Source organism: Candoia aspera, chromosome 3, assembly GCF_035149785.1.
Source record: "Candoia aspera isolate rCanAsp1 chromosome 3, rCanAsp1.hap2, whole genome shotgun sequence".
In the NCBI taxonomy this organism is placed as follows: domain Eukaryota; kingdom Metazoa; phylum Chordata; class Lepidosauria; order Squamata; family Boidae; genus Candoia; species Candoia aspera.
This window is the reverse complement of record NC_086155.1, coordinates 29,479,395-29,589,472: the sequence shown is the minus strand read 5'-3', so window position 1 is coordinate 29,589,472 and position 110,078 is coordinate 29,479,395. Positions and strand designations below refer to the sequence as shown.

The window sequence follows — 110,078 nt, the reverse complement described above, 5'->3', positions numbered from 1 at the left end:
GCCTATATTTGAGCCTGAATGTGCAGGGGTTCCCCAAGGCTTGAAAAATATTTCAAGGGTTCCTTCAGGGTCAAAAGGTTGAGAAAAGCTGTTCTAGGTATAGTATGACCACTGTAGAACAGCAAAGAAATACGATTTATTTTGATCTTGACACTGTACTTCTGTTGGTACAGACTAGAATTGCATTTGCCTTTTATTTTATTATTTTGCTGCATCACACAGTTTGCTCATGGTCAGCCTATGATCCACCATCCAGAACTTTTTTCACATATATTTCTGTCCAGTATGTTATCTCTCATCCTATATTCAAATTTTAGTGTATTTTAAATTTTTAAAAAGTCAGTTCAAAACAAAAATGTTCAAGGAATGTAAGGGGAGCTGTTCTGGATCAAAGACTAATTTAATAAAATATTCTGTTCCTGCAATAGACAAGATCCCTATGGAAAGCCCACAAATAGGACATGTAACTAGAGCACCCTCTGCTTGTGTTTCCTAGCAACTGTTAGTGACAGGCATAATGTCACTGATCTGAAAGTAAATGTGGAACCATTAACAGCCTAAAACTCAAATCTATATATCTCAAATCCAATTGTAATCACATCTGTAATCCTACACCCACTTCATCATCATCATCATCATCTTTTTATCCCTCATTCCAGACACACACACCAACCGACCTTTGGATGATCAAAAAAAAAAAAGTGGACCCTGCACCTGTGGGAAAAACACTAGGATGAAGTATGTATGTATGTATGCATGTATGTATGTAAACTCAAGGCAGCAAACATACCTAATACTCCTACCTCCTATTTTCCCCACAACAACACTGTGAGGCTCAGGTGGCTGACATTGAAATCCTACCAGTGGCTGGAAAGGGCTGGACTGAAAGACAGCACTGAGGCACTGATAACAACAAAAGAACAGCCACTAAGCACCAGATCCATAGAAGCAGGGGTCTGCCACACTAGTCAGGCCCTGAGGTGCAGACTGTGCAGAGAGGCCTCAGAGACAGTCCAACACATAGTGGCAGGGTGTAAGATGCAGGCAGGAACAGCATACACTGAACAGCACAACCAAGTAGCTGGTATTGTGTACAGGAACATCTGCATAATATATGGGCTAGACCCTCCCAAGTCCAGATGGGAGATTCCACAGAAGGTCATGGAGAATAACAGGGCTAAGATCCCGTGGGACTTCCAGATCTAGATGGACAGGCAGGTACTGGCCAATCAACTAGACACTGTGGTAGTAGACAAGGACCAGAAGACAGCAGTGATGATAGATGTAGTGGTGGTGCCAAGTGACAGCAACAGCAGGAAGGAGTATGAATATATGAGTGTACCAGGGTCTGAAAGAAGAACTAGAGAGGATGTGGAAAGTGAAGGCCAAAGTGGTCCCAGTGGTGGTAGGAGCACTCGGGGCTGTGACCCCCAAACTGGGAGAGTGGCTCCAACAGATCCCAGGAACAACATCAGAGCTCTCTGTCCAGAGGAGTGCAGTGTAGGAACAGCTAAGATACTGTGCAGAACCCTCAAACTCCCGGGCCTCTAGTAGAGGAGCTGAAATTGAAGAAGATACATACCACCCATAGGGGTGAGAAGGGGATTTTTATTTATACACACACACACACACACACACAGATACACACGCAAGGTAGCAGACATACCAAATACTCCTACCTCCTCTTTTCTTCACAACAACCCTGTGAGGTGGGTTTGGCTGAGAGAGAGAGATTGGCCCAAAGTCGCCCAGCCAATTTTCATGCCTAAGGAAGGCCTAGAGCTCACATTCTCCTGGTTTCTAGGCCAGCATCTTAATCACTACATGGAATTGGCTCTCTAGAAATATACCTAGAAATATGTCAAATAGTGAAATTTCAAATAGATATACTTAAAATTACATTACACACAAAAATATTACCTATCATACAGTTTATTACTTTTTTTGCCTTCATTTAATTTGTTTTTCCTTCAAGTAAACAGAGGTACAGGAAGGTGAAATTGACAGGAAAATAATAAAAAATAAATACAATATTTATTTACTTTAAATAAAATTCACACTCCAGATCCAGATGAACTGCATCCTAAGAGACTGAAGGAACTGATGGTCTAACTAAGTCTTGATGGTCTTTTAGAAAACCTGGAAAACTGGTAGAGGAGGATCCAGTGAACTGCAGTCTAGTCAGTCTAACCTTAATTCATAGAAGATTCTAGAGTAGATAATAAAAAGATTGATATGTAAGCACCTTGAAAACACTGTGATAAGTACCAAAATCCACATGGATTTATTAAGGACAAAATTTGTCAGATTAACCATCTCTCATTCTTTAATGGGGAAGCTACCTTAAATAGATTGTGGGAATATTGTATATGTAATGATATGCACCTTGATTTCAGGAAAATATTTGACAAAAGTCACTGCAACATTTTCATTAGCAAACCAGGTAACTGCGTGGCATGTCAGTTAATTACATACAAAGCTGGCTCACAAACTAAGAGTCTTCGTTGGTATTTCTCAACAAACTAGAGTGAGGTATTGAGTGGAATGCTGTAAGGTTCAGTTCTGGATCTTACACTCTTCAATATTTATATTAATAACATAAATGAAGAAGTGGGAGGCTTACTTACAAGTTTTTTAGAATCAAAAAATTAGAAGGGGCTATTATGTTCAAAACTTTTATTTAAAATATTCCTTTAAAAAAAGATAAAATTTTATTCATCCTGCTTTTTATATACATTACCCTTATCAGATTTCCTCATCAGAGAATCCAGGCAGTTAATTAAATCAGCATGAGGTAGGATGTAGGCTAATAAATTCATCTGGACAGTGTTAGTTGGTAGTTTCAGGGCATTCAGAAGACTTGGCATGGCTTGTTATTTCCAATTTTAGCATTGATCAATGAAAGCTGACCTTGAGTTTTCAGAAATGTACAGCTTTGGTCTGGGATTGTTGATATTTTCCAAATTCTAATCATCAATTTATGCTGCTATATTTCTGTGATACAAAAGGTTCAGACAAGCAGATACTTTAGGCTGTTTATTATTAAACTAGATGCCTATCTTGCATTCTTGCTCATCTTAAACATGCTTGCTTGTAAGGAAGTTTATATATTCTAGTTGTCTTAGAAAAAAACAAACTGAAGGAACAAAGTATGCTTATATAATTAACTGTTTTACAGAAAGGGAAACACTCTAAGATATACACGTGGGATGGGGCTTCCTGCTCAATGGATACTTGAGAGCTGTGACTCTTTAAAATGATTTTCCAGAGCCAGGACAGCTCCAGATATCTGAAAGATAAAGGGTAAGAAACAAGAGATGAAAATGAGATACAGGATAAAAGATCAGAGAATGAAAGTTAACAGACAGGGTTACATTAGAAAATAATGTCCTAAATTGTATTACACTGTTGTTACATTTTACCCCTTTTACTGTAGAAAGGAATGTATGCCACTCAGAATCCTATTGGATAGGAATGGTATATAAGACCCAATAAAAATGTGGAAGTCTGTGAAATTCATAATTAGAAGTTGTTTATCCAGTTTATACAGCTGTTTCCTAAAGGCCAGTACAACATTTTTATAACTTACATCCAGAGCCCTTAATATATTTGGTAAAAACCACCTTTTGGTTTCTAGATATGCTGCACTGCATCTTCCAGAATCTCAATGTTGTCTTAGATGATGATCATTTTTTTTATTCCACAAGGACAATGCAGAATAACTTTTCACTCTTCCGCCCAGGGACAACTGACATACTGTATACTGTTATACCCAACATTCTTTTGCCATTTTACATTGTCTTTTACTGCTGCCACTACCATCATCCATGAATTCATCACATCCCTCTTCATTGATCCTAATTACACTTCACATGAATTTATCTGGCTCTTTGCATCCTCCAAAACAGAAAGTATCTCCCTATTCTTGAAAACTCTACAACTCCGCGACTCCTCAGAATCCTTCACAGACTAAATTAATTAGATACCAGAGAATGAGATGGATAGATAGCATCACCGATGCACGGAACGTGAATTTGAGTAAACTCCGGGAGACAGTGGAGGACAGGAAGGCCTGGCATGCTATGGTCCATGGGGTCATGAAGAGTCAGACACAACTTAACGACTGAACAACAATGGTTCACTCGAAGTTGCCTTTATATTTTTGTAATTGAATGCATGCTTAGTTCTTCTAACAACTGGTTCTATCCTATTTGGAATTCCTAATTCATTCACTGTTATGCTATTTTTTCATTCTACATATTGGTCTAATCAATTCTTGTTCTGTACTATGTCTCTGCATTAAAATTCCTGTTTCACAGGATACAGGTTAACTGGTTTCCTCTTCAATCAGAATTTCCTACACGTTGAAATGGGAAATGGATAAAAACTGTAGTTATGCCCTAAAATAAACATACAGTTAAAAAAAACCCCTAAAACTCAGGTGATGATCACCAAGAAATGCAGAAACATTAAGCCACAAATGCAAGAAAAGGGATAAATCCTCCAAATCCTACCGCAGCAAAAACTGTGAATAAAGGGAAAAAAGACAGGCAATGCCAATGTGATACCCAAGGGGCAAATTATATCTTGAAAACTGCAGATTTATTTAGATTTTTTAAAACACAGTAATATATGTTTATAAAAATTCATGTAAGTCCTGGGTAGAGAGAACCTTGTAACATAAAGTTTCATTTGTACTTTCTCTTTCTGCAGTTGTTTTACTTTCACTCTGTTTACTTCTTTCATTTTCTTCCACATCCATTTTCTCCCAAGATCAGTCCTCAAAAAAGATAGTTGCAAATGATACCAGAGAACAAAAAACAACATTAAAAGAGGCAGAGAAAATGTAGTTATTCTGACAGAATTATTTTTTCAGTGAAGAGAGCTAAACAATTCTCTCCAATATGATGGTATTATTTATAAATAAATGAATGTGGTGAAATTATTTGAGATGAAACTGAAGTGAGGGAATGTATTTTAGAGATTTATGTGGGAATAATAGTATGTCAAAGAAAGAACTGAAATAAATACTAAAAGTGGTAGTACCAAAGAAAGAAGTGAAGAAAAACAAGACTATTATAAGCTCAAAAGTGGAAAGGTTCGACACTACCCACAACAGAGGACTGGTTGGTGAAGATGATGAAACTTGTGGAGATGGCTAAATTAGCTTCTTTGATCAGAGAAAAAACGATATTATTTATTTAATTAATAACATTTATGGCTGGCTGGAAACCCCCTATAGACTTTTTGCATGAAACAGAAAAAAATGCACTTATGATTTGTGGTTTTGATAATCAGAAAAAAATTGGATAATAGAAAAAAGTGAGCTTTTTTGTAATCATAGTGTAAGAGGTAATTTTGTAATTGTGCTTATATTTGCTGCAAAGGAAACTGGAAGCTACTTCTTTCTATTTTTTTTTTATTCTTTCTTTCTGCACTTTTGCTTTCTTTCTTTGCTTCTTTCACTCATTAGTTTGTGTTAGTTTTTATGTTCTTTGCAAAACTTTTAATAAAATTTATTTAAAAAGAAAACAAGAAGTGAAGAGCAGCACATGTAAATCATACCACTAGAGAAATATTAACATATGGATGTGGTTTGCTTATAGAGTGGCTGTGCAACTTGTTTAATTTGTGTGATGACCACATCTCTGCATGATTAGAAGAATGTCCTTATTATCCCCTTATGCAAAGGGAATGTAGGAAGAATGAATTCAAAAGCTAATTGGGGATAAGTTTATTAAGAGTGCCTGGGGAGAAGTTTGGTAAAATTCTGATTAAGAAGAGGCATACATCAGCAAAAATTGAGAAGTAGTGTGTGGCTTTATGTTAGGGCAGAGTGTCCAGACCAGAATTTTGGTTTTCATCAGCTCACTGAAAATTATTTATTTATTGAATGCGTATACTGCCAGTTTTGAAGCAACTCACAGTGGCTTACAATACAGAACAAAAACTGCCAAAAATAAGCACAGAATAAAAACAGTGAAAGTAATAAAATAATAATTACAAGTGCCAAATAGTTGATCATATCAACATGACATCACGTTTCAAAAACCCCAAGGAAAAGTTCTGTCTTAATAGTCATGCTGTATGATTGATGCCAACTGGACCTCTTGGGGAAAATTATTGAAATGGTAACCCTCAGAGAAGAACACTTTCCCTGGGCCTTCACAATCCTTTTCTCTTTTATACAAGGAACTGCAAACAAACTCAACTGGAGTGAATGAATGGAATGGTCTAGTTGTCCCTGGAGGAGACAGTTCTGAAGATATATGGAAACTAAGCCATGTGAGCCTTTGAATATCAAAAACAGTACTTCAAATCAAATTTTATTTTACAGCCAAAAGGCCTGGAAAAAAACCAGTACTTTGAATTGTACTCAGAAACCTATTGGGAGCCTAGACAGAGACTGCATTCTGTAATAACTATAATTTCCAAGTACTGTAGTCTTCAAAGGCAGACCCATATAAAGCACACTGCAGTGGCCTAAATGGTGATAAGGACATGGGTTACCATAGCTTGGGTCTTCAACTCAAGGTAGGATCACAACTAGTTGTTGAATGTGATAAGAGCAGTATAGAATGGAAATAAAACATGCATGAAAGTGAATGGAATCCTTTGTGAATGGCTCAACCATTATTTTGCTTACTTTTGTTTGTTTAAGATATTAACTTGGTTGCAAAATTTTGAAGTTTAATAGATTACAATAGACTTCTCAATTTGGCAAAAAAATCAGGAGTCTGACAGTACCTTTTCCAACTAACACATTTTCTTAAAAGGCATAAGCTTTTGTGAGCTGCAGCTCACTTCATCAGATGCATAGAGTTAAACCAGGCATTCAGGAGACTAACTACCCACTCAATGAGCTCAATAGAAAAATCAGTAGTGCCAGATCAATTCCCAGGAAGGACCTATTAAAAAACAGACCACAGAAAAAGAACACTGCTGGTTGCCACCAGCACCTCAAACAACTCAAAGACATTGTTAATAAGCTACAGCCCATGCTAGAAATGGCACTGTAGTTTCACAGGCCCATACTTGCATACAAGCAGCCACCCAAACTGAAGTATATTCTCCACAAGCAACAAGAAACAACAGGAAAGGATAGCAACCTGGGAACCAGACAGTGCAACAAATCCAGATGTCTACATTTATTTATTTATTTGACAAATGTATAAGGTTGCCCAACTCACACACGGTGACTCCTGGCAGCTTACAGAATTAAAAACCATAAAAACACAATATTCATCCCACGGTGGCAGCAAACACATTCATATCAACCACTTGATTGGCTCCAAAGCGTCCTGGGGTCCCAAGGCCTGCTGACAAAACCACGTTTTCAGGGCCTTCTGGAAAAGGAGCAAGGAGGTGGCCACCTTATCTCTGGGGGAATGATGTTCCAAAGGAAGGGAGGCACCATGGAAAAGGCCCTTTTCCTTGGCCTCACTAGATGTACTTCCCTAACTGAAGGGACCCGCATTGCTTTGCCCCTATATCTACAACAGCACCATCACAGGCCCCAACAAGTACAAACACAAGATTGGAAGAAGAGCATATAGAGGCACCTCTAATGTGATATATGCCATCATCTGCCAGCAATGCCCTTCTGGATTCTACAAAGGACAAGTGGGACAAACTTTGTGCAAAAGAATTAATGGACACAAGTTTGACATCAGGATTCAAAACAAGGACAAATTAATATCAGAGCATTTCAACCTCCCAAGACACTCCATAGCAGATCTCAAATCGACTCCTTTGGAAAAGCAGGACTTTAACACCAGCACTGAGTGAGAAATTGTTGAACTCACATACATTGAAAGGTTTCAGGAAATTTCAGAAGCCTCAACAAGCACAGTGGGTTTTTTACATTATAATTGTTATTTGATAAGGCATTCGCAATCTGTCTCGCATGATACCAGACTTCTGATTTTTTGCCACCATAGACTAGGAAGCTTCTTCTTCTATAATGTACCATCTTCACAATCTGGGTAATTTTCCAAAACTAGGCAGTCTTTGGATGTATGAATTTTCCTGAAATAAACAGAAAATTCTTGAGATGAAGACCATATATTTGGAGGGCAGCCTCCTTAGGGAAGTCTGGAGTAGGGGAAAAATAAGAGGATAGTACATAAATGAGGAAGAGAGGGTGGAAGAGGGAAAGAAAGGAAGAACTGCAGGTTATTATTCACCATATTTGTAAACGGTAGCTGGCATTTCTTTAACCATTATTATTATATTATCTGTTTAAAGGTAAAGGTAAAGGTTTCCCTTGACGTAAAGTCCAGTCGTGTCCGACTCTAGGGGGCGGTGCTCATCTCCGTTTCAAAGCCTTGGAGCCGGCGTTGTCCATAGGACACTTCCGGGTCATGTGGCCAGCATGACTCACGGAACGCCGTTACCTTCCCGCCGAAGCGGTACCAATTAATCTACTCACATTTGCATGTTTTCGAACTGCTTGGTGTGCAGAAGCTGGGACGAGCAACGGGAGCTCACCCCGCCGCGCGGTTTCGAACCGCCGACCTTCCGATCGACAGCTCAGCGGTTTAACCCGCAGCGCCACCGCGTCCCACATATTATCTGTTTACTTCCATCAAATTTGATATAAACAAAAAACATTAATTTTAAATATTTATATAATTAAAATGTACGTAACCTCAAAGTTTTCTAGTTGTCTATGAGGGACTATTATTTGTTTCCTTGTATTTATCAAGCTACAATTGAACACAAAAGTTTGTGGTAACTGTATTGTCCTATTCCCATACAACCAGTTGACTAGGTTCTTCTATTTTCTGTTCATGGTCCTAGTTTTTGCCTCTTAATTCATATAATTAGTAGTTTATATATAAAACTGAAGTCAACATTTATACACTAGAGTTTTGTCTAAACTATCCAGCCATTCATCAGGTGGCATGTAATAAAGCAATATTGCTGAATAAATCTAATCAATCTAACCCTAGTCATTAGTATCTGGTTTCTTTAATTTCCTTCATGGAAGATAGTCATAAATGCATTCATCATATAAGAACATCAGCTATGTATAATGTTTCCTTTAGTTAAATTTAAAGTTAAACGAGGGACCGTCTCATCCCCATAACATCAACCTGCCCCACCCGGTCAGGCAGGGAGGGCATGCTATGGACCCCATCAACAAAGGAATTTCATCTAGTGGGGTCCAGGAGGCGAGCCTTCTCTGCAGTGGTGCCCGCCCTTTGGAATATCTTGCCCCTGGAGTTGAGATGGGTCTCTTCGCTCTTGGACTTCCAGAAGAAACTGAAGACCTGGTTCTGCCGCCTTGCTTGGGAGGGGGAGAGTGACAGCTCCACCTGAGGGTGGCTGGCGCCATAGCACCCCTCAGTGATTGTGTTCCATCTCCATTTGGATTTTATATTTATTTTCTATTTATATTTTTAATGGTAAATTAGGTGGATATGTTTTTAGTATTATTTTATTGTAAACCGCTCAGAGTCCCCCATTGGGGGAAATGGGCAGTGACATAAATTTAAATAAATGAATAAATTTGTATGTAAGATCATGATTCCAACTGGATATAAGCCTCTTTACATTTAGTACTATTGTATAGCACTAAAGTTTTAGTTTCATTGACCACACTTAATTTAAAGGAAACAAATGAGAACGTTAAAAATTATCTTGTTTTTAAAGGATAGTGATACATTTAAGTAATCACAGCTGATGATTGCCACTCATCCTGGGAAAGGAACTATTTCTTCCAGCAGACAGTATGTCAGCCATGCTATTTAACCTATCATATAAGAAATATTTTTTTGTAAATGGGATGGCAGATTATATTGCTTTCATTTAAAATAATTGTTCTGTTTCTTTTCCAACTATCTATATAATAATTTCATCAAAATTGCAGGATCCTCACATTCTAAAATCCTGCTCAATAACCTAATTGTTCACTACTCCAGATAGGCCATATATTAACTATGGAACATATTAAGGCAATCATTATGCAAACTCAAAAATCACAAAATATTATGCAGACTTTTGATATTCCCAAACTTCTCATTAGAGGATGGGAAGGTAAACAAAGAAGTGGAAGCACTGAGATGTATCAGTCTTAATATTAAATATGTGAAGACAACGCATACATTCAAGTTAGATCTGACACAGCATAGAAACTTTCAGATCATACCTCTAATTTTTGAAATGAAAAAATAAGCAATGGTTGATCTACTTTTAAAAATATAAAATCCAACTATTACTCAAAACATTCTCACCATAATTAGGTGAGACAAAGGTTCTCTGATAGATGGAAATCAGAGAAAAACTAGACAATATTTACATTATAGAGATAATTATACAGAGTGATTTATGTTTTCTGTTAGAGAGCAACAAAAAGTTTTAACCTTGCTGATACTAATTTTTTTTAGAGTGCTTAGATGCTGGGATCTTTTTGCATGCATGTGGTCTCAGCTAGTTACAGTCTTCAAAGAGACATGCTTCAAAGTTTTGTAGAGAAGTGTTTCATTTACACTAAGAAGCTTTGGGAAACATTTCTTCTGAATGCTTTCCATAGCCCTATTAAACCAGTCTATCTGTTCAAGTTATTTAATAGATTGTATTAGCACCTTCCTCTTCAGCAGAAGTTACAGTTGTTGCTGTTATTTAGATTTAATATATTATTTAGATTCAATATAGCTGGGATTTTATATATTATTTAGATTTAATATAGCCTCCCATTCCAGTTCAAAATAGAATTTCTTTACTATGTGAAACTGAACAATTTCTGCAAGCAAAACAAAATTAAAATTACATTAGCACAGACAGAAGAAGTATCTTTAGACAATCCCTCCCAAATCCTAACTTGGAGTAGACTATTTCCAGAATTTGGCTGTATATTAAGAATTAAATGTGAAAATTTAAGATTTGAAAGCTCATGATGTAAAAATAAACAATAGTTATGTTATGGCTTGAAATTTAAAATATAGATGGCTTTATACTCTAACTGCATCTTTAAAATATGTACTGTTGCTGAGAGTTTTTTTAAACACACATCATGAAATATGTGGAATAAACAAACAAAAAAGTACTGAAGATCTTAGGGTCTTATGTCCCTTATCTTGGATTAAGGGGTCATCTCAGGACAACATATGTTCTTGAAGTAATGTTACAAAAATGTGGTCATGTGAACATATTTCAAGAATAAAATTATAAGCCAGATCAAATTTCATACATTTCCTTATATTACTTGCCCTGCCACATTTCAAAACACTTTTTAAAATAAAGGCTGTATCACATAACCAATTCTGATTTCAAAAAATCTAAGAAGGATTAGACCTGGCTAGTATTCAAATGGAAGATTACCAGAATTCCCACTGCAAACAAACAAACAAACAAAAACTCTTCAGAAAGAGTGGAAACACAGCATAAACATGTACCATGTCATCATCAGGAACTGAATTTAACTTGAGGGAAACTACGTTATTCAAGCACCAATTATAAACTGCAACCAACAGAATATCAGATTACCTTATTATTGAAATAACTAAGCTACATTGGCACATAGGACACCAGCAAAATCACCTAAGCCATCTATATGCCAGACCAAGGATCCTTTTTCTAACATCAACAGACAAAACAATAGGCAATTGATACAAAGTCCATATGTATCAATATTTCAATCATAGGCCTGGGAATGCAACCCTTTGTGTATTTGATGTCAAGGGAACTTGTGTGAATTATTTAATGGAAAAAGTCAAGCATTACAGAGAAATTATACAGCTACGGTTTCTCAGAACTCTGAAAAATAGTATAAAGCCATTTTACACATATCATTTGGATACCCTGTGGAGAGACCAATCTGATTTCAAAATGAGTGGCCAATTACTGCCGTATGATTTAACAACAAAAGGAGGAACAGAGCAAGGTAGATTAGCCTCACTGAAATGGAAGTCCACCGTTCTGGACTCCCGGTGCAAGCCACAGCTCACGTGCTCATTTTGATACTACCACTACGTCCCTAGACCTCAAGGGAAATCAAATGAGGCAACACTTTGCACAGCGCAGCCAAGCGGTATTTTAAACAAATCTAGATTGCCTAAGCTATTGGGCGTTGGGAGGAAAAAGGACAGCCATTGTGTTTTGTTCTGGAGCCCCTGTTTCATTCAGGGGCTCCTCTCTCTTACAATCAAGGGTATCTAACAAAAAATGGGGGAGGGGGACAGCCAGGCCCGATGCGAGGACCTCTTAGCCTGGCCTAAACCTACCGCTCCTTTCTTTACAGCACCTTCCCCTCTTCTCCCAAACCTGGCCCAGGCAGCCTCCGTCACGCGTCCGCCCCCGATTCCAGCTGCTGGGTCTCCCCAAGACAGATTTCCAGTTCCCCTCCCTGCCTCTTCGCCCTTCCCCAGGCAGCCTCGCAGGCCCATCCGCCCGACTGCCTTCCCTTAGTACCAGGAGCCCATGACCAGGCCCGCATTCCCGCTGCCCGTCCCTCGCAACGGCTGTCAGACCAGCCCCTCCCACAGCCGGCCTGTTCGCCGTTCGCCCGGCGGGGCTGCAACTCGGGCGCCCCCGCTCTCTCGCTCCCCCCCCCGCCGCAGCCCACCCGTTCGGCCCCGCCTCGCACAAACACCACCCCGAGCCCAGAGCCGCGCGCTCACCTGGTGGCGCTGCTGCTCCCGCCCAACGCGCCTGCAGAGCGCCTGTGCGGGCAGCCCTCCCCGCCACCGGACGTCCAGGCGAGGAAGGCGAAGAGGAGAGCGGTGGAGAATGGGGCGGGGAGGCGGTCGGTGCAGACCCGTACCTCCAGGACACCGACCCTCAAAGCCCTGCCCAGGCTCCTCCTCCTTCTCCTCGGGGAGGCCACGTGACAGGCCGGGCTGCGCGCGTCGCCTGTGACCGGGGGCGCGCCGCCGGTTGGGAAGCGGCGGCGGCGCGTTCACGGCCAGCGTTTCTTGGCGGTCGCTTTCGTCTTCCTTTCCTCGCATTTCTTCTTCCGAAAAAGTCCTACAGAGTAGTGGAAATGAAGAGAGGTCAGAAGACTCCGCAGTTCCTCTCTTTCCAATGTTTTCATTAAAATGCGGTGCCTCTCTTGGCGAAAGGGTTCTCTTGATACCTCATTGAGCGAGCTCCCGCGTTCACACGTTTTTGCCTTGGGCGGCCGGAGATCGTTAGGATAGCCCCCTGCCTACCACGCCACAACTGCCTACAGAATAGCTTGAGACACTAAAGAGGGATTTCACCTCCATCCACTTAAATTCGGCGTCTCCTCGAAAGGGCAGATACTGCCCTCGGGCACCCCTTTTACGATCTCACCCTCGGTTGCTTCCTGTAACTTGCATATTGAAATTCAGTGAGCTTTTGTTCAACCGGGGAATGACCCCCTTTCCTCGCAGAATTTAACTTCTTTCTAAGAAGAGCCGTGGTCAGATACGCATTTACCCTTGTTGTTTATACAGAGCCACCTTGTGTATACTGTAGTGGCATTACAAGATCAGGAGACTGCCGTTTCACGCTGGGGACAACAGTAAGCAAAGGAGGTGACAATGAATGGAGAGTTTATATGTTCAGGAGTTAGTCCTACAGTATTCTTAAGGACTTGGAATGCTTCCAGATGGTGCTTTGAGGGGCCAGATTATATTGGTCCTTTTTGGTTGGCCATAATTGTTTTCCAAAAGATCTGTTAAGAAGGATCACGTCTCGTTATTAGCACTTGGATGGGCCATCAGGAAATCCTAGGATGGAGGTTAGACAGGGAAGTTGAAAAAGCATCCCCAAAAGAAGCGGTGGGAAACCACTTTTATGTTGTTGGATATGTCTTTGTAGTCACCCATGTAGGCAAATTCAATGTGAAGGAGTCTCTTCTTAGAACAAGACAAAACTTGTGCTGAATAGTAGCCTTAGGAACCCACCTCCTGAAAGCACTCTCCTTTCTCTGGGCAATAGAGACTTTTCTTGTGGAATTGTCCTAGCTTAGATTCAAACTTTTAGAGGAAGACCTGGCCTCACCATCTCCCATTTGTAATCGTCCTAGGTGTTCTTAGTGATTCTTCCGTCTTTATTTTAACCGCAGAAAATCTGTTAAGATGGAATAACAGAATGGTATCTTTTGATGTGTAGTATTTTGAACTGTTGTCTGGAAGCACCTCTGCCTTGTTCCTTCTTAGAGATAAGATATTGGAGTGACTTTCCCATAACACATCTTTTTTCCAACTGACAACTAACTGAAACAATGAAGATGGACCGTGCCTGACTTAGTCATGCAGATATTGTAGAAGCTCCTATATTTACATATGCCATAAGATGCTTGTTAATCTTTAAAATGCCACAGGGTTAGCTTGTGTCCATATCTGTACTCCGACACAACATTCATTTCAACATTTTCATTTAATATTTGCTTCTTTATAAACACAGTAGTCCTGCTGGTTCAAAGGTTCATATATCTAGATAGATAACTCTATTCAGCCAACATGTTTTTATGTATGATTTTACTTCTCAGTATAATCTGTTTCATGCAGTTTATGGGGCAAGAAGTGAGATAACCTCCTATTTGCTGGCCTAAACTCTGCAAGATACATATAGATAAAATGCACAAATGTTAGGATGAAGATTTCATTCCATTTAACTACTATCTCTTCAAGTGAGAAGTGCTTGCAACCAATTTTGTTTGAAAAAAAAATCAAATACTTGCACTAATGTTGATTTAGCCAGAAAAACTTTATATTTCGCATACTAACAATACTCACCTATGTTGCTAGAATTTCCACCAGATGCATAACCATATATATAATGTGTGACAGATATTACATCCATTCGCTATACTTGAGCTAGTAGGAGTGTCTGAACTGGCTGACCCAGCACATTTTACACATCCTGCTCATAAGCAGTCTTAACTATTGCATCAGTACAATTAGAAAATGTATTTAGTGACATACAAGTATCTATAAACATCTAACTTTGGGGAGAGGGGCAGTAATATAAATCAAATAAACAAACAAACAAACAAACAAACTTACAGTGAAAGGAAACCCAAAATCTTTATTCTTCACAAAAGAATCTTTACTTTCCTGTTCACTTTAGCTGGCAAAAGAACAGTCTTTCAGAAGGGTATAATCCCTCTTGTTTAAAGTCTATTTTATATTGCCCTAACCGTAAATAATGAAAAATAGAACTTGGAAATTTAGGGAAAGATGCATTAATAAAAAAGATGAGCTTGTAAATGGAGTGGATTAAATGTGGTGAACTGCTATAAGAATTTGAAGATCAGGCACTATAAAAAAATTTATAAATAGCATTAACTTAAAATGTTGAGAATTGTTTCTCTTTCATAATATATAAAAATACAGTACTTAGCTGTCCTAATTAATTTTGACTTAAATAATGTTTGATAATTTTTGAAGTGATATTGTTAACTAAACTAATTATTTATATTAATTGTAATGCTAACTTTTTAACTAAACTAGTTTTGTTATTTGATTTACAGATGTAGTTGCACAAAGATGATATGTACACAATATTTTTAATGTTTTTTTTTCCTGCCTTTCTTATTTTTATAAATAAGTCAAGGCAGGGAACATAACTAATACTCCTTCCTCCTCCTATTTTCCCCACAACAACAACCCTGTGAGGTGAGTTGGGCTGAGAGAGAGAAACTGGCCCAAAGTCACCCAGTCGGCTTTCATGCCTAAGGCAGGACTAGAACTAACATCTGTAAATAAATATTTATAAATTTGATACCATGGTGTAACAGTATTGTTAAATCTAAGAATGTATTCATTTGTATAAACAACAAATCAACCATCTATTTCAAGTTCTTACTTACTTCTCATGTACTGCATTTAACATACTAAATAAATGTTCTCATCTACATTTAGGTATATGTTTCCAGAAAGGGGTAGTTGTGTTATGTTTTAGCAAAAAAAAATCTTAAAGAATAATACATGTATTAAAGCATAAACTCTGAGTAGTTATTTATTGAGTTGCACCCCAGAGCCCTGATTTATAAAAGAAAATTCTGTAAGATAAATCTTGATCGATCTTATCTTCTTTGCCTTCTTGTGGATTGCAGCAAGGCTTCTTTGTTGATTGCATTATTGAATGTGGTGCATGTGTTGATTTTAGTATGCTATCCATTCAGTTTTGTATTTTTTCACTGGTGTTCATCATGTGATTAATGTACAGTACTTATTCACAAATGCCTGACAAGTTTATCAGTCTGCAGATAACATAGGTCTTACAGAAATAGGCAGCATAATTACTGTATCAAAAACCTACCCAAAAGTACAAGTAATTTCTAGATAGTTTTCTTGTAATCTGACTTTTCATCACTATATACCCCTTTTTTCATTATAAATTATATATTGACCTATATGAACAAAATATTTACATAATAAGGCTATTCTGAGGGTCTCTACCACAGATTAAAAAGTAGAAACTAAAAATAATAGCTGTTAAGCATACTTATCATACAGAATAGGAACCATCATAATATTATTCATTCAATATACTAAACCATAATGTGATCTGTTTGATTCTATATTATGTATTGGGTGAAACCTGCTATTGTAGGTTTCACCCAGTACATAATATAAACTAGGATTTATGGCTGTAGCATTGTTTCCAAATCTAGCATGTAGATGCAATCCCTATTCCCTTCATGTGCTTCTCATGGATGCTGTAGTTAATGATAGTGAAAGTACTGTAACTGAAAGATCCAGCAAAATGAATGTGAACACATTTCTCTGTAAAGTTCCATCATTTATGTAAAGAAAAAAATACGCTTTTGCAGAAATTTAAGAATCAGTCAATCAATTATTTTGAAATAATTAGAGTAAGAATAAAAAAGAGAGAGAAACAAAAATCGTACCATCGTCAGAGTTTATTATAACCACCCTGGGCAACAAGAAAATATAGAAATCGGCCTTTCTGCATCAAATGACCGATCTGCCATAAAGGCATGAGATAGTGATAAGGGGATTGTCCAGTACCCTGACATCTGCTAAAAATGTAGCATTGCCAAGACTCAGAGGTCCAAAAAATTCTTGCCCTTTCTTGCTGACAATTTCATTTGTCAGAAGGTAGAAAAAAGAACAAGGGTGTCTGCTATCTTAGAACTAATGTTCACCAACAGAGAGGAATTGATTAAAGAAGTGAAGATAACAAGTAATAATTTGAATTTGTGATATCCAGAGAGAATTGACAAGAATCAGACCTGTATGTTGGACTTCAGAAGAGTAGATTTTGAGGAATTCTCAGAGGAGGTAGCTCCAGTGGCTTTACACTCAAAAGAGAGGAACTTCAACGTCCAGAAAGGATAGGAAATTCTGCATGAGATACTGAAAGCACAATTACCAACCATCCTTACAAGAAAGAAAAATTAGAGAAATCTAAAGAGGCCAACATGATATATGGAGAGCTGTCTAAGATGCTGAAAACAAAAAGTATCATGTACAGGAAATGGAAGGAGAAGAATGTAACTGAAGAAAAATGCATGGTAATTGCCAGAAACTATAAAACTATGTCAGAAAGGCTCATGTTCAGAATAAGCAGTGGCTTGTAAAGAGAAAAGTATCAAAAAAGTGATAATTGGGTCTGATAGAAATAAAGGGAAAGCCAAAGAGAGTGTAGGTCCATTGCAGGGAGAAATTGTGAATTGGTAATGTTTGATGGTGAGAAGGCCAATCTTCTTAACACCTATTTTGCATATATCTTCTCTTAGAAGGGAAATGCAGCCCTAACTGGTCATCATTATATTACTGGGAAAATGAAGGTACTACAATCTAGGATTGACAAACAAAGGGTAAGCAAGCTTAGCTAATTTAAATGAGTTTCCAGGGCCAGATGGATTACATACTAGAGGAACTAGCAGTGATCTCAGAACCACTCTTGGTAATCTTTATTGGGAATGCTATATGTCTCAGAGGACTAGAAGAGAGCATATGTTGTCCCCATCTTTAAAAAGGGGAAGAAGGAGACCTTAACAAACTATAGATCAGTTTGACATCTATTCTTGGAAAGGCCTTTGAAAGGATTTTCAAGCAGCATGTTAATGAAGCATGCTACAATTAACAAGAGCCAGGATATGTTTATCACAGACAGGTTGTGCCATACTAACCTTATCTTCTTCTTACTAGCTAGTTACTAGCATAGTAGATGAAGGGATTGTTGGGAGAGTGCTAGAAAGCATTTGGCCCAGGAGAGATCAGAAAAGTCACACACCAGGCATTTCTATAAAAATAATTTTATTTACAGAAAGCAAAACATATTTAAAGGCTGTTGGCTGAGAGGAGAGATTTCTCTCAGCTGCATATTCTCTGCAAGCCTACACAGAAGGGAAACTGAAACTAAAACAAGTTCAGGCAAGTTCCTCCCTTAGGCAATGCAACCATTAACACGTGAAAAGGGGACAATTAAATTCAACCTCTTCACCTGGCCAAAATGATTAGTTACCATAGTAACCTTAATCTGTAGTAGAAAACATATTAACACTCCCCTTTTTATACTACAGAATAAGATGAAAACCAATTTTCTTTGACAACTCTGTATGTCTTTCCATTCACATTATTTTAACATTATCTCCCCTTTGGTTTAACAGAAAGCTACCATCCTTCTTCCTGTGTATTTCCAAATCTAGGTAATTTGTTACAGTTCCAAGGCTTTTTAAAGTGAAATGGCATTTCATGCAGGCTTCAAAATCAAGCCTTTGTTTTTCTGTTGGTGTGAACAGCAGCAAATCATCAACATAAATGCACAGATACATACAGCCTTGTTTGTCTTTCTTCATATATACACATGGATCTGCTTTTCCTTTTTCAAAACCAAAATTCTGCAGTTTTTCATCTAATTTTTGGTTCCAGGATCTAGCAGCTTGTTTTAACCCATAGTTAAAACAAGTTAAAACCCATAGAACTGCAGTTCACAGACTAGATTCTCCCCTTTTTCATAGCCAGGGGGTTGCTGCATGTATAATTTGTGATCTAAATCACCATAGAGAAATGCAGTCTGAATGTCATAGTGGTGAACTGACATTCCTTTGAGTGCAGCAATTTTTAACAGTAATCTAATTGATTCACCTTTAGTAACTGGTGCAAAAGTCTTGTCAAAGTCTAAATCTTTCCTTTGAGTGAACCCTTTTGCAACTAACCTTGCTTTATATTTTTGGATTTTGCCATCAGCATCCCTATTCAGTTTGAAAACCCACCTGCAACCTAGACAGCGTTCATTGGGAGGTAGATTTACCAGTTTCCATGTTTTATTTTCTTTCAAGGATGCTAATTCCTGTTGCATGGCAGAATGCCAATTTTGTGCAATCTCAGGTGGTAAAGCATTCACTTGTTCTAAAGACCCAGGTTCTGTGAATATGTGAAAAGCCTTTACAGTTTCAGCCTGAAAATGTGATGGAGGAACGCCTTTATTACTTCTCTGAGATCTGCGAGGTAATACAGGGCTTAAATTTTGACTCTTATCACTTTCCTGAGAAGCATCTGTCTCATCAGACAGATCTTCAGTTTGCTTTTCTGGTTTAATGTCCTCATCAGGCAAAAGATCACCATCAGCAAGTCCTTGCTGTTCTCTTGTGGTGGTCAGATCAACTGGAGAGCTAGAAGTTAATCTCCCCCGGTTTTGTTCAGCAAAAGAAGCGCTTTTGCTAATTATTAATTTCTCTCCCATTATGAATCTGTAGCTCCTCTGGCTTTGTTCATACCCAACGAAGATGGCTTTTTTTGTTGTGGGGCCTCCTTTCCTTCTCTGTTGTTTTGGAATATGAACCCAAGCAGTACCACCAAACACTCTAAGATGGTTTAGCTTTGGTTTCACACCATAAAACAAATGGAATGGAGCGTCCTGAATCACAGAGTTATACAATCTGTTTTGTACATAACAGGCAGTAGATATTGCCTCTCCCCAATACTTAAAAGATAAATGAGAATCTTTAAGCATGCATTCCATCGCATTTTGCAAGGTTCTGCCCTTTCTTTCAGCAACACCATTTTGCTGAGGGGTGTAAGGGTTAGAAAGAATTTGTTCTATCCCCTTTTCCACTAGGAACTTTTTGAATTTGTGAGAAAGGTACTCTCCTCCTCTATCACATTGGAGTGCAGATACAGGCCTAGGGAATTTTCCATTTACCCATGTCACAAAACTTTTAAATTTCTCAAATGCCTCATCTTTATGTTTTAAGATGTAGATAAATGTGTATCTTGAGAAATCATCAATGATGGTCATTGCATACCTTGCTTGTCCAAGACTTGGAGCAAAAGGACCAATAATGTCAGAGTGTACAATTTCCAAAGGTCTAGTTGTAACTCTGTCACTGTGCTTACTCGCAGGAGCTTTTAGTGTTTTGCATTCTTTGCAAACTACACAATCTAAGTATTTGTCACAGGGTTTTATCTTTAGGTCAGCACACAGCTGTGGCATTTGTACTATATACTTGAAATTAGCATGATCAAATCTCCTGTGCATCAGGTATACACATTGGTCATGATATGGCGTGTTGCCAACTGCAGCCTTGCAGCTTGGCTTCCTTGCATTTTGCACAATGTACAAGGAGTCTTTTAATATACCAGTAGCACACAATTTCCCATTTTTATGTATCTCACAACCATTTTTCTTAAATGTTATGACATACCCTGTTGCAGCCAATTGTGCCACAGATAAAAGGTTTGATTGTAAATTTGGCACATACAACACACCTTTTACAGTTTCTCCCAAGGAGGATAAATACAAGTCACCTTGTCCCATAATTTTGGTCACAGACCCATCAGCCAAAGATACACTTTGTCTTTCAGTTTTAGACAGTGACACAAAAGAGCTTTTACAATTACATAAATGACAATTGGCCCCAGAATCTAACACCCATACATCAGAATTACCCTTCTCAGCAACCTGTGCAATTTGGCTTGTCTGAAGATCCTTCTTCCGTGTTGTCCTTGTGTTCTTCTTCTGTCTTTCTACTCCTGGGTCTCAAGGCACAGTCTTTCTGCAAATGTCCAGCTGAACCACAAGTGAAGCATCGCTGGCTGGCTAGCGCTGTGGCCTCAGCTTCCTTTCCCTTCTTTTCCCTTGTTTTCTGGTACTGCAGCTTTCCAGAAGAGATGGGGGGGGATCTTTCCTCTCTCTTCTCCCATTCAGCGAGTAAGCGCTGTGTAACATACGATGGGGTGAGGTCTGCTTCAGGCATAGCCTCCAGGGTACAAATCAGCGTGTCCCACATTTCATTCAGTGAGGACAGGAGGATATAGGATTTTGTGAGAGGTGTAAATTCCATTCTTCTCTCCTGCAACTCAACAAACAGCTGCTGAATATGATGCAGGTGCTCAGGAAGACTATCTCCTTCTGCAAGGTAGGCTTTGTACAGCTTTTTTGTCAGGGTAACTTTACTCCCTGCTGTTGCCTTTACATGCAAGTCTCTCAAAGCATCCCAAAGTTGCTTTGCAGACTGCATGTCTTGCACATGGACTAGCTGATTATCCTCAACTCCCAGGATAATGGTGGCTCTAGCCCGCTCATCCTGTCTAAGCCATTCAGCACTGGGATTTTGGGGGGTTTGCTCACCAATTGGCAACCAAAGATTCTCTCTGTGAAGATACATCTCCATCTTCAGGGCCCAATTCAAATAGTTGGTCTCTGATAGGTGCTCCAGAGGCATCGCTGAGGGCTGGGAGGTAGCCATGGCTTCTTCCTTCTTTTGCAAGTCACCTCAGCTGGCTCCTTTGTCCTGTAGACCGGCAGTTGCTGGAAAATCTTCAGGTGGCTCCAAAGAAAATCTTCAGAGGTCTTTGCTACCTGCCTTTAAATTGTGCATGAGGTGTGGAGCTGATCTCTCTATTCTCTCTGTGGTTTTACTAGGCTTACTGGGTTTACTGGGCTGCTTACTGGGCCCATAACCTGTTGGCAGAGTGCTAGAAAGCATTTGGCCCAGGAGAGATCAGAAAAGTCACACACCAGGCATTTCTATAAAAATAATGTTATTTACAGAAGCAAAACATATTTAAAGGCTGTTGGCTGAGAGGAGAGATTTCTCTCAGCTGCATATTCTCTGCAAGCCTACACAGAAGGGAAAACTGAAACTAAAACAAGTTCAGGCAAGTTCCTCCCTTAGGCAATGCAACCATTAACACGTGAAAAGGGGACAATTAAATTCAACCTCTTCACCCGGCCAAAATGATTAGCTACCATAGTAACCTTAATCTGTAGTAGAAAACATATTAACAGGGATGCCATAGATATAGCAACCCTGGACCTCAGCAAAGCCTCAGACAGAGTGCCTCATGATATTCTCCTTCATAAATGGGTAAAATATGGAGTAAATTAGAGGTCTCAAATACGTAGCCCACAGGCTGCATGTGGTCTGCTGAGGTTTTTTTTTTTTTGTATGATCCACAACAACTCACTAACAAAAATTAAACATTTCTTTGAGAAAAGGAATGATTGCAGAAGAAAAACATTTGCCAAGATAAGTGGGAATATTACATTTTGTTAGAGAGATGGAAGTTCAAATTCAGTGTCTCATTTGTTTGCAACATATTTCAGTTCTAAAGAAGTATAATGTACACAGACATTATGACATGATGCATTGAGAGAAGTATGCAGCAATAACTGGCAAAATGCAAGACAAAACAGTTTAGCAATTCAAAGCAGCTCTTGCAAAACAACAAAATCTTTTTACAAACATCAACAAATCAAGCAAAGATTCTGTTAAAAGCAAGTCTCATCCTGAAATGATCACAATATCATAAGGACCATTACCTGAAGGTCAATTTACAAAAGATTGCTTTAAATGCAAGTGAAATTCTTTGCCCCAATAAGAAAAAAAAATGAAGACATAAGTTTGTCTGCAAATATTGTTTCCAGCAGGATTACTGACTTAGCTGACAATGTGCGTCAATAAATGGTAGTTGTTGCAAAAGACTTAAAAGCATTTTCAATTGTACTTGACGAGACTACCAGTCCACTACTTATTGTGTGGCATTTGTTTGAGGAGTTGCCCAAAACCTGAACATGACTGAATTATTGGATTTACTACCCATGAAAAGCACAATGACAAGTGGTGACATTTCATGAGAATTGGAAATATGCATAAAAAATACAGGGCTGCAGTGGGATATAGTTGCTGCGTGAGCTGCATTGGGTACCAATTTGTTTTCGGGTCCAATTCAAGGTGTTGGTTATCACCTTTAAAGCCCTACATGGCATGGAGCCAGGTTACCTGAGGGACTGCCTCTTCCCCATTACATCAACCCGTCCCACCCGATCGTGCAGAGAGGGCATGCTGCGGACCCCGTCTCTAAGACAACTTCATTTGGCAGGGTCCAGGAAGCGGGCCTTCTCTGCAGTGGTGCCCGCCCTATGGAACATGCTGCCCCAGGAGGTGAGATTGGCCCCATCGCTCCTGGCCTTTTGGAGGAGTCTGAAGACCTGGTTCTGCTGCCTCGCTTGGGGCAGAGAGGGGAATAGATCTACATGGGGATGGCTGCTCTAGACCACTCCTCCCACATTTGGACTGCTTTAGATTCTTTTGCCACTTGGACTTTTTATTTTTTATTCTTATTTATATTATTTATTATTGTAATTTTATATTGTGGATTTTATTATTGTTGTTTTAATTGATTACTGTAAACTGCCCAGAGTCCCCCAACAGGAGGAGATGGGCGGGGACAAATTAGATAAATAAATAAATAAAATAGTTCATTCAGTGACCACAGATGGTTTACCTGCAATGTGTTCTGAAAAGACTGGTGTTATAAGATTACTGACGGCAAAACTAAACAATCTTGGTATGTCAGGTACCTTTGCTATTAATGCATTTTGCTATTATTGCATTTTGCATCAGGAAGTCCTGTGTGGTAAAAGTATACAAATGGATTTTGTTAAGCTGGTTAATTTTATATGTTCAAGGGGACTCAATCATAGGCAATTTAGTTCTTTCCTAACCAACATGGTAGCAATATGGAGAGTCACTTTATCATAGTGAAATTAGATGGCTGAGCCAGGGAAATGTGCTTAAGAGATTTTGGGCTCTAAAAGAGGAGCTAGCATTGTTCATGGCAATGAAAGACAAAGATGTTCCTCATCTCGCTGATCAGACTGTTATATCTACTTTGGCTTTTCTGACATGTCACTTAGCACCTGAATACACTAAACTTAAATCTCAGGTTACAAAGCTGTTGGTCACCCAAATGTATAACAGTGTCAACTCATTCAAATGTAAACTTTCTTTGTGGACAAAACACCTTGCAGTTGGTAACTTGACTAATTTATCAGCCCTAATGTAATTAGGAATGGCTGAATCACATCGCTTAAAAGAATATGTAGATGTAATTAATAACCTGCATGAAGAGTTTGACCAACATTTTAAAGAATTTAAGATGTTTAAAACACAATTTAAACTTTGCCAGTACATTTGCTGTGGAAGTTGGAGTGTTTTAGAGGAATTCCAGATGGAAGTAGTAGAGCTTTAGTGTGACACTATTCTGAAATAGAAATATATTGATGTTGGTATTATGAATTTTTACAAATTTCTTTCAAGAGAAAGGTTTCCAAGGTTGGTCTCTGCATCTGCTAGAATCATGGCAATGCTTGGACTTATGTAGAAAAACTATTTTTCTTGTCAGTGAAGAGTAACAAATCAGCTTTATGGTCAAGACTCACTGATGAACATCTGCAAGCAATTTTGTGACTGGATACTTCATGTTGTATCAGGACCAGGGTTGATATTCTGGTCTCTGCAAAGCACTGTCAATGAAGCAGTCAGAATGAAGAACTTCAGAAATAACCACACATTATTTTCAGTATATTAAGTAATATTACCCAATATTTTCCAAATAAACATTTCAGTTTCAATTCATTTTTAATATTTGTCGCATTTTTGCATGTGTACAAATGCAGCCCACAGGTTAGTACATTTTATGTAATGTGGCTCCCCTTTTCATTTGAGTTTTAGACCCCTGGACTAAATGATATTACTCTTAGATGGATTCATGATTAGCCAAATGACTGCAGCCCAAAAATGCTCATTAATGGCTCCACTTCAGCTTGTAGGGAAGCATCAAGAGAATTGCTACAAGGCTGTCCTGGGCCCCACGCTCAACATTTTTATTAATGCCTTGGGTAAAGGAATTGAGAAGACACTTAAAAAGTTTGTAGATGACACAAAACTTGCATCGAGTAAATCACTTAGAACAGGATTTTTCAAATTGCGCTCCATGGAACTTTAGTTTTGTGAGATTTAGGGCAAAAAAGAAAAAAAGTTCACTTAAACACAATTTTCTCTCACAAGAGCTTTGCCTTTTAATTAGGGATTCCAGGATTTTTCTTTAATTAATAGGCTCTATGGCCTTTGAAACATCTGAATATTTGAAAAACTCTGGGCTAGAGTTGTTAGAATAGGCAGCATACTCATGGATGTAAATAATAAGTGATTTGCCAATGTTAGCTTTGTCCCTTTCCCAAAGCCATCCCATGCCTGGGACAGAAGTGGTAAAATAGACTCAGTAAGTGTTCCACTAAAACACTAACATAATCAGAAGTATCTTGATAGCTGGTATTCAAGATTTTCATGTGTTCAGTGCCCACAGGATAAATAACTGTATCACAAAAGGCAAGTTACAAAATCTATTCAATTATAGTGTAAGGTTATGTTCACTTACAAGCCCCAAACAAGCCTGTATAGGTTTCTGATGACAATTTCAGTGGCATATTCATGGTAATTCAGGAGTTCTCAGACTGTGGATCGTAACAACCAGGATCTTGCCCAAATCTAACCCGAAAGGAAACCATTACTTTTAGTCATGGGGAAGTCACAAAAATTCATTTATCCTTGTGGGGGTGTGGGGTGTTATGGCAATTGGTTTGAGGACTGCTGTTATAATATAAAAGCCAAGTAGTGTACAAGAAATATCTCATAAGCATGTAATATAAAAAAGTGTTCTTTTTTCATTCAAGCCCTTTGTTAGTAGGGAAGAAATGCATGAATACATTTTTTTCTGTACAAATCAACAGTTGTGATTACAATGAATTTTGTATTGTTTATATTTAAGTAAAACAGGAAATACCGTATTACACGTCTACATCTGTATTTATTAAGTCTTTGTTTTTCCATTTTTATGTTATATTTAATTGTGGATGAAAGCACTAACTTCGCCTGTCTTGCAGAAACTTGGCTAAGAGGAGAGTGAGGAGTTAACCTCTCCCAGCTTTGTTTGCAGAGATACTTCATGATGCAGCAGCCTAAAACTGGAAAGTAGGGAAATGGTGTGGCTGTTGTCTATAGGAACATCTCACTGACAATAAGCTTCATCTAGCTTCCAAATCTGCCAATTTTGAGAATTTGCTGCTGCTGTTGCTGCTGCATCTGGGTAGTTGGGACAGTGTAGGGATATTGTTAGTGTACTATCCATCCTGCTACATAAGATTCTTTCTTACTGAACTAGCAAAGATGATTTCTGGCCTGGACTAATTTAGATTTCTTGTCTTGAGGAATTTCATTGCCCATGCTGAGGTTTCCCATTCAGGGGTGGTTCAAGATTTCATGTCAGCCATGATAACCATGGACCCATCCTAAATGGACCAATGTATGTAATGTGGCCCCTGCCGGATCTGATATTCTGTTCAGCTGGTGCTAGTGATCTGAATGTGGAAGAGCTTTCTGTAGAGCCATTGTCATGGGCTGATTGCTCTTTGGTCAGTTTTAGACTGGTAGCTGCTATAAACCTCTGCAGGGGTGGTGGACCAGTTAAAATGGTCTGATCCAGGCATCTGAAGTATCCAGATGGTTTTTTGAATGTCCTTGGAGAATTTCCCATCTCAGCGATCAGCAATATTGTAGAGCCCTGGTTGACATGTACGGTATGAGGATGTCCCAGGTGGTTGTCACTATCACTCCAAAGTGCCTTCTGCCCTCTTGCTCAATCGGCCTCTTGGTTTATCAGAAAGCTGATAGGTAGAGGGTTGTAAATAGATAAACTTCTTGTGTATTGAACCAAGAATGGGTTCCTCTTTCAGACCAATTTGAAATTCTACTCCATGGCACTGGGTTTAGTAAGAAAGTTTACTTTTTTTTACCTCATTGCATTTGCATAGAGCAATGCAGCAGTGCTTTTCCATAGTATGTAGCATCTCCATGAATATGTTGAGGGAAGGAAATCAGAATAGTCAGAAATTTTCTTTGTTCTTTGCAGCTGGATTTGCCTTGATTTAGACTCCAGGACTGGATCAGGTTTGTTTGTTTATTTGTTTGTTTTATTCAATTTATATAGCCGCCCATGACAAACCAGTGACTCTGGGTGGCTAACAATAATAAAAACAATCTGACAATAAAAACAATACAAAAAATTAAATATAAATATATATGGAGCTGGACCTTACTTGTCAGGCTCATATGGATTTTTTTCAACATATGAAGTGTGTGAAGATGTGGACAAGGTATGTGAGAGGTGAGGTCATCACTTGTTTGACGCCCTTGACAATCAGACTTGTGAGATTCTTGTGAGTCCCGCCAGGTAGACCAGATCAGGAATCAACACCACAGGAAGGCTAAGACTACTTTTATTGAGAATGGCTATAATAACAGTCTTGCCAATCCTATTGTGCTGTACCTCCTCCTCTTCTTATGTGCATTAGGGATGTGTCTGAGCCTCTTCTGTATATTTTCTGCTTGTTGTGGACTTAAGATTTTTTTTCCCCTCATTGCTTCCGGTAACAGATCTTGCCTATTTTCACTGAGGTCATCTTCCTTACCCAATACACAGACAGCACCCATCCCCCTTCTAAAGCACCTTTTCCAAATAGCTGAACATCTCTAATAAAAACATATGTCTTTTGCCAAATTTTTAACGGCTAATTATTTAAGTGACTGGTTTTAATTGTATTAATTTTGTTTTTTTTAATATACATTTTTATTGTTGAAAACTGCTTTGAATGTTGGAATAAAGCAGGGTACAAATGCCACATTATGCTGTAATGCTTGGAATACGTAGGCAAAAGCTCCATTGAATTCAATCAAATACAGTTTTAAGTATACGAAGGCTCACGCTATTTATGCTGTTGGATTTAAACAAAGAAGAAGTTGAATTTTTTTTTAAAAGAAGATACTTTTAAATCTAGGCCATTATTACAGGGACTACTGGAAGGTACTAGATTATATCTTGCCCACTGTATCCATAAGTCCAAAATAGCTAACAGAAGGGTCACAAGTGATAAAACCACAGTCCTGAAGAGCAAGAATCACAAAGATTCAAACAGTACCCTCAGCTTCCCAAATTAGAACTACAGAAATCAGCACTGTGTGAAAAATGTGCTTATTTGAAGTTGCTCCAAGATGCCTAAAATTCCACTGTGTTCCTGAATAGAATGCAATAGATGTAATATTAATAGAAAGATCTATTTAATCTGGTGGTCTGTTCCCATAGTGATTAAATAAATGCATATGGAGAATACACATGCAAGATGTGAACTCAGCGGTGGCTTCTTAATCAAGTTCCCCATCCCTCATGTTGGGAGCCATCCCTCTTTTGGGGGAGATGGGTGGTAGCAAAATGTGAATAATAAATAAATAGATAGATATGTCCAAGGCAAAGAGATATGAAATTTGCCTAAACAAGATGTTTCACACTGTCCCATGGCCTCCTTGTAGCCTCATCCAGTATTTGGAAAAACTGGAAGAGATTTCTGTCCAGGCTCTTGCACAGATGCCTCTTCTCAAGTTCCAGAGGAGCAGAGATAGCTAGCAAAGCAAAGCAGTGCAACCCCCTTGAAGTGAGAGCCCTTGTTTGAAGCCATCACTGCAGCTTGAATTCCATAGTTTAATTATGGACTTGGTCAAAAAGAACTTGTTACCGCTTTTGAATCTCTTACCATGTTTCTTTGCTTTGATGATGATGGTGATGGTGATGACTGCCAGATATTTTAAATAATTTAGATTAATGGATTTTGTGTTCGCTTCAGGTTAATCTTTCACACCTCATCCTATGCACATTGAGTCAAATGTTCCACTGAGTTCAGTCAGTCTTACTGACAGGTGCATTTAAAAGCTTTATGACTGGTCAGGTGTAGTGACTCATCTGTCTCCATACTGTTTGGCTGGTAGGGGCTTATCAGTGCCTATGGCAGGCATTCCTCCCAATCTAACCTGATGTTGTCATGAACTTCCTGGGATCTTTTGCATACAAAATAGCACTAGCACTTAAAGTCCTTCCTGAAGAAATCTTTGGGTTGTGGTTGACCAAACGCCAAAAATAGCAACCAACCTATGCTAGAAAATTATTGACTCATGCATTTACTCTAATTCAGAGGGATTTCTTTTTTAATTTTATCTTAGTTCTCCCAGCCTTCTCAACACAGGGCCATCATTTTCCATCAGTCCTTGCTGACTTACAGCACCTCTTGCAACATAAACTTCTCTTAAACGTGCACATCTTTTTGTAAGATGCCGTAAGAATCGACATCTAGCACTTTTGCCAGGGTGCAGAAAAGCAATTTGCATGAAGCTATGTGCTTAACTCACTCTGGCATGCACACAATTCTCTCTGCAAATGGCAGCTGTTGCTGGAAGAGTCATAAATATGTATGCTTGGCCTGCAATTTTTACCCACATTGTATATTACCACATACCTCAATCCACTTTCTGCAGTTACGCTTTGCAGTTGCATGGTAAATTAGAGTCTTGATTGCATGTATACTTTGGATGCATTCTGTTGTCTTTTCAGAATAAATAAATGTATATGTTCGTTCAGTGGAACTTCTTTTTACTCACTGAATAAATCCATGCTACAGATAACAGATAACGTAGAAAGAACTCTAAGGGATGAATTAGTAACACTTTTGACTAAAGACCATAGCTGGCTAGTGTATAAAATCTGCCTTGTTGTGGCAGGCTAACGTATATAGACATATAGAAGCCCAAAAGTCCTTATATTGATAATCGTATACTGGATATTACAATTCTTTATGCCTCCCTATACTTTTCAATATCTAATTTGATAAAGTCTAACAACCATTGGTAATAATTGCTATGTGCTTATTATTTTGCAAATTGCATATTAATTCCTCTAGTTCTAAAGAGAGTTCTAAAATACTTAGGACCATCAGCCCATGACTAGATATCAACAAGTATTTTAACTAAACATATGGCTACAGTACTATGCATATTTGGGCAAATAATACTTATACAGCAGTTCAAAAAACTATCATCATCTAATCCTAGTAATTGATCAAAAATTCATGTTGTTTGCTGATTGTTGTTAATAAGGGAGGGCAACATTTTGGTTTCTGGAGGCCTCATTTAAAGTTTGAGGGAGAGCAATATGACAGGAACTAGAATATTGTTGCTTTCTTGGGATCGAGCATTGAGGAGAATAGCTTGCAGGGAGGGAGGACATTTATCTTAAGCCAACATCTTGGGTTTTATGTTTTCTACCTCAAAATGACAGGAGACCATGCTGCTGATAAGAACTCTTTAACTTTTTGGCATTTGACAGCTCATTATTTCCTAAAAGGTTCAGCCTGGCCAGTTAGATAATTCTACTTGAGAATTGGGCTGAACACCATCATATGCTATTTTAATGTAAGTGATTCAATTTCTTTCAAGCTGTCCTCAGCTCACACCCCAGAGTGGCCAATTGTGGCCCCTACTAAGATCCACAAACTCCTTCCACAATTGAAAAACAGCAAGTTGATGGGGGAGACTTAATTTTGGCTGAGTTTTTGAAAACTAACTTTGATTGATGGGCTTCTTTAACCACCTCTTGATTTACCTCCCTTGACCATTCTCTTCTGATCCCTGAGGATCTATCACAGTTCCACTCTTTAAGAAAGGAACTAGAAACACTCCAATTAATTTAGCCCAAGTATCCTTCTAAGTATTCTCAGTTGTACCAACAGGTACCTTTACTGGAAGCTGACTGATGGGTTGATCCAAAACAAAGTTTGGGCTCAGGAGAAAACCAGATTCCAGGTAATCTACACTAGATTATCTAATAGAAAAATATTCTTAATGTCCAAGAGGTATTTAATATGTTGCTTTTATTGATTTAAAGACAGCTTTTGACTCAATTCACAGAGACAGGTTCTGGACAAAGCTTGTCACATCCTTTATCCATTAAAGGCTTCTACTTGAAACTTCACAAAAGTACTCAAATGTTTATTTATTTGATTGTTTATTTGATCATTTTTGTTGCCTCCTGGATCCTTTACTACTGTTGTATTTATGAATTTTGATGGATTTTATGTGCATATGCCAGTCTATGACCATAATAAAAGCTCTTTTTTTTAAAGCTTCTGGAGGAAGAAATGGCAGACTGAAGAAGGCTCCATGAAAGGTGGAGCCACTGACCACAGCGAAGAATGAAGAACTGGTGAGTAGACCGACTCTTCAAACCTCTCTGGACAAAGGATGGGAGATCACCCACAAGTGCTCCAGACAGTTGCTCCTAATGAGGAGACCACAAGACAGCAGTCTCTGGTGGGTTTTGAGCACTGGGATACCAGGGAATAGCCATCTTGCTCAAACCATGATCAGTGCCTTTAAAAAGACACTAAGTTCACATACTTCCTTTTCTAATCACATTTGGAAATTTATTGTTAACTACTTTTCAGCTATCAGAGACCTTTGGATTGACAAGTCTGAAAACACCAGGTGAGTCTGCCTTCAATCCTTAGTGAAAGACAAGTTTAATTACAAGCTTAAAATTTTTAAAAAATTGAAATAAACAGCAAAAAGCTAATTAAGAGTTTGATTTTAGAAATTTATAAACAGGTTAAGGGTCTAGATAAATTTGAAATAAGATTTTGGAATTAATTATAAAGACTCCTTTTCATGGAAAAGTGGACTCGTTTTGAATTTTTTCTAAGACATAATAGAGATAAGTAATTTTAAAAATTGGACACTAGAGGGAACTAAAGATTTTAATTAAGGGAGAAGAATACATAAACCTGATTAACAGCTACAGAATGTCACAAAATATTATAGTATTGGAAATACTGAAGGACACTTTTGAAAAATGAAATCAGAAGTTAATATCAACAATGTTAATACAGTAGTGATACTTGCTTCTATGGACAGACTGTGTCCAAAAGATGTTTTGGAAGAAATGGCAGAGGAGTAACAAGTTTTATCTGACAAGACAGAGTTGACACTGAAAGTGGATATACAAATGACAGGCTACAAGAATAACATGGAAAAAGATATCTCATTGGACATACAAAAGAAATTGGTTGATGCTTTAAATATCAAAAGGGAATTACAAATAATAAATCAAGACAGTAACCTGAATAATTCTTATATATTGGATTTACAAAAGAGGTTTGTTAAAACTTGGATGAATCTTGTGAGAAGTGGCAAAAAAGAAATGAAATCAAGTTCTGCGACAATACTTGAATGGACTAAAGATTAAGACTGTTCGAAGTAAAAGGAAGGAATATAAAGTTGGTTTATTTGATGAAGGTTAAAATACATATGTTGTTATTTCTGGCAACCCTTAATGGACTTGTGCTGACAGCAGGACTGAAATGGCAATGCTTTATGGATTTGTTTATAGATAAGAGATGGGACATGGGATGAAGTGATCATTGGTTGTAAATTAAGAAGAGGTGAAAAGTTACTAAAATTGTTTCTACTTGTGATGAAAGTTGGAAGTCACTTCTTTATATATTTCTTCTTTTTTATTATATTCCTTCTTTCGTTTTTTCTTTTTCTTTTCCTTTGCACTTTTTACTCTTTCTACTCTTTCTTTCTTTTAGTTTGTATTAGTTTTTACTATTGCAGTTATAATCTTTAATAATGTTAAGAAAAATAAAATCTGCCTTGTTGGAGCAGGCTAAGACCTGTCTCATTTAATGTTCCTGACTGCATGGTGGCCAACAGATTCACTGAGAAAACTCAGAAGCACGACATGAGGTTATTAGCTCTTTCACTGCTGCTCCCTAACAAATAGCATTTAGAATATGTTGCCTTTGATGCTGAAGGTAGGTTGTATTGTCTGAACTAGTATCAACTGTCCATTAATTTGTCTATCCCCAAATTCGCGGATATTCCTCATTCTTTTCAACACTGCGTCTGTACACATAAGAACAAACATTACATTTGTTACTCTCTCCAGTTTATTAAGAAACTAGTATATGTGTAAAATCTGTTTGGTGTACTTCATGTTCAAAGATGCATTGCAACTTGCTCTAGAACTCCTGGTGATGGAGCCTGGGTCACCTACAATGACCAAATTTTGCTCTCACCTAAGAGTTATTCCAAACAGAGTAGCTTGTCTTTCTCTATAGAAAGGTAGATAATTTAAGTTCCCACTGATAATTATGACAGTGATAATTATCATAATGAAATTATGATAATTAAAGAGTGTCCCCAAATGAAATTAAAGATCTTTAGGTACTCAGTGCAATGAAATTGGGGGTGCTGAATTTTTTTCTTAATAAAACTGAAGGAATACTCTTTCTCCTTCATAGTTCCTGTGATTGAGTAAAATGAATTTCCTTTAGTCTTCAGAATAGCTTTTCACACATTCAGTGAACATGTGGAAAGAGAATCACATCTACTATTTCCCTAAACTTTCCATTTTCAATTGAAGATAAGCACAGAGTTGCATGTTGGTACGGACTGTTAATACAACTGTGGCCTGCATAAAGCAGAGGCTTTAACTATTTCCTTTTAGTGACGCAATTCTTATATTTTGTACTAAGTGTGTGGGCACAGGGTCTCCTTCTGTGGTTTAGATTCCTGCTGCTGTGCATTCCACAAAGTGTCTTTTTTTCACAAAGAGAAATGTTCGTATGTACTAAACACTACCTACCTTGTTTGATTTTTTTAAAAACATCAGTAATACTGAAATACTGAGAGTTTATTTCTCTCAGTATTTTTAGCAATGTTGCTAATGATTCTGATAAATAAAATGTTTTGCAAGAATTAATCTGGTGGACATATCAGGGGGAGGATTATTTTGTTAGAACTGCAAGTTAATGAAAGAAAGTGAGATATGCTTGCCAAGATGTCAGCTGCAAATCATGTAAAATTACACCTTGCTGAGTGACTTTATCTTTCTGCCACCCAGAGCCTTTGGATTGGGGCAATTTACAAACATTGAAAATTAATAGAAGAAGAGAATAGGAAAAATAGTATATTTATGATTGAGCCTTAAAATATGGCAACTTAATGAATCTTAATTTTTTTTTGTTTTCATCATATATTTCAGCATGTCATCTAACAAATTAACACATGCAAAATCTTGTCTTAATTTTATTAACCACCCCTTCAATTTAAGAAATGGGAATAAGTTCAGATAGTAATTATAGTTTCAGATGAACTTCAGTCTTCCTGTCTATAGTACTGCTTGTTCCTCAAATGTTGCCAGCAGTTTTTTGAGGAGAATGATTTGAAGTTTACAATGTAAAATCATAGCATTTAAGTGGGAAGGGACAGACTTTTTTGCTGCTATTTTGGACTTCTTTTTGGTAATGCCTAATAAATACAAAACATGCTGAAATGGACCTGTAGGGCTACTGAGAGACAGACAGACTACAAGGCTACAATTAAGCTATTCAGTGCAAGATGACACTGAATCTGCTTGAGTTTTTCTGCACATGAAATTATTTCACTAGAGATGAAAGCAATCTAGAGAGCAACAGTACAGACCAACAAGGAAAAGGTCTGATTTTCTCCAGGATAGAAATAGCTTAATTCATCACTCAGATCCAGAACTGAATGACATTACATATTGTGTCAAAACACTTGAAATGGCACCTTCAATTTGCTGAACTTGCCAGCAATGTACCATTGAGTTGATGCCACCAAGAAGATTATGGGAAACTGCCTTCTCTCCTCAGGGCAGAGAGACAAAAAGAGGATGATAAAAGTTAATATTACTTGAGATATGAGTGAGAGCAGTTACAATTAAACATGTATGCTGGTACAAATCACTTGACTCACAGGGAAGATTTGAGAATCCTAAAGCATCTTATTTTCCATTCATGTATAGTAATTGAGAAAGGAGGGGGATCACTAAAGTACCAAAAATAAATATGTTATCACAAAACTTTTTCTGCTTGATCCTCAAGATACTGACATGAATTGTCAAAGTACCATTTCCCTTCTTCGTTGGTGAAGAGAGAAGTACAATTAACAAGCACACTTGAATGGTATGTGTAAATCAGCTGTACATAGCAGGAAGTCAGATATTGGGTTAGCCACCTGATTTACCCTAAGAAGTCAGGCAGATAATCTACCTTAGAAGAAAAAAGCACACACATCTTTATTTTAGTATGTGTTTATCCATGTAAGGAAAACCACCAATAAAACATTCTTACAAACTGCAAAAACCGTTCCAGAGATGGAACATGAGGGAATTTATGAATCGCTATCGATATCAGCCAATAGGCATCTTCTCTAGGTATTTTTCCATGCAAATTCAAACTCATGGAACTGTGTTTAGTTGTTGGGTTTTTTATTAAGAACTTGGGTGAAAACAGAAGTATTCCTTGAACAGTGAATCTTCCACTGACGCTGTCAAAATGGTACGTTTTCAGTATCCAGTTGTTTGTTTCTTAAATATTCCCTGTGCTCAATTTAGAATTATCTCACTGTGGTGCACCAAATGGCTGGACTAGCTATCAAAATTAAACTTATTCCCTGTGCTCCTATTATAACAACGCCTGAGATTTTTATAACTCAAGATCATAATGAACGAAAATTCTAATGGCTGTGCTGTGCCTTGACTGGGCTTCATTGCTTCATTGTTTTAGTACAGAATTGCAGAGGGGTCTATTTAGCAATGTAGAAACCCATAAAAACACCACTTGTTCCACATTATGGGGAATGATAAAGGAACTGTTTGGAAACATGCATAATGTATTTTGGGAAAAAAGCCTTTTTTTGTGAACAAACTCATCTGAGAGTTGCTATAATATTGTTGCTCCTGCTGCATCCACACTTCTTGGGTCTTTCACACCAATTATGAAATTGTTTGTTCTTCTGGCTCCATGAACTATAGAGAGGACCTCAACTTTATTTACATGTTCACCCCTTGTTGTAAAATAGCTGATATCTTCCTCTGGAAATTCACCTAATGAGAAAGGTTTGAAAAAGTTATTTTCACTAGAACAATAATGCCGTCTCTCGGGTTGACTTGAAACATTTTGTTGTCTCAGGTAAATAACAGAATGGTACCCTCTTCCCATTTTGCATATAGAAATCAAGTGAATTGGCAACTTATTTTGGAGGCACTTCCAACTGGGGCTTTACGCTATTCCAAAATCAGCTCTGGATATATGAGATCTCATGCCATTCTCCATGTTTGTTAGCCAAGTCAATTAATTTCCAGCTCACTGTGATGTATCTCAAACTGGCTAGAGGACAGCTTTCCATTTGAAATGTTGAATTTGTGGATGGGCTGTTTTGTCACCAATAGGAAGTCATGTCTTGGCCTCCTAGTTCCAGGACTCATGCTAATAAGTTTTTGCAGCAACCCCAAACAACAACCATTCTATTTCATGAACAAATGTAAAAAGGGGATATTAACAAAAACCCCTCCTTATTATGTGGGATGCAGGTGAGGGGAATATTGTAGCTCTGGCACTGGCAGTTTTATTTATATTTCAAATTTAGTCACCACCCATCTCACTCAGAGAGCGACTCTGGGCGGTTTACAATAAAACAATAAAATACCAGTTAAAATACAATCAAACAATGCAATCAAACAATCATCTTAAATAAATAATATATTCCAAAGAAATAGATGGTAAAAAGTTCTTAAATTAATGTACGGGAGCATTATCAGGGTGCTAACCACCTGCAGGGTTGGTTACCCCTCCTCACGCTCCACACGAGATGGCAGAGCCAGGTCTTCACCCCTTTCTGGAAGGCCAGGAGAATGGGGGCCTGCCTCATCTCCAGGGGAAGAGTGTTCCATAGGGCGGGGGCAATGGCAGAGAAGGCTCTCTTCCTGGGACCCGCCAATCAACATTCTTTTGTAGACAGGACCCGCAACATGCCTTCTCTGCCTGACCAGGTGGGATAGGTTGATGTAATGGGGGTGAGACAGTCCCTTAGGTAACCTGGATCCATGCCATGTAGGGCTTTAAAGGTAATAACCAACACCTGGAATTGGACCTGGAAGTAGACTGGCATCCAATGGAGCTCCTGCAGCAAAGGTGTTACCTGTGCCATCCCCAGGGCACCCAAAATTGCTTGCGCAGTCACATTTTGAACCAACTGTAGCTTCCAGATACTCTTCAAGGGTAGCCCCACGTAGAGTTGCTCAGGGCCAGGCATTCATCCAAAAGCTTTGCTTTGTTTTGCACTCTCCAAATGGCCAGTTGGAGCAGATTAGTGTTCTCAACATTTTGAAGCCACTGGATTTGGGGTCAGTTTCAAAATGCTTTAGGGAGATTACAGAATAGAAACAGTGCCGGTATAGAAGTGCCCTCACTGTAATGTGGGTAAGGGGGCAATTTCTTCTGCCACACTTGCAAACACCAGTCAAGCTAACAAAAATGAAGGGCAGTCCTATGATGCTGGCATACACAGCTATGTCCTTTTCAGCATTTTAATATTAATCCTTCTGCTTGAGAAAGTTGCCTTCCTTTGCTTAAATCAAGGATGGTTCCTCAGCCAAAGCACTGTCATGGGGGCATCCACCTGCTGTCACTATAGGCCAGCTGATCAGAGAGATTTGAGTAGATGCTGAATGCATCTGTTTCATAGTATAAAGCCAAAACAGCTAACAAAGCCAAAGCTTTAATTCTTCCCCATGTATTGATGCTGGGGCGGGGTGGGGGGGTGGGGAGATAAAACTGTAGATCCTGGTAGAAAAATGTTGTCCGCTCTTGTTTTTTTAAAAAATAAGGTTATGAACATGTGAAAAAAAATTGCCCATGCAATTGTCCTTTTATTTCTCCAATATAAAACTCAACTCCTAGTGACTTCAGGGAAAAGCCCATCAACTTTTCTTTGCAGCAAGACAGAAGTGATTTGTCATTCCCTTCTTCTGAGAAGTTTTTTGGACTTCCTAGTCTAGCCTAAAGCCTTGGCAGTGATCTCTCATCCAAGTACTGACCAAGTCCATCCCTGCTTAGCTTTTCAACTTCAATCTCTAATGTAGTCTATCATAAAAGAGTCCCTTCATTCCATACTTGCATGCTATAAAGTTTAATAGGCCACATTTAGTAGAGAATAGCTGCAGAGTAGTTTTAGATGCCTTAGAAAAAATCCTTTGTATGGGCATATTAAAAGAAACCTAGTAGAAGTTCATACTTACTGTCAACTTCTAGAATATTTGATTGTAGCTGAGGGTGAAGCCGCCCAAGGGATAGACTCTCACTTAGATTTTTGTTATATGCTAAAACATTTATTAAAATCTGTCAGACAGAAATGAAACCAAAAATGAATTATTTTGGATTTTTAAAATTTTTTATCTTGAGTCTTGTCCAGCTGTCAAAAGCCTGGGCAAGCAGCAAGCAAACCTGAATTCTACATGCAGATAATGACCTATGCATGGAGATCCTTGTGCATGCACGAATCCATTGTATAATCTGTGCACTTCACAGACCTGCCCTCCAACACAAGGGAATCACTGACTGAACCAAGCAGTGGTCTCTATTGCTATAACTAGATTATCAATCCCATGTCCAGAACTTACCTGCATAATGCTGCTTAAAGCTTTATCTCCACCACTGGCTCCCAGGCAGAGGTAAGTCCCACACATCCCTTCCGATGGCCGAACAATAGTGGGTAGCAAGAAAGACAAAGGCCTTTTCCCAGGCTGAATAAAATTCCTCTGCAGGAAAAAGATTCCCCCCACCCAAACACTGTTAAATATATCACTAGGAAATTCCTTTGCTCTTCAGGGTTCAGTTTCCTAATGTACAGTTTGTGCAAGTATGTTTTTAAAGGGATGAACAAGTTATCTACCATTCACAGGACTCTTCACGCCACTTCCCATCCCATCTGATGACCTCACTGCAAAAAAGCTAGGACCTTTTACAAATATTAAATAATGCCACCATAAAATGAAGAGGCTCTGGAATGAGGGAGCTTTCAAAAGTAGAGGTTCTGCACAACACTGTCTTTTTCTTAAGACACTTGAGAGAAGAAGTTTATATTAAGTGAGGGACGCCATTTAAATGAGGATGAGGAAACCCTGACCTTGGTGCAGCACAACTTCTAGCATCTCTTGCTTTGCTACTTGAAAAGTACTGAAAACCACTAGCAAGGATAACTAACAATATAATTCACATTTAAAACCATGGTTAAAAAAATAAAATGTATACATTTAAAGCATTCACAAATCAGAACAGAGGGTAAGAAATTACACAAAATGGGAATGGCCTCTCCAGGGAAGATAAACTAGCATCGCCCTACAGATGGCAGGAAGGTGCAGTAGCAGCAACATTTGGGGGGCTGGGCATGCACAGCTACCCAGTCCCTGGTTTTAGAATGAATGGAGTAAATAAATTGTGTTACCATATAATTTTATCCCAAGGTGGCAGTAATCTGAACTGTATCTAGACAGACTTAGGAATTTCCTCTTCTGCTTTTGTTTAGAAAGTTCTTGATTCTTTTATTAACTAACTGGTGTGGCTTCTGTGGGGTATATTCAAACTTTTCTAGTGCTCAGCTTCAACTATATAAGGCAGGGTTTCTCAACCTTAGCAACTTTAAGATGTGTGGACTTCAAATCCCAGAATTCTGGGAGTTGAAGTCCACACATCTTAAAGTTGCCGAGGTTGAGAAACCTTGATAGAAGGACTCTGAATGAAAATAATGCTGGTTAAAACCATATACATTTGTGTGGGCAGTCATATAGAAGATCAATCCATGTATTCTCCTGACATTTAGATCTTCTTTCAGGAATCATCTTTCAAATACTATATAACAATATCAGTACAAGGAAAACAGCGACTCCACAGGGACAATATTTGGCAAAAATCAGGCTACATTTGTCTCTAAGTAGGAGGAATAGATTAAATAGATTATATTTAATCTATTCCTTCTGGTTATAGATTAAATAGATTAAATAAACCTCTTAAATAGATCTGTTGAAATCAGTAAATGTAAGATATCTGTATTAGCCATAAGAAATCTTCTAAAATCTACATTTCACCAGTATCTTTATCAAGTCAAGTTCAATTTATTTTATTATTATATAAGATTAATATTGGATACAACCTAATGATTCTTTAAAAATATAAGTAATCTAAACCTATAAACATAATAGAAAAATGCTAAATTTTAATTATCTTGTGTATATTTATATTTCAATGTACTGATATACAGTTATTCCTCCTTTCAAACTTTTTGTCCCAGAATAATTTCATAATGTATTACCAAGCTGGAAGATGAATGGTCCTCTGTTTCATTCACCCAAGAAAAATCCAACATCTGACTGTTTAGAAGGATTCCTGAAGAAGTCATTATTCCACTTCCAAATGGCCGATTCAAGGAACTGAAGAAAAACACAAGGACAGTTGGGTTGGAATTCAAGTCTTCCAAGTCAATCAGCTGCCCAGTATTGTACAACTGCATAAATCATTTTTAGCCTGTCCAGAATAAAGGAATCATACAAAGAGTTCTGCCAGATCACACCTGAATTCAGTTCTGCATACTCAGTCTTTAATATACTATATAGTTTGATCCATTGTGTGGTACCACAGTCCATACATGAATTATACATTGCAAGAAGTACAGTAGTACTTTGTTTGGTTCATCCTGAATCACCCAACAATCAGTTTCCCAGGAAGAACTTGTTTTCTAATAATATGAGAAAGGGATAATAATAAATATCTGCGCTCTCTCTCAATTTTTTTACTCTGTGCATTCTCTTATAAGTCTTTATTAAGTATTTCCTTTAATTTTTAACCAAAAGTTCTAATAAATTCTTCTTTATTTTATTTTTAGACTTTTGAGTGACCAGACTTTCTAGGTTGATTACAAAATCAAATCAGTGCAAGATTTCTAAGTAGTGAAAGTAGTGTGTTTAAAGTGCATGAAATGTTTTAGTTATGTTCTTTCTGTATCCTATCCCAGTCTACTACTGTATAATATTTCTTGAAATGAGGAAAATACAATTCTGTCTCAACTGGCGGTAGCACCTGGCTGATCTGGTCTGTGCTTAGAAGCTAAAGTAGGGATGGGTTTGGTTAGTGCCTGGATAAAAGACTTCCAGAGAATACCCGAGCTATTGTCTGGACTGGGAAGTCAGAAAACCACATCTTTTTAAAATATTTTTTTCCAAGAAAACTACATGAATGTATCTTTGCAGAGACCTAAAGTTGAGCTTAACTTGTATGAGATTTTACTTTTAACAGAACAGCAGAGGACCTTGCCCTATCACTGATTGGTATGAGGAGATCATCATAGTGGCAATCTTATTTTTAATCCATAAAATGGATTTTTCACAGCCGCCAGATATTGTTAGTGCCACCATCATAACCCAAGATCCTTTTCCTAGTTGGATGTTAAGTAGTTCAAACCTCATCTGTTAAATGTGAAATTAGGAACATATTGTCCCCTAAGCATCCTTTTACCTTACAACAGCAACAATGTAATCATCAGGTCCCATGACAAGGACTTGGCTAGCAGAGGGACCACTTTCAATAGAGAAATGTGGAATGTGAAGATCAGAGGGGAAAGCTTGGGAATCAATCTGCTGATGTAGGAAATTGGCTTTAGATTTACTGCAAGGAAAAGAAAAATAAGAAATTATTATTTGGTCAAACCAGGGACAGATTACTTTAAAAAATGAAACTGCAAATGAATAAAAATATAGAAACAATAAGCAACAGCACTCAAAATGCATCTCAGCAGCCATATCAGTTTAGACTCTAGAAGCCTGCATTCTAAAAACACGTTTGGCCTGCAGACAGAAACATCATTAGACGAACTTCACCTTGGCTGTTTATAATCAGCCTCCAGAGGTCTATAATTGTCTTCCTGTGTCTAATTTAAGTTCTTAATCAGAAGCCAAGCAATCAAGAAGTTTGTTAATAAACCAGTACCTAAAAATTAGGGTTCTCCCTCATGTCCTCCTAATGCCTACATAAACATGACCCAGTAAGCATTTTAATACAATGTCTTCATGAAATTAACTTTGTCTCAACCCCAGCATACAGGTGAGATAATTTAAAATCATATTTAGCTGTTAAAGTTTTAAGGTAACATTTTCCTTCTTCCCTCAACACAGTGTTTGCTGTGGGTATAATCTAGTATATGCCATCAATACTGTGGTTTATGGTGCAGTGAGGGGTTGGGATCAACCCAGCTCCTATTAGCTACTTTAAATTGCTGTCGGCCTGTCCCCTCCCACTCCAGTCTCTGGGCACTGCTTGCCATGGACATGTTGGCTTTGGTTCCAAGAAAGACCACATAATGACTAACAGGTACTTTCTGAAGCACTTATCAGATTACATGGGTTCCTTAATAAACAGATTTAGCACTTGTTTGAAAGAGTGCTGGACCTCTATTAAAAACAGGATTAGGGCTCTTTCAGAAAATGCTAGACCCATGTTCAGAGAGTAACCCAAATGAAAAGTGGCAAGTATGGAACACTTCTGAGCCTGTGACCTGGTAGTTGGGCAACTTGACAAGTGTTTAAACAGCTCTTCTAGGTACCTGCCTAGTCAAGGTTCTGTTACTGTAGTCTATACCAATAAAGTATAGTTGCAGTCAAACTTGGGGAGTTTGTTTCCCAACTTAGCCTACCTCAAAGGGCTAACATCAGTCTTGATGAATGAAAAGAATGCTGATAGAAAGGTCGTATACAGTATGCTCTGTAGCAAGGTATGAATAATTATTGAAATAACTGAAATGGCTGTGAACAGTATGCCTCTGCCCAGATTATTTATTAAAGTGGGAGTTGCATATATTGGGAGAAACAGAAATAATGTTGGATACAGTGGGACTAGGAAACTTAAGACATGTTTGTGGTAAAACAGGAAGAAACGGGGTCAAACTTTAACGAGTTGGATTGAATACAAAAGTAAATGACCAGAAATAAGTTGAAGTAAGAAGTACATTGAGGTGGCTTGATATTACATAGAGAGAATGAATGAGGACTGAGTCACAAAACAAATCTATAAAGGAAGAATGAATGGCTTAGAGGAATAAGAAGGCTGAGAAACTTATGGTTGGATGGAGCAGATGAGATCCTTCAGAAGAGAGATGTGAGACACAAAACACAAAAGCAACATCTGAACCAATAGATAGACATGGTGAGAACAAGAATAGTTTGCAAAGATAAAAAGATTGGGGAGGTATAATGAATTGTGTTGGTTGAGACTTGTTTTAGATATATTTCTTTTTCTCATCTCATGCCTTAATTGTTTTGACTTACACTTTCTTATTCCTTCTCTGCATTTAGCATAATGACAAAAAATTATATCAGTATGAAGAATGATCATCAGAATTTGAGACTTACCTCATCATATCTTCCACATTGTCAGAAATGGATGCATCATAAAAAGGATCCCCCAAACTGCTAGCTAAAGCCAGCACAACTTTTAAGGTCTACATAGGGTAGAAAAGAAAAAAATAAATGGCCTTTAAAATCTCTCTTTCTCCAGAGAGAGCTACAAGGCAGGTCCAGGATGTTTATGGCGCCTGAACAAGACAATGGTTTCTCTCGTTCCCTCTACAAAAAACAATGGAGTGGCCTCTGTCATCTGAGACAGCTGTCTTGCTCTTTTTAATGGCTTTTCTTACAAGATCACTGCGGGTGATTGAAATGGCAGAGCAGGGTTGGAAACTGAAGGGTATCATTATGTGGCAGGTCTCTGCTCTTCAGGTAGCCTGTTGTCCTTCAGTATGGCGGAAGTTGCAGTCCCACTGTCAGTGTTCAAAGAAGACTCAGCTGCTAATCCTATGATCTTTCATATGTGGGATGTGAGGGGAGGCCACCATGTTTGCCTTTCCCTCAGACTGTAAACTCAGGTCAGTCCTGCATTTTTAATGCCATAATTAAATGTTTCGATTCTCTGTTAAAAATTAACGGTAGCACACAATATAATTAATATGTATTATGGGATGGAAAAGAAGTTTGAATCCTCTTTCCTCTTCAGTGTTTCCACTTTGACTTTGACATACCTCTTAAACAATTTTTTTAAAAGTCATTGTTGACTCCTGGTGACTGCCTGGACAAGTTCCTGCAGTTTTCTTGGCAAGGTTTTTCAGAAGTGGTTTTCCCTTGCTTCCTTCCTAGGGCTTAGAGAAAGTGACTGGCCCAAGGTCACCCAGTTGGCTTTGTGCCTAAGTTAGGACTGGAACTTGTGGTTTGTAAACTTCTGGTTTCTAGCCTGATGCCTTAACCACTACACCACACTGGCTGTCTTAATGATATTAATATCTGCTAATTTTAAAAAAAGCTTTGGAGGCAAGTCTCATTTAACCCTCTGCTCCCATTCCAGATTGTGATCCATATTACTGAAATCATTCTTTTTAAAGGAAGAGAATTCAAAGATGGTTTAACCTCAGATCCAATTTGATGCTTAACGCATAACTTTTTTTTAACCTGACTATAGCAACAATATACACATCATTACATTTTCTAAAATGTATTTATTCATAGCATTTCTAGAAGCCAGCTCATAAAGCTGTTAGCAACTGTGTTAGTCTGTTTCAACAACCACAGAAAGAGTCTTGCAAATCTTAAGAACCACATGTCACATCTACTGTGACATGAGCATTCATGGTCTATGAATATATATTGTATTGGCTATAAAAACTTAGGTTACTGTGAGCATTTTGGGGTATGCTGAAAACAGTTATACTGAACTTTGACTTAAAGGCTAAGAAATGCTTGTTCTGTAATAAATCAGTGACTGTCATAATTGTATCAACGTACTAGTTCATTGTATAAAACTGAAGAGAAAACCACTATCTCATATTGTGGCCTAAGGCTACAGAATCAAAGTTAGTACTACATCCAAATTGGTCAGTTTCATAGTGGAATCTTCATCTGAATTTCTTTTATCAGAATATTCACCTCCAGTTCCTGAATTTTACTACTTTTAATATAATATTTAAGTCTATTTTTTTCAAAAAAGTGCAGTTGCCAACATCAGATGTATGCAAAATTAATCATATTTATTTATATTACATAGGCTATTATAAAAATAGGTATTCTATAGGCATAGTATAGAAAATCAACTGTGCCTGACCATAAGTTGCAGGAACATTCCCTCTTTATTTTTACTGGCCAAATTTCAAATTATGTCAGATACTATAAAGCATGGTGACATCAATGACTGAAAGTAGAGGGTTTTTTTCCTTTTAAGCCATAAAGAAGATAGAATTATTAGATTCCAGTTACAGTACAAGAGATATGCCACAAGGAGGTGCTTTTAACTAATACATGTGAAAGGATTGTCTTGTCTTATTGCAGGTTATAATGTTCTGATGCAAAGCCTGTTTTCTGTAAATAGTTTCTTTTAACATTATGAATTATTATCCTAGTTTTAAAATGGATGAACATTTTCAAAATGGGAATTAATTAGGGTTCAGGAACCTACAGATCATCCTATGTCCATTAGCCACAAATCCTGTCATTAGGAGCCATTGGCCATTATTTCTGCAAGTGAAATATATTAGAATGCATTTTCTGGATGCTTACTTCAACTTTGCATGTAATTTTATTGGAGATATTTATATGGCAGTTTATTTGAAATAAATTTTAACCAGTTGACTTTTAAACTGTATGAAAGCTAGGACCAATTTCAAGAGCAGACACTCTATGTTCATGAAATATTATCTTGCAAATAACCATTTCAAGTACCTTACCTGCAACCATTTTTTCATTTACCTCATTAAATTCTTTATAAAGAAATAAACTAACATGGAACAGTATAGTAAAGTATAGTATATATAATGCAATAAAGGAACAAGGTCCTATGACATCTTGAAACCCAAACAGTTTTACTAAGCAGGTCTTACCTCTGTTATCCAATGCAGAATAATTTCCCTGCCTACTTGACTGGTAATATTAAATCCCTCAAGGATGTTTAGAGCTGTGATCAGAGCAGGACCTGTATGTGGAGGTGGTGGACTGAGAACAAGATGTCCTATTAAAGTGAAAGGAGAAAGCCACAGAAAAACTGGGTTAAACTAATATTGTAGAACCAAGGGCAGCTTCACAGTGGAGTTCTGGAAATCTCACTGAGTCTGGCAAGACTGATTCCTATGTAAGGAAACATTACAAGCTTAGTCCTGTTTTTTCTCAAACTGTAGTTCCAATCCCTCTGCTTTGGGAAAACTGTTTTGAAACAAGTGTTTTGAAAGCAGCTTGTGACTTCAGCAGGAACAATATGTTCCCTGACCTCAAACAAATATAGCATTGTCTTCTGATTAACCTTCAGAAGTAAAACAGACCTTAGACAATCCTTCAAAAAGAAAATTATCTTCTATTAGTACAACATGGTGTTATTCAATAATACACCTGTGTAGAAACCTGTAGCTTTAGCTTATGCCAATGGCATACTTCTATTCCACCAATAAATTATGGGTTCACACAAGGGCCAAAAAACTTCTAAGTCTGTTGCAGTCTTCCAGGCAGGGTTTGGGTATACCCTATCCTCCTGTCAGGTTTTTATGAAACCTGGAAGAATGAGTCTTAGTTTTCATTCTGTTCTTGGGGCACTACACTAATTTATAAACAAATTCAGCCAAGGTTTCTGTTTTTTCTAAAAAGTAGCTCTATTTCTTAAACTCATTTTAAAAATGAAAATTTCAAGGAGATAAGAAATAACAGGATAGGTGATAGAAAAGAGGCTTTTTACCTTGATATATCGTATGGACTGGATTTTCCACCAAGACAGTATAGTTGCTGAAGTCTTCTTCAGACAAGGTACCTCCAGATTTAAGGACCTAGTCAGAGGATCATAGTGGTGTAGCTTCATGTAACAGGCTAGCAGTGTATTGTCCTAGTTTAAAATAACTTTTAGAAAGGCTAAGCAATTGCAAAACAGTATGATTTGGGTCTTCCAAACTGACTAAACAATATCATTTTATTTGTAAACATATTATAACATGCATATTTTGATATGTTGAAGAAATAATTTCCATACAAATGTACCAACAGAGGAGGAAAAATAGAAGGAAGAAAAAAAAACTAATTTTGCATAGGTCACATTGTTCATATTGATTACTGCCTAGACTTCTTGGGCCTGTCTAATGAGTGCATCCTAGAACACAAAAATATTCCCCTCTAGCTATGCATTGTACAAGGAGATTGATAGCGGCTGACCAACTGGCTTCTGGAGATTTTTCCCACCGTTACACAATTTTTGGAATACTAGAGAAACCTTGAAATAATTCTAGGATGACCGATCTGGCCAGGTGACACCCTGAAAATTCATTGTTCCAGATTACTTAAATTTAAATAAGAATTGGAATCCTCTGCAATTACTCATTTTATGCATTTAGTTTATTTGCATGCTCAGGGCAACTAACAACAAGAATATCCTTCACTCATACATATATTCAGGCATACACACATACGTACACAAGAACAATAAATGACTCACCTCTGAAATAATTTCTTGTGTCACATTTCCACTGTAAAAAGCTGAGACTCCTCTTGACCCAATCAAGTCTAAAACAGCTGCCAGATCTGGTCTTCTCACAAACATTCCTGGCAACAAAGGTTGCCCATCAGGAAAGAAGATTTCTCTGAATTTCTCTGAATGATTGTAGTGTTCCTTCATTTCTTTGATAGCCATTGCTACAAATGAAAGAAAGAATAACAAAAGAGTAAATGCTGAATTATAAAAGTTTTCCAAATCAACTTAGAAATTGAGGAAAAGTGTTTTCCCAAAGGCACTTGTAGTCTGTATACCAGTGTTTCTCAACCTTGGCAACTTTAAGATGAATGGACTTCAACTCCCAGAATTCCCCAGTCAGCCATTCTGGGGGTTGAAGTCCACATATCTTAAACTTGCTGAGGTTGCAAAACACTGCTGTATACACTGAATGTATCCAATATTGTCACTCTTGGGTACTCCGACTTTCAAAAAGAAGGAACTTTCTATCCTAATCCCTAAAGTCTTTTCTATGGCTGGTTGTGGCAGCGCTGCTGGTTTTGTGAGGTGTGGCTCCAGCTGAGGCCCTGGCACTAGCTTGAAGGACTCTGCAATCCTCTTGGTGCCAGGTCTGGACATTTGGTAGTTGATTTGGCCCCCTGGGGTGCTTTTTTCCAGAAGGAGAGACTGCGGGAGGTGCCTTGAAGAGAAGCTGGAGACTTCTGGTGTGGTAGGGGCAGTGCCAGCTTGGGAGGACACTTCTGTGGACTTGAAGTCCTTGCTTGTGCTAGAAAGTTACCCTCTGGGCTAGAGGTGGGTGTCTGTTTTCCCCTCTGGAGTCAGGGATTAGAGTCTTTGCTTATGGCCCATTTTTTAATCCTTCTCCGACTGTGGAGAAGAAGGGAGGGCTGTGGTGTGACAGAGGTGCTTTGGGGACCTGCCACAGGATCCAGGCCCTCCATGGGCTGTTTGAACACTTGAAAACAAGTGTGGCCTAGTGGTGGAGTTTTGGTATTACAATGGGGGGGTTGGATGTTTGAAGGGGTGTGATTGGGTGGATGAATGTGACAGGTGTGGTGGATGGATGGCTCAGCCTCAGCCTGGGAGAAGGAATAAGGAGTGGGAGGGAACTGGGGAGAGAATAAAAGGCAAGCAGAGCCATTGAGACCATGATAGGCAGAGGGAGGTATGGTGAGAACCTGAGGGTGGGCCACACTTGGTGACATTGGCACTACTATTTGGGAGCATTCCCAATATCCAGCCCTCAGGGTTCTTTCTTGATACCAGGTTTATTTTATTTTTATGTTTTACTATTTTTTTAATTTATCAAATTTCATCACCAATCTCCCTCAAAAGATCCTTAGTGGCCCAGGACTCCAGCTTTTAAATGCCAGGTTGGTTTATAATAAATCTGCCGTCATCCACAATTTGAGTGCTGATCCCAGGCTATGCCTTGATTCTTCTAGGAGGTCTGGGAGATGAAATTCCAGAAGAGCCACCTACTGCACCATTGGAGCAAGTCTGACTGAACTTAAGAACCCATATTTGAGTTTACATTGTGGTGATAAAGGCGACAAAACATTGTTATTTCTTTGTCCTTACTGCATCTGCTGATAGCCACCTGGCAACCCTCTTTAAAGTAACTCATTCCCTGCTGGGGAGGAACAGGCCACAGGAACATCTACAGGGCCATTGTGAGGATTATTGCTACCTGGCAGATAAAGTTGCTCAGATTTGTTCAGAGTTGGACTCCTACTGAACATGTCCAGTGGAGGTGTCTGAAGCAGAGTCTTGAGGATTATCTTGAGCAAGTCTGCACCTGTGACTCCTGAGGCAGTGGACAGGATCTTCTGGACTGTAAGCTCAGCCACCTGTTTTTTAGATCCAGTTCCCTCCTGGTTGGTCAAGGTTGCCCAGGAAGTGACTTGTAGTTGGATCCATGCAATAATATCTGCTTTTTTAAGGGAGAGTCATCCCCTTGGCCTTGAAGGAGGCAATGGTTTCCTCCATTCTCAAGAAGCCATCACTGGACCCAATGATCCTGAACAATTTTTGTCTGGTCTCCAACCTTCCCTTCATGGCATAGGGCCTGATTATTTGAAGGACTGCCTGTCTCCAGTTGTTCCTATCTGCCCAGTGAGATTGGGTAGAGTAGGTGTACTTTGGATCCCATTGATTAAGCAGTGTCATCTCACAGGACCCAGGAAGTTGCCTTCTCTGTCACAATTCCTACTCGCTGGAATGTTATCCTCCCAGAGATCCACATGGCTTCCACCCTGGTGATGTTCAGGAAGTTAGTAAAGACTTGACTATTCTCCCTGGTTTTGGAGCAGGGTGATGGTTGAGCACCTGTTGGATGGTTTTTGTGTTTGTATTTGGACCACTGATTATTTCTTTGTGTGTGTGTGTTTTACTTTTTAATTGTAAGTTGACCAGACTTGTTGGGTGGCATAAACATTCTATTAAAAAAAATAAATCAAATCATGTCCTTTGCCACCCCTTTAGTCCCGCAATCTATTTATTGTACAGTGTTTCATGTATGCTATTCATAACATGGACATTTTAAGTATTCAGTCCCAACATTTGTGTTTGTGTGTGTGTGTGTGTGCGTGCACATGAAGGTACATATGAGTAGCAGAAAAAGTAAGACTTCTGATTATCTTAGAAGGTCTTGTTTTATTTGAAAGCAGACCTAATGTTTTATAAGGTGTTACATGGCATTTACTGGATGGAGATAGGGCAGGGAAACTGAGATTAATAGTACAAACCTCTGTGAGTCTATTCAGAGATAAATCTCATGGGATTGACTCAAAATATATTGTCTAAAAGTCAACTAAATAATTTGAAGAAACAAAGTTAGGGTAGGAGACATTTATGAAACTTCTTCTCTGTACAGTTCTGAATTGATTGACTCAATTGACTAAATTTTTATCAAACTTCTTGTCCCCAGTCTTATAGCAGACACTAAGAAAAGGTGGTATGGACAAGTGTAGAAGGAAGGAAGGGTGGAGTAGTATGTTTATTGCTGTTGTTGTTGTTGTTATTGAATGACTGGCCCAAAATCACCCAACCAGCTTCTTTGCCTAAAGGAGGACTAGAATCTGAGTCTCTCGGTTCCTAGTCCAGCTGTTTAACCACTACACCACACTGGCTCTCATAATCCTAAATAGAATTGGAGGGAAGAAAGTATTAATAATAGCAATGACAAATTTGAGTATGCATGCTTAGATATGCAGTCTCAGCCTCTAAGAAATTGGAGAAATACTGCAGTGGCCAGCATCAAAAAATGTGGCACATCTTGTGCACACAGTTTAGCTTCATTGTACCTCTTATTCTGTGAAAGCACTCACCTAAATCATAAGTGACATTGAATCCATCTTGAGCTACGTCTGCAACAAGGCCCAACAACTGTCTCCATGGCAGCCTGACAAAACAGAAATAATGGCTTGACTTGACAGTCTTCAGCTCATTAGTGATATAAACCCTAATGAAAATTTTAGGCATAAATCCCATTTTATGTAGAAGCCAAATTAATTTTGTTTGTCCTTCTGCTGTTCTGAAGATGATATACACAACTAACCATTGACTGGTACAAAAATGTAAACAAAGAATGGCAACTGCAATGAGGTGCACAATTTTTGGTCAAGTTCACACTTGATCTTTGAAGCGCATGCCTGGGCCTACAGTAAAACAATTAATACAATACTAATACTGGAAGAGGAGGAGGAGGAGGAACTTGCAGATCAGAAATAGCCAGGACAAGAATTAAAATTGAGTTGGTTAAATTTATTAGTTAAATACAGTTAATGAGATTATTCCTTATACATATTGTCCAAACTTTGCATTTTCAAGGGAAATGAACAGAAAGAAGAAAAGCAAAAGTGACATGAGTGTAAAATCAAAGTAGAACTGAAGCAAAGTGGTAACAGGAAGTGAAGGAAATTAGCAGCACATGTCTAAGGCAGAAAATCCAACTTCTAAGACCTCTGCCAAGAGTGACAATTCCAAAGATAGCACAGGATGTAAAAATTAGATCAAATTTAATTAGGCTAATTAAATAGAGTTCATATGATTTCTCCCTACATATTTAATAAAGTTATATCACATTAAATGAAGTTTTCTAGCAACTTTTGGAGGGCCTCTGAAGTCTGCATCTGAGGTTCTGAGGGTCGCACACACCCTTGGAGCCTCCCGCTGTGTATCCCCAACGTAGTAGAAAACTGACTAGTCCCTGATATGAGGGATTCTGGCCATCAGATTACAATTTTTCTAGCAATATGGCTGATCCCATTTCTTTGTGCAGTTTAGCACAGCAAACATGTCTGTCCCATTCACATTTTTACTTTTGCACTTGTAGTTTTAGCTCTTGATGGGTACACATTAAGAATTGCATATGAGACATGGATCTGACTGCTTCCAGTTGTAAGAGGAAATAACACCTGGACATCGCATATTGTTATTCAACACATATTTCATCTTCCAGTTGGTGCTGAACAATGGAGTGCAGCCACATGACAAATGTTCTTTACCTCCCATAAGACTGATGTGCTTCATGGAGTCCTTTGATCATGCCTGGAACACCCACCAGGAGACCCGGCTAGATAAAAAAGGAAGAGCATAAGGAAAGAGCCAAGAGCTTTACAAACAGTGCTGTAAGTGGAATCTAACTTTTAAATCCATTTTTAAAAACCTGTTTATTCTTTTAATTTATTTAATCAATTTGTAGAGCCATCCATTCAACAATAACTCAGGGTGGCTTTACGAACTGATTAGATGAATGAATAAAATTAAACTTTTTAAAAGCCAAATAAGAAGCAAGAAGATACTGTACAGAGGAGATGCAAATTCTTTAAACACGAGTGAGCCCCAATGGGCCATAAAAAAGGGGAATATTGTTAAAAACACCAGCAATATCAAGAGAGTCCCGATCAGAGTTGGAAAATAAACCTTTGTTTACAGCACTTTTACTAGTTCAGTGAAGAGAACAGGAATGAATAGAGACCTTTACCAACCAACTGCTACCCAGCCCCTGAATAATAAAGGCAATCACCCACCTTAGTTTCCCAAAATTTGCCAAGTCCTTCTTCTTGGATGTTGAAGGGGGCTGTCTCTCGGAAATCAATGACCCGGCTTTCATTCTTCCTGATGTCATGAACCAGCATTACTCCTCCACTGCAACAGTGGAACCATAAGTCAGTGAAATAATACCCTGTCAGCCTCAGAATGACTTCTTTTCAGGCTGGGCTCCAGTACAAAGAATCTACCCCTTGTAATTACAGTAGCCACCTCAAGGCTGGTATCCTTCTGCACATCCTTTCCTTGGAGGCAATGACAGCCCCACTCATTCTGCTGCTGGCTGCCTTACCAATGTCATTCTGAAGGAGTTCTCAAATTGATGCATTGTGAAATAGCTGCAGCAGCTGTGGGTGCAGACATGCCCCACCAGCACCATGCAATGTGTTGCACTGAAGACCCCCTCATAATGATACATGGGAGACAGGTCCATTTTAAACACAATGGAAAGACAGCTCAGATAGTGGGTTGGAGGAGCAGTGGGTGGCGCTTGGCCCCAGTTTGACATCTGTCTTGGTTTGATGCTCAAAGCAGCTGCTTCATCTTACCAAATGGTAGGACTGGCATTACTGAAACACTCAAGAAACAATATTAAACAATTCTGGGTAGATGTATAATAGGACAATCTGTTGTAAGCTAGCTTTCTATTTCTTCTATATCAGAGCTATACAAGTCTATTCTGAAAAGATTAAATTGAAAGCACTTACCTCTGTTCCAAAATGAATTAAAAAAAACAATGTATAGGGCATTAATAAGAAAGAGTCATAGAATGCTTTCAAGATAACAAATGTAATGTGAAAATAACTTGTTTGAACACTACATTGATGTGTTTGCTTTAAGAGACTCTGCTGCTCCTCAGGTAGGTGTTATATAGGTAAGACCTTAGAGTAAAAAATAAATAGGTCTAATATGTGCTTCTCTTCTTAAACCAAGGCTACTATTCACCTGATACTTTAATCACCACTTAAAACAGAGCAACTCTAAGTTATCAGACCCAGTCTGTATGAAAAGGGAGTTTTAGTTGGCCTTATCTTTGTGGGTTGTTTTTATTTCTCTATCGTGAATTTTGATTAAGTGGGGTGGATACCAAACTAGAGTTTCCAGTTTCAACAAAAGTTCTCTCAAATCCCAGCTGATGGGTCATTATCAGGTTACATTATTTATGTAATTACATGCCCTAGAGCTTCCTGGTGTTCCAGCCATTGAGACCTTGAAATCACTCTTGCATAATACCTACCTAAAACAAACAGCCTCATTGCTGACGGGAAGCAACAGCTCTAGGCAATATGCGTTGCAGATAAAAACAGGCAGAGCTTCCAACACACTGTCGCAGCCACCATTTTAACTTTACCATACCTTGCAGACACCCCTGACACCATGGCGGCAGCCACAACAGCAGTGAGGACTACAAGGGCACCCTGCGCTATGCCAAGCCATTAGAGTAATGACCATCTAGAATTTGAGGGCTGGCAGTGCAGCAAGTCTGGGTGGGCTTGATCTCCAGCCAGATGGAATTCTTAGGAAAAAAAATAACCATTGATTTGCCCAAACTGGACAAAACTCACTAGATAACTTCCCTACATAAGGCTCTATATTGTTCAGTTTAAAAAATCCAGCAGATAACATTTTGGAGGTATAAGATTTCTCCACAATGCCTTGTGGCAAAATCCACTCTGGACTCAACTTCATAAAAGTTTTCAATGTCTTTCAACCTAAAGTCTGCTGCTTGAGCAATAGACATTAAAATATAGGATTGCCATTCAGAAATTGGCTGAGAATATCACATGATTTTCACCATTTCAAAACAATATATTTCATGTGGTAATAAACAGGACTGATCCTCGCAACAATTGTTAGGAAAGCATGCTCCCCCATCGATCACAGAAAATTTACTCCCAAATGAAAATAGAAATCTGTTTCTGGATGAATGCTTTTCTTTGTAAAATGGCAACGAAATGGCAATGAAAGAGATCTGGTTGAGCACCTACCCGCCAATACCAGCTGTGTGAGGGTTGATAATTCCTGAGCATAAGGCTGAGGCAATGGCTGCATCCACTGAGGAGCCTTGCTTGTTCAGTACCTCAATCCCCAGTGCAGTGCAGCGGGCGGCATCAGTGACTACAGCACCCTGATGGAATATCTACGAGAAACCACATGGTGAGACAATAGCTACAGGTGCAACTGACTGAATCATCAGAAAGACCCCATTACCCTAAAGCTTAGACTTATCCAGTCAATCATCAAGATAGCTCCATGATAGTACATTTAGGACATATCTGGCAGTTGTGTTTATGGAAAGGTAGATGACAGTTTACATAGCAATTGTTGTATAGCTGTACACTTTTAAGTGTAGAGTGGTCAGCCACTATCTCTAACTTATCTAATTGATTTGATTAAGTGCCATCAAGTTAGTATCAACTCTTAGTGACCACATGGATAGATTCTCTCCAGAATGAGAGCCCTGTTTTATTTCTACCACATCTGGACTGCAGTGACTATTCAGATGACCATTACATGACAGCAAAGAGATAGAGAAAAATCTAACTCTTTGCAGCTACCTAGTGGTGGTCCAAAATTTTGCATCCCAGATACAGTCTGGTAGCCCTAATTTATATATTGGTGTTAAGATTTTTTATAAAAATGCCTTCATACTTGTTATCAGCATCTTATTCTTCTATTACAATATCTGTGGTGGGATCTCTTATAAAAAGACCTCATTCTGGATCTCAGCTTTCCTAGAAACCATTTATTTAGAACATTTATATACTGCTTTTCATTAATCATGGAATTAATGTCAGAGGACTTGGGGTTTTATGGTTATCTCTCATTCAGGCACTGGCCAAATCCAGATCTGCTTAATTTAGCAAAGAATTCACATATCTTCAGGCCATGAAGCAGAAGAAAATAGGATGTATGTTTAATGTCAGGAAAAATATAATGCAAGGTTGTTGATTAGAATTAAACTATTAAATAAATAGTTCATTAGAATTGGTCAAGGTTACACTGACACATTCAATAATGAGGAACCAGCACAAGGACAGTAAGACTCCCGTATACAAGAGATCTCCTTGATTTAAAAGTCCATTCAGATATTCCTTGTTAGAGGTTAATTCACAGCATGGAATTCTACTTGTAAAAATAGTAACTTAGGTAAGTACTTGTGTACATCTTATTTACGCATCACATTTATTCCCCACTTTTTGTTATAAAATGATCCCAAAGCAAGGTAAAAGCAATAAAACTAAAAAAAAAAAAATACAGGAAAAGCAAAGGGGAAGAAAGAGAAAGAAACATGAAACACAGCAGCCCAAATTCAGCCAGAAGTTGGATGACCATGTGGTTTTACTGGTGCCAAAGCTTATATAGCTCACCACCAGCTGTAACAAAGAAGGAAGAAAATTCTGTAAGCACATTTCAAGGACATCCTTCCTTGAATCACTAAATAGCAAATCTTAGTAAATACAGCAGCCTCAAATCAGCAGCCCCACTACATGATCTCAATACAGCAATTCCTAATTGAGGCTTTCACTGTACCATGGCTTGCAGAGCACATGGTTATTTCTTCATATAGTACTAGAAGTCATTGTTATATATGAAAGACAGGATCTTCCTACCTCAATATGATCACTTTCTCAAAGGAAAAAACAGTCCAATACCTCTTCTTACCTGGGGATCCCCAAAGTAGATTTGCATGATTAAGGCCACCGTGACTCCTGTAGCAAATGTTAGGCAGGCAGTGATGATCACAGTCAGACCATCCTGGCGACAGCTGCAGTCCCCAGAGAACGGGTCCTTGCTGGTTTCCCGAAGGGGTGAGACATCCTGGCTGCCCATTTCTGATGAAGAAGAAGGCAGGCGCTGAAGGCGAGCTGATTTAAGGAATGAGTCTGGATCTTTGGTCAAAAAAGAAAATGGTATGTGAGAAAAAGATGCCGAAATGAGATACTTACACTACTGCTGCTAATAAGCCGCAATAAGACGGCTGCTTTTCTGCTTATAGTGAACTTTCAAGAGTCTTTCTGGCTCAGGTGCCACTATTATAGGGTCAAATTACATATAATTCCCACTAATTCCTGGCAATCTTAAGATTATATTAAACAATACACAGAAAAGGGGACTATTCTGCACCCTGGAGTTTACTACTTGGGCTGTACATTTTTTACCCATCAATGTTATTGCCATTTCTGCTATATGTACTTATATTACAAACATGCCCCCAGAGCATGGTACCTGCTGCAAAATGCCATTTCAGGGGGGGGAGGGGGAAGCAAAATGCAAAGGAGTAGCCTCAAGTCTATCCAAGATTAAAAGTCAAAGAGAGAGCCTATATTAAAAGGATCATTGCTTACCAGTGCAGATCCCTGAATCATAGAAACATAAGCATAAGTGCCCTGCTGGATCAGACCCCTGGTCCATCTAATCCAGGAGTCTGTTCCAACCAACTGCACAAGGAGCCCTCTTCAGTAGTTTCCCAGCAGATGGCCTTCAGAAGCATTCACACTACCATCAAGGCTAATAGCCATTGATCCCTATGACTTCTATGAATTGGTCTAACGATTGCCTTTGTAGTGAATCCAAACACTGATCCATTTATCTCAGTTTTCCCATATTCCTGAGTGTTATGATTCAGTTCCTTACTTCCAGAAAGAGTAGGAAAGAAGTTGCTAACTCACAGAAGTCACCATCCTATTGCTCTAATTCAGCCAACCCCAACTTGGTGCCCTCAAAATGCACTGATCACTATAGTAAAGCAGCCTGAGGTGATGATAGTTTAATCCAATACCTCTAGAGGACATCATATTGGGGAAGATGATATCATTCTATAGATTTTCTGTTCTCTGGTAGCTGACGTCACAAGCCAAGGATAAGCAAATACCGCCACTCCAGGTGTTACTGAATAATAAGTGCGAGAAGATCAAACCAGTCCATACTCCAGGAAATAAAGCCAGACTGCTCACTTGAGGGAATGATATTAAAGGCAAAACTGAAGTACTTTGGCCACATAATGAGAAGACAGGACACCCTGGAGAAGATGCTGATGCTAGGGAAAGTGGAAGGCAAAAGGAAGAGGGGCCGACCAAGGGCAAGATGGATAGATGATATTCTAGAGGTGATGGATTCGTCCCTGGGGGAGCTGGGGGTGTTGACGACTGACAGGAAGCTCTGGCGTGGGCTGGTCCATGAAGTCACGAAGAGTCAGAAGTGACTGAACGAATAAACAACAAACCCCTAAGAAGCATGGCCAGTGATGTGGACAACTGGCAATTGCAGGAGTGGCAAAATTGCCCTCCTCAGGCATTGGACCTTTCCCAGCTTCTGCTGAGTTATAGTGCTATCCACCCATTCTTGAGTAGGCAGAAAAACTATACAGGATGACATTTGCTGTCTCCACTGCCGATCCCTCTCCTCCCTCTGCTCTAGTCAGTGCCAGTCACCTGACTTCCCTCCAAGATAAAGACTAACTAATTTTACACCCCTTGAGATTGCCCTAGGATGGGTAAGGGTAGAAATACCAATGCAGTGGACAACTTTAGCCTGTTTCATTCATAGGCTGGGGAGGAGATGAAGGCAACATTAAGGGGACACAGCAGAAAGAAGATGCCATCAAGGAATATTTGTGTCATGATGGATCAAGGAGGGGACATGGCCATAGCCTAAGTCTTTTTAAGGGGAGGAGGAAGAAAGAACTGCAGGTAGATATAACCTTAAGAAATTCTTTGAAGATTTGCAGAGCCTGATGTACTCCAGATTTAAGTTCTTCCCTATATGGATCACATGGAGCAGCAAATGGATTTGTGGATGGCTGCTCATAGAAATAATCAGCTCTCAGTCTTTTAACTGTACTTCTCAGAGTGTAGAACCAGATAGACAAAATGATTCCAACTGTATTTTAGAGGAATGTATCAGAACACTTATGGAAATCTCGGGGTTTCTAGTCAGATCTCAACTGCAATAACAAAAGTGTGCTAATCCCCCTAGAAATTGCCTAATGAAGAATGGGTAGGTACTGACTGACTTACTGGTGCTAGGGAATGGAAAATTGACAGGAATGGAGCAGGGAAGATGGAATGAAAGTAGCAACTTTCCTCACCACAACATTTCAAGTGGTCTCACTCATAAATTGTGCATAGAATAATACTTGGAGAAGTTAAGCTCCTCTCTTCACAGCATATTCCTCCTCAACATTGATTACTAGGTGCATAATTGTTTTTGCAGTCCTTGTAACTACTGTCACTGATTTGGAGATGAGATTTTGCACCTGACCCTATCAAGGAAGATACAGAGCAATTCAATAGGAAAGGATGATCACTACTCAGGCAGAGGAATTCATGCAGTGGTCCATATCACTCCTGGGAAACTTGGGTTCTAAGGCATGGTACGCAATCTGAGTCCCATGAGTTCTGCCAAACTGTATTATAGCAGGAGATTAAAAAACATTAAATGGGTGGACATAATGATATAGACTCTATTTAGTTAATTTAATTTTAATTTTAATAAAATTAAGTTTTTGGGCCTGGGACCAGTTATATTCTGCCAATGGCCATGCTCACTTTTTGGAGTTAAGTCCCCTGCACTTACTCAAAGGCCAAGTGAGACCCTTGCTTCCAAAAAGGTGCATATCTATGCCTTTATAAAGGTGCATTTCTATGATCATTTAACTTCTGGAAATGTTAAAAGATTTAGTATCATTAAGTGTTATACATCCCTTTATCAAATGATTAAATCAATGGTAGTTGTTATCTGCTCTGTAGATTAGAAGAGCACTCTGAAGACCTGTATGGAACATCAGCTGGGTAAATATATATTGGACAACAACTCCCCTTGCCTCCAGACATCATGGCCATTGGAGGCACTGGCTTAGGACAATGGGAATTGTTTTGGGAGAGTATAAGGATTAACCATGTTAAGCCTATTTTAAAGTTTTTATGAGTTTGTCAAAATGGCAGGAAATTATGCCACCAATTTTCAAAAACTGTTGTCTGAAGTGCCTTGGATACTATTATTATTGTTGTTGTTGTTGTCGTCATCATCATCATCATCATCATCATCATCATCATCATCATCCCATACAGGGCCATGAGGCCTCTGCTTGCCCAATTTGACCCACAGTCAGCACCAGCACAGCTCCTATACATCACTCTCCTATCCTTCCCACCCACCTGATATATTTCTCATTCACAAGCAACTGTCTCTATCAGGACAGGGATATACTCCAACTTCACATCCATCCTAATAGTCCACTGTGCTGCTTGCATGCCCAACCTCTGTGCCCATCTGGGCATGAAGAAGAGACTTTGGCTTTCCTCATCTTATAGGACCTCGATTGAATTCCATTCCAGTTAGGCAAAAGTGCTCTTAGTAATGGCTTGCCTGGCTTTAAAGTGATGTTGAACTGTACAAGGTTGCATTTCCTCTTTCAGGGAGCAGATTTCTTCAAATTTTTGTCACTAGAGGCCCAACTGGTCCCTGTACCGTGCAGAACCTTCTGCCTGTGAAAGTGGATGTTGTGACCACCCTTTTTGGTGCAAAAACAGCTTAGTCACAGCTATCCATATCCCAGTGAGCACCAGGTTTGATTATTGCAATGTGCAGCCCTTTGAGATTTCTAAAAAATCTCATTTCGGGTACTAGGCTGGTTGTGGAGTCAGGCCCTACAAATCATATGATCACACTTTGAAGAAATAGCTTCACTGGCTGCTTCAACAGTTCCAAATAGAATTCAAAGCACAGGTTCTTTTTTTAAAAAAAAATCTGGTACCTTTTAAAACCTGAGTAATTGAAAGGTTTCTTTCACTGAGATCATTCTTCTCTATTTTTTTCTCTCTCCCCACAACAGAAGTTAAAAAGCCCACTGTACAGTTGGTAATTGTGCAACCAACCTTTTAAGTGCAGGTGCTAGAGACGGTTTGCGCATGGGAAAGCTTTTAGACTGTTTTTCAATTGCTGAAAACTGTTCCTACCTTCCATTGCAGTGTTAGTTGTATGGTCATAAATTACTGAGGGTTGATGAAAATATACCTATAGTCTAGGGATTAAAGTTGACCTGCATTAATGCAACTGAGCCCTTACAGAATTACTTAACCAGAAGTAACCCATGTACAATCATTCTCAACTTTGTACCCAGATTTTTCTTCCTTTTAAAACAGCCATCCCTGGCCTGGCATCGTCTGTTGGGATTCCAATTCATGCCTTGCTGGCTGGAAAATCTGGGAGTTGGATACATCTGGAGGGTATAAGGCTAGGGAATATTGCTTTAAAGTCTTGCAGACATGAGCTCATATATGACAAGACCACAAACATCGGTGTAAAGAAATTCATTTTAAAAAACTCACATTTACTCTTAAAAAATAAGCAGCATATTTATCTAACGCTTGATTGCATCCAAGCCAGTGATCTCACTGTTTTATAGAATACATTGGTATTAAGCAACAGTAGGTAGGAAGAAAATGAAACAAATGTTGCATGTAAATATATTTTAATGTAACAATCCTTTAAAACGGAACAAGAAAATACTACTGATCTCCTGAGTGCACATGCTTGATCTATAGGTAGTGTCTTAGATCCTATCATGCCAACAAAATCAGAACACAATCCATCCAGAGTTAAGCATATTAACAATGACTTAAAGTAATTACATAATTTTCTCCATTCAAAATAAAAAGGGGAAAAAGCTGCTTAATTCTGTCTGGATCTTGGCTCAAGATTCCATTTCTAGAAATTATACTGCAGAAGTAAAATACGGTAGTTTCACACTGTAGGTAATAAAATGCACAAACAATAATGTTCTAATTTTTGTTAAAATGTGCAGTGTGAGCATTGCAGAACCGAGCAAAGTCAAATATGGACTTTAAAGAAAACTGATTGTTTGATCTGGAAATATTCTATTTCCTAAATAACGACACTATTTTCTAGATAGTTATAATCAGGCATAAAGGAACTTATGTAATTAAGTATGCAAATTAAATGCTAACTTTATGCAGTATATTCTAAGCTGTTTAAGGGATGGACCTAACACAGTTTTGAATTCCCTCCCCGCAATAATGTGAAAATTAATATTCTCTAGTATCAAGATACAACTTCACCAATATATTTTCTTCATGATGTCTAGTGTTCCAGCTGTACGCCTAACACTCCCATGACCTTCTAATCAGCCCTAGGTATTAATAATCCCCCGCCCCCCAATCCCCCCCCCCATCATTAGCATTCATATCCTAAGATGTGGGAAGCTGCTTCTCCTTTTCCTAACCCGAACCCTTCTTGACTCACTGGGCCAGAAAGAATCTGTCACTTCCAATCAGTTCCATACAGTAAATTATGCCTCATAAAGGAAAGCAGCCCTTTCTTTTTTGGCGAGTAGCCTATATTTCTGCCCTTCCTTCAAAATAGTTTTCAGACTCTGAACATTGTGGCATGAGTGACACTCAGCCAAAATGTATTTATTTAAGCAATATGAAATTTAAAAAATGTGAATGTAAGTTAAAACTCAGACTAAAGTTTTCAGGCATCCTTAGGAAAAAGGAGCTTTCATTGCATTTGGTAAATATTGTTTACATTTAAACAAAACTAGTAAATATTTATTGATGAAACAGGCCAGGCCTGTTCTTCGTTATGTCAGTTTCCTTAGAAGAGAAAATAGTAAAAGGAATGCGAAGCGGGTAGGTTTTGAAGACAGGAAAGCTGTGGCACATTGTCACCAACCAAGTCACTTTGGTTCATGCACAATCACATGGTGAAACAAGCAATGATAATTTTGCATGCTAGATACTTATAAATGCAATTCCTGGAAAAAAAAATCCTTCAGAAGCACAAGACAGAGAGATTTTGTAATGAAAGGTGAAATCGATGTTTTTCCCCCTTCATTGTACTTTATTATATATTACTGAAAACATGTTTGTAAAGATTGTGAAGTAGCATCATGTAATATGCCAACTTCTATTGTGTTCTATGTTAACAACAGTGTAGTGATGCTATTTTATGTTTCTAAAATGTATAGCCAAGTTCTAGGGTATCAAAAACATTCCCTGGCAATTGGTAAAGTCTATCAAATCTAGACTTCAGTTTTTCCCAGAGAAATCTTTTGTTTGAAGAACAAATATTTGCAGGCTTTCAATGCATTTAGTTTTTTCAAAGTGGCATATGTATGACAAAGCTTTTCCCAGGAAATTTGGAAGAGTGAAGAAAACAATTCTCAAAGGGAGGTCTCATTCAATCCATGATATCTGTTTTAATTGTGCACCAAGATTCAGGCTGGAAAGGTTAAAATGCAAAAAAGCCATTCCCAAATGAATACAACTTTATGGAAAAGAGATGGTGGGTGAAATTGGAAAAGAAACTTCAGTTAAAATACAGGCATAAAAAATGTTCACTGCTGACACATGCAGGAAGGTGCTAAACAACTGTAAACTAACCTCCTTGAATGAGCAATTTAGACACCCTATTCAAGTTTATTTAAAACTTCATAACTGACTTCCACATATTCACACTAGAAACTGGATAGAAGCTCATACATTTCTTTCTTTCATATGAAATATATCCAATGATATTAAAGGGGGGGGGGAGAAGCAATAGTAATCATTGCACATCATCAACCATAGTTCTTATACATATCCACATAATAGATCAACAGATAATTGATCCTTGTTTTGCAGTTGCAGTAACCTATGAAGTTAATGTCTAGAACCATATGTAAACATGGTTCTGTATTGGGAAGAATGAAATGATGATTAGGTCCCATTGGATGACAAAAATTGTATGTGGGAAGTGTGATCCATTGGCCATAGAAAGGTTTCCTACCTCTGCAGTTGAAAAATAAAATATAGATTGTTTTTACTTACAATGATTTCAAAACAGAAATGTGAAAAAGTTGGAAGTCTTGAAATGTTATTTCTAAACAATAAGTGCTACTATAATAAATAACCAAAATTTTAAAAATACAAAGGATTTAAGAACACATCACTTTATTAAAATCTGATATTGCTATGGCAGAAGGTGTTCAAGGTTGTTTATTAGAATTAGTATTACCTGCAGCAATTATATTTCCATACAAGCTAGTACTTTGAAGGTTGGGAGAATCTAAACATTAAAATGGAGAGGGTGACAATTTTCTACAAGTGGCAAATGTAGTATCCCCACCATTCTTCCTGAGCTCCCCCAGTATAGACAGGATCAATCTGTCTACAAAAGTGTGAATCAGGAGAAAATATGAGATCTGAAAGCATTAATTAAACCTACACGATGTAGCATTATATTGTATAGTTAGTAAACATTTGGGTTTGGTCCAACTATCTTTTGCCCTATGGGAATTTTTTTTAAAAACTGCATAGTACAATGGATTATATATGCTCTAACTTGTGATGTAAAATTAAAGGTTTTCTTAAATTTAATCTCAGGAGGGGAGACAATATTTGCTACTCTGCCTCAAACAGCATAATGTTTTGGACCAGTTCTTGCGGTTGGAGAAAACATACCATGGAACATGTCAAACACTTTATATACTGATAGGCAGTTAAGCTCCAAATGAAGAATACTTTAGCCTTCAAATCAAATGAAACATTATTATTTAAAGAGAAATAAGCATTGGTGTAATAAGTAATAAGCATGATTACTCATGCCTAATTATATGAGTATTGAAATACATGATCTATTTGATCTGCAAACTTTAGAAGTTTGAAATGGAATTAACAAGATAATCACACATACAAACACGTGCACATACATTTTATTTAAAAGCCAGCACATGACAAATGAAAAGTATGAAAAATTAAGGAATGATGGTAAAATAGAAAAAAATGAGATACAGCTTTATTTCAGCTATATGGTTTTCCTCCAAGGAGATCATGATCCTCCTATTTTATCTTCACAAGAGATCTGTTTCATAGTCAAATGGGGATTTGAACCAATCCTATTTGGATGGATTAGATTTATATTCCTACTTTCCTCCAGCAGCTCAAGACTGCCTGCATAACATTTTTTTTTTGCTTTGGCTGAAGGACTGGAACCTTAGCCATTATTTGCTACCACATCCTAAATATTTCAAAGACACTTCCCATGTTACTAAGCAGAGAAAAGGAAGCATTGGTGACTCAGCCTTCTTCTTTCCTAGACTCTATTTTAAAGTGAGACACAAGGATTTTACCCAGTGTGTGATCTATGAACTCCAGAAACTGTCCTGGGGCCATAAATCTTGCCCTGTGGGAAGTTATGTAGTTTCATTGTCCATTTCACAGAAGATGCAAGAAAAAAATGCATAATTATTTTCTTTCTCCATAGATTGGGATGGGAAGCATATTTCTTTTTCAAACTTTGATAAGTGGGAACAGAAATGAACTCTGTATCCTCAAAAAGGTAACGAGAAGATATTTCTCTGAAATGGATGTGTGTGTGCCACATATCCTTTTTGGCATTATTTTATATAGTAGTTCATCTTCCTTCCTTGCTTTTAAAACCGTTAAGTTGGCCTCAGCTATGTATTAGCTGCAGTATACATACCTTGAAAATTTGAGCAATGTTCTCAATCTTCCCTAAAATAAACTAATAGAAATTTAGACTCATTTTCACAGGAAATTAGTATTTAGGGAAAATGAGTTATGGTACATTTTGGTCTAGCTGTAGTTTTTACTACTTCATTTTTAATGTGAAGGAGCTTTGAGAGGAAAAAGTTACTCTTTTAATGGCACTTGTACTAGAAGCAATTCATTTTGTAAACATAGAGTTAGCATGTTTATGTGGCATGTTTTTATAGACATAAATCAAGATAAGTTGGGTTTTTCATTGACTTAGTCATGTGAATTCCCTAACTTGTCAAAAGATGGTGAGTCTACTTGAACACGCAAGGACTTACGGGGAGGATCAAATGCAAGCCTACAAGGGAGGGAGACTGGGATGTGCATGCAAACTCTGCTCCCAATTGTCAGCTTCCCTTATGACTTAAGCTCATCAGAATACACTAAGAAACCTTCAATAGTAGAGAATATATATAACTCAGGGTTCAACTGCTGGGTCCTTGTTGTTCTGAGCATGGTTGTTTTCCTGCACACGTTTCATTACCAGGTTAGATAAGGATGTTACCCAGCTTGCTGCTCAGAGAACACCAAGAACCCAACATTTACAAATCTCCCTGGAATTGGGAAGCTGGACAAGGCAACATTTCCAATTACAGGGAGACTTCAAAATCCATCTAGCTCATGCACGTTCGTAGTAATCCATTAAACTAACCAACTATTAATTGAACAACTGTTCAGAGTGACAAATATGGACCTTTTGTGCTTTCCCTTGTGATCTGTCCAGGCATTTAAATTAGAACTTTATATTGTACCATTTTTTTGTTTTGTTTTATTCTAGTGGAGAATTTGAACTTTACCTACACAATGCATGAAGAGATGCTCCTTTGTGATCCTAGCCTAATGTCAATCAGCTTGATTGGCTGACTCATAAATGTAGCTTTCTGAGACTCGAGAACCACACTTTAAATTAGCCTTCTCCATAGGAAGCATTGGTTATGCACGATGGGGATTATGAGAGTTGTAATCAAGCCATTCTGAAAGGCACCAGGCTAGAGATAATTGCTTTAAGAACTGCTGTGATAGGAAGAGTGAGTACTTACTGCAACACATAGGGGCAATAGTTAGAATAGAGCTTCCAATTGCCCCTGTGTGTTGCAGTAAGTAGTGAATCTGAAAATAGAAAGTTATGCAGATCTTGGCTATATCTCAGCCACTACAGTATGGATCCCATGCACACAACACTCATATGTGTTGGAAATACCTAGTGAAGCAATAGCAAACTTTAGCCTGCGTAATTTTCAGTATACGACTGGTTTTTCTCTCTCAACTTTTATGACTGGAATAGTACTGGAATAGACTGGAATATTGGAAGAGACTAGAATAGTAAATAACATTCTGAAGATCAAAATTCAGGAACACTTCACAGAATTACTCCCAAGTACATGGAATTGGGAGAAACAGATGAAAAAACAAATCCTGGATTCCTAATCAACATGAGGCATTTTCAGGGAAGGTAAAAAGTTGGCAAGATCATGAGAATGGGAGACAGCTGGCTGGGGATTCTGGGAGTTGCAATCCAATGCATCTGGAGGACACAAAGATTAGGAAAGGCTGCATTAGCATCAGTAAGCATTCTTTGGAGAGTTAGAGATTATAGTGTGATCAGAAAGAATAATGGGATGGAGGCAATAAAATCACTTACATTATTGCCCCGACAGCAGAGCTGGTAGAAAGGCAGAAGGAACGAGATGAAAGAGGAGAGGGACGGAAATGGGATGGAAACAAGACAATGGAAAGAGATAGCCCAGGAGCCTCCACAGCCCCGCCAAGCAGCCCAGCGCTCCCACAGCCCCATCGCGCTGCACCAGGGGGAGGAGAGAGGAGACCAAAGGGAAAAGATGGCTGCAGAGCGTGGGAGATCGAGGGCTGGAGAATCCTGGCTGGGACGTCAGGGGGAGGGCAGGCAGGAGAGGCGGGGAGGGCAGAGGCAGAGCGGCGAAGGATGCGGGACGGCTGCACCGCTGGGCCGATGCCAGACGCTTCTGGGGGGAAGGAAGGGATGACGCAGAAGCTCCCTCCCGTCCTGCCCTTCGCCCGCCCGAGGAGAGATGCGGGGAAGGGGCGAAGGGTAGGACGGGAGCCAGTCCCGGAGGAGCCGGTCCGATGGGGATGGGATGGAGGCCGCGGAGGTGAAGGGGAGGAGGAGGATGGAGGATGGTCGTGAAGGTTCCGCTGGCCGGCTGATCGGATGGAGAGGCCCGGCGAGCAAGCGGGCTAGCCCTCCGCTTCCGCGCTCACCGGTGTCCTGCTCTCCCAGGAACGCATCCTCCTCCTTCCTGGAGCGCAGGCAGCTCTCGGGGGCGGTGGCGTTGCCCGCCTCCTCTTCGGGCAAGCGGGGGAAGCTGGTGATGCTCATATAATCCACGGGCGAGTAGGCGCCCAAGCTGCTCTCCTGGCTCGCCTCCTTCTCGGCGGCACCTGCAGCCGTGGCCGAAGCCGCCGCCATCCTGCTAGCGCCTCCCCGGCCAGGCAGGCGCGCTGGTTGGCCGGCTCAGCCCTGGCTCCTGCTCCGGAAATGACTGCCGGGGGAGGCCGGCCTCGCTCTCGAGGAGGGGAGCCGCGCGAGTGCCTGGGGAGGCAGCGGAGGCGCGCGGGGCGGAGTTTGGGACGCGGGACTCGTTGGCCGAGCCGGTCGGCCGGTGGCGGGGCGGACTGTGCGCCCTGGATCCGTCCCTCGCGCTGTGGGGCCTCTCCAGAAGGGAAGGGGTGGCGGGGATGGCAAATATCTGTACCATCATAGCAACTGTGCCGCCCTTCAGCTGATTAGATTTCTATCCCACCTTTCATTCAGAAGGTCAAGGCAGTGGACATAGCACTCCCTCCTCTTTTTCCCCACAACACCCCTGTAAGGGAGGTTGGCTCAAGAGATACTGCTTGGCCAGAGTTACCCTGCAAACTCCCAAGGCAGAAAGTGGACAAGGAGCAGGATCTCTCCTTTCCACACTGTAGCCTCTCTCTTGTAGCCATCAAACCCTCTTAGATTGCTAATAACTGAAGCCACAATTTCTTACTTGTTTGAAGTGTGGGATGTAGAGCTGTCCTGTGGAGCCTAAAACAAGCTTCACACTCCTACAGGCTCCACGGAACCTTTGTACAATCAAAACCAGACTGCTACACCACCCTACTGTCTAATCCAGCCTTTCTCAACCTTTTGACCCTGGAGGAGCCCTTGAAATATTTTTCAGGCTGGGGGAACCCCTGCGCATTCAGGCTCAAATATAGGCCAGAAGTTACAAAATTATTATATTCGTTTCACGTGTAGGCCTGTATATATGCATTAACAGTGTTCTTAAACTAAACATAAAGAAACTTACCTCTTTAATGTGAAGTTGCCTGAATTTGAAATAATTTTTAAAATATATCATGATCTCCCAGGGAGATCCCTAGTGACCTCTCACCCTAGGGATCAATTAGCTTTATCAGCTTTAGCAATACTGTCTTTCTATATGTACGGCCTGCCTTGTGTTGATGTAGCCATAGTGAAAGGGATTCAGACATGTGATTGTCCCAAGCAGTAACATTGTGCTGTTTAAAAGGACCACTATCTCAGTATGTCATACTTGAAATGTGCAGTGGTTCATTGCCATTCATAAAATATTGTTACCTCTAGTAACTACGCTAATGGTGTAAGAAGAATGCAGAGACAACCTTGAAGAAGGGATGCAGGAACAGTTAAGACTAATCAGAGAAAATTCAGTCCTGAAAAAGAAGAAGGTATAAGATTCAAAACTAACACCTCATTGAGTCTGTTTGGTGTAAGAAGAGGCAGAGGGACACTGCGGCAGGCTTTCAAGATTCCGTTACTACACCCTAAAACAATAACCAATAAAATATTCTTGTAATCTTTGTGCTATCGTAAACCTGGCTTACCTTAAAGGACTGATAGCTTGTGTAGTTACAGCAAAAGTAGCTTTATCTGTATGATTTGCTTTAGTTGTCATTTGAGGTCATATCAATTATTTGCCACTGAGTCTCTTTTGGGAATGTGACAAGATAATAAATACACACACACATACATACGGAAGAAAGAGAGGAAAAGCAGAATACAAGTTATGTGTAATGGTATGTGGGAATTAACTTTGGGAGATGGAGAAGAGCCACAGCCTTGGCAACAATTGGGTAAGAGGCAGCTTAGCCCACAGCAGGGATGTGGGTGTGGCAAACAACTCAGAAGGGACCCTCCCTAGTTTCTTGGGTTGTAAAGGTGATGGAGAGGAAATGTACTTTCAGACTTGCAAGATTCCATTAATGTAACCTTGTGTGAAAGGTCCCCTGTGCAAGCACTGAGTCATGTCTGACCCTTTGGGGGGATGCTGCTTTCGCAACGTTTTCTCAGCAAACTATAGCGGGGTGGTTTGCCATTGCCTTCCCCAGTCGTCACCTTCCCCAGCAAGCTGGGTTCTCCTTTTACCGACCTCGGAAGGATGGAAGGCTGAGTCGACCTGAGCCGGCTACCCGAGGATGCAGCTTCCACTGGGGTTGAACTCGGGTTGTGGGGAGAGTTTTGGTTGCAATACTGCCGCCTACCGCTCTGCGCCACACAAGGCGCAGAGTGTATTGTAACCTTACAATAAAGTAAAATTAGTTCAACTGGGTGTGATTCTTCTCTGGACAAGGCTATTACTGCCTTCAACCATTCCAGATTCATTTTTTACCTCATCATAGCTATTGGCAGCAGGAACTACCAAGCTGCTAGCCAAAGCAGGAGGCAGAACCAGGGTGTGAAGACCCAGAATCCTCTTTTGTTCAGATTTTTAAAAATAGCTTTACTTACCTTACTGGCAAACATTTCTATTCCACTTTTAAATTCAATGTACATCAGCGTTCTCAGAAATTAGGATGGGGAAACAGATCCTTTTCCAGGCGAATGCCCATGGACACTACTCCTGGTTTATAAGATCTCAGTCTCCAAATATGTATCATACTACTAAGTCATTAGGCATTTATTTTTTAAAAAGAGGTCTGGATCTTATTAATTAGTTGGATTAGATATCTGGATGTTGCAACAAATGTAGGAATAATGATTGAGCCATCATCTAATATAACCCCAAAATAGACTTCCAGGGGTCAGATATCTGAACTGGCAGTTGGGAGCAGGTGATGTGGAGGAATCGTGGAGGAATCATGGGAATGTGAAGTTCTGCCGAAGATAGAAGGCGCCATGAAAGACATCCAGGGATTTTGCAACTCTTGCTATCTAGATACTACACTTTTCAGGTTTGCTCTGGATAAACTGTAGTTCTGCATTCTTTCTCATTTGTATCATGCTTCAGTAATAGTATACTGTACAAAGGCTTTTCCCTGTTACTTTAAGGAGCTAAGCTGCCTTTTCTAATGGCAGAGCTTTGTTCTTTTGCAATATATACTTCCTCCAGCTCCTGGAAATTCACTAAATACAATGGAAATATCAATAAGCAGCTGCAAGGAGGAATTACTGCTGAGTTGGGATTAAAAAGAATTTTGCCATGAATCCTGTCTGGGATGGAATTTGAGATTTTTGGCCAGTGAATTCATGATGGATCCATGGTGAGAGAAACACCATCTGGAAACAAGTTCAGCTAATGTTTGCCTTTCCCCAGTGGAGGGGAAATGTGGCTGGGGCAAACTGGGTTACACCTACTTTCTAAACTTCAAAAAGTGTCTGAAAGTCTGTTGTGTTTTTAAAAATACAAGTAAAAATCACAGCGCATTTATAGCACTGCTGGATTCTTTGAAGAATATACTGTAAAGGATTTTTTAAACACTTCCAGTGTTGGGGATATGACCTTGCCCCTCTGTTCGTCCATAGTTTCAATCTGGCAAATGCTATGGATTTTTAATTTAAAATCACAACAAAAAATACCTGGGTTGGAAACCAGCCCCCAGTATCAGACAATTGAAGAAAATTAAGTATTTCTAATTTTCTAAGGTTATCTATATTCATGTTGTACAAAAGGACTGCATTTCCTTCATATTTCAATGTACATACTTGTGTATTTATGCTTTTTAAATACAGTTTATTCAGTTTCTCTTCTTCCTTGGATAGCATTCTCTATACAACTGAGACACAGGATACAATGGCACAGCAACTTCTGAGGCAAGAAATTGTAGAGCACTTCAGACAGTAAGTGCCTCTGTATTTCTCAAATGTTAGGACTTTTTGAAGGGGTTTTAGTCCTTGCCTTTTTTATGCTGGACTTAAGCCCTAGAACTGCAGTAATATCTAGGGAGCATCAGGTTCCCCATTCCTTATTGACCAGGTTCACTCAATGTGCTAAGTCATGATTTCTTTAACTGTAGCATAGCAAGGCTGATACCTACAGGGTGTAAGGCTAAAGGTCAAAAACCTCCTCTCTCGGAAACCCTCTGGGTCTTCACACCCTAGTTCTGGTTTCTGCCTTGGTAGTTCCTGCTGCCAATAGCTATGATCAAGAAGACATCTCACTTGGTGTCTATCCCCTAACCCATGTCTTGCAGAGGTAGGATTCTCACACTCTGTGCAACCTTTCTGGCAATTAAAATGTGCAAATGCAAAAACTGAAATGATGTTGATAGTGCAACCACCTGGCTATGTAACTAAAGTATTGTGATTAGAGGATTCAGCTCTTCCTACCCTCTTGTGGGAGATTCAAGAATCTCACAGGAAATAGACATCAAAATTATTATTAAAAAAGAGATAAAATCTCTTTTAACATTTAATCTTTAATTTTATGATGAAAAATCTTTTTTTTAACTTTACGTATTAAAATGAAGTCATTCAATGTGCAAGGAAATAATTACAGAGCTGCTGAGATCATGGTAATACAACAGCCTACAAATTAGTTAAAAAAGAAAAATCCAAAAGGAAATACTTCAGACAGACCACAAAATGACAGTGGTCTGCTACAGATGAAGAGTTCCCTGCAAAAAATATACAGAACATTATATCAGAAATAAGGATAATCACAGTATCCTTAGTATGAAAACATACAGCCTCCAAAAGATTGGGTTCAATTAACTGTAATACATACTGTCAGTTGGCTTGAAAAGAAAAACAGCAAAGACTTGGCTTTACTTCAGACTACCAGTGGTCACTGAAAGCAGGTCTTGGAAACAACAATTGAATCCCATGAGCATGCTGAATAGACACAAATATCCATATAGAAAGTGAAGGATTTTCTTTGATGTTGCATACTGCTGAGACTCCCATGTTTTAGTGGCAGCTTGTTGGGCTGTGTGTTTCATCCAAACAGCTGATAATGTTTTTGGCTGTTATTTTACCGAAGTGTTGGTTATATGGGAGAACTCTTTTACACAAGTTCTTGAATAAATGTTTGCTACACAGCTAAGATGCTTCTGCCTAGATATTTTTCTCTGTATCGTATAACTGACCATAGTACAACTATGACTGACATCCCAAAACATGTCAAGTGGGTGTGCAAAGTCAGCCCCTAATCTCTGATCTGTGAAATGTTTTGCAGAAACTAAGTGATGGAAACACGGCAGGCTAAATCCAGAACTTAGCACAGGAAACAATTATTTGGATCAAATAGCATGTCTGCTAATGTGTGTGTGAGTGTGGGGGGAGAACATCTTCAAAGATGAAATCTCTAGTTCCAACTCCTCCTCCACCCCAACACTGAATGCAAGTTTATGGGACCCCAAGAGAATCTCTTATGTGACTTCGGAAGAATAACTCTTTTTATGGATTTTAAGATCTACGATACTACCTCCAAAGCAAAAGGCACACCAAGATGATCCTCCAATACTAGCACGCATATTTATGGCCAGATCTCTTAACAAAAGGCTACCACGCAGTCGTCTTCTTTAAAAGCAAATATCCATCTACTTTAAGGGCCAAAGCTTTTAAGAGCACAAAAGATTTAATACTATCTGAAATAAAAGAATGGCAATACCAATTAAAGAAAACCATTACACCAGCTATTTAAAGTGATCTTTATTAGTGATCTTCCATGTATAAAATGATTTACTTATTTGGTGGATGACTCAAGCTTTGGGGAAAAAAAAACCCTGCTGCTGATTGAGAAATGCAGCTTAAAGTTAGCAAATACCAAAATGTCTAAGTATCTCCTCAAACTGAAGGAGAGAACACTTAATAAGTTGGCAATGAAGAACTGCAAGAGAAACCTCTGCTAAGGCTCTCCTACCTTTAGTAGTTTCGCCTTTCATCTCCTATGGCTAAATTCTTCCCTGATGTTAAAACTGAACAGAATGGAACAGAAAAAGGAAGACAGACCTGACAATGCTGAAAGAGAATACATGGAAAGCTACTTGTGAAATCAAGTATGCAAAGTTAGAGTTCAAAAGAGGAGTACGAAGAACTGGAAATTTATCCACAGCATATTAGGACTCGAAACAGATTCTCACTGTAAGGCAGTCAATGAACAACTCCATTTTCTGTCTATTTACATTAACTTAAGATAGGAAATAGCCTCTTCTTGAAATAATTAAATACTCATATAGACAGGAGTTTATATCTTAAAAATGATTGAGACATTTGAATTAAAACTCATAAGTAGTCTAATTAGTATACAATTAGTAGCATTGTTTTCATTCTGGTATTTTTAATAATCATAAAGATCAACATTGAAGTTCAATCTACTCCTATCTGGAAATTAGTTCTACGTCCAAGACATTAGCTGCCTTAATTATTCTGTTGTTATGTTTCAGCTTCAAAAACCTTTAACAATCCCAAAGTAATTGAATTCTGAAGCATCTGTTATTTTGTGCATTTAGATCACTGGACTCTGAGGTAGGTTCTGGAAACTGAATTGGTTAGCTAACCAATATATTAAGATGTTCCTAAATCACTGCAACTGTTTTGGAAAGTTCCCTAATCAAGCTAGGAAAGCCTTGCACTTCTCAATAAAGAGTTAAAATCCCAAAATATTAGGAAACCATCTGAAGATTATGCTTATTACATTGTTAAGCAATCACAATTTTAAAACCCTGGATGAACCATTTAAAGACATTAGTACTTAATACAATCAGATCAGAGCTTTAATTTTCTTAAAAGAAGCTAAGAGAATCATTAAAATCTATGCTCTACAATACATTCAGCAGAGTTCTCCTCCTGCCATATGCTTCATGATGGCTACCATTTTAGTATGTCTTACGAATGGAAGACAAGTCACAATCTGAATAGATCTCAAAGAGAACAAGATAATCGGTGCAAATTAATTAACAGAATCACCCTTTTAGGACATAAAGATTTGTCATCGCCATACTGGATAAAGTCACCAAGAGGGCTGAAAGGTTGAAAAGTCTTGTGCTGTCTGCAAAACATTGTAATGGCTTTTTTTAAGTTCTGGAAAAGCAACGACTTTTTAAAATAAGAGTGATCAAACTTTTCTTCTTAGAATCCATAAGACATGTTGCATCTCCTTGGACCATGGGTATAAAAACTGGCTTATTCTACCTCCCTACAGGCCAAAGGTGTTTCTTAAAGTGTTCTTCAATTAAGACAATTGATTTGGCTGAGTTTGTCAATCATAATGGATGGCAGTGTAGAAGATTATCCAGACAACCTGAAATGAAGCACAGATAAGAACAAATCAGAAAAGACTCTGAACTTTACCAAATTGCAAGCATGAATGTATTTTGCTTTCCTCTTTCTGGATAAGATTGCACCATTAACATTACTACAATAAAGGACCAGAAAGAAACTTTAGGACTAATGTCAGAAAACTGCAATGCTTTTTAGTGCTAGCAGGAAAGTGTAAAAATTGTCTCAAGGTCAAAATGTTCTGACTCTGAAACATCTCATTCCTGTCCTACGCTCTTCTAAACTTTCTTGAATACTTTGACTTTAAAATAGACCATTCTGACCTTTTAGCTGTTGGAATGATTCATCTGGGGGTCAGAATGCTTTGCTAAGTGTGGAACAATTATGAAAGTAGAATGGGCTTAAAATATTTCAAAATCAAAATACTTTTGCACCCCTTTTGAGAACTGTGCTCCCCCATTATTTTTCTTATATTTATGTACAAGAACTTGGAGACAACCAAAGATACAATGCTAGAAACTGGATACTTTATGTATAAAGAGTAAACATCTGCAATCGAAATCTTTGTTACCCACCCAGAAGCTCTGTACATGTTTGAGAAAGAATGTAGGTGCTATCTTCTTACCACAACTATTTAGGTCAATTTATACCCTAAACAGAATCACTGCCAACACTTTTCTTTCTCTGTATTACTTTAGACTGCAGATTAACAGTGGCATTTATAATATGCCCCATTAAACGTTATAGCTTGCATATAAAAATATCAGAGAGAAGACTTAGTCAAAAGTTTGGTTATACATGGGCAGATATTACACTGCTTGCTGGAACAGAGGGCAGATAAGCAAGCTTTCACTACACTCATACGTGCACAGACACATATACTTTTCAGTACAAATTAGCAGAGATAATGAAAGGTTTTACCATTAAGTACTTTGGATTAATTCACCAACAACACAACAGCCATAGCAGAACAGATTCCCCTTTTCTCTATAGTTCCCATCCTCTAAATATGACCTAGAACATTAGGAGCACTTTTGAAGGGTAATTTTGGGCTGGAGGGAAGAAAAAAAATGCTATTTTGTAACTGGGAGCTTGGCTCATGTGATGCTGGATTCTAACTGTTTTCTAAAACCTATAAATTTGCCTTTTAAATTCTTAGCAGGGGAAAGAATATCCGTAATTTTACCCATATGTCACCTACATTTCTTAATTTCATCTCCTCTCCTCAATTTCTTTTCCCACTAGTTGCAAGATTTTAAGGTTTCTTGGGGTGATCTGCCTCTTGTTTTATGCTGTGCATACTGTCAGCAGTCTATGAACAAATAACATAAATTACCAAAAACAAAGCAAAAGATGTCATGAAACCTTCCTTTGTTAGTTCCCATGTTCCACCATACTCTTCTTCATCTATTTGCTGATAACTGCTAAAATAGAGGTACAGGACTCCAGCATTTATGAGACAGAATCTGGAGGAGGGAGAAAGAGAGAGAGGTTGGACATCATCATTCAACTTACAATGTGAAGATATCAAGTATGTTCGAAGAGCTTTCTTGTTTGAGCTTTGCTGAAATTAACAGCAGCTCCTATTCATTTTAATGGAGCATTTGCAGGAGAACTTGCTGAGTGTGATTCATGGGTTAGCTGCCATCTTTTTCTCTTTAATATTCCCACTCCATATATGCTGACAAGGTAATTACCGTTGCCCCTCTTTGTGGTAGGGCTACTTCTGAGTACACAGTGTATTAGGCTAATAACTATTTAACAAGGGAAGAACAATAACTTCAACTTAATGAATTTCAAGGAGAAACAAAAATACTTTCCTTATTATTACCCATTCTTTTAAACTCAATCTAATAAAATAATCTTTATTCAACCCAATAAAGCCCCAAATGCATGCTCCCCCATTGCCCACTGTGGTGCTACTAGAGATTTATTCATTTATTTAAAACATTTATATAGCTCCCATCTTATATTGAACTCTGAGTGGCCCCCAACCAACAACTAAAACAACATCAATAATAAAACAACATAATATATACATCTATTAAAACCATACACATTAAAAACCTGGCACCAAATATAGTCTTCCACATGCAGTCTGTTGTTAAATCCTCTCGTTTCTCACCCTATCCCAGCACTTGGAGGAAAAGCCAGGTCTTCGGTGCTTTTCAGAAGGCTAGGAGGGTAGAGGCCTGCCAAACCCCAAGGGGAAGGGTGCTCCATAGGGCAGGGGCTGTGACAGAAAAGGCACCCTTCCTAGATCCCATAAGATGCATTTTTTAAGAGAAGGGACTAGGAGCATTCCCACCCTATCTGATCTGGTAGGATGGGTATAAGTCCTTAGGGAGAGGCGGTTTCGCAGATAACCTGGCCCTGTGCCATGGAGGGCTTTAAAGGTAAAAACAGAACCTTGAATTGCACCTGGAAGGAAACTGAGAGCCAATGCAGCTCATGCAACAGAGGTGTTATGTGGGTAAACCTAGGGGCACCCATCACTGCACATGCCGCCGCATTCTAGACCAGTTGAAGCTTCCGGGTGGTCTTCAGGGGCAGCCCCATGTAGACTGCATTGCGGTAATCCAAACAGGAAGTGACCATGGCATGAGTGACTGTGAGTAGGGCCTCCTAGTCCAGGACAGGGTGCAATTGGTGCACCAGAGGAATCTGTGCAAAGGGCCCCCCAGCCACGGCTGCCACCCACTCCTCGAGGAGCCGTGAGTATAGGGGGACCCCCAAACTGTGCACCAACTCAGCCTGGGGAGTGCCACCCATCCAAAGTCAGAGATGAAATATCATCTGGGCCTTGGGGGCCAAAAACCCAGAGCTACTCCATCTTTTCAGGGTTGAGTCGAAGCCGGTTCCTCCCCATCCAGAACCTTAGAGCCTCCAGGCACTCGGCCATCACTGCCACAGCATTACCTGTCCAGATAGGGTGGAGATATATAACTGGGTATCATAAGCATACTGGTGATACTGCACCCCATACCAATGGATGACCTTCCCAAGAAGTGAAAGGCTCGAGCCTTGAGGCACCTCACATTGCAGGGCCTAGGGCTTGACATCTCCTCCCTCACCAACACCAACTGGAACCAGCCACAGAGGAAGGAGGAGAGCTACTGTAATGCAATGGCCCCCATTCCCAACCCCCAAAGCTGGTCCAAAAGGATACCATGGTTGATGGTACAGAAAGCCACTGAGAGGGCCAGGAGGGCAAGAATGGTGGCACCACCCCCATCCTGAGCCCTCCAAAGGTCATCAACAAGTACAACCAATGCCGTTTCAGGGCTGTGCCCTGGCCTGAACCCAGACTGAAGAGTCCAGATAATCCACTTCATCCAGGGCCCTTTGTAGCTGTGCACCAATCACCCTCTCAACAACCTTCCCTAAAAAGGGGAGATTGGAGACTGGGCAAAAGTTGTCTGTTGGGTCCAAGGAGGGCCTCTTGAGAAGCGGGCACACCACCGCCTCCTTCAGGGCAGGCAGTACCATCCCCTTCTGCAAAGAGGCATTAATCACCACTTGGACTCAACCACAGATCACCTCCCAGAAGGGCTTAACCAACTAGCAGGGGCATTGGTCCAGAATGCAGGTAGCCGGGCTCACAGCCCCAAGGACCCTGTCCACTTCCTCAAGAGCAACCGGCTCAAATTCCTCCCAGATAACAAGGCTCAGATGTCAAGATTATATAGTAAATAGTAATTTACTATTTTTATAGTAAAATAGTACATAGTCTATTTACTATTACAGTATAGTAAAATAGTAAATAGTAATTAAGATACTATTTATTGTTATCAGTCTTTCCCAAATAAAATTAAATATATTTAGTGGTACAGATTGTGTCCCTTCAAAAGCCTGCCTTAAACAAGAACCCTGAATGCACCATGCATTAAACCTTTAACAGTGTAAAATTTGAAAAACAGAGGACAGTAGATACTGAAGAGATATCCTATTTTAAAGCTCTAAAAGCAATAGGTGGCACTAAAACCAGAAAGAAACTAGAAATGGAATTTCTAGTACACATGCAGAGTCAAAGATCCTAGTGATCTTCTTGCTGCTCTGTGTTAATTGCAGATGAATTTCAACCCCCAAAATTCTGCAAAGATCACCCTCTACCCTACCCTGCCTTTGTAAAAACCTGGGCTGACCAATCAGCTTGAACGCCTCCATTCAAGAAAGGATGATATTCATTCTTCTTCCTATCATAACCCAGTAAATAAAGTTAAGCCAGAAGCAGATAAGTAAGTCTATAAATAGATTTAGAAGCAGTAACTGGAAGTATTTCATTTTCCTATCAGACAAACAAACCATTTAAAATCTGTGTCATTTAAGGAAAACATGCAACTGCAAAAATGCCTCACGGTGCTTTAACTACTAACAGTAATTAAGATAGGTTCCTTTTATCATCTCTTGTCAGAGCTAGAAAATGTATTCATATTGTTAGACATCTATATAATTTTTCAGCAGAGCCATAAATTTAGGTTTCAGTGATAAATAATGCATTGTAAGCTTCTAGACAAATAATTTCAGACAAATAGATGACGTGTTTCGTTAACCTATTTTTTTTATTTAATGCAACGCAGCCAACTTCATCAATATTTCAGTCTTTAACAACATGCAAGAAGAAATAAACTTACATTGCTATACCCACAAATCCCTTCAGTGGAACAATTCCCCAGATCACTCCCAAAATAACAGCAATAATCTGCCGGAACCAGTAAATGACATCTAAAAATTCGTCCTGTAGAGAAGAAACAATATCAAATTCATATGGAACCATAATTCACATTCAACACACGTAGAGGAATAGATCCTGTTATAATAGCAAATCTAAGCTCTGAAGATATCTTAACTGCGTAATTCAAAAGAATTATATAAACATTTTGAGAGAAGGTCTCAGATATACAGTCTAAAAAACTAAAAGGAGACTCAGGAATTAGACACCTGCAATTATTTCAATCTTAGCTGGAAACATATCTCAAACCCTTGGTTCAGGGTAAAGTGTATATTTACATCCTTTATGGCATATTTATTAAGCACCTGTCTTTCAAGGAGCTCCAATAAGTCATTTTAACCTCACAACAATTCTGTGAGGCAGATTGGATTCCTGATTCAAAGTGAGGTATCTGCTCAGCTTCATGGTCAAATCAGGATTTAAATCTTGGATTCTGTAAGCTAAAATCAGCACACTAAGCTCTATGCCATTTTAATTTCACTTGATTTGCAAATGGGCTGATCAAGCAGCCTGAATTCTTCTGTTTGGAAAAAAAAGTATAAGATAATTTATCTCTCACTTACATACCATTACTCACAGAAATGGATCAGAATGAAGAATTTCCACTTGCCATGAAACAGTGGGGGAAAAACGTACTTTCTACCATAGGACAGTTTGTTTGGTTTTAAAGACGGACTCCAAGCCAGTATATTTTATTTCACAATAGTGAAATAGAATTTATAAGAAACTATCGTAGTGTTTTAGGAGCTTAATTTGAGTAGCTATATTCTCTTCCCACATTTTATGACTGTATGTCAGCCCTTCAAGATAGACCAGACTCATACTTTTATTAAAAAGTTATGGTAACAGAATCTTGCAAGTTTGGATGCACTTCCCCATTCCCTCCCTTTATCTTCATGAGAACTAGGGTAGGTCTTGTCTGAGATGTTTTCTCAGGTTACAGTTCTGCTCGAGTCAGATTTCTTTTATCTGACCATTGTCTTGGTAGCAGTTCCTCCTCCTGTTCCTCAGGGTTATTCTGTCTGCCCATTATACTATATACACCTAAGTTCTATAGCAAAGTTTACACATCACAATAAAATTAAATGTACTTTGTTTGGTTTTCACTTAGCGTGTTGTGTGACCCCAGCCACTGCAATTTGTGAAGCAGTGCTCTTGCCTTTGTATTGTGTAAACCTAACCAGCTGTGGATTACTCATCATGCTAAACTGTAATTTGAGTAATCTAAGATTTTAGCTTCAACAGTATCTAGACTGTCCTTCAAACTCCCACCTTGCTTTAAAAATCTTAGTTGCTTAAATCAAAATGAAACACTCTGAAGAACACAAAAACTGTGTTTGCACAATAGGCTAGCTCCTGGTTAAATGAACCAAAGCATGCAGAATTAACTTAGCTTTATTTAAGTAACATATATCTCATCCAATTCTACAAACTCCAGGAAGCTTACATAAATATTATAAATACCCCCCCCCCCTTTAATGCCTTCAAGTCAGTCTTGACTCCTGGTAACTACATGGATAAGTCCATGCAATTTTCTTGCCTATATTGTTAAAAAATGGTTTGCCATTGTCTTCTTTCTAGGGCTGAGAGTGTCCGGCCCAAAGTTACCCACATGACTTCATGCCTAAGGCAGGACCAGGCCTCACAGTCTCTTGGTCTCTACCCCAATGACTTTAGCCACTACACCAAATTGGTTCTCATAAACATCCTAAAAATAATTCATGAAGATAGCATAATTAAAATATAGTTGAAATATTTAGTTAGGGACAACCTAACAAAACAAGGGCCTCAGACTATAAAAGCCTGGTGAAAGAGCAAAGCCTTCATGTTTTCCTGAATTGTAGAAGTCTGGGGACCATCCCGACCTGAGGGTGGGGATAGTGTGTTCCAAAATGATGTGGAGGCCACAAAAAAAGCCTGCTCTGACATTCCAGGTAGGAAGGGGGTAACCCAGTGCGTTGCTTTCCAGGCTGACCAGATAGTATGGGAAGATTCTGTTTGGAGAAGATGGTCCTGGGAATAACAAAGATGCAAGCCCTGTGGGGCTTTACAGGTGATATAGGTCAAATCCAGCACTCTGGATTGTGCTTGGAAACAGATTGGCAGCCAAGGCAGCACCCAGAACATAGGTGTTGCCCACCTAAAATGTCTCTCATCTGCCAGCAGGTGGGTTGCCTCACTCTGTGTCAACTGCACTTTCCTAATAATCTTCAAAGACAGCCTCAAGCAGGCCACATTGCTGCAATCCGGTGTCAAGATAATAAGGCCACATCTAACCGTTGCCAGGGCTTCCCACTCCCAAAAGGGGCACAACTAGCATGCCAGCCGAAGCTGGGTGAAATCTCTCCACCTGCTGATCACTTGTGAATCTAAGAGAAACAGCAGGCTACCGAGCTGCTCCTCGAGGGGAAACTGACTCCCGCTCACGCCAGCAAAGGGGCTGACACAACCCCAACGGTTTCTGGACAGGCAACATCACCGCCTTGGTAGAATTCAGCGTCCACATCTTCCATCCTGCCTAATAACTCAGGGCACAAACCAGCAGGCTCTCTTTCTGCCTCCCGAGCTGTGCCAACGCAGGACTGCGCTGTGACCTTTCGGAGGGCCGACCGACGAAGCAGAGTCTCCCCTCGCCCCGAGCCCACACAAAGAACACCACGAACGCCCCCGCACCAATGCCCCCACAAAACCAGCCCGTCTCCGGCAAGCACAAGGCCGAGGCGCGCCCTCCCGAAAGACCCGGCCGGCCTGGTGTGCCGCGACCCGGTCTAGGCCTCACCTTGTCCTCCCAGGCGGAGTCGCTCCGCAAGGCTTTGCTCCACAGCGAGGCCCGCGACACTCCGCCCCCACCGTTCGCTACTAGGTGCTGCTGCGAGTGCGGGTGCGACGGCGGCTCCTCCTTCCGCCGGCCGCCGCTCATCGTCCCCCGCGCAACACCTCGAGCTCAACGCGCCCCGGACGCGGCACGGAAGGCAACCGCACACCCACGTGAGCGCCGATCCTGAGGCCCAGCTAATCACGTCGCCCCGAGCCACGTGGCTCTCGTCACGTGACCCGAGCGCACTACGGCAAGAAAAAGGGATACTTCGCCAGCAGCGCGAAGGGCTGGTCGGGGAGTGCAGCGGTGAGGCGAGGGTTGAACGTTACAGAGCTGTTGGGATGCTCTTCGGTCGAGTTAGGGGGCGACACCCAGGTACGGGCGGGGCCAACCTAAATTTCAAATCCACAAGGCGGTCTTCCAAAGCTACACCCGGCGCTGCGAGTGATCAGCCCTATTGGGTATTTGTGGCTTTATGTGAACCCATTCGTCGTGGCTTAGCCTTATATGCAGGCTTGTAATGTATGATGTGCTGCCTTACGATAAATAACTAAATAAATATGCAGGCCATTGCACTCAATAAACCATATTGGTTTTGGTTTTGCCGTCTCGCCTGGGGGGGCGGGAAAGCGAATAAACATTCTTGGGGATGGCTGGCACCCTAGAGTCCCTTCCACCGGCCTGGATTTTACATTTCTCTTGGATTTTATTTATTTATTGGGTTTTATTATAATTGTTTTATGTGATTTTAATGTTTATGTTTTATGGGGAATTTTATTGTAAACCGCCCAGAGTCCCTCTTCTGGGGGAGATGGGCGGTGGCTAAATATGAGCAATAAATAAATATTAAGGACAGGCTTTGTATCCTCTCTGCGATGGCCAGGTGAAGCTGTGGGGTCTGGTCTTCCTCTCAGCCATCCTTGGTATGTTCATCAAATCCCCCTATATAAATTTATTTATTAAATTTATATAGCCGTCCATCTTACATATGTGACTCTGGGCGGTGCACATGATTAAAAGAACAAAAGTAAAACAAAACTGTTATAATTAAAACCAGTTAAAAACTAAGTACTGTAGAACAAAAACAGGGGAGAGTGCCTTCTAAAACTCACAAACAGAAATAGGACTTATCTTTGTGAGAAAAGGGGATAGCAATGTTGTTTTTGCAATAGTTATTTCTGTAATAGAAAAGAACTTGCTTTTTCAGTAAATTGCCAAATTAAGCTTGCTTTCTAGTAAATCGCAAAACTAGGCTTGCTTGTCAGTATATTGAGGATGTGGGATATGTGGTCAGGGGAACAGGAGACTGTATCTCCATATTTGCAGGTGTAAAGGAAATAAGCTGCCTAACCAATGCTGAAAATATGCTCAAAACCAGTTCTAGCAAACTTTGTGGTCAGACAAGACCCTGACCTACTTACTCCAAGGGGGCCAGCTGCCTTATAAGGAAAAGAATAAATAGGGGACTGAGGGAGGTAAAAAGTGAGGAATGGGAGATATAAACAAAGGCGGGACTTCCTGCAGAATTTTAGGTGTTTTGGATAGGCTGTAAACTCCTAAGTCCTATCCAATGGGGAACAGGAGGAGGGCTTCTAATGGCCGGTGCGGGGTAGGGAATAAAACTGCATGCTTTGTGTACCTATTTTGGCTGTGCGTCTGTCCTTGCAAGAACGTTAATAAAATATTTTTGCTGCTTCTCAAGACTTTGTCAAATTTATTCGGTGAGGGACTTTTCCCACATCTTCAAGGGACTTTGCATAGGCTGCAGTCTTATTAATTATATAAGTATATTCTACTGTGATTTAATATTTTCAGGATAGTTTATAAAATAAAAGTAAATACTACTTTAATAAGTTAGAAGTAAAAAAAATCAATTAGCACGATTAAACTTCTGTCTAAAAGTCCTGTGAGAAATCACTCTCTCTTTGCCGAATATATGTGGGATTTTATTCTAAGTTTTCAATATTCTGCCTTTCAAAGGGAAAAGGCAGTTAAGGAGGCTAAACAATTTTTACACTATTGAGGGTATGATTGATTTTTTTTTCTTATCTGTTTAATTGTGTCTGATTCTCAGAGGCTGCCTGGACAAGTCCCTGCAGTTTTCTTGGCAAGGTTTTTCAGAAATGGTTTGCTATTGCCTGCTTCCAAGGGCTGAGAGAGAGTGACTGGATCAAGGTCACCCAGCTGGCTTTGTGCCTAAAGTGGGACTAGGACTCCCGGTCTCCCAGTTTCCAGCCTGATGCCTTAACCAGTACACCAAACTGGCTGTCTTATTGAAATGCATGCCAGCAAAGTATAACGACTGAAGGTGTAAACTGGTGTTTCAAAACACTCATAAAATATACATATATTACTGCAGGCTGGCTACTTCTTTTTATTGAGTGTAGTTTCAACCCAGATTTGTTATTGAAATAATATGTAAAAAGACCCCCAGGAAGGAGAAACTGGCATTCAGAATTTTGCTTTATCTAGTCTTAGTTCTGGAGAAATTACAATAATTATTCGGGAATTCTATTCATGGATGCAGATGTCATATGTGCGAAATGAGAGAGATTGGATTAAAACTGCAGACACTGAGGATATGCCAGTCTTCCCAAACCTGGGATACTCCTCTGCTGGCTAGGAATTCCAGGATTTGTAATCCCAACTCATTTGCCTAGTTACATTTACTTTCTGTTAACCAGACCCAGCACTCTAACCATTATGCCATACTAGGTTTCATTGGTAATATATTTGGGCTGATAATCAGAGATTCGGTGTAAAAAAGCCTCAATATTTATTAAATGTGTATGCTGCCCAACTCCCAACAATTCTGGGCAGTTCCCAACAATAAAAAAAAATTACAATAAAATCAATTAAAGATAAAAGATGGCAAGTGCAACAGACCAGATGGAATGAAGTGAGGGGACTCACTCCCCCTCGTCAAAGGTCTGGGTGAAGAGCCAGGTGTCCACGGCTCTTCTAAACAACAGCAGAGTAGAGGCCATCCGGATCTCAGGGGGAACCTTGTTCCAATGGGCAGGTGCTGCGACAGCGAAGACGCACTTCTGAAGTCTCAATAGATAAAATTATTTAATTGAATGAACCCGGAGTGTGCCAACCCTGCAGGATCAAATTGGCCAGGCAGATGCTATGGGATACAGAGGGTCCCTCAAGTAGCGCTTTATAGGTAGCGTCCAGCACCTTGAATCACACCTTGAAGCAAACTGGCAGCCAGTGTATCTCACGAAGCAGAGGTTTTACATGGGCATACCAAGGCATACCCATTACCACTTGCACTGCTTGACCAATTAGAAGCTTCCAGGGTGGGGTGGGGTCTTCAAGGGCAGCCCCATTAACACATGAAACTGCTAAACATGATACAATTTATGCTTGTTGCAATGTAAGTAAGTGATAAAGAAAGTGTCCTGTTGCAAAGCATTATCAACACAAAATACTTTACTGAATGTAAATTAAAAACATAAGGCTTTCTTCTGGATACTCTTAAGAACAAAGCTGCTGTTTGAACAGCACCTTTTAATTGTGTGCATTTGCCACAAGGTGGCAGAAAGGTATAATCTTCCATTACCTCTACAATAGCCTATTCTTTGCTCCTACCTGGGAATCCCTCTCTCCTTGGACAGCAAATACAGCCCTTAGAGATTAAAGGCACTAGGGAATTTACAATATTTGCTTAACCTACTGCTCTCACAGTGAGGATATGTAGTTTTCCAAACTGCACTCTGTTTAAGACCAACTGTGGTGAAACATTAAAATGTTGATCTCATGCCCATATCTGCAAAGTACAGAAGCCAAACTTTCACATGAGCTTAGTTAAATTAAAAAACAAAACAAAACTTCTTTCTGGGGCATGAAATAAACTCTGCCTATGGTTGGAGAAAGAAGTAATAAAATGGATGGGGTCTCTACACAAAAAGAAGAGAAGATTTGTCTGTCATCAGACAATTTAACAGGAGCTAATCAAAATGTACCTGCTGGAAAGATACATTCCTTCCCAACATTTACAGGTTGTGATATCTACTGAATGGCTTTCCTTGTACAATTGACTGAACACACTACTGTAAGTTTTCACATACTTTAGCCTAGTGCAATTTGTGAACAGAGCTCATGAGATTAGTTTATAGTTCAATGTGCTGTGGAAACCCAGAAAATTGGTTAATTGAGTAAGTGTGTTGTGTAAACCTAGTCACGGTGTTCACTAATGGGATTGGTCTATTACTAGCACTAGCATGTCTGCATGGAAGTTCCACCAAGTTCAGCTGACCTTACTCTTACATAACATGTTTAGAGCAATAATCTGTCAGTGTTATCTTATACAAATCTATTAAAAATAAACCCCAGTAGGTCTGAAGAAACGTCTTTCAGATATCTAAGCAAGGAACAGTAGTTTAATTGTGTAACAGGGGCATCCAGGGGCATCCAAAAAAGTCAAGATGGGGGCTTCAGCCATATGTTTGAACCCACACCCTTTTTTACATGTGTCAGAGCCATCCAGACTTTTTAACCATCCTCCTGCAAACACCTCTGTTGTGTAACCATTTCCAAGGCTGTCACGTACATAATAGATAAAATGCATTTTCTAGTGTTCCAGAACATAAGACTGGAATCCATTGGTGCAAATTAAAAGGGAATTTTGACTAAACTTTAGAAAAAAACTGTGGAAACAGGTGGAAACAGTTGTAGATGGTAGACTAGATTACTTCTGGAGGTTGTATCATGTTCTTCTCCATTGTGGGTTTCTGAAAAGAGGCTGGAGAAGTACTCACAATAGCTGCTGAAGCAATAGATTTCCTGAACTGGCATGAGGTTTAATGCATGATCTTTAAGTTCTTTTCAACACTGTGATTAATTCAAAAGATCATTGTGTGAGTTACATTAAGTTTAGCAAGTCTCTGGGTGAACTGCAAAGTAGCCAATCACATTTTAGCATGTTATATAAACCTAATCCATGTGGTTAGCTTTAATGTTCAGTGCATCATGTGAACTCAGAAAATTGGGTTAACTGAATAAACTATGGTTAACAGAAGCTGTACAGTGTGAACAGACTCAGAGGCTCTAAATCTATTTATTTACTTTTCCACAGAGTAAAGTATCACATCTTGCCTGCTAACAAGATACAAGATTCCCTAAACCTTCTTGCATAGCTGTATAAACCTTGACAGGTTGGGATTTAGGTGTGTCAGGAAATGTATTTTCCTTTTCACAATACCCAGGTTTTAAGAACTATTTGAGAGACTCTGATCCAGGTACCATCTATACATGAGAACATACTACTGTCTTTTTCATGGTGAATGTTCTTCCATGTAATCTTCTGTGGCTACTTTTTAATAGCCAGGCTAAGACATGGGTGGGGTGAGGAGTGGGTGGGATGAGATGGAGGCAAATAATCTGCTTTTTGCTTTGATTAGGAGGAACCTACAACAGGCATAAGTTCCCCAGAGAGTTGGACTGGCGGCAGTGCAAACTTTGAGCTTAAAAAGATTCCACATCCCCATTCAAAGCCCAAATAAATAATGGATCAGAATGAGTGGAAAGCTGGCAGTAAGTGTAACATAATATTTTAGACAATTGTAACTTTGGCATTCTAATCTTTTGCAAATTAGCCAAGTGGCTCCCCCACAACATTAACTGTCAAATGGATGGCCATATAGGTGACACCACTTTGCCAACCTTTGCTAAGCTCAAAAAGCTAACAAACAAGGTTACATTTGGTTAGTACTTGGATGACAGACAAGGCTTGTTGGCTAGACTGGGAAGTTAAAGAAACATGCTGGAAGAAGGCAATGGCAAACTACTTCTGCACTGCTGTGAAGACAGCTACATGGATGGTCCACGAAGTCACTAGCGTTGAGCTTGACTTAAAGGAAACTTGACTTTATAATATACAGTACAGCTTATATGTCTCTAGACCAGCATTTCTCAACCTTGGCAGCTTTCAGATGAGTGGACTCCAGTTCCCAGAATTCCCCAGTTGGGGAATTCTGGGAGTTGACATCTACTCATCTGAAAGCTGCCAAGGTTGAGAAACGCTGCTCTACACCATGAAGAATCTGGTCAGGAAATGTTTCTTACTTTGATGGAAATATGAGAGCCTGTTTGACAGGAAAGGTGAATTAAAGGTAACTGCCTCTGATGGCTTCTTTTACATTTTTCCTGTCTAAACCTGTCTTTATTCTCTAGAAAACATCTGTACTTTTCCTTGGCAAGGAAAAAGTAATTAAAACAAAAAACTAACTTCATGGAGAAGTGAGGAATGCCAACTACGCATTGCCCAGGAAGCCCTTGTAGCTTTGAAGCATTTATTTTTAAACCTTTGTTTAAGCTCTTGCTCTCAACCAGCAGAAAAGTTTATTTATATGACTTGCATCCTTATAAAGAAAACTGCTGCTACATCTTCTCAGATGCCGGCTGCTTTTAACAACTGATCGGAGGGCTTAGCAACTTCCCTCCAACCCCCCCCCCCCCCATTTCATCTATATAAGGCAGAATCCTCTCTTCTTCCCCTTTCCTTATTCTCACAGTCCCAAATCCAGCGTCTCACAGCTGGGCTGCTGCCACCCGCACAGCTCAGCATTCTTTTGCCTTGTATGGCCAAATCCTTTGGGGTGGGAGGAGACCAACTGGGAAAACTCTCTTTCTTCATTGGCTGCGTCTGCCCTCTGATCCTGCTTTTCCCCCAAACTAGGGAGATTAAAACAACAGCTAATTAATTTCATCCCTTTGCAGAAACGCTTCCTAGATCTCTCTGAGGGCTTTTATAACAGTTTCTGTCTGAATCAGGTAGGTGCTCTTCCTTACATTTTCGTTTAGCAAGTGGGGGTTGGGGGATTGATGGATGAAAGGGGACTTCCCTTGGGCAAAACAAGAGCTGATAGCTTCCTGTTATACTAGAGTCACTTGGCCATTACATTGCATTTCATAATCTAAAATTAATGCTTTGTTTTTCTGCTGCAACGAACTAGCAGTAAGGCTATCCTTCTGGAACTTAACTACTGATTGCTGTACTCACTGGATTAGTCATGTTTACCTGTGGTTCTTAACCATCTTTTTACTCAACTGAGTTTTCTGGGTTTACATGATGCACTCAACCATAAAATAACTACATAGGCTTTTGTATAACATGCTAAGCTAAAGTGTGGTTGGCTGGTTTGTGGGTCATGTCATGCATATTATGCCATAGGAAGTACTCGGCACCCAGATTTATAGTGAATCACAACTCTGGTCCATATATATCAGACTTCCCCAGTGTGATGCCTTTCAGATACTGTATGTGGGAAACTGTAGACACCCACACATCTGGAGTGCACCAGGTTGGGGATGGCTGATAACGGTCCTTACAGGTTCACCCATGAGACTTAGCAATGGTTTGCTAAATGAATTACAATTGTCTGGAACCACACATTATAGTAAGATACAAACTACAGTTTACAAACCTCAGTGTCTGGATTCACATACATGTTAAGCCAAAACAAAACAAATCACACTAGCGTTAAGCACAATATATGAACTATTGGCTAGGTTCTTAGAAGCAGCATTTCAGCCAGGACTGCAAGGATGGGGAAAAAGAATCCACTTTGCCACTGCAAATAGTGTGGGATACACCTGTTTTTTGAGAAGTCTATTTAGTGTCCTTAACATGATACTGCAGGTTCCCAACCTGGAAGAAAAATTTCTTCTGGCTAAAGATATATGATTTGTGCTAAACCTGGAGGCCCCATTAAAGGTCATCCAGTCCAGATTGAATGTCTTCCATCAGGGGAAGCCTCCAATTACTTCCATTGCTGAACTGCATCTGGAAATCCAGAGCTATAATATCCCTAATCAAGAGCTGTCTAGCATTTAATTGAATACCTTCCATCAGGGGAAGCCTCCAATTGTTTCCATTGTTGAACTGCTCTTTGCCATTAATTACCCAAATTGAGTAAGCAAAGCAGATTGGAGTCTGATAAAGATATCTCTTTTTCACACTTTGGAAAGAGGAAACATCCAGACAACTGTAGATTCAGGAGCAGTTTACAAACATCATGGCCTAAAGCATACAGACTGCAATGCCGTGTGCACATACAGAACTCTGTAAGATTTAGTTTAAATTAATATGTATGAGATGGTACTGCTAGCCTGACCTGCAGAGTGCTTCAACCTGTTGATCTTAGAGGCATCCTCTAAGGATGTGTCTGGTACCTTTTCTCCTCAAAACTGATTAAATGCTGAACTAAGAGTGGAAGCTCTCTCAAGGAAACACCAGGAGTTCAGTGACATAGAATTGCAGGACAACATGTTTGCTGAATCACCTGGCCTGCTGGCTACCTTCAGGCTAGCCAGAGTCAGCTAAGCTTCCTTTTGGCTTGCAGGCACTAGGTATGTTGATTAAAAAATCTTTTGGGAACATGTTTAAAGTTTCATGTTTATCTTGAAAAGAGGCCTCAAGCATGACTTGGAAGAGCTGAAGGTGCGTGGATTACTCTATATTTATTCATGAATGTGATATGATGTATCCTTTTACATATTCAATGCTTTTTTAATAATACATTATTATTTTAGTATACATATCTTCTGAACCTGGATCTATTTAGCTGAACTCAGGGTTTTAGCAAGCCACAAAACAGATCTTTGAAGACTCTATCTCCCCTTGTCTGAGCTACAACAGAGAAAGAAGCAAAAATGATGTCAACTTGAAAACGGGTCTTTTAATACTCCGAGTTCTTTGTCCATACTTCAGACTGCAAATAAAACAGAGGACTGTGGGTGCATGTTCATGTGTATGTTCATGTGTGTGTGCACATGCATAAGGGTACAGAAGTATAAATTTTGATCTAAAAAACCTACAGCAAATATGGGATATTAGTGCAGTATAGTAAACAACAACTGGCAAAGAGCAGGAAGTCTAGGGTGAAGAGACAGCACCTCTGACTTACCAAATGTCAGTTTTAAAAAGTCTATATCTAGAAATCTAAGCTTTGTTTAACTGTGGTTTATTTATTTATTTATTGAATAAACAGTAGTACAATGGCCTGCTCAACACTCTTGGCCAAAATCAAACAAATCACTTTATAGTTTAGCACAATCTGTGAATCCAGCCAATGAATGCCTCCCATTTGGTGCCTTTCAAATGTTGTGGATTAGAAGTTCCATAATGATCAAACCATTTGGGGTTGATAGGAATTGTAGTCTATTATATCTGGAGAGAATCAACTTGGGGAAGGCTGCTGTAGCGTACTACTTATCTAAAGATTAGCTCCTGCACTCTTGAACGGTAGCCCAGACTATGGTGGAAACCAATGTGTACAAGCTCCATTCTGCTGAATGGGTCATATGTGGCTAGAATATTTGATGGATTGTGCCCTCACACATGCAGATACTTGAGAATCCATAAAAAAAAATGAGCTGTGGGTGAAGAAAACCTTTTATTGTTTGGACCAGTAAACTCTGCCAAGTTTCTTCTCCAAGCACTGAAGAACAGCAGTCCCAACAACCATTTAAGGACAAGAGAGGAAAGCAAGAACTAGTATGGCAATTAGAAGCTCAGGAAGAGGTTAGGGAAACCCTACTGCCATTATGGAGTGACAAGAAATCTGTCCAGAGGACAAAAGAAATGCTCACTTCCATTAGTCAAATGAATATCATGATCTATTAACACTTTATGGAAGGAAGGAAAACTTGATGTGGGTAATCTTGGTCTTATGTTTTTAACAGTCATTTATCTTCTCCCTCTCTCCTACATGTTATCAGGCCAGTCGAAGGGGAGGAGTTGGCATGCTTGGTGACCTTAGGGGTACTTCTTCTAAGTGAAAGGTGAAAGGTCCCCTGTGCAAGCACCGAGCCATGTCTGACCCTTTGGGGGGACGTCGCTTTCATGATGTTTCCTTGGCAGACTATAGCAGGGTGGTTAGCCATTGCCTTCCCCAGTTGTCACTTCTTCTAAACCCTTCCATAAATCACAGAAAAGTTTTAATAAATCACTGAAAAGTTTTAATAGGAAATAATGAACAAGAGAAAGCAGAGTAGACTGGCTAGAGCATCACAACAAATAGGTTAACAGAAGGTAAACATGAAAGCATGGAAATCCAGGGCTTTTTCAGACCAGACCAGGGACCTCATCTGCAAGAAGAATTGTCAAAGCTTCCCTGCTCTGTGAAGTGAACAACGTGGCAATGAGGCTTTCAGGTTTTGCTTTTTTTGTAACTAGTTTAGCATAGGAGAAGTCAGAGAATGAAGGAAATAAGCAAGCAGAGAATGGATACTTCTTTGCTTTCCTTTGATGGTTTCCCCTTAAAAGTTTTTTAAATGCCTGCACTTCCCAGCAATTTTTTAAATACATTTCTAATTGAAAGCCAAAAGTAGCATTTCAGGTGGCGTGAAAATATTTTCTTACAGCTTATCCAAGCAGTCAGAAATAAGCATTGTTATGCATGACTGCAGTCATGCTGATCTTAATAAATCTGCTGCGGCTGTATGTGTGCAGCAACGCGCACAATGCTCATTTCAAATGACTTGAATGTTTTTCATGTCAAGCAGCGAAAAGCAACTTGATTGCAAAACATTTTACATTTTGAGATATATTTGCACTGTTAAAACTGCTAGCTTTAAAGACAGAACTGGTTCAACAGAAAGAAAAGTGAAACAACAACAGGCCAGTTTTACGCCCTTTAATTGGCTGGGTTGAATTGATCCAGCTATATAATCAAGGCTCTTAATCTGCCCCAAATCCCAAAATTGAACAAATTCCTAAGATAATTAAGAGCATGGCATTCTCTGCTGTCCCAAATTTAGCACCTAAACCTATGCACTACTCAAGGAATCCATATTTTAAATAGCATCACAAATGGATGCACAGCACTCCACAATTTTGCCTCATGATAAACTTGCGAAAATGTCACTTTGTACATAACTAATGTAGTTGGATTTGCATGTTGTACTAAGCTAAAATTCTGTTGAAGCCTAGAGACATTTCGCTGGTCAGGAAGTATTTAGCTAAAAAGAGAAATAAGCTGATGTGTGGCAATTTCCTTCTTTCTAATTTTCAACCCAAGCTTTGACACAGTAGGCAGTATGATATTGTAGGAATTTCTTAGCCTTTGCTTTTATACATCCAGCCAGTTTATAGTATAAAAAATTCTGTCAAGATATTTGCAGGAAAAAATATTGGGTGCCTGTTTTGCTTTGTTTTGGAAGCAGAAATACAGCTAGGATACCAGAAAGCAAAACCTTAGGACAGTGTTCTGCAATCTGATAATGTCCTCAGTAGGGCTTGATTTCAACTTCCATAATTCCCAACCAAAATGTTTGCACTGGTAGGGAGCATTAGATGTGCAATTCTATAAGTATACTGTTTGTTTAGAAAGAAGCCCCACTGTGAGCAGTGGAAGTTATTCCTGGGGTAAAAAATGCAGCCTAAATAATAGATGAGAACATAAGAGTAATGTATCACTAAATTCCTGCCAAAGTCATTTAAAGAGAATTAGTAATGCCTAAAAACAGTTCAGATTGGATCTTCATCTTGGTAAGTGCAGTTTAAATATTTGCAATTGACTTGACCATGCTGTATTTATTTTTACCGTTTTATTATCAGGATTATATGCTAAGATATTGTCATATTAACAAAGAAGCAACCTAAACAAATCTTCATGATTATTCCCTTATTTTCACTGTGTGCAGGCATGGATGCACTCATGCACATGGTTTTTTTTTTTGTGGGCATACAAGATATGTAGTCCCCATTTGACTGAGAAAATATCTGTAGCATATCGAAGAACACATCATAAAAGTATGTCAAGTGAAACTGAAATATGTGCTTATATAGCATATTGGTGGGTTTCAGCCAAAGGATTACTATTACTTCAAAATCAGTGGATTCAAACCTTGTTTCTAGCCCAACCTCACTTAGAGCACTGAACAATTCACTGTCTTTCAACCTCCCTGCCGACCCCTCTCGGCAAAAGAGATATTACGATAGGGATTTATCTTACAGGCCTTTTGTAAGAAAGAGAGAAAGAACAGCCTGGCTCATCATACAGCGGTAAATCAGAATTCTTCGAATTAATCCATCTCCTTTTGCTAGTGGGTGTCGCAAAAAACAATGAAGGCAATTTATTTCCAATTTGGGGAACATTTCAGGGGAAGCTTGCAGATTACAAATACTTAACAGGGGCATAACCAATGGTAAAACAGCTGTTTACTAGAAGATAAGTTGTTCCTTGCACTCCCTCTCACCTGCCCCAGGATACTTTCTACCAGCCTACCTTACTTCTGTCTTTCTTTCTGTGCAGGTGGACACATTTCCAAACAAAGCAGTGAGCTGCAGCCACCAACCATTTTACTGTATTTTAACATCACCTCTCTGGGAGGCAGGGAATTCTTGCAAATAAAGATGCTGCTTGAGGTTGGGGGTTGCTTTGCAGCACCCCAGTTTCCTAGTTAGTTATTATTAAAGTATCTAAGCAAAATTAAGAGCCATTAGAAAGGGAACATGGTCCCATATCCCAGGCAGAGACCAGCCAGGAAAGCTGTAGTATGTCTGAACTGCCATTCTTTGCCTTGGTGCTGGCTCATCTGCACCACAAATCCACAAATATTATCAGGAGAGCAAGTGCTAGGGGAACCGAAGCCATCAAACATCACTGCAAAAAGGAAGTCTGCAGAGGTGGCAGCTGCCTGGGATCATACCTATGCATGTTTCTGAAAGGCCAGCCTCCTTGTGATGGACCATAGGTTGCTGCTTGGAGAAGCAGTATACAAAGGGGGAAGAATTTAGCATCACTTCTTGGCTTCAGCCAATTGCAGTTTTCTTTGTGATGAAGCAAAAGGAAAGGAGAGACTGGGGCAGCTGGTGACCAAAGTAGTGTTGGGTAAAATCCCACTGAAGGCAGCAGGACAAAGAGGCTTTTATCTTTTTTGTAGCAGGAGGTGTATCCCAGCCTTGAACTAATCATCTCACCTCCTGTCTTCCTGGGGCTGCAGAAAAGAAGTCTTTCCTGGCCTGCACTAAAAGCCAGCAATCAGTGCTTGGCTACAGGATTTGGGTGTGTGTGGTTTTAAAATTCTTGGCTAAGCCCCTGGGTCAGCCCCTCAGAAGGTAACTCCTGGTCACACTCTTATCAGCTACATAAAGGAGTTAAAAAACAACAACACCCTCCCTAGAAGTTATTTAACCCTGGGAAAGCTGTGCCTGTACATGGAAGTCTCAGAGAGGAAGCAACCCAGAAAGGAGCCACAGGGTCTTTTAAAGACTCTCTTTGTGGGTCCCTTCCTACTCCAAGACAAAAAATATCCTATGCTTTCAAATTGGCAAGGATGACCATGTGAGAGTCCTGTGCTATCAGTAGGCAGAAGGGATTTAGCAAGGGGAAAAGCAGATATTTGAAGCTGAAAGTAGCTGATGTCCATAGGGGAACATACATTTTAAACATCTCTATCTGCTTTTTATATATTAACAAAAGTGTCTACAGCAGTGTTTCTCAACCGTGGCACTTTCACATGTGTGGACGAATTCCCAGAATTCCCCAGCCAGCATGGTTTACAAGAAGGAATATCAAGAAGGCAGCTGCAACCATATGATTGAAGCCTAGCCATTTTTATGTGTGTTGTGACACACATAAAAAGGGAGCGGGGCTTCAGTTGCATGGCTGTGGCTGCCATATTGACTGTTTTGATCACTGTGGACACACCTGTATGCTAATTTCTACCCTTTTCCCTTTCCACCCTATTTCAACCTCTTTCAGCTTATTGAAGCCACTGATTCCCAGCACCAAATATGAGAACTCTGGTTGTCAATTTTGCTTACTGAAATTCTCTCTCTGGAATCTCTGACTCTTTGATATTCCTGTTATTTCTTGCTAGATTTTTGTTCCACCTGCAGGGCCCAAGGATCAAATGGGGGAATTAGCGAGGCACGTTCCTTACAGAAAGAAAAGTAATGCATTCCAAATATTATTTGGAATATTTAAATGCTGCTTTCAGTCTCAACAGGGAAAAGGCTTTCAAGTGTAGATCTTTCGCCCTCAAAGAAGAGTATTCTCCCATCCCTTGTCTGATGTCTACTCAGGTTCTATCATAGAATTGGAAGTTAACTGTATGTGTGCCCCTAGGAGGACACACATCACACCTCTGCTCTGAGAGCGCACTGGTTACCAGTTTGCTTCCGGGTGCAATTTAAGGTGCTGGTTCTGACCTTTAAAGCCCTACAAGGCATGGGACTGTCTCTACTGAGTTACATCTACCCATCCCATCCAGTCCAGCAGAAGAGGTATACTCCAGATCCTGTCAGGAGTTCCATCTGATGGGACCCAGGAGATGTGCCTTTCCTGCTGTAGCCCCTGCCCTCTGGAACATCATGCCCCCTGAGGTGAGGTTAGCCCCATCTCTGTTAGCCTTCTGGAAAGCCTTGAAAATGTGGTTATTCCCTCAACCCTGAGGATGCCATGCCGAGCCTGCAAAGTGGTTGAATGAGGCTAACTGATGGTTGTCCTCCTGCTAGCTTGGGGTTCTTTTATGTTTTTATTTTATGTTTTTATTGTTGTTGTTTATGTCTGGTGTTTTTTATATTGTGATATAGTTTTGATTGTTACTGTGCTTGTAAGCTGCCCGAGTCACTTTTTGTGAGATGGGTAGCTATATAAATTTGCTAAATAAATAAATACATAATTCTGGAATTATAGAGAACTGATTTTCACCTTCTGTGTGACCCCACTCCAGGTACCTGAAGAGTGTTATCATTTGCTCCTTTCATCTTCTCAGAGAGTCTTCCTTTAGTCTTTCCTCATCAGACTTAGTTTCCAGTCCTCCACCATCCTTATTGTCCTTTTCTGCATCTGATTCATTTTATCAGAGTCTCTCTTAAACTGTGTTCCCTTTTTTGGGTTAAAATATACATGTTGAGTGTAGGTCACTTGGTAAGAAGGGATACGGAGTCACTGTGCCAGAACCCTTGCAACAGCTATTCCACCATGCTGTGGAAGAGAAGCAGGGCTGCACCATTGGCTCAGATGCAAGCATGGGCTCTCACCATTCAGAATCATGAAAGCAACATTACACCATTGTGGCACAAGCCCACATCCTTATTGTGCATGCATCGTGATGTGATGCATGCAGAAAGGGATGGGTCTTCTGACAAAATGTGCAGTGCTGTTTCCATCAGACCTACTACTTAGACCCCCCTCCTATGGATGCCACTGGCTGCAAAAACAGCACACAGATTCTGACTTCTCCTTTCTTAGAATGGATTCCATTCCAGCTGCCATTAATACAACTTTGCAACTTTGTATTTTGTTTTCTCTCTTCTTTCTTTCCTAACCCCTTTCCTTTGGGGTCCCCAGCTAAAATGAAGACTGTCCAATTACTGTAGGAAGCTTTTCAATGTGCTTTAAACAAATAATAGCATGCCATTGTACAAGGACAGCATGATGAAAGTCTTTTCAAGCTTTGCAAGGAAGCAAATACTTTTACAGTCTCTAAGTGCAAGAAACATGGTTAATGGGTAATGAAAACACCCATGGTGTTTTAAAAATCAAGTCAGATACATCTGGCTTCCAATTTTCAGTTCCAGATGGTAGGAAGAGTAATTTGTATTATCGTTAATGTGCTATAAAAATCCTCTGCAGGTGGCAGCATATAGCCAACATTGGTTGATCCTGGGGAAAGAAGCTTAGGAAAGTGGACCTGGTTTATACTTGGCAGGAGACAACAAAGAAATCCCATGGCTGTTGACTAGACTGAGAAGTTAAACAAAACATTTCAGAAAAGGCAATAAGAAAGCACTTCTGCAAACATGAATATGTCTGCACAGTTAACAGGAATCAAGCTCAACTCAAGGAAGGCTATATCTTTAATTGGTAAATAAACTCTAGCATCTCTTAACCTTTGTCCTGTGAAGTGGCAGATATAGTCATGCACTCACCTGGACTGAATAGAATTATCCTAATAGACCAGAATTGTCAAGAGACTCATTTGCAATTATGGTTCTTTATCCTGTTTATTAAAGTTAAATCCACAATATTGCATGAATACTCACTAGAGGTAACAGGTAGCATACCTCAAATAAATAGATAAACAAGGGGGGTCCTAATAAGGGGTGAATGGGCTTCCTTTGAAATGTTTGTTGTATATTGATTGGTTACAGGATTGATATGTAAGAGTATAAGCCTATCCTCAAAAATGTGAATTGGGCTTCCTTAGAGAAAGATGGTTGGAATCACTGGAATTTATTTCTGACCATCCCCCAGTTTAGTTTGTTGCTTGTTGCTTGTTGGTTTGTTCTATGTTTTCTTTTGCATCCTGTTCATGCTGCTGTCACACAAGGCAGACCCTGCTTTTTCATCCAGTAAAGGGGGTCCACAGAGGGAAGTTAAAAAAGTCAAGATGGTGTGCACAGCACACATAAAAAAGGGGTGGGAGTTTGATTGCATGCTTGCACAGGCCATCTTGACTTTTTCTGAACCCACTCCATGGATGCCTCTTTATCCAATCCTTCCATATATTTTAAAGGAATATTTAAAACAATTGCTTTTCTTTTCTTTTTTTACTCAGTTCTTCTTACTTTATAAGAGAGAAATGTTTAGGTGTCCTTAAAACCAAGAACAAAAAAAGAGGGAGAGTTAGTTTGGAAGGAATGCTACAAATCTAGGAATAATGACTTCATTCAACCAAAATCCAGTCCATCTTTCCATAGTGAAGAAAATGATGACCAGATGGCCTGTATGCCTAGTCGTTTTGCAGTCCAGGTACTAATGGTTCAAGATGCCTGCTTTCTTCAACTCCTTCTCCTCTGTAAAATGGGACATAGGGACACCCTCCCATAACCATCTATAGGCTTCCCCTTTGCTTGTTGAACTGGGTGCTTGTAATCCTTATTCACAAGCTGCAGGGGTAGTTCAAAGAAAGAGCACAGATCCACACGCCAGGCTAGACAAAGGGTGTAAGAGGGAGGCAAATGGAATGCTTGGAATCTGCTCCAAACAGATAACTCATTTCCTTCTATTCCTGAGCCAGGCTGCCAAAGATTGTGCCTTCCTCATGAACTTGTAGAGCAGCTAGAAAATCAGAAGAAGCCTGAGATTAGTTCAGCTGGAGGCAAGGCTCGCATGTGGGGAAAAGCAAGCAGGTTTCTCCCAATCTCTGTTTGGGGCAATCTCTCCAAAGATGCTGAGGGTCAGCAGCATTCCTTGGAGCTCCATGTCTAAACCCATTGGTTTCTTAAGTGTCTTGCCTCCCTCAGTCTTAGATCTGTCTGCAAAGACAGGAGGCTAGTCAGGATGGGTGGAGCACGGGAAAGTGTCTTAAAATCGCAGCTCCATCTAACCCAACCCCAAGGAGTTGTTCTTGTACTCCTCTGAAGAGTGGGTTTAGAACCTGTAAAATAGCCTGCTTTCAGAGTGTGCAGATTAGGGAGTTGAGGTGGCAGAAGCTTCCTCATTTCACCAGGATGTAACTAGAACAGGCTGTAAGCTTAGAAACAGATTACTTTACTGCTTTCAACAGTGTTCATGATATGAAAAGCTGATTAATTTACCAAACCTACAATGCCATTTGGGATAATAATTTAGCTGGAAAATTCAAAATGTTATGTTTGCCAATACAGGAAATATCAGTATTAGGTGACAAATGTTAAATGTTTTGCAAGATCTGAAATACCTAAAAAGTAGGGTAAGAAGAAATTTCCAGTTGGGGAACTATATTTGTTATTTCTGCTACAACATAGATTAAGGATCTGACAGAATAAATACACATTTGTTGTGGTATAATTTTTGAGAATTAGAAACCACATCACTAGGTGCATCTGAATTAGTGGGCTTCATAACACCCATGCCAGCCTGCATTTTTATCAGAATGACTACAGATGATGGGTCTTGCCAATAAATATATTGGGAAGGTACTAAGTCGGGAAAAGCTAGCTTATGATATAATAGGTATATCTTTCAATTGTGACAAGACACTCTGTAGAAGAAATGTTCTTCCTGCTTAGTTTTAACATATTCCAGAGACATGAGTAAATGTATAATTATCTAAAAGAGATAGTAGCAACCTGATGCCTTCCAGATGTTTGAACTTCAGCAGGGCCAATAGCAAAGGGATGCAGGACATATAGTGCAAAATAATTGGAGTGTGTCAAGAAGTTGATTAAGAAATATGTTATTGAGGTTCCAGGAAAACCACAGTGAAAAAATTAGCTGTATTTTTCCACCATCATATAATGATTTGACAATTCTTAGAGACTTAAACTGAACCAAATTCTTATGTTCTCAAAGACTCCATTTACACAGCATACTTAACCTGAATACTGAATTAATCCAATTTCTGGATTCATAGAATATTCTTACCACAAACGAAACAGGCTGGATTTGTATGATGTCTAAAACACAACATAACTGACAAAAAATAATTAACTATGCTTCATATGCTATGTAAATAAAGCTGCTAAGTCTTTCCCTGACCTACATCAGTGTTTTTTGTGAACAGAGTTATATAAATGTATATAACTAACAGCACAGATCTTTGTAAGTTTATGAAGAAGTCCAATGTAATTCAATGGAGCTGTGATGACATGTAAGAAAGGACAGGGTTGCTGTCTACTTTGCCGAACACTGAGATTCAAAACCTTTTAAGAGACTCCTAGCATGAAAAACCAGAGGATGGAGGTCTTTTGCAGGTTTTATTCAGACTCCTTTTTTGAAAAGCACATTTCTGTATTGTTTTCCAGGCCAAGAAAAACTCCATCAAAATGTCCAGCAAACGAGCCAAGGCAAAGACCACCAAGAAGCGCCCTCAGCGTGCCACCTCCAATGTCTTTGCCATGTTCGACCAGTCACAGATCCAGGAGTTCAAGGAGGCTTTCAATATGATAGACCAAAATCGTGATGGGTTCATTGACAAAGAGGACCTACATGACATGCTGGCATCTCTAGGTATGAAGATATGTTTAATCCACTGCCATATAATGTGCTGAGTAGAACAGAGAAGAGAAGGCTGTCACCTTGTAGATGTTGTCCAACTGCATCTCCCAGCAGTCCCAGTTAACATGGTGAATGAAAGGGTTGGAGTTGTAGTTCAGCAACATCTGTAAGACTACAAAAATATCAGTATTTCTTTGATTTTGGTCTAGTCTTAACCTTGAACTACAGAGATATCCTTAGCAATACACGATCTCTGAGACCTCATTTGAATGTACAGCTAAATGAAGTGGTAAAGGATTCAAGGCAGGAGAAGTAATTTTTTTTAATGCCACCTTACATTATGAATTTCATGCAAGTAGAAAAACAACACAGTAAGCAAAGGATAGGTCCAATCTCAGCTAGGCACAAAACTAAAAAGTATCAGGTCGGACCAAGGCTGTAGGCTAGACCATAAGGTTGAAAAAACATCCCAGAAGAAGGTGATAACAAACCACTTTTGAAAGTCTACCAAGAAAACTGCATGGATGTATCAAATTGTGCTTAACTCATCTTTCTTCTGCTGTGCTTTTTCCCAGACTAAGTTGCAGAGAGAGATTTTATATGGGTGAATTTCACTCGTCCAAAATGCTATGCCTTTCTCTAAAGAAGTTGGGTGGGGTAATAGCACAGACATACCCAATAAAGGTGCAGTATGTAGAGTTAACTAAGATAATTTATGGGAAGCATAATTAATTATATACTTCTTTTCATTACTTCAAAAGAAACTCAAAGTCAAGCTGTAATATATGGCCCGTGGTTACCCGGTAAACTTCATGGCTGAGTGAATAATTAAATCTGGTCTCCTCCGGTCTAGTCTAACACTCTAACTCTGTGTTTCTCAACCTTGGCAACTTTCAGATGTGTGGACTTCAACTTCCAGAATTCCCCAGCCAGCAACTCTAATTCTGGGAGTTGAAGTCCACACATCTTAAAGTTCCAAGGTTGAGAAACACTGCTCTAACTACTGTGCCACATTTGCCCCGCCAACTTTTCTTATTATTCTTTTCTCAATGCTATGCTTGTCCAGACTGGAAGGCCGAAGGAAATGAGCCCAGAATTTATGAGTGCTTTTCTCTAAGTGGCAATGTCAATATGAGACTTCTTAGATTCACAATTGGATGTTCTGCCATTGACTTGGAATCTGTACAACAGCTTTCTTCCTCGTCTGCCTCCCTGAAAGTGGGATACCATGGGATGGGTCTAACACATATCTAGAAAATTGAACACATAATACCACACACACAGGGTACAAAATGGGGCATCACCCCTTCCAGTAAATCACTGTCCTATCTGTTGTGACCTTAGCCACTGAAATACAGATAGTCCTCAACTTATGACCACAACTGGGACTGGAACTTCTGTCGCTGAGGCAGTTGTTAAGTGAGTCATGCCCAATTTATGACCTTTTTGCCACAGTCATTAAGTGAATCATGTGGTCATTAAGTGAATCTGGCTTCTCCCATTGACTTTGCTTGTCAGAAGCCAGCTGGGAAGGTCACAAATGGCAATCATATGACACCAGGATACTGCAATCATTGGTAAATACATGCTGGTTGCCAAGCGCCTGAATTTTGATCACATGACTGCAGGGATGCTGCAATGGTCATAAGTGTTGCTTACTCTGATATTCATTCATTCTATTTCTATAGCCGCCCATCTCAATGAAGAGCTGCACAGGATTGCCCTGCAAATCTAGCATTGAAAGTCATCATATAGTTAGCCATTCTTAAACATTTGATATTATCATTTTTTTTCATTCAAATAGTATTTATATGTACATTATCAATAAACACATGATCAGGCGGGCCAGTGAAGACATCTCGCTATCCTTTTTTCAATGATAGATTAAATAAGCCATACATTTAGCAGCATTAATACCTAATACGAGCTACAAAAACAGAGGTGACCAGTAGGAGATAGCAAAGAGTTACCCCAAACTCTTAATTCTATACTCCCATTTAATGTTTGTGCATATTTTGGTACCCCAAATCTGGTAGCCCTAATCACTTTGGAGGACTAAACGTTCTAGCGAGAATAGTCTCCCTTCCCCTGCCTTCTCTCCTCCATCGTACTGTACTAAAATGAGATGGATGCAGGGGCTCCTGCAGGGGTGTCAAAAAGTCAACTGTGTAGTCAAAGGTTCACCTCCTTTGATATGCATTGCAAGTGCAATGCATGTTAAAAGGGGGCGGGGCTTTGGTTGCTTGGCTGCAGCCTTAATCTTGATTTTTTTGATACCCCCTGTGGTCATGTGAGGGGGTCTGCCAAAGGTAAGGACATGCTGTGGTAGTCACAGTCACAGACAAACTGCTCTCTTCTACAGCTTGCTCCCAATCTGGTGTCCTTCAGGTCTACTAGATGCAACACCCATCACTGTGGCCAATGGCATGCTATTGAGGATGATGGAGGATGAGGTCTGTTCTTCTGCAGGGCACTACATTGAGTAGTATGCCTCATATACTTGAATAAGCTTTTGCTGGCTGGGGAATTCTGGGAGTTGAAGTCCACACGTTGTAGAGCTGCCAAGTTTGAAAAACACTGGGCCAGATGCTGCAATTTTTTGAGGCTTCTGAAGTATGCCTGATTTCCTTACCACGGATATTTCAGTTTCAAACTGTGCATCAGCCATTCTTTCTTAAGTCCCAGTTATGAACCATTTGCTTGTAGGCTGGATTTATACATTACACGAAGGTTTCTTAACACAGCATTCTAAGCCATAAACCAAAGTTTACAAATTATAGTATCTGTACTTACATAACAAGCTACAGCAAAATCAGACCAAACAAGTTAAAGTTAGGGTGGTTGTGATGTAGAACCTAGTCTGAGCCTTTCTTCTGATATCCAGTGTCAAATACCGACATTTTGCAGGTGATTACTTGTGAAACTTTTGAAGCAGCTGAGTCAAGAACCAAATAGTAACCTTTCTCACTGTATGTTACCGACTTTCACATAACATAAAAACATATGAATTGCTTTCCTGGATCAGACCAAGTTATAATTTAGTTCAGCTTCGTTCTTACAATAGCCAGCTAAATGCTTCTACAAAGCATTCTGCAAAGAGAAATTCCTGAGTGTCCTGTTATTAAGAAATACTACCCCTAATAATGGAGGTTCTACTTACCAGCATAGATATATTGTCTGTTTTTCAACATGTAGCTTTTTCTTATAGGCAGTTCTTTGTCTACAAGGATTGGTTCAGCTTGAGTCTCAAAACTGTGGCTGATGTGAAATCCAAATCATACAGTTTACCTGTATTCTAGATATTTTGGCAGTGTTCATACAACATACTAACAAAGGTTAGCTGAACTATGGTTTACTGAATCAGTTCAATTGCCTGAGTTCACACAACACATTGAACCAGAAAGCACACTGTCTAAGTTTGTTCAACAACTCTTGAGGCACAATTTGTCAACCACATTTTAGTTTACTGTGTTGTTGGAATCCAGACTCGTTGAACTGTTCCCAAGGTGCTAGAAAATTCATCTTGAAAACTTAAAAAATAAGGCAAGAACACAATGGCTGTGAGGGTGAACATTTGAATAACCAGGAAGGAATCAGGAAGGCATTAGAACACTATTCTTCAGAGTACCAAGAGCATTCTTCAGGCGTTACACCTCTACGTACGGCCACTAGAGGGCAGTCAGCTGTATCACTGCGAAGGTAAAAAGATATATTGGTTTCTTTAATGATGAACCAAGTTTGAAGGAACAATTGGGATCCTGCAGGCCTGAGTGCATGCTCATATTAGCAGACTGGGATTTCCTCCCCATTTATGCTCACTGGGCAGTACTTCTTCCCCAATATATTTTTCTCCGTTTCAACTGCCATTCCGCATCCATTTCCTTGCATTTTGACTAATCCATCTCCCAACCCTGCCTCCACCAGCACTCATCTGGTTTTATGGGGAAGCTCCTCAGAAACTGTATTCTTAGAGGAGCAAAGGGACCAGTCCCTTTTGTTTGGGAAGACATGTTCACAGGGACATTTTATTGCCCTAATTAATAGGGCCACATTGTGTAGATTCAGGTCTCTGTTGCCAACCCCTGTAGGTTGGAGCTAACACTGCTAGAATACTGCCAGGCCACTTGTATGGCCATCACACTGTACAGCTTTTTGTTGTTGTTCACTTTGCATTATCTAATTTATGAGGAATTATGTTATCCAATCAAAATTTATTTATTTAATTTTTATCCCCTTTTTTTTTTGTAAATAACTCAAGGCAGCGAACATGCCATACCTAATACTTCTTCCTCCTCCTAAAATATGTCCTAATCAGATTCAATTTTAGGCTCCAGTTCTGTGCAAACTTACTGAGAATAAGACCTTAGTGAAACTTATTTTTGAGCAGACACATGTAAGTACAAACAAGGGGCTTCTGTTGGAGGGCAGGTCAAAAAGGTCAAGATGGCAGTTGCGATGGTACAATCAAAGCCCTATGCCTTTTCATCTGTATTGCATGCGACACACTAAAAAAGGGGTGGGGCTTCAATTGTGTGGTCGTATCTGCCATTTTGACTTTTTAAAACTTCCCCTGCAGGTCCCTCTAGTACAGACTTCTGTTTCTGTATACCCAAAATGGACATCACTCTGGAGCTGGATGTCACAATAAATCTAAAAGTTTGGTAAAAGGGATATGCACAATTGGGGAGCATGGGTAAGATGGCAGAGGACGTTCCTTAATTGGCTTACCATGCTATGTGAAGGCAACCATTAAATCATGACTAATTTGATCCACTGAGTTCAGTAGTGGCTAGCTTCCAGGAGTCCTCTACTCCAATGTTTGTCAACCTTGGCAACTTTAAGCTGTGTGGACTTCAACTCCCAGAATTCCCCAGCCAGCATTGCTGGCTGGGGAATTCTGGGAGTTGAAGTCCACACAGCTTAAAGTTGCCAAGGTTGAGAAACACTGCTCTACTCACTTAACTGAGGGTAAGATGTTAGTGAGATTTATCAGACTTACATCTAAGTAATGTTTAAGATTTTGCTGATAGCCTGAGTCCATCCTGAATGCTGGTTCATTTGTACTAAACCATAGCTCTTTTAATTGTGGATAAACCACACTTGACTGTTTCATGGAACAGGCTAAGCCAGGATCCACAAGAATCTCCTGGCCTTTGAATCATGTGCTGGGGGAACAAAGTTCAAAAGGTAGAGAACTAGGTTAAAACCACAACTGGTATTCATTCCGTTTGCATTGAAATGTAACTAAAATTAAACATAATCAATAGGATTGTTCTCTTTAATAATTTCCCCTTCTCACACATTAAATATTACAATTTTTTAAGGAGCCTTTGAAGGTCTTTGACTGCCACACCAAAGATCCAGTCTTATTCTTCAGAATATCCCTAAAAAAAATATGTAGCAACTCTTTTTATTCCTTCTACCCCAACAGAAGATAAAAGACTCGGACTCGGTCTGCCCATCTGTGCATCCCCCAGGATAACTCTCCTAATCTAGAACAAAATGGGACCAAATCTGAAATTTTAAAGTTTTAAAATTCCTGCTCTCAGATTTGCTCCAGCCACATCATTCTTGTTGTCCTAAGTAACTCTGGTTCTAATTCCCCAACCTTTAATCTTCTCCTGTTGGAGCTGGAGAAGACTTCAGGGCAGGGTTTCTCAACCAGGGTTCCATGGAACTCTAGGGTTCCACAAGAGGTCACTAGGGGTTCCCTGAGAGATCATGATTTATTTAAAAAATTATTTCAAATTTGGGCAACTTCACATTAAAGAGGCAAGTTTCATTCTTTATTTTTAGTTTAAGAACACTGTTAATGTATGTATACAGGCCTACACATGAAACAAATATAATAATTTTGTAATTTCTGGCCTATATTTGAGTAGGCATCCCCCGAGGCCTGAAGAATATTTCAAGGGTTCCTCCAGGATCAAAAAGTTGAGAAAGGCTGCTCCAGAGTCAGCTTTCACAGAAGTATTCAGGTGGACCAGGGCACTGAATCAAGGTGTAATTTCTTGGCTGACTGCATCTTTCAGGGAAAAATCCCACAGATGAATACTTGGAAGGGATGATGAGTGAAGCACCGGGACCCATCAACTTCACCATGTTCCTCACTATGTTTGGGGAGAAGCTGAATGGCACAGATCCAGAAGATGTCATTCGAAATGCTTTTGCCTGCTTTGACGAGGAGGCCACAGGTACGATCAGCGCAGATCATTTCTGTACTGCAATTGGGGATTTTTTGCTAAGCCATCTCTGAGAGCTTGCAGCAACAGATAGATCCAGCCGCATATGTTCATTTGGGTGTATTATGAACCACCTACAGTATTTGGGCCTATGTTTTTGTGGGGTTTCTTTGAGATAACCAAGGCAAATCTTTTTTCATCCATAATACTAGATTAATCTTGCCCTGAGAGATCTTTGTGTTGAGATAAATGAAAGGTGCACATTGTAAGCCCAGGCTGCATGCAACCTCTTCCCTTCCATAAAAGTCTTGTGTGCAACCCCAAATGTTTCTTTCAAATGACTCTTTTTAATGTGACAGGAGGAGGAAATTATTGAATGCATGGGAAGCATTCATACTCATACTGGATCATATAGCATGTTATATTTAATTATTTTCATTTTAATTAAGTCACAGGTTTTTCTTATCTTGGCCTCAACCATTTTAGGGAGTGTCATCTGTGGCATAATACCAAGCGTAGTCCCCATTCTGGTAAAAGTTTCACATCCCTGGGAGAAAAAGCACTCAAACACGTGGTGAAAAGACTGGACCAAATAATGGGAATCCTTCTTTCAAATAGCACTGAACTAGGAAGGACACATTTCATTTCAGAAATTCACTGAGTGGAATGTGAAGCAGAAGCCAAAGAAATTCTTAATCACATCAAACCTCTGCTACCCCTGTTGGCCACCTTGCCATATCTTAGGGCAGCTTAGAAGGCAACTCTCTTCTAATGGACACATCTGGGTCCTTCTTTCCCCTTTCTCTTCCATTCATCTCTAATGCAGGTTTCATTCATGAAGACCACTTGCGTGAACTGCTTACCACCATGGGTGATCGTTTTACAGATGAGGAAGTAGATGAGATGTATCGAGAAGCTCCAATTGACAAGAAAGGCAACTTCAACTACGTGGAGTTCACCCGTATCCTGAAGCATGGAGCCAAAGACAAAGATGATTAAAACTAAGAGAGATTCCAAATTCCAGTTATCCTTGTTTGTCCCAGTCCTCTTGTTCCTCCTTGAGATTCCCTGATGCCCTGGGTCAAATAGCAGAATTGGGTACGCTCTGAAATATTTCAGAGAACTATTCCTATTCTTAACAAAGAACAAGCTTTTGCATGTCTGTGTATCTTCACATGGATCAATATTGATTCATAATTAATTCACCTGATGGTTTGGTAGATCCCACGGAGTAAAATATTTGCAATGTCCCCTTTATAAACTGACTTTCAGACATTTTTGATGAGGGAATGAGAAGAAGCATTGTGAATGCATCTGATATTGTTTCATGCAACCATTAAGATTGGATCTGAACCTAGCATTGGTGGCCTTTTTAAAATAGAAAACTGTTGTCACCTCACAGATACAGCACTTACACTTGTATTGTGGTTCACAGTCATCAACTTTTTCACTGCCATCACAACCCAGTGAGGTAAGGCTATGGTTATTTCCATTTAAAGCCAAGAAGTTGAGGCATATATACAGCCAGGACTATCCTATCATTCTGCAGGTGTAAGAGTGGAATTCAAGTCTCCCAGACCCTGCATCAAAACTTTTACATACTGGACCAAGTTGGCCTTCACCTTCACTGCTTATACTGAACCCACGAAAAGATCACTGGATACCAGGTTGGCTTTGGGATTATCTCACTGCCTCCTGAGATGTCACACCCCATTTTGTAGTAAAGGTATTTTCTTCACAAAGAACATCTGAGTGCTGGCAAAACACATCTGACACTCATACAAAGATTCTTTCAAATGTTTCCATTGCTCTTGACCCAGATACATAATATATCAGCTAATGCATTGATAAGAATCAAAACGATTGGTCCACCAAAGCTGAAATTCTCTCTCACATAAATCCCACCTTGGACTTTGGCCTAACGTTATATTTTTTGTGGAGGTTGCCTGAAAAGATTGAACAGAAAGAACACAAAAATAAATCACTTTTCCAAATCTGCTACTTTTCTTTTTCCTTCTTTTTCTATTGAAATGTCTGGCTTGAATAATTCAATTCTTTTTATTTAAAAAAGGTACAACTTTTAGAATACTGCAGAAGTCCTACAATTATCCTTGCTGGTTTCCAATTAATAAGAGATGTAGCTGTACAGTTGCTTGTTGACAGTCTGACCAAAGATTTTGAGATTTGACCAATGATGAAACTAAATGTGTTTCCTTCTTCATTATGTAATGGATATTTATTATTGTGGAAACTAACATACACACGTTTTCCTCAACAAGGCTTCTTTTGGGCCTTTCTTGGTATCTTTATTAAAAAGTTTAAATCAAGTATTCAGAGTCTCCAATTTTCCAGGGACCCCCTTATATCCCACAAAGCCTTGATGTGACCTCTAGAAACCACCCAAAAGTTGCTGCCTAAGTTTAAAAATGGTAAAAGAACATTATTCAATTCAGTAAGAATAATTAGTATTTCATTATTTTAATTACATTCTTATAGAAATAAAATATATATTTAACTTACATTAAAATACATTTTAGTTTTTGTTTCGACTCACACATTTCTGAGAAGTATGACCTCTAGCATTCCATGCCTTGTAAAGATCAAAGCAGTAGAAAATTTTATAATTTATCTGAATGTGTTTTTTTTAAATTTAGAAGTAGGTCTTGTTTAAATTAGCAGGACTAACCAGCCAGTCCTGTCTTATGGTTAGAAATTTAGAAACCAATCAAACCAAGTTTAATAGAACTTTCTCTTGGGCAAGTGCTCATATGATTCCACCTTTAAAGCAATAGTCAGTGGCATTGACTGCATACCTGAGGTGGTTGAGATTAGGCTTATCAATTCTAGGGATTCTCTGAATTATCCTGTCATCCTTA

The 110,078-nt window shown here is 39.4% G+C and overlaps 3 protein-coding genes across 4 annotated transcripts; 1 reads left to right on the top strand and 2 right to left on the bottom strand.

The window, feature by feature from the left end:
• Positions 1–35,121: 35,121 nt before the first annotated feature.
• Positions 35,122–67,601, bottom strand: GGT7 (gamma-glutamyltransferase 7). The gene is made up of 15 exons (XM_063297205.1): positions 67,341–67,601; positions 56,206–56,432; positions 54,528–54,679; positions 52,521–52,638; positions 51,996–52,063; positions 50,817–50,890; positions 47,473–47,669; positions 46,726–46,813; positions 45,884–46,011; positions 43,374–43,462; positions 41,485–41,634; positions 40,286–40,403; positions 38,598–38,735; positions 38,217–38,316; positions 35,122–36,023 (listed from the first exon to the last, which is right to left on the bottom strand). The coding sequence occupies exons 1-15, from the start codon at positions 67,546–67,548 to the stop codon at positions 35,860–35,862; spliced, it is 2,019 nt and encodes a 672-aa protein (XP_063153275.1). The 5' UTR covers positions 67,549–67,601; the 3' UTR covers positions 35,122–35,859.
• A 5,403-nt stretch (positions 67,602–73,004) lies between these two features.
• Positions 73,005–82,332, bottom strand: RAB5IF (RAB5 interacting factor). 2 transcript variants are annotated; one of them, XM_063297204.1, is made up of 4 exons: positions 82,098–82,332; positions 79,221–79,324; positions 75,923–76,052; positions 73,005–74,645 (listed from the first exon to the last, which is right to left on the bottom strand). In XM_063297204.1, exons 1-4 carry the CDS (start codon positions 82,236–82,238, stop codon positions 74,571–74,573), a joined length of 450 nt encoding a protein of 149 aa, XP_063153274.1. In that variant the 5' UTR covers positions 82,239–82,332; the 3' UTR covers positions 73,005–74,570. The 2 variants fall into 2 exon arrangements, with proteins under 2 accessions (XP_063153274.1, XP_063153273.1); XM_063297203.1 differs by having other exon boundaries at positions 73,005–74,608; positions 82,098–82,326.
• Positions 82,333–88,759: 6,427 nt separating this feature from the next.
• MYL9 (myosin light chain 9) lies at positions 88,760–109,200 on the top strand. The gene is made up of 4 exons (XM_063297202.1): positions 88,760–88,916; positions 100,828–101,032; positions 107,053–107,214; positions 108,029–109,200. Exons 2-4 carry the CDS (start codon positions 100,849–100,851, stop codon positions 108,199–108,201), a joined length of 519 nt encoding a protein of 172 aa, XP_063153272.1. The 5' UTR covers positions 88,760–88,916; positions 100,828–100,848; the 3' UTR covers positions 108,202–109,200.
• The last annotated feature ends 878 nt before the right edge of the window (positions 109,201–110,078 follow it).

Excerpts from the sequence above, each read along its gene's own strand:
- GGT7 (XM_063297205.1), bottom strand. The coding sequence starts at position 67,548 with ATGGCGGCGGCTTCGGCCACGGCTGCAGGTGCCGCCGAGAAGGAGGCG. Across the intron at positions 52,064-52,520 it reads GCAAATTTTGGGAAACTAAG|CCGGGTCTCCTGGTGGGTGT; the intron begins GTGGGTGATTGC and ends TTTTTTATCTAG. Across the intron at positions 40,404-41,484 it reads TACATTGTTGCTGTTGTAAG|TTCCTTGAATCGGCCATTTG; the intron begins GTAAAAGGATGC and ends GTTTTTCTTCAG.
- RAB5IF (XM_063297204.1), bottom strand. The coding sequence starts at position 82,238 with ATGAGCGGCGGCCGGCGGAAGGAGGAGCCGCCGTCGCACCCGCACTCG. Across the intron at positions 79,325-82,097 it reads ACTCCGCCTGGGAGGACAAG|GACGAATTTTTAGATGTCAT; the intron begins GTGAGGCCTAGA and ends TCTTCTCTACAG. Across the intron at positions 76,053-79,220 it reads GGATTTGTGGGTATAGCAAT|ATTCTGTCTCATAAATGCTG; the intron begins GTAAGTTTATTT and ends TCCCTCCTCCAG.
- MYL9 (XM_063297202.1), top strand. The coding sequence starts at position 100,849 with ATGTCCAGCAAACGAGCCAAGGCAAAGACCACCAAGAAGCGCCCTCAG. Across the intron at positions 101,033-107,052 it reads TGACATGCTGGCATCTCTAG|GGAAAAATCCCACAGATGAA; the intron begins GTATGAAGATAT and ends TGCATCTTTCAG. Across the intron at positions 107,215-108,028 it reads CTTTGACGAGGAGGCCACAG|GTTTCATTCATGAAGACCAC; the intron begins GTACGATCAGCG and ends TCTCTAATGCAG.